The sequence below is a fragment of the Hyla sarda genome, chromosome 2 (assembly GCF_029499605.1).
Source record: "Hyla sarda isolate aHylSar1 chromosome 2, aHylSar1.hap1, whole genome shotgun sequence".
Lineage (NCBI taxonomy): Eukaryota > Metazoa > Chordata > Amphibia > Anura > Hylidae > Hyla > Hyla sarda.
The window spans coordinates 227,050,147-227,179,507 of record NC_079190.1 but is presented as its reverse complement, the minus strand read 5'-3'; the positions used below and the strand labels follow the sequence as shown (position 1 = coordinate 227,179,507).

The 129,361-nt window shown below is 44.1% G+C and overlaps 1 protein-coding gene and 2 long non-coding RNA genes across 9 annotated transcripts; 2 read left to right on the top strand and 1 right to left on the bottom strand.

Annotated features, from left to right (window-relative positions):
- Positions 1 to 21,802: 21,802 nt before the first annotated feature.
- RFFL (ring finger and FYVE like domain containing E3 ubiquitin protein ligase) lies at positions 21,803 to 73,341 on the bottom strand. 6 transcript variants are annotated; one of them, XM_056556512.1, is made up of 7 exons: positions 73,205 to 73,326; positions 39,893 to 40,082; positions 35,766 to 36,101; positions 31,997 to 32,077; positions 31,673 to 31,883; positions 28,516 to 28,533; positions 21,803 to 23,484 (listed from the first exon to the last, which is right to left on the bottom strand). In XM_056556512.1, the coding sequence occupies exons 2-7, from the start codon at positions 40,058 to 40,060 to the stop codon at positions 23,306 to 23,308; spliced, it is 993 nt and encodes a 330-aa protein (XP_056412487.1). In that variant the 5' UTR covers positions 40,061 to 40,082; positions 73,205 to 73,326; the 3' UTR covers positions 21,803 to 23,305. The 6 variants fall into 6 exon arrangements, with proteins under 6 accessions (XP_056412487.1, XP_056412488.1, XP_056412482.1 ...); XM_056556513.1 differs by lacking the exon at positions 73,205 to 73,326 and adding an exon at positions 68,403 to 68,417 and having other exon boundaries at positions 39,893 to 40,068; XM_056556507.1 differs by lacking the exon at positions 73,205 to 73,326 and adding an exon at positions 58,492 to 58,519 and having other exon boundaries at positions 39,893 to 40,068.
- LOC130355808 (uncharacterized) lies at positions 56,959 to 57,926 on the top strand. Its single transcript, XR_008888664.1, has 3 exons — positions 56,959 to 57,071; positions 57,225 to 57,348; positions 57,762 to 57,926. It is a non-coding gene; the product is annotated as an uncharacterized LOC130355808 (long non-coding RNA).
- Positions 73,285 to 105,925, top strand: LOC130355807 (uncharacterized). Of its 2 annotated transcripts, none has more exons than XR_008888663.1 (3): positions 73,285 to 73,372; positions 98,065 to 98,128; positions 105,585 to 105,925. It is a non-coding gene; the product is annotated as an uncharacterized LOC130355807 (long non-coding RNA). The 2 variants fall into 2 exon arrangements; XR_008888662.1 differs by having other exon boundaries at positions 73,303 to 73,354.
- The last annotated feature ends 23,436 nt before the right edge of the window (positions 105,926 to 129,361 follow it).

Here is a 129,361-nt window from a genome sequence, read left to right as displayed (position 1 = left end):
GCGCATTTTAAAGAGGCCCAACTCTTCAGGGACAAGTGTGTAGAGGGCAGGAGTATAGTATCTCCCGTTACCTATCTCACTGAATAGTAATACAATCGTGATACGAAATATAGAGGTATAGATAAATATTCTAGTGTGCTTAGATAAGGCCCAGGTAGGATTATGTAGGTAATGGTCCAAGACTTTTGTGTTCCCTCTTGTGGTTAGATACCGTCCTGTGGGTAGATAGGGATAGTGTATGTAGAATATTGTCTGGGTTTGTACATATTGTTCAGGATTTTAAAATTGTTATCGTGACCTACCTTTTGGTTGGCACGGCGGGTGTATAGGTGCATGGCTGTGGATGCACGGATACGGGCACTTGTTTGATTATCATTTGTTTAAGGCTGATAGAGGTAAGCCTAACAAGAGGAAATTGGTATTAGTAAACTTACCATTGGTAAGGTGGGTATGATAAAAAAGGGAGATAGAGGATACTTATATTTACCTTGTATATAAGGGCACAAAAAGAATTCACCCACAGGAGGATGGTCCTACATAAAGATTAGGGCATTCTGGGGGTGAATGATTAGGTATGAGTGTTAGAGTACAGAGTACAGATAGGCACAAAAAGTAATATAAATATGGTTCCTACCATATGGCGTCCTTTTAGATGGTATATAGGGATGCCAGGTACCTGCCTATAAGGACAAACTAAGCTTACATAGGGTGAGGTATTGGGTGAAGGTAGGCATAGGTAATTTATAATATGGATAATCTACTTACAGTTGGCTGAATTGGTGGTCAGCATCTGCTGGGGTACAGGATGGCGCGGCATGATCAAGATCTAATTGGTTTGGTATTCAACGTGTATACATGATTGTTGTTCAGGTTTAATCTAAGCAAGCTATTCTTTTCTAGGCAATCATACCTTGAATTGAGAAACCAGTCTAGCAAGTTACTATTTTACATAGTTTGACAGAATACTGCCTCTAAAGCTATGCTTAAACTTAATACCCCCATGGGTACGAGGTACTGGTGACTATTATTCTGCTTTATACCCAATCACCATCACTGTTTCTGAACTAGATATTTTGAATTTTTATTTTTATTTTTTTTTAACCCATCACCAAATAAACTTTTCTAAACTAACTTAAGCTATGTTCCCTAACTACAGGGTGGGCCATTTATATGGATACACCTTAATACAATGGGAATGGTTGGTGATATTAACTTCCTGTTTGTGGCACATTAGTATATGTGAGGGGGGGAAAACTTATCAAGATGGATGGTGACTGGCGGCCATTTTGAAGTTGGCCATTTTGAATCCAACTTTATTTTTTTCAATAGGAAGAGGGTCATGTGACAAATCAAACTTATTGGGAATTTCACAAGAAAAACAATGATGTGCTTGGTTTTAACGTAACTTTATTCTTTCATGAGTTATTTACAAGTTTTTGACCACTTATAAAATGTGTTCAATGTGCTGCCCATTGTGTTGGATTGTCAATGCAACCCTCTTCTCCAACTCTTCACACACTGATAGCAACACCGCAGGAGAAATGCTAGCGCAGGCTTCCAGTGTCCGTATACACTGCTATATACTACTATATACACCGCAGGAGAAATGCTAGCACAGTCTTCCAGTATCTGTAGTTTTAGGGGCTGCAGAATGGGCAAAACAAAAATTGGAACAGGACCATCAGTTTACGCAGAAGATTTTCAGTGATGAGGCAAACTTATGTGAATGGTGAAGTTAACAAACAAAACCACCGCTATTGGTCTGACACTAACCCACATTGGATAGATCCCTCCAAGACTGTTGTAGCAATTTCGCATATCCAGTGGCCTTGAGGTTTCCATTGATGAAGAACGGCCCCACTATCTTTGTACCCCATCTACCACAACATACCATCAATTTTTGTGTTCCAACAGTCTTAAAAAAGCTCTGTTACCTATCTTCTTGCTCACTTAGTGTGAGCACCCGGCAGGAGGATGTGGGTGTACCCCAGCAGGTGCTGCGTCACTGAAGCCTGCTGGGGGGAGACTGCTTCCACCCTTACTTCGTACCTGCTTGTCCTCTGTGTACGGAGTGCCACTTGTCCTCACTGCCCAGATGCCTGCTTGTCCTCTGTGTTCAGTGCCCTGCATGTGAGCACAGCGCTCCCTCCTATCTGACAGGCGGGGAGCTGCACTGAGCTGGTCATGTGCTCAGCCAGCGCTGCGATTTCAGACTCAATGCCAGGCTGGCGTGAGTCCAAAATCAATTAAAAAGCTTGCGGCCAGGGACTCCTAGGGAGACCCCTAGTGGCCACATTTTCAAAATGAAAATTCACATAAAAGGAAGCATTTTTTTAAATCAATTCTAATTACAAAGTTCTATATACAATCAGCTCTAACATATATATAAAAATATATTGCAAAAGCAATCGAGCTAGCTTGGGCTGGCTCATGGGGCCGGCCAGGGCAGGTAAAAACTAATTTAAATACTAAAAGTCAGTGTTTTCCAACCAGAGTGCCTCCAGTTGTTGCAAAACTACATCTCTTAGCATGCCCGGACCGGCAAAGGCTGTCCGGGCATGCTGGGAGTAGTAGTTTCACAACAGCTGGAGGCACCCTGCTAGAAAAACACAGAGCTAAGGGCGCAGGGAGAAAAATAGAAAACCTTATGCTCACATGTCCCGGTCCCTGCAGATTCATCTCCATGCGCTACAGAGTTTCCTCTCTTAGTACAGTAGGACCTTTCCCTTTTCAGCCAATCACTGGCCGCAGTGGTGTCACGTGTCAAGCCAATGATTGGCTGATGGGGAAAGGTCTTGTACTGCAGTAATACACTAGGTTTCCCGGGCCCTGCGGAAGATTTGACATCCCCCCCGGGAAACCCACTGTATTGCTGCAGTACAAAAATGCAAGAAAGTGACAGGGGGGGGGGGGGGGGGGGGGAATGTGACAGGGGGAGGAGAATGTGAAATAGGCGGTGGGCATAAAATGGGTAGGTAGATGTGAAATGGAGGCGATTGGACATGAAATGGGATTTCACCTTTTATTTTTTTTTTATTTTTTTTTAATGATTATATCGCATCTCATATCACCATCGCAATATTTAGGCCCAAAATCGCAATCGCACATTTTCCCCATATCGTGCAGCCCTAATAGGTACTCTTGAAGCTATTGGAAATATGATTAAAGGAAAGGTTCTGGCCCGAAATGAGCTTCTGACAGAAATATATATATTAGTGTTAATATGATCAGTTAGTTCCCCATTTGCAGCAAAGGGGCCCTGTCATCTACAATTCATAATGCCTCAATTGTGGTTCTCCTTAAAAGGGGTACTCCACTAGATACTTTTTATTTTTTATTTTATTTTTTAAACCAACTGGTGCTAGAAAGTGAAACAGATTTGTAACTTACTTATATTTAAAAATCTTAATCCTTCCAGTACTTATTGGCTGCTGTATATTCCACAAAGTTCTTTTCTTTGAGTTTCCTTTCTGTCTGACCACAGTGCTCTCTGACACCTCTGTCAATTTTAGGAACTGTCCAGAGTAGGAGCAAATCCCCATAGCAAACTTATCCTATGCTCCAGACAGTTCCTAAAAAATGGACAGAGGTGTCAGCATAGAGCACTGTGGTCAGAAAGAAAGGAAATTCAAAAAGAAAAGAACTTCCTGTGGAGCAGCTAAGTACTGGAAGGATTAAGATTTTTAAATAGAAGTAATTTACAAATCTGTTTAACTTTCTGGCACCAGTTGAAAAAAAATTCCAGGGTAGTACCCCTTAATCTGTTAAGGACCCATGACGTACCAGTACGTCATGAGTCCGCTCCCGGTCTATAACACGAGGCCACGACGTGGCCCCGTGTCATAGCAGGTCGGGCCTGGCCTCTAATAACTGCCAGGACCTGTGGCTAATAGCGCGCAGCACTGATCGCGGTGCCGTCTATTAACCCTTTAGACAACTTTGAACGTCTAAAGTGAAAGTAAATCATGGCCAGTTAGCTCAGGGGGCTGTTTGGGATGTCCGCGGCAAAATCGCGGCATTCCGAACAGCTGTGAGACAGCAGGAGGGTCCCTTACTTTGCCTCCTGCTGTCCGATCACCGAATGACTGCTCAGTGCCTGAGATCCAGACATGAGCAGTCAAGCGGCAGAATCATTGATTAATGGTTTCCTATGAGAAACCATTGATCAATGTAAAAGATCAGTGTGTGCAGTGTTAAAAAAAAAAAAAAAAACGTTGTAAATGAAAATAAACGTGGTATTGCCGCATTCGGAAATGTCCAAATTATAAAAATATATCGTTAATTAAACCGCATGGTCAATGGGGTACGTGCACATAAATTCCAAAGTCCAAAATAGTGTATTTTTGGTCACTTCTTCTGTCATGAAACAATGAATAAAAAGCGATCAATAAGACCTATCAATACAAAAATTGTACGGCTAAAAACTTCAGATCACGGCACAAAAAATAAATTTTCCTGCATGTAGTTATTTTTTCCAGAAGTACGACAAAATCAAACCTACAAGTAAAGGTATCATTTTAATCGTATGAACCTACAGAATAAAGACAAAGTGTAATTTTTACTGAAAAACATAATAGCCCTCATTTACTAATGTCAACCCGACTTTTTTTGTCGGGATGTGCGACCAAATTTGTGTCGCATAGCCCATGCGACACAAATTTGGTCGCACAACCCGACAAAAGATATCATCACTCAGTGTTTTTTAAACCCGTCAAAATGGGCGTGGTTATCACAAAAAGGAGCGTGTTCCTGACAAAAAAGAAAAAACACTCGGCGTATGATGAAAAATTCACAGGAAAATCTGTGAATTTTTCTTCACTAAAACCCGACAGCTCTGAGCTGTCTGGAATATACTGAAAACCCAGTGAATCCTACCCCCATCATGGAACAGGGTCTGTTCCATGTTGGGGGTAGTAGTGCAGGGGCTAAGGGGTTGATCGCATCGGGTCTCACTTCTGAGACCCGATCCGATCAAAAGTTATTAAGCAGGAGAGCGGGCGGCATGGTCCGCTCCCCAGCGATGTATTTTACTTTCATTTTCAAATTCCCCGCTGCGATCCCTGAATGGCCCGTACTAAGGAGCCATTCAGGGATTCCCTGCGAGCTGTGGTGGGGAAAGATATATAGAATCTCTGGGGGGGTTGTATATGTCCCCACAGCTTCTATACATCTTGCCCCCTGCTGCGCTATATGTCTAGTCCCCGCAACGCACGTGTGTGTACACACACATATATATATATATATATACCCACCCCCGCAGCGCATGTGTACATATATATCCCCCCGCATAGCGCTATTATATACCCCCACGCAGCGCATGTAGATATTATATATGCCCCGCACAGCGCATCTATATACGTATGCCTCTGAAGCGCTATTAATGATTAATGCAGTGGTCTCCAACTTGCAGACCTCCAGATGTTTCAAAACTACAACTCCCAGCATGCCCGGCCAACGGCTGTCCGGGCATTCTGGGAGTTGTAGTTTTGCAACATCTGGAGGTCCACATGTTGGAGACCACTGCGCTTCAGAGGCATATGTATATAGAAGCGAAGTGGGGAGCACACATATAGCGTTATCTGGTCCCCACTTCGCTACAATACATAATCCTCAGCGATACAGGGGTTGGCCCTCGTGATGGCACGGCCAGCCCCCTCAATAAAAGTCTATGGGAGGGGGCGTGGTGGTCTTCACGCCCCCTGCCATAGACTTACATTAAGGGGGCGGGCTGTGATGCCACAAGGGGCGGAGCTATGACATTACGCTGCTCCGTCCATCGAATTCGCTCTGTGTAGTAATGAAAGAGTGGTGCCGCAGCGGCGATCCCGGGGGTCGCCAGCAGCGGGACCCTGGGGATAAGATGTCTAGGGGCGGAGTACCCCTTAAAACTTTAAACATGACTATGGGATTCTACTAGGGAAATCATGTTTTATAATAAATGCCCCTTCCTGGATCCTCCCACTGCCCTATCTTCAGCAGCAGATCAGCACACAAACTGTTCAATACAGTAGACTGTTGGCTTCCCAGCCAGTAGTCCTGTGGTAATGACATGTATGTTACCTTTCTTTCCTTCAAGGAATTTATAAAATACATTCGCATATTAATACAGAGGAGTCGGGGAGTCAGAGTTGGAAGTACAGAAAACTCCGGAGTCGGAACATTTATCTACCGACTCCACAGCCCTCACGTCACGACGTGCGCTGGTATATTATAGCGCTATGCGGGGGAGATATATATATATATGTGTACACAGCAACAGTGCTGGCTGACTTATTCTTTGTCTGTATTGCACATACGGGGGAGTGGCTACCTCCATGTTGGCCTTGCACGCCACCCACCTCTACCAGGTGTGTATATAAGGTGCCTTGGATGTTCCAGACCCTGCCATGCTTACTGAACTGTTCACACAGAGGCATATTCACAGTGTAGGGTCCGTCCCAGGAGGCTACCTTATCGTGGTGGGACGGTCCAAGCTATTTGACCGCCGGCGGAGACAAATTTGCGAGCTAAGTGCCTCACTATTTCATAGTTTCACATTTGCATCTATTACACCATAGCTGTATAGCTCTCCATGTTTTAACTGCATATTCATGTTGCACCTATATCCTTGTGCTGGCAGTGTGCTGCTGCTGTATATCTAGCCTAGTAGCGTGCACCTGTAGGCCAGGTCCATATAATAGTTTGGTATCAACTAAAGTGCTGGCTGACTTATTCTTTGTCTATATGTGTACACATGAGCTGCGGGGGGTATATAATAGCGCTATGCGGGGGATATATATATATATATATATATATATATATATACACACACACACACACACACACGGCGAGGGGCAAGATATATAGAAGCTGTGGGTACATATACAAAAAAAAAAAAAAAAAAACAGCAATTCTATATATCTTTCCCCACCGCAGCTCGCAGGGATCCCTGAATGGCTCCTTAGTACGGGCCATTCAGGGATCGCAGCAGGGAATTTGAAAATGAAAGTAAAATACATCGCTGGGGAGCGGACCATGCCGCCCGCTCCCCTGCTTAAATAACTTTTGATCGGATCGGGTATCAGAAGTGAGACCCGATGCGATCAACCGCTTAGTCCCTGTACTACTACCCCCAACATGGAACAGACCCTGTTCCATAATGGGAGTAGCATTCACTGGGTTTTCAGTAATTTCCAGACAGCTCAGAGCTGTCGGGTTTTAGTGAAGAAAAATTCACAGGTTTTCCTGTGAGTTTTTCATCATACTCCGAGTGTTTTTTCTTTTTTGTCGGGAACACTCTGAGTGATGATATCTTTTGTCTGGTTGTGCGACCAAATTTGTGTCGCATGGGCTATGCGACACAAATTTGGTCACACAACCCGACAAAAAAAAGTCGGGTTGACATTAGTAAATGAGGGCTACTGTGTAGAAACGGAAGCCCCCAAAAGTTACAAAATTGCAGGTTTTTTCTTTTTTCAATTTTGTCTTACAATGATTTTATTTTCCGTTTCACTGTAGATTTTTGGGTAAAATAACTGATGTCATTACAAAGTAGAATTGGTGGCACAAAAAATAAGCCATCATATGGATTTTTAGGTGCAAAATTTAAAATTTAAAGAGTTATGATTTTTTAAGGTAAGGAGGAAAAAACGAAAATGCAAAAACGGAAAAACCCGGGGTCCTTAAGGGGTTAAGGGCCAATGGGAGAAATGGGCCCTGTGCCCACTGTTCCGTTCCATATCATGTTTAATACATAGTTAATTTTTTATTTATTTTTTTAATTATATTTTTGGGTCTCTCAGACCATTTGGGGGGGTTTGGCACCCTCTTGTGGCCAATTCTGGTATTGCCATTTTAGTTTTATTGCAGCCTTAGCTGGCCTTATCTATTCTACTTCAGCATTGTTGCTCCCTGTCGTAGAGCATATGAAAACCGCCGTGACTGGTTGTTTCCAGGGATTCAAGTCCCCTTGGAACACTGGGGTCATATTCCAGCAATACAGTGTATGTTCCCTTCTGCCACTGAGTGCCATATAATGAGCAAGTTCTTTTTGCTCTCCTGCCAGACTCTCAGGTTTCTTTTAAAATTCCTCATCTATCAGGTCTGCTGGCCATTCATCCTAGGGGTGTTCTTGGCATGTCATGCTTGAAATTCCCTTTTCGACAGGCTATCGCATCAGCGGTTAGTGCTACGGATCCTCCTCATCCAGCGCACAGCCCTCGGGAATATTCCTGCATGGGCATGGATTATACCAGATATTATTATGCCAAACGGTCTTGCCTATTTCTTATTTCATGGCTGCCGCGTCCTCGGCTCACACTCGGTACCCCACTGCTGGTGGGGTTGACGTATCTGCGGCTGGAGTCCGGTACCTCGCTACTGTGTGAGGCTTCCTATGGAGTGTCCTGTTGTCTCCTAAGGACCCATACCAGTAAGCCAGACAGTGGTCTGCATGGTTGCCTACACCGCCTGTCATACATCAAACGGCTGATGTATCTAAGTCTGGATTCCGGTACCTCACTACTGTGCGAGATGCTGACGGGATGAATCGTTGTCTGCTATGGACCCATACCAGTAAGCCAGATAGAGATCTGCATGGTTGCCTACACCGCCTGTCATGCCTCAAACGACTGATGTATCTGCGGCTGGAGTTCTGGTACCTCACTACTGGGTGAGGTGTCTGTCGGAGTGAACTGTTGTCTGCTATGGACCCATACCAGTAGGCCAGACAGTGGTCTGCATCGTTGCCTCCACCGCCTGTCATACATCAAACGGCTGATGTATCTACGGCTGGAGTTCCGGTACCTCACTACTGTGCGAGGTGCCTACGAAATGACTCATTGTCTTCTATGGACCTATACCAGTAAGGCTGGGTTCACACTACGTTTTCTCCCATACGGGAGCGCATACGGAAGGGGGGAGCTAAAACCTCGCGCTCCCGTATGCCTTCGTATGCGCTCCCGTGTGTCATTCATTTCAATGAGCCGGCCGGAGTGAAACATTCGGTCGGCTAATTTTTGCGCCGTATGCGCTTTTCCCCCGGACCTAAAACTGTGGTCAACCACGGTTTGAGGTCCGGTCGTAAAAGCGCATACGGCGCAAAAATGAGCCGACCGGACCGAATGTTTCACTCCGGCCGGCTCATTGAAATGAATGACACACGGGAGCGCATACGAAGGCATACGGGAGCTCGAGGTTTTAGCTCCCCCCTGCCGTATGCGCTCCCGTATGGGAGAAAACGTAGAGTGAACCCACCCTAAGCCAGACAGTGGTCTGCATGGTTTCCTACACCATCTGTCACACATCACATGGCTGGTGTATCTGCAACTGGACTTCCGGTACCTCACTACGGTGTGAGGTACCAGACGGGATGACTCACTGTCCACTATGGATCCATACCAGTAAGCCTGACAGCGGTCTGCATGGTTTACTACACTGCTGGTCACACATCTCATGGCTGTTGTATCTGCGGCCGGAGTTCCAGTACCTCACCGCTGTGTGAGGTGCCCTACAGAATGACTCGCTGTCCACTATGGATCCATACTAGTAAGTCAGATAGTTGTCGGCATGCTTTCTTCTGTCGCTTGTCACACATCGCACGACTGATGTTTTTGTGGCTGGAGTTCCAGTACCCCACTGCTGTGTGCGGTATACGTAAAACAGCGTGTCCCATGGACACGATAGGGGATGTCAGGAATGCATTCCACGGCTCCTTTGACTCCCTCTATCTCCCTGGGGGTGGGGTTTCTCGGCTTCCCCACCCTCCCACCTATGACAAAGGGGCATGCTTGTCTGACTGTTCCCTTTTCACCACACGCCTGCGGGTGTTCTTGTTCAGACAGACTGTTGTCTACACTGTTCCCGGTCTCTGACCTCTGGGCTGCCACGGACATAGCCAGGTTTCCCGTACCCCACGGATGGGTGGAGTATCTGAAGTAGGGTGATACGGGATTGGTACTAGTCTGACAATCCTTAGTCTGTGGGGGTTTTTCTACACCACCAGATCGCCTGTTGGATAGGCTGCACTCGAGCACCCAGGGTCACTCCATTCAACCTCCCACAGAAAGCGAGGTACTAAAGAATTCTATGCCTGCCGGCCAGACTGTTTTCCGCATGGCTTACTACTATGTCGGGTCAACTACCATACCCTTTCACCCTGTGGACGGTAGTTCAGGTTACCCACTGCCACTGCAGTTTTGAGTGAGTCACCCCCTGTTGCTCCATGGACCTTTATAAAATGCACCACTTACTGGTTTACAGGGTTACCTGCTTGGCCAGGCCCCTCTCTACATGCCTGCTACTCTGTCTACAGGCTTGTATCTCACTTCACTGTGTGTTTCCGTAGGCGGAACCCGGCGTGGCCACGGTCCCTTTGCCACATAGCCAGACTGTGTCTCCCTGGTGTTCTAATACACCTATTTGCCTCCCCCGTTTCTGCCGATGCTGCAGTCCGATGTCTCTCTTCCAGGTGCGGCTCCGCAGATTGTGTACCTGTGGGTTCTTGGACCCCTTTCTACCTGTAAGTCATTCTGTTTTTTTCTTGTTCCACAGTCATTCTTCATCTCCTTAGTCTGCGTCTGCAGCCTTGGTGTCTGGCACCATTAGGAGATGGGGTGTGTTTTTTTTCTGCAGGTCCCAGGGACTTTCTCAGCAATGGCAGCGTCACTCTGTTGGAGGCATTCCTGGTGGTACCTTGGATGTCTGCAGTTTCTTTAGTGTCTGCAGTCCTGGTACCCCTCTGCTATCGTGGGGTACCCATGTCTGTGTTCCTACATATGCTAAGACCACTCTGTAGGTGTAGAGCCCACCTTTCCCTTTGTCTGGTGGGGTGAGCCTCAGGGCTTCTGGTGATTTTGTTTCCGCAGTTCTGCTGCGGTTTAGCACTTCTGTTCTGACATGGGGCCTGCTGGGCGACAGTCAGTTCAGCTGCTCTCTATGCCTCCAGGTGTTTTATCCAAAGAATGGCTCTCAACATGTCTTATAATTTTTGCCCAACTCCAGTGTACAGGATTCTTATCCATCTTGGCACACAAGGTGGCTACTCCAGATAGTGATGGTTGTTGCTGAGGCCTGGGGGCTCCATCCACCCAGTACTTGTCCCGTGGCTGTGGGGCAGCATTTCCCTGCTCCTACTGCAACTTTCCCCTTTCCACAGGGGGTATGGGGATCAGGGTGCTTGGCATGGGTCTGTTCTTGAGTTTTCATCTTGACCACCCTTGTTTTCCCTCCTCTAGAGGGACCATTTTGTTGAGTTTTTTCGGCCACCAAGTTGATGCCATCTCGCTGTTCCCACTATATAGGAGGAGTATCTGGCGGGGCCCCTATTTTTTTGATGAGAACATTCAACAGTGCTTTTTACTGTCTAGGCTTGTGTGCTTCCTGTCCACTATCACAGCCTGGCTCTCTGTTTTTTTTTTGTTATCTACTGCTGCTCATGCAGCCGTGGCTCTCTCCTCTGTTGGAGGAGTTTGTCCTATCTCCCTGGAAGAGGTGTGTGTTCTTCCGTCCCTTTTGTCTGTGTCAGTTGCACTGCACTGACACCAAAGTCTTCTGGAGTCATTCTTCCTGTGCCCAGACCCTTAGAGTCCCAGCTGGGTTCTCTTTTGTTTCTCCTTCCGCTCCCATTCTGGTGGGATGTTTCTTCAGAGTGCTCTGGTCCGCTCAGACCACTGGGGTCTATGACTGGTTGGTCTCTTGGATTGGACTCTGTCCTAGGATGATGTGGCATGCCTTCTTTTCAGGCGGCTCTTCCGGTTCCTTGGGCTTGGTGATGTTTCAGGTCTTGGGTGTAGTGTAGTGATCCGGCCAAGACTTCCTCGTGATCCCTTTAATCGGGGCAGTCTTTCTGTACTGCACCCCTTCACTTCTTCAGAGAAGTTGGTCGCCCAGAGAGTTTTCGCATATGTCTGTTTTCCTTACTCTTCAGGGGTTCGTCTTCCAGGTGACTTTACGTCTCCAGTTTGTGGGTCTCTCCGGTATCCGAGATGCCGCCCCCCCCCCCCCCCCCCATTTTTCATGGTGGGTACTGCTCCTTCTTCCTTCGGGATCCATGTCTTCCCGGGTAGGAGGGGGTTCGGACTATCCGCATTACACCAGTACGGCTATTGTTGCCATCTGGGTGTACATGGCGGGCCCCTGGGACATGGGTCTTTGCAGGCCTTGTGGACACGTGAGTTCGGTCTCAGAACTGATTCCTTTTCTCTGGTGGTTGTTTTTTCCCCACCTTAGGGGACTGCTTTGGTACGTCCCATCAGTAAGGTGTCCCCCAATGAAGAGCGACCGAGTAAAGGAGATTTTTTTGTACTCACCGTAAAATCTCTTTCTCGTAGCCTTCATTGGGGGACACCGGAGCCACCCATTTCTTCATCTTTTTTCCGGTCTATTTTTCCGGTTCTTGGGTTGTTTATCCAGATTCCTTTCTAGGGTCCTTTTTGACATATTTCTTTGTTGGCTTCTCCTACTGCTTTGTGACAAAACTGATTACCTCACTGCAAGTGTGCAGGTACATCCTGCCAGGAAGGATACAACTTTTTTTTCCTAGTGTCAGCGCCTCCTAGTGGCAAGAGCATATACCCATCAGTAAGGTGTCCCCCAATGTAGGCTACGAGAAAGAGATTTTACGGTGAGTACAAAAAATAAATAAATAAAAAACTACTTTTTTTTCACTAAAATGCTGGTGTTATCCCAAAATTTGTAACACCATTGCTTCTGAGTATATAAATACCCCATGTGTGGATGTAAAGTGCTCTGCGGGCGCACTACAATGCTCAGAAGAAGAGGTCTTTTGGAGAGAGAATGTGTCTCAAATTGAAGGCCATGTGCTTTTACAAAGCCCCCATGGTGCCAGAACAGTGCCCCCCCCCCCATGTGACCCTATTTCGGAAACTACACCCCTCATTGAATGTAATAAGGGGTGCAGTGAGCATTTACACCCCACTGGTGTCTGGCAGATTTTTTTAACAGTGGTCCATGAAAATGAAAAAAAATTTTCATTTGCACAGCCCACTGTTCCAAAGATCTTTCAAAAGCCAGTGGGGTGTAAATACTCACTGCACCCCTTATTACATTCCGTGAGGGGTGTAGTTTCCAAAATAGGGTCACATGTGGGGGGTCCATTATTCTGGTAGCATGTCACAAAAAAAAACTATCTTGGAATCAAATTCATAAGTAAAAGCCTCCCAGAGTTATTAATGCTTAAATTGACATTGGCCAGATGTGCAAAAAATGCTATGGGCCTTAAGGGGTTAAACCTGAAAAGGAACCTATGGCGTGTGGCTCCTATCAGCCCTTATGATTAGTCATTATTAATATAACATTTTTACCAAGATATTCGCAACCATGCCCAACCAAGTCATCCCCATATCATCAAACTGAGCACATGCCTAGTAAAAATATATCAATGAAAACTTGTGGTCAGGGATACCACATGACTGACTGGACTTACCTGACCCATACACCTGAGCGACATCTCCAGAGACCCCCTAGAAATGAAACCTGTTAACCTTAACAAGAATTAACAGTCATACACTAAATAGCGATTGAACTGTGCCCAAAAACCGCGACAGAGTGTCCACCTTTAGAAGGAAAAAACAGTAAACTGTGCAGGTGAATAGAAATTATATTTAAGTCAAAGTACCAGATAAGTGAATATATCAGCCATTTCTTTAGATGGATTTGGTATATATATACACCGAATAGCAGCCTGATTTCCACCTGCCTAATTTCTGGACAACATGGGGAGACACCTCGTGTCGCGAGGCTGGAGACGCTGCTCCAATGTGAAAGAAATGACCAGAGAACTGCCGCGGATCACCCCCCCCCCCCCCCCAAATTGCTGATTAACGTGCAAGTGTAGGAAACAAACTGATGTAGTCAGAACTTCTGACTCAAATGGTGACGGGTGAATCATCAGTCTTGTCCTTTAATACCTGTAATAACTGTGACAGAACAGCCACCGAGCACCAAAGGTTAATAGATGGGAAATGTCTTATCACTGCCCCCCACCTACATGTTTTAGTGGCTCTAAGGCTAAGTTCAAAACACTCACCCTGCCATCTTAATCGTGACTTCAGCAGAGGTGTGGCTTTAGAATTGACACATGAAAATTCCTCCGGCCGCAGGAATCTATAAAATGCCAAGAACATGGCAGCTTTAATAACTAGACTAGGTACATACCCAAAAGGCCAAGTATCCAACAAATCAACCATAGCTCTGAACATATCCCCTGAAATAGGTTGTCGTAAAGGTATCTTAGGAGAGCTATGTGAGTGCATGCCCTTGAGAGACGACTTGATAACTTAAACAAAAAGAATTGAAGGTCTATCCGGGAAAGACAAGGAAATGAAGTGTTGGAGCCCGGACAGATATGTTTTAACAGTATTATGCGATAGATGTAATGTTGAATGGCAAAAAACAATAAACGATGGGATGATGCTGATGTCGAAAGAAAATGGAATGTTGTGTAGATGAAGATAGGACCTGAAAGTGGTGAAAGCTGTATCATATGCCCTCTTAGTGTGGGGTGCTAGCGAATCCCTGATGAGATTCTTGGCAACTTATGTGTAATAATTCAGTCCATCATTAACTCGTGAAGAGGAGGGGCCGGAGTAGCAACTGGATCCGTGTAAGGCAGAACCTGTGTGGAAAGATGAAAATTAGCCCTGGCTCAGTGAATACCCTGGGGGAATGCTCAGTCAGACCATGGAGGCCGTTCCGTGCGCCCAGTTTCATTTTCGATCCCTTCAACTGGCGATTCTATCCCGGTGGGACAGGTCTTCCTTGTCTCTCTATCACGGGATTGTCCTTCCTCGGAGGTCTCGCGGGTCCCTTCTGTGGTGGCTTCGCTCCCCCCTACTTCTTCAGGTGAGCTCCTTCCTGCCCCTCCACTGGCAGGTCATTACGACGGATGCCAGTCTTTCGGGTTGGAGGGGTGTTTTCCAGGACCGGACAGTCCAGGGCCTTTGGTCCCCCCGGGAGGCCCTTCTCCAAATCAACATATTGGAGCTGAGGGCAATCTATCTCTGCCTTTTACATTGGGAGATTCTTCTTCAGGGCCACCCTGTTTGTGTCCAGTCGGACAACTCCACTGCTGTGGCGTATATCAATCGTCAGAGTGGCACTCGCAGTATCCAAAATTCTCCTCTGCGTGGAACTCAGAGTTCCAGCCATCTCTGCAATTCACATTCCGGGAGTAAGCAACTGGGAAGCGGACTTTCTCAGTTGGTCCTCAGCAGACCCCGGCAAGTGGTCCCTTCATCCGGAGGGGTTTGCGGAAATCTGCAACCTCTGGGGCGCTCCGGACGTGGACCTCTTTGCGCCCCACCACAACCAGAAGGTTCCCCACTTTGTGATGAAGTCCTGGGACCCCTGGCTCTAGCCAAGGATGCTCTGGCGATTCCATGGTCGGGCTTCGCCCTATCGTATCTGTTCACTCCTCGTCATGAGAAAGCTCAAAGCAGTGGGCGTTCCCGCCATTCTCGTGGCTCCAGACTGGCCCCAGCGGGCGTGGTACGCCGACGTGATCCGGCTTCTGGACGATGCGCCTCTTCGCCTCCCGCTTCGTCCAGACCTCCTCTCTCAGGGTCCCCTGTGCCACCCCAATTTACCGTTGCTGCATTTGACGGCATGGCGGTTGAGACCGCAGTTCTATGGGCCCGAGGTTTCTCTCCCCAGGGGATTCGCACCATGCTCAGGGTGCACAATCCCTCCTCTGTAAAGATTTACTGACTGTCTTATTTTCGTTGATGTGAATCCCAGTCCTTTTCTCCAGTTGTGTTCTCCCTCCCCCGACTCCTTTCTTTTTTGCACTTGGGGCTGGACCAACGGTTAGCTCTCAACTCCCTTAGGGGTCTGGTTTTGGCCCTTTCCATTCTCTTTCAATACCCTCTAGCATCCGATTCTCATGTTCATACTTTTCTTCAGGGAGTGGCCCACGCAGCACCTCCTTACAGGTCCCCTCCATTCCCTTGGGATTTGAACATGGTTCTTGGTGCCCTGCAGGATGCTCCCTTTGAACCCCTCAAGGAGGTTTCCCTTTGTCTCCTTTCCTGGAAGGTGGTGGTCCTTATCGGAATTACCTCTATTAGATGGGTTTCGGAACTGGCGGCACTCTCCTGCCACTCTCCCTTCCTGATCATCCACCAGGACCAGGTTGTCTTCCGTCCAGTTCCATCCTTTTTACCTAAAATGGTTTCTGTTTTCCACCTCAATGAGGACACAGTCCTTTTGCCCCGCTCCATCTCATCCCCAGGAGCGTTTGCTCCATAAACTGGATGTGGTGCAGGCTGTGCGAACCTACCTCTCTATTTCACACAAGGAGATAGATAGCGGAGTGCTCACCATTTCAGATTAGAGGCAAATCAATTTCCATCTCTTCATCCACGGAACCTAGTCAGTCCTGGCAGGGAGGCGGCGGATGACTCCGGGGGGAGCTTAGACATCGGGGACACGGACCGTATCACGCCATTAGGCGCTTCGTCAGGCCGCTGAGACTCAGCAGCCTGACGAAGCGCCTAACGGCATGATACGGTATCTATCTCCTTGTGTGAAATTGAATTGTACTCTATCTGCCTTCAGCGTGTAGCGTCACCCTATCACCTCTATCTGTCCAGAGTTAATGACGACTTGTTAAGTTTTGTGAATTGTGCTGGTCTTGATCAACTGCGGTGGTGCTGGCTACATATACTTGTGTCTTGGTGAACACATTCTACCTCTTAATCACTTCATCCTTTCGTCAGTGTGACTACTTTTTTGTTCTTACGGACGGTCACCGTAAGGGACAACCTGCTTCAAAGGACACCATTTCGTGGTGGATCAGGTCTGTCATTTTGGAAGCTTACCATTGTAAAGGGAAGACCCCACCCTTCAAGGTTTCAATGCATTCTGTCGGAGCTTCCTGGGCTCTCCGCAACAGGGCTTCTGCCTCACAAGTCAGTAAGGCGGCTACCTGGTCATCATTGCACACTTTTACAAAATTCTACCAGGTTCATACCTTTGCATCCGCTGATGCTAGTCTGGGCCGTAAGGTGTTGCAGGTAGCGGTGGTCCAGCCTGCCCCCTGACTGGTTTCTGTGCCCACCCTAGGGACTGCTTTGGTATGTCCCAAGGTCTGTCCCCTTCCCCCCCCCCCCCCAATGGAGCCGATGGAGAAAAGGAGATTTTTTTGTTCTTACCGTAAATTCCTTTTCTCGGAGGATCCATTGGGGGACTCAGCTCCCGCCCTTTCTTTTGGTGTTCCTGGTTTGGTTACCTGTCCGAGGGTGCGTTCAGTTATTTTTTGTTCTGTGGTTACCGCGGTCTGTTCTTGGTTTTCTGCCTTTCAGTCCTCTCCTACTGCTCTGGAACTAAACTGATTAGCTCAGTCTCTGTAGGCAGGTGTATCCTGCTAGGAGGAGCAGACTTTTTTGGTTTCCATAACATCAAGTCTCCTAGCAACAACAGCATTTACCCAAGGTCTGTGTCCCCCAATGGATCCTTCGAGAAAATGATTTTACGGTAAGAACAAAAAAAAAAAATCTCTTTTTTTCTATTATATATATATATATATATATATATATATATATATTATATATACACACACACACACACACACATATATATACCCACACACAAACAGCATTAGATAGGGAGCACACCCAAACTTTGAAAATGGTAGAAAGTCGGGGTGCAGGCAAGGAACACAGTCCCAGTCGCAGACCTTATATAGAGATCCAGTTATAGGAAATCCAGCAGCACACCCAGGTATGAGTAAAACACCAGCAGTGAGGGGAAAAGAAAAAAGCTAATTGGACATAATGTCACACCAAACTCCAAAAATGGTCTGGACAAAATGATTGGCACCCTTTCAAAATTGTGGAAAAATAAGATTGTTTCAAGCATGTGATGCTCCTTTAAACTCACATGGGGCAAGTAACAGGTGTGGGCAATATGAAAATCACAGCTGAAAGCAGATAAAAAGGAGAGAAGTTCACTTAGTCTTTGCATTGTGTGTCTGTATGTGCCACACTAAGCATGGACAACAGAAAAAGGAGAAGAGAACTGTGAGGACTTGAGAACCAAAATTGTGGAAAAATATCTACAATCTCAAGGTTACAAGTCCAACTCCAGAGATCTAGATTTGCATTTGTCCAGAGTGTGCAACATTATCAAAAAGTTTGCAACCAATGGTACTGTAGCTAATCTCCCTGGGCGTGGACAGAAGATAAAAATTGATGAAAGATGTCAACGCGGGATAGTCAGATAGTTCAAGTTGTCCTGCATGAAATGAAACGCTATGGCAGGAGACCCAGGAGGAGCCCACTGCTGACACAGAGACACAAAAAAACAAGACTACATTTTGCCAAAATGAACTTGAGTAAGCCAAAATCCTTCTGGAAAAATTTCTAGTGGACAGATGAGACCAAAATAGAGCTTTTTGGTAAAGCACATCATTCTACCATAAACGGAATGAGGCCTACAAAGAAAAGAACACAGTACGTACAGTGAAATATGGAGGAGGTTCAATGATGTTTTGGGGTTGTTTTGCTTCCTCTGGCACTGGGTGCCTTCATTGTTCCAGCAGGACAATGACTCCAAACATACGTCAAAAAGCATCCAGAAATGGTTGGCAACAAAGCGCTGAAGAGTTCTGAAGTGGCCAACAATGAGTCCAGATCTAAATCCCATTGAACACCTGTGGAGAGAGCTTAAAAAATTGCTGTTGGGAAAAGGCGCCTTCCAATAAGAGAGACCTGGAGCAGTTTGCAAAGGAAGAGTGGTCCAACATTCCAGCTGAGAGGTGTAAGAAGCTTATTGATGGTTATAGGAAGCGACTGATTTCAGTTATTTTTTTCCAAAGGGTGTGCAACCAAATATTTAGTTAAGGGTACCAATAATTTTGTCCAGCCCATTTTTGGAGTTTGGTGTGACATTAAGTCCAATTAGCTTTTTTTTCCCCCTCCTTTTTTGGTTTAGTTACAATAAACACAAAGGGAATATATAGGTGTATAGCAAAAACGTGTTACTGCAATCCTTTTCTGTGAGAAATACTTAATTTTCTTGAAAAATTTCAGGGGTGCCAACATTTACGGCCATGACTGTATATGTGTGTATGTATATCTTCACATCCTAAACTGAACCCACAACCTTACCCCCCCCCCCCCCATAATAATACTACCTGTACCAAACATTACATATCCGTTACATGTATCTACTATATATATTTTTTTTTTTTTTATTATTGACACATGCACAAACACCCAGCCCCACGTGTTCGGGGATGCCGTGCCAACACTGTCACCTAGCGGTGGCGTCAAGCAAGAGCCACACGAGACACTAGACCAGATGACAGCACCAATACCACCCGCCCGATTCACGCAGCAACTGGGTCTGCCCGCACTGTAGGCCGACACAGGTAAGGACTGCAATGCCTGATCCCCATTGTACAATAGCCGTGGTGCGTACGACAAAGCTGACACTGCCCGCAGTGGCCAGACCTAACAACGGCCAGGCATGCCGCCGCAGGGAAACAGTGCCGCAGGGAATAAGTCCTGCCCCACTGCCAGCGGCACCAACAAGTAAGCACAGAAACCGTGCATGTAACGAAAACAAGCCAGGGACCGTGGGCCTGATATTAAACAGCGGCGGGCTGATTACATGCAGATAAATAACATACCCGCAAATAGAATATAAGACCCTGCCGCCAGAGACCGGCACTTATCATCCCCAGGACAGGAACGTAATGTTACTGCCACTCCACTCACAGGACATACGAGCTCGCAGCATTAGCCAGTAAACTGAAAACACCGCCACACGCACCTGTGGCACGGGCGGCGTGCGCTTAAATATCCCATGCCCCTCCCACAAATGCAGCCTAATAGGCTTAACACATATCCAAAAAACATATTGACATTATTGGCAGTCCCAATGGCAATTGGTCCAACGTGAGAATCTCTGTACCACACATTAGAATATGTTCTCTTTATATAAATAAATAAATAATTAATATTAATAAAATAAATTGGCCTTGTGGTCCCTAGAAGCCACTATACCTTTTAACCTAAATTCTGTAAAATAGCTGAGTAACTGCATGTTGCCCCTAGGCCAGAGTCCTCACTCCTGACTTTTTTCTTCCCCTTTCTCCCTACAGCCAGGGATATGACAGGGTTGTCCCCATTCTCATCCCTATTTGCATTGGCCTTGGAGGCATTTAGCTATCTGAATCAAATCATCTTCATCAATTAAAGGCATATTAACTGCAGATTGGATAGGCACCAGGTTGTATGCAGATGACACGATTTTATTCACAGATCAGGCCACTGATACTTTCAGTACCTGGCCTATCAATAACTCAAGCAAATTTGCATTGATGTTACCCTCCCATTCAATCCACTATCTGTATACAATTTGTCCCTTGCCTGTCCACCATCCATATGAAATGCCTGCTATCTTCAGCCTGTCTTAGATATTGCCCCCTGACGTAAACTTTCGTCATTTGATCAAATCTTGTACATCCAATAATTTTACGAGGACATATAAAATTCCTTTTTATCCACGCTATTAAACACCCCAATCCCACCTAACCTAAGGGTCTGTTTACATGGGGAAAATGGGCTCCCATTGAGCTTCCAGCAGTTCTCATAAACTTCCAAGTAAAACTGCTCTAAAAAGGGAAACATCATTTCTTTTATCCGAGCGATTTAAAAAAAAAAATCAGTTCTTTTTGAACATTCTCTTTTGATGTCAATATGAAAGAAAAACCACATTGTCTTTGCCCATGTGAACATTCCCTTAAATTTGTTTGTATAAAATACCAGACAAAGATCAGCACCATACCAGCATCTTTTTGAGATTCTAGATTGATGGAAACTATTGACTGTCTCTAAATAACAATACACTGCTTGCATTGCACACAGTGCATAGTGAAGCCATATAGAAATACCCACATCAATCAAAATGTCTGACACATCAAGAGACAGGTACATTATTGATCATGTGTTTCGATCCCTTTTCTCGTTTAAAATGGAAGCAGATATCATTTAATTTAGCAGGTCATACTTAGGGCCCCAAGTCTAACCTAACTCTTTCTTTAGGTTAAGCTTTAAGGTAGTAATCCTGTAGCACCCCTGTGTATATGTGATGTCAAGTATGTGTACATTGTGCAATATACTGTATGATGCTGAAAACAAAAGCTTATGTGTTAAGGTGCAGAATTTTTTTTTTTTTTTTTTTTAGTAAAGGCACAAAATCAACTTGTGCCACAAACTGCAAAGAAAGAAAGAAATCTAATATAGGTAGCATCAGTTTAGAGAGGGAGAAGAAAAGCCAGGGGAAAGTACACACCTATGCAGGCTCTGTAGAGAGGAAAGAACCCACCTCCCACCAGTGGCTGCATCAGACAGAGGGGGGGAACACACACTGCTTGGCATCGTGCCACCATGGTGGTACAAGGGAGAGGAGATCCTTCTGTGAAGAAGTACAGAAATGAAACTAGGCTGAAACATGAGAGATAATGCAGGCAGTAACATCTTGGACACACAGACCTATCATTCAGCATGTATTACTGGAAGCGACATGCCCACATAAGAAAAATCTGAAACTAGTAGCAGGTTGCAAACTGCATCATGAGGCCTGAAAATGACTTAAGAAATTGAGACTATTACTTGAACTTATCCAACTCAAGGTAACCACTGACATATATAAACTTTTCAAAGGTATCAATAGCCTGTAAATGAATGTTAAAGCAGCTTCAGTTCATCCAGGGTTGTTTGTGCAGACATTCATACAATACTATACTTCCAATACACTTCATATGTCACTCTCGTTTAGTCCCCCACAAAAATATATGTTTTTGTTTAAAATCACATAACTTTATTAAAAACAAAAAGCAGTGCTCTTCAAATGTAAAAATACCCCACAGCCTGGAGTGCAAATATGAAACTATTAATATGATAAAGCTCCTTAAGAGGCACAGAGGGCTGTTGCATAACAGAAATAGCACCCATTAGTCCAGTTACATGGTATAGCCTTTTTAATGGATATCACAGGTAGCAGCCAAAAACATCAAAGTCACCGGCTGATCTCTTATGTGCTTGAGGAATAATGCCTCCTGTGCATGTGCTTGTCCACACAGGTAGGCTGATGTAAGACTGTTTAAATATGAGAGCCATTGATCTACCCAATACTGGGCATACATGCTGCAATATCACTAGTCACTGACCAGGGTTTGCAACCTGCATAGCCCTGGGCAGAGCAATAATGTATGCAAATGTGGTCGAGAGAGGACTGAAGATGTGTGTGCTACAACGGGAAATGAATGCTCGCAAGTAAAAGCAAGACTGTGCCTTTTTATTAAGGGGTCACAGCTATACTTATTGGAATATTGCACTCAGTATGAGCCTTTACAACATAAGACATTGGTTTGTGATATCATACATATTATGAAATGTTTGTAATTCAGTCCTCCCCTTTTACAATGCCTGATGTTCCCCGAATGTCTGTGTAAAATGAGTATTATCTTCAATGAGACTGTCACAAAGGGAGTTCATTTCCATAGCTGAGCATTATTATACTGGATGAAAAGGCACATTACTGCTCCTGAAAGTCAGAGTACATTCTTAAAATCTATTCACAAAAGTTTTAACGTCATAATAAAATATCAGATCTGTTTAAAAATAATTTCTTCCTAGGTTTGTGCTTAGCAATGAAACATCTTTTACAATACAAATAAAGCAGCATTAGACAGGAAAGTAACGATTCGTCAGCTGTTGAGTCCACAGTATAGAAGGTCATACCGCTCAATAGTGTTTTGATACAATTCTTGGAGAAAGTATCAAACCGATATCCTTAAGCACCACAGATGGTTAAGTACTCTTTGCTTCACAATTACAGAAAAAAAACACTTCAGTAAGAAGATGGTATTGCATATTGCAGTTCCCATACAAGGTAAAAATAATTAAAAGAGAATTAGACTCTATCAGTGACTACTCCCTAAGAGAAAGGAAAGTCAGACTGAGCCAAATTCAACGCAGCTGCTAAGAAATATTCAACTGTGGTAACTTTTTGTATCCAAAAACATCATGTTTTTGTGCCATTCTTCATTTAAGACCATTTATATCTAACTTTAGTCTTTAAAAAAAAAAAAAAAAAATGGGGAAAAAAAAATTATAAAAAAAAACCTCTGTTGTCTCAGTAAGAAAGCTCGGCCAATAATAAAATGGCTAAGGCAATAGTGTCAAGGCACTAACTAGTTGATCCATGTTGAAATCTGAGCTTCATTAACTTGTCTCATCCAGTATTGATTGATACGATATATGATTTATACTTTAAGACTCAACCACATGTTGCCGTGTCAGGATCTGAAGACATGTACAGCCCTCACTACATATTGTCGGCAGACTGGACATTCACTCATACGCATGCCGCACTTTGTGCAGGTCACCATGTGACCACATTCTAGAAGTACACAGTCGATGGGGGAATCCATGCACACTTTGCAGATGTTTTCATCACCAGCTGGGCCGAACTTGCCTGTAAAAACACAAGCACATGGAGTCAACATTACAACAAATGCTTTAAAAGAAAGAAAGCATCAGTTACTTACCTTTCTAATCCTGCACGGATTCCCTGTTCAGGTCTTGGTCAGCACCCTGGTCTTTCTTTTGTAGCCGCAGCCAATAAGTGGCTACAAAAGTACCCAAGTGGTGATGCTTGGGTATAGCCAGTTCAATATAGGGATATGTCGGCACTTCCATGAAATCTACGGTGGTGCATGTGGCAGGGTAAAGCCACAGGTAGAAAAAGATGATACCACTCAGCACTCACCACCATGATGCACAGTAAAGATTTATTATGCCATAGTGTAGTATAAAGATGTGTTTTGGCGTGGGAGCCTTCCTCAGCTGTCTGCCCACAGCGAAACGCGTCCTTGTACTACACTATGGCATAATAAATCTTCACTGTGCATCACTGGTGAGTGCTGGGTATCATCTTTCTTCTACCTGGGTATAGCCAGTTATCACCAAGGCCATACCCAAGCATCACCCTGATAGGCTGCGTCTGTGACATGATGAAAAGACCGGGTGCCATTAGGGATCAGCGCAGGATAGGAAAGGTAGGTAACTGCTGCTTTCATTTTGCAGCATTAAAAACAAATTCAACATGGATAACCCCTGTAACAAAACAAAAGAATGACTGAGAACCAGGATCTATCTATCTAAGAAAATTCTAAACCCTTACAAAACTGAAGAATGGTTCTCTTAGTAACCATGCGGATTTTCAACATCATTTCAGCCGGAATAAGCTGATCGACACTGCTACTGTACAGCGGATAAACTTAAAACATATATACACTAACAGCCAATATTCATTCGTAACTAATGGCCTTTAGCTTTAAAAAAAAGAATCTACAATAAACCTATTAATCCAAATTTATTTTTTTATTTTACAATACACGTGCCAATACAATGAACCAGTGATCAACAATGGCAGCATATGTGCAATAATTGTACAGATCAAAGTGTCCATCATGTACTTGAAATCATTTATTGGTACTTTAAAACTACATAAAAATTCAACTAAGCGTCCCCACACACACACAGACATATTATTACTGCAATTTGCTTCTGTATTACTGCCTGAAGTCCCAGCCTGACTGCGGATCTGGCCACGTTAATATGGGCTTGCAGCTGTAATACGGGCACATAAATGTGTCCATACCATGTGCTGAAAGTACTGTTGTGGTCACGATTATTGACACCCTTGATTGTTTAACATAAAAAAGCCAGTATTCCCAGAAACAGGTGGATATGAACAAAGCATCCTTTTGTATCCTGTATGTTAATAGCACGTCCAAATACATTGAACAAAAAAGTTGACCTGCTACCATACATACAGTCTACTAGCATTCTCTCAGGCTCTTCAATGTTTGCACATTGACTTTAATGGGATCTGCTGTAGATGTTCCACTGCCGAAATTCTGCAGCGGTAGACCCTCAGCGGCTCAAACTTCAAATGGGATACTCAAGGATAGGATCACACACAGCACATATGCAGCGTATTCCACACTGGGAAAAAGTAAGGTGCAGTAAGGTTTGAAGGGGGGGCCCAGCACACCGATGAGACTGTGACACGCTGGCCCGCCTCCAAACCTTACTGTACGCACAGGGCTGCGGCATGTCTGCTCATAGCAAAATGTTCAGCATATTTCCCACTGCCCGACAGATATATCGTAGCATGAAATACACTGCGTATGCGCTTTGTGTGACCCTACCCTAAGGGGGCATTTCTAGGCGTTTATGACATATTCACAGGTCTGTGCCTAGAACCCACACCTCTCTCAAGATGGAGGGCCACCTTCAGGAATTGGAGGTGGTAACAAGCCAAAAGCAGCTAAAAAGCTGGTTTCAGCATTTTGCATAACTGCCATTGTCTTTAATGTAAACTGTGTAAACAGCAGAGCACGGGGAGCTACGTTGTTCATGTAACTTCCCTTAAACTACTCGAATACTTATTACTATATTCAAGCAGTTTCACTAAACTTTTTTTTTTTTTTGTTTTTTGTTTTTTACATTTCAGGAGATCTCTTACATAGTGTACTTAAGTTTTCTGTTACCCTGAAAGCCCCCTCAGGGATGTGGAAATTCTATCGCCCGACGCCCGGGACAAGTAGTTTTGGGCGCCGGGCAGGTGAATTGTTTATAGAGTTAGCCCTGTATCGGGCTAGCAGGGACAGACAGACTTCCCCCTTATTTTTCTTTAATGTCGGTGTGAGGCGCAGGAGCTGATGGAAGTCTCCACCTCACACCAGCGCTCAGAGTGTATGGAGGGGGCGGCGGCCTCCAGCTGACTGCAGAGTCCCCTTATCTCCCCTCCCGGAGGATGGACGGAGCTCAAAAGACACAGCAGGGGGAGAGAGAGGATGTAGACAGCTCCGAGCACAGCTCCATCCCCCGCACACAGCTCCCCCCACCCCCTCCCCGGCTCTGTCTAGACAGGACCTAATCCACCACGGGGAGGTTGCTTGTTTGCACGGGGAAAACACAGAGCGGGGGGGTGAGGGGGAGGACGGAAATCTCACCTCACACCGGCGGTGACTACAGCTCTGATGTCCACTCATGGCGGCTCAGGTGAGGAGACCGAGAATACAGGCGGCGGCAGGAAGGGTGGTTGTATATGTATGGTGTGAGTGTATGTGTGATGTGTATGTAATGTATGATGGGGGGGCAGCGGCAGGTGTATGTATGATGTGTGCATATGTATGGTGTATATCAGTGTTTCCCAACCAGGGTGCCTCCAGCTGTTGCAAAACTACAACCTGGGCATGCTGGGAGTTGTAGTTTTGCAACAGCTGGATGCACCCTGGTTGGGGAACACTGGTGGATATGTATGGTGTGAGTGTATGTGTGATGTGTGTATGATGTCTGTCTATGTGTGATGTGTATGTAATGTATGATGTGTGTATGATGTCTCTGTGTGTGATGTGTATGTAATGTATGATGTGTGTATGATGTCTAAGTGTGATGTGTGTGTGTATGTGATGTATGATGTGGGGTGGGCAGTGGCGGGTGTATGTATGATGTGTGCATATGTATGGTGTATATGTATGGTGTGAGTGTATGTGTGATGTGTGTATGATGTCTGTGTGATGTGTGTATGTTATGTATGATGTGTGTTTGATGTCTATGTGTGATGTGTATGATGTGTGTTTGATGTCTATGTGTGATGTGTATGTAATGTATGATGTGTGTATGATGTCCATGTGTGATGTGTATGTAATGTATAATGTGTGTATGATGTCTGTGTGTGATGTGTATGTAATGTATGATGTGTGTATAATGTCTGTGTGTGATGTGTGTATGTAATGTATGATGTGGGGGGGGCAGCGGTGGGTGTATGTATGATGTGTGCATATGTATGGTGTGAGGGTGTGAGTGTATGTGTGTATGATGTATGTGTGCATGTAATGTATGATATGGGGGGGCGGCAGTGGCGGGGGTGTGTGTATGTATGATATGGGGGCAGTGGCTGGTGCATGTATGATATGTGTATGTATGAATGTTTTGTATAGGAGCGGACTGTCACGTCGGGCATTAGGGCAGTTGTACCATCTAAATTTTATTTATTTTTAGTGGCCCCCGCACTAAATTGCACCCCCAGAATCCCACCCTTCATACTCACCCGACAACCAAGAGCCCCACGGATGCACGCAAACACGCCCGAACCAAAACTACAACTCCCAGCATGTTACACAATAACCTTAACTGTACTATACAGTGCAACATGCTGCAACACCCACACAACCATAGACTGTATCAGGGCATGCTGGGAGTTGTAGTTATCTAGTAACTAAATGCAACTTCCAGCATTTTCTGACACAAAATGCACCACATAAACTGGAGAAGCATAACACCCCCCCCCCCCCCAGTAACATAAGTCCCTATTGAGACTGAAAAATAGTGATTAAAATATTTTAAAAAGTGCTATATATGTGAATAAGCCCCTTACTAATAAAAGTTTCCAATTTTCTTTAAATAAAAATAATGTACAAAAATAAACATAAGTGGTATCGCTACATGTGGAAATGTCCAGACTATTAAAATATAATGTTAATTAAACCGTACGGTGAACGGTGTAAATGTAAAAAATAGTCCAGAATTGTTAATTTTTGGTCACTTCATATGAGAAATTTTTTATGGTGATCAAAAAGTTATATCTAGACTTTTCTGGGCTCGGGTGTAAGAGGAGCTACAGATCTCCCACCGCTAATAGCCTGGCATGCTGCGATCGCCTATTAACCCATTAGATCACCGCTGTCAGCAGTGTCTAAAGGGACCTTGTATCCATCCCTGGTGGTCTAGTGGGGGGAATCGTACTATTTTGGTTGAAATTATTTCATCCACCAGGACAAGTGGATTTTCTTGAGGGACAAGTAGATTGTGTTCAGCTTTAGTCCCTTGGACAAGTAGTTTAGTTGGACAAGCTTTAGTCCCTTGGGAGTAGTAGTTTTGCAACAACTGGAGGCACCCCTAGGCGCGGTGCGGCGCGGCGGGGGGAGCGGTGGCGGCGATAGGTCTCAGGACCCCCGGACAGGCAGGGGGAGAGAAGCGGGTGGCGGCGGCGGCCTATGGCACCGCAAAAGCTACTGCAGTGCATTGATTTAAAGCGCCCGCTTTAAATCAATGATCTGCAGCGGTGTCGCAGGGGGATAAATAGCCGATAACTTATACCGGAATATCGGTATAAGTTATCGGCTATCGGCCCTAACCTCCACCGATTATCGGTATCGGCCCTAAAAAAACGATATCTGTCAATCCCTAGAAAACATCACACTGCCGCTCAGCCTATCGCTCAGCCTTTCAATGCACTCATTCTCTCTGTCCCTTTAATCTGATAAATGGCTGCGTATGACCTGCATTCATTGTCCTGATGGCTCAGCACCTAGGCTGCAGCTATATGACACAGCGACGAATGACACTCGAATGCCCTGTTTAATCCTTTTTAACTAAGGGATACAGTCAGTCAGCTCAAAAGGTGACAATGACACTGCGGCTTAGTTCTTACCTTCTTCTCCCATGGTAACTAAAGAAAAAAGAAAAAACAAATATTATAAAACTAGCAGTATTCTGGCTTCAAAGTAATGCTGTTCTTTCAAGTTCAAAAAAGTAGAACAAGTAATAATTAAAAAATCAACTACAGAATATACAGTTCTAAAGAGCAGCTAACTAACATTAAGACTCATGGTATGCTATTATACAGCATGCCATTATAATAGGAAAATTACAGGATCTGGTCGTACAGTCAATGAAATAACAGAGAAGTAGATTATGTGCTGCAGTTAGACAAATGTAGCACCAGAAGATTATATGCACTGGGAATTACAAAGAGAATTTCCTGCTGCATTCTGGATATGTATACAGAATAACTAGAGTAAGATGTCTCACTACTCATCAAGGTAAAACTGTTGTGCGAGATTAGATTAACATGGCAACTTTGAGATATAGCGTCAACCTCCTACAAAGTTACTGCAGCTAAACACCATTCACTTGGAAGAACCAGAGCTGCAATACCACACACAACCAAGGACAAAAAAGTGGCACTGTTTAGCTAATCTCATACAACCTTTTTAAAAGGAAATGTGTCAGCAGAAAATAACCTATTGTTTAAAGGGGTTATCCAGAAAAAGAAAAAACAGGGATAAATTCTTTCATCCCCGCTCCCCGTCTGTCTCCAGGTTGGGTGTGGTTCTGCAGCTCAGATCCATTGAAGTGAATGGAGCCAAGTTGTAAAACCACACCCAACCTGGAGACAGGGTGAGTGGTTTTTGAAAGAAATTAGCTCTCTTTTTCTATTCCAGGATAACCCCTTAAGGACCCGGGGTTTTTCCATTTTTGCACTTTCGTTTTTTCCTCGTTACCTTTAAAAAATCATAACTATTTAAATTTTGCACCAAAAAATCCATATGATGGCTTATTTTTTGCGCCACATATTCTACTTTGTAATGATATCAGTCATTTTACCCAAAAATCTACGGCAAAACGGGAAAAAAAATCATTGTGCGACAAATTTGAAGAAAAAACACCATTTTGTAACTTTTGGGGGCTTCCGTTTCTACACAGTACATTTTTCGGTAAAAATGACACCTTATCATTATTTTGTAGGTCCATACAATTAAAATGATACCCTACTTATATAGGTTTGATTTTGTCGTATTTCTGGAAAAAATCATAACTACATGCAGGAAAATGTATATGTTTAAAATTGTCATCTTCTGACCCCTATAGCTTTTTTATTTTTCCGCGTATGGGGCGGTATGAGGGCTCATTTTTTGCACCGTGATCTGAAGTTTTTAGCGGTACCATTTTTGTATTGATCGGACTTTTTGATAAATTTTTTCAGGATGTGAAAGTGACCAAAAATAACCTATTTTGGACGTTGGAATTTTTTTGCACTTACGCCATTGACCGTGCGGTTAAATTAATGATTTATTTTTATAATTTGGACATTTCCACACGTGGCGATACCATATATGTTTATTTTTATTTACACAGTTTTTTTTGTTTTATTAGGGAAGGGCTTAAATGATCTTTATTAACTTTTTTTTTTTTTTTTTGCATTTTTCTAGCTCCCATAGGGGGCTATAACACTGCACACACTGATCTTTTACATTGATCAATGGTTTCTCATAGGAAACCATTGATCGATGATTCTGCCGCTTGACTGCTCATGCCTGGATCTCAGGCACTGAGAAGTCATTCGGTGATCAGACACCTGGAGGCAGGTAAGGGGACCCTCCTCATGTCCTACAGCTGTTCGGGATGCGGCAATTTCACCGTGTCGATCCCGAACAGCCCCCTGAGCTAACCGGCATTAATTTAGTTTCACTTTAGACGCGGCGATCAACATTAAACGCAGCGTCTAAAGGGTTAATAGTGCGCGGCACCGCGATCAGTGCCACGCACTATTAGCCGTGGCCCCGTGTTATAGAACGGGAGCGGACTCATGACGTACCGGTACATCATGGGTCTTTAAGAGGTTAAAGGGGTACTCCCCTGGAAAAAAAAATTTTAAATCAACTGGTGCCAAAAAGTAATACAGATTTGCAAATTACTTCTATTTAAAAATCTTCCAGTACTTATCAGCTGCTGTATGTTCCAGAGAAAGTTCTTTTCTTTTTGAATTTCCTTTCTGTCTGACCACAATGCTCTCTGCTGACACCTCTGTCCATTTTAGGAACTGTCCAGCGCAGGAGAGGTTTGCTATGGGGATTTGCTCCTACTCTGGACAGTTCCTGACATGGACAGAGGTGTCAGCAGAGAGCACTGTGGTCAGACAGAAAGGAAATTCAAAAAGAAGAGAACCTTCCTCTGGAACATACAGCAGCTGATAAGTACTGGAAGGGTTAAGATTTTTAAATAGAAGTAATTTGCTAATCTGTATAACTTTCTGGCACCAGTTGATTTAAAAAAAATGTTTTCCAGTGGAGTACCCCTTTAAATCAAGTTGTTATGTTTAACATATTTTTAAGACTTTAGTGAGGTTTTTCTAATTCACATCAGTGTTTTGGAGCTCCATTTGCGGATTCCGTTAAAATGACAGGACTATAGCAGAGAAAAAATATCCTCCAACCTGTCCTGAAACCCGACAAACCCATCCAAAAAAAAGGGATCTGTCAGGATTCACTACTGTCCATTGTGCTACACTCTGTCCAGCCTGAACAGAGCTCTGTTACCCTGATGTGAACATAGCCTTAAATTATCATGACATCATAAAATCTTGCAGTTTTCATTCTGGCCACTAGGCCTAATAAGATGACACTTCTATACAGATCACTTTCCAGCAGCCTCCTCTTTATTATCACAGGCAGGATTACAGTGAATGGAGACACCAGTGTATAGTTAAAATGGGACTGAGCCATTTAAGATAACCTTTGCACAGGTCACTGAGCATGCTTAAAAAAACTATCCCATAGAAGTCAGTGGCTCAGCTCCAGCCTATTGGGCCTATGTCCATGAAGCTTGCCGTAAATTATAGCTTTAAAAGCTGCCCCGTAAAAATATACTTATGTGCCCACACAAAAATTTACAATTAGAAAATAGAAACAGTTTTTTAAATATCTGGATATAATCAGTAAAAAAAAAACATCTAGGCGATTCTCTTAAAATACACAAAATAAATACTAAGTGGTTGAATACAAGTTTTTTTTTGAAGCTCCTTGTACCTTTTTGTTGAAGCTCCTTTTGGTCCTGGTATAATCTGGTTACACGTTCCATCAGTTCCCACTTTTCACAGCAGCCCTTGTAATTCACAAAGTTTCTGGCTAGAATCTCCTTTAGCTGGCGCACAGACAAGGATTCAATGTCATCCACGTTGCTGATGTCTGAGAGTGACGCTCTTCTTCCAGGCACAAGTATCTCTTCTGAGTCTGAAGACTATGAATGGAAGACATAATTACAGATTAGACATCCACTGTTTTATTATTTATACACCAACTTTCCAACTGGCACTTTATGCCATTCTGTAACATGCGCCTAAAATACACTACCTCCTCCTCGTCATCTTCAGGCTGGTCATTTGTCACTACTTGTGGTGTGTCTTCTGGAGCTGAAGATCTTTCTTGGTTTGTCTATGTGAGGAAAAAGATGAAGAACCTAGTCCAGATTTTTTTAAATACACATTAACAAACTGAAAAGGCTTTAATAAAAGAAAAGTATGAAATATGACTGACTGTCTGTACTTGCTGTATCTATGCTGAGCCTAGTTTTAAGTGAACAAGGTTGGACAAGCAATAACCAGCAGAAAAGACAAGAGTGGCACTGTTTCTGGAAAAAATTAACCCTTTTAAATTTAGTTCAAAATATTCCATACCTGTAATTCTGTGATTATCTAAAAGGTAAAATGGACACATTTTAGGAAACAATTCTTATAGACTCCTTTTCTGTGTGTGAGTATAAAAATACTAATAAGTATATGCAAGAAGAAGAAGGATCGTCCAGCGCTTGACTCAGGGAACAGGTACTTTATTGGGATATCATGGAGAACAAACAGGTACACGGAGATGTGACGCGTTTCGGCTCGAGTCACTGAGCCTTAGTCATACAATACAACACAACATTTGTTCTCCATGATATCCCAATAAAGTACCTGCGCTGGACGATCCTTCTTCTTCTTTGCATAATGTTGAGGCGGAGTCCAAGTCTGGCCCGTGCGCCTGCTCCGAGCGTGAGCCGTTACGAACTTTACTCTAATAAGTATATGGTATCCAAAGTGCAAAAAATGGTCAGCATATCCAACACAATTATTACACACTGCTGTCACTAAAATACTATTTAAATTGCAATACTGTCATAAATAAGTCTTTTTTTTACCTGCCCAGAATGTCTGCATACAAAAAAGAAAGAAAGAAAACACCCGAAACAAGAAAAATAAATGACTAAGGCCCATTTGTGGGGCCAAAACGTGTCACGAATGTCTACACTGTCTGTGCACTGAGGTGAATCATGCAATAAAGCTCTGTTTGGAAAGAAGTTGCGCTGGACACTTTTCCTTTATTGTCTACAAGTTCATTGGCGGAGTCCGCGCCAGTCCGAGCGCTACAGGACACGGGGTGAGCTGAGAATCTACATACATACAAAAAATAACTGGACTTTCCTCCCCCCGCTCATACAGAGCCTCCTGAATCCCACAGCCAGCTTCCGCTCTGGACTTCTTTCCGCTTCTTGTGCTCAACACATTAAACTGCAACTCAGCTGATTGCTGGAAGCAGCCGTGTCCCGTTCTCAGCCGGTGATAGGCAGAGTGACAACGTGACGTGCGGACAGGGCTCAAGTCCTGCAGGATCGAGGGAGAACGGAGTTCCTGCACTTTTTCCACAGCAGGAACACTGCTCCCATTAGCAGGACCAGCCCCACACTTTTTTTTCCCCAGAACTGGACCCTTGCGTGTGGAGCACCGGAGTACGACCACACTGGGGCTCAATTAGTCACACTGGTGCTAAGCCCATCACCGGCTAAGGCAGAACATTGCTGAAGCTGGTGATTAGCTGAGCCACAGTGTGACAAGTCGACCACAAAAGCAGGAAGAAGACCGCAGAAGAGGTCGGGAGTGGAATTCCAGTGGCTCCAGGGGAGCAGCAGGAGGTAAGTTCTGTTTTTTTCTTTTTTTGTTTAGTGCCAGCATCCTGGGAATGTAAAAAATAAAGTTGCATCCTTTAAAATGTTTTATATTATACATATATCTTAGTGCTAGTTGTGTGCTGCTGGTAATTTTTTTATTTGTTATCCAATATGCGACATATATATAATGGCCTAGAAACAGTCTCTTTTTCCAAGGATGTGTCACATAAACATCTAAGTAGTAACCAACGTTCTGGGGGATTCAGATACAATATCTGCAGTCCAATTCAGCAGGGAAGAAGACACATCCATGTAAGGAATCTACACACATCATCAATATTTTCTACTGCAAGTACCCACTACTGAAGCAACGTCCACAACTGGAAAAGAGAAATATTTCAGGAACCACAATGATAAGTTAATTGAACACTTAAAAGGGGTTATTCAGGAAAAAACGTGTATATATATATATAATATATCAACTGGCTCCAAAAAGTCAAACAGATTTGTAAATTACTTCTATTAAAAAATCTTAATCCTTAATCCAAGTCCTCTCTGATGACACCTGTCTCGGGAACTGTCCAGTTTAGAAGCAAATCCCCATAGCAAACCTCTTCTACTCTGTGCAGTTCCCGAGACAAGCAGAGATGTCAGCAGAGAGCACTGTTGCAATGCAAATTCAGCAGCTGATAATTATTGTAAGTAATTTACAAATCTGTAACTTTTTGGAGCCAGTTGATATAAATTTAAAAAAAAAGTTTTTTTCTGGAATACCCCTTTAAAGGGGTTGTAACTGGAAAAGGGTCAGCAATCTACACCATGACAACAGTAAAGACTGGTTTATTTTGGCCAATAATACCTTCTGCATTTATAATGAATAGCTGTAAATTATAACACAAATGGATTCTATAGTTGACAGTTAAAGGAAACCTGTCATTCGTTCTATGCTGCCCAACCTGCAGGCAACATAAAACTGGAGCAACAGCGATCCCAGGACACTATAAATTCCTCTGAGACTCGTCCTCAGGGAGGGTCCCGGCTTCTGGTTTAGGCCCCGGACGACTAAAGTGACTTGTCTCTCCCTAGCAGTGTATATGGAGAGACATGCCACTCAAGCCAGCCCAGCATGGTAATTCATAGTGTGACGGGATCGTGATGTCTGCTCTCATGGTTTGGCCAGCATAAAACTACTGACAGGTTCCTTTAAAATTGTTACAGGCTGTGTGCTGGAAGGGGTTCCTTTTCGCAACTATGGATAATGATTAAGGGGTTTTCTGACCCTGAAAACTATTTTTTTTTAAAGTACCTAAATATGCCTAAATGTTTACCAGATGGTGTCACCACTGTTCACAAGTAATTCCCTTTCATTTTCATTATCTTGCCCAGCACTGTCTAGCACAGTTTTTATGCTAAAGAACTATCATTCCCAAGATTGTTTCACCCTCTCGCAGCTATTATTGTAATAATAATAATAACATATGTACATTATTGCTTTATTAAAAATTGAAAAGATACATATACACACACACACACACACACACAGCTATTATATATATATATATATATATATATATATATATATATAGATAGCTAAGGTTAGGTCTCCCACAGAAAATTTAAAAAATTGAAAAAATGCTGGGAACCTTTAAAACTTCACTTTTATTCCATCCTAATAAGAAGAAATAACAAGTGTGAACACTATGTAGTGTAACATATAATAGGATCTAACACACGGCATCTCTACAAGGAAACGCTAGGGAGAAATCGTCCTAGAACAGGAAGATGTGAATAGAAATAAGTAAAAGACTATTACAAGTGACAGTATGTGACGGTTTATAATATTACAGCAGTGGAAACAAAGAAGGTCAAGAACACTGGTGGCGGTCAATATGTAATTTTAATGTTTGTTCAATATTTTATTAGGACGGAATAAAAGTGAAGTTTTAAAGGTTCCCAGCATTTTTTTCAAATATATATGTTTCATTTTTCAAATATATATATGTATATATATATATATATATATATATATATATATATATATATATAGATACGGTGTATTATATATATATATATATATATATATATATATATATATATACACATATATATATATATATATATGTAGATTGTTAAGAAATTTAGGAACACTCTCTCCAGGCTCTTCATAATAACTCCATATCAAACATTCGGATCACTTACTGTTGGAATGTCTTGCTCGGTGAGTATTTGACTTGAACCTGTCATTTGGCTGTTCTGATTGGATGAAAAGGATGGAACATTTGTCACATCAGGATAAGAAACAGGTCTTAGAGTGAGGACAAGCTGGACAAGGTCTTCTTTCTCTCTGCACAAGTCTGTGGGTACATCTCTCATTGATAAATAGTCCCGAAGATCTTTTACTTTGAGCTTGAGTAACTCCTCTCGGGTAAAGGAAGTGGAGCGTATCCTCCGGCACAGTTGACAAAGAGGTAGGCCGTCATTTATTCGTGTTAAACATGAGGTGCAGAAATTATTTCTACAGTCCATACAAGGGTTCTAAGGAAAACATTAGGTTAAAATAATCAATATGTTTAAACAATAAATAAATAAAACTAACCATAAGCAAATGGTGGTCAAAGTAGTTGGGGGGCATGCGTGAGCAGAGTATTGATTTTGTCTAATTGTATAGATCTACATTGCTAGGATATTGTTTACAACAAAGCATGTGAGGCTCCACACAATAACAAACTAACAGCTGTGCACTGGTTAACAAGGATGGGGATACACACAGTGACCTGATTGTTAAAGGGACACCACTTTGTCTGTGATGGTTAAACAATACAGGGTTGATGTGACAACTTAGATCAGCAGATCACAAAGCAAACAAAGAAGTATTTCTGTAGCGAGTGCTGTATACTGGGATACAGCACAGATCATTGTTCCCTGAACGTAAAATCTTTCTGAAAACTAAAGGTTTTCATTTTCTAGGCCAAACTATTTGAATGCATGGGGGATGGATTCTTATCACAAATACAATTTGTTGGGAACAAATGATGCCATACACAGAAGATAATATCAACCAACCCTTATATAGAGGGGGTAACTTCCCCGATGGCACATGGGAGTAAGTAAGATGAGCAGTTGGATCTCAACAGGACCTTTACCCCCTCGATGGAGACCCAAGGATTTTCACCCGGCCAGACGCAAGGTTTTGGAGGAATAGCTGCTGCTTGGCCTCCCCAGTTACCGTATTTATCGGGGTATACCACGCACCGGCCTATAACACGCACCCTCATTTTACCAAGGATATTTGGGTAAAAAAAGTTTTTTACCCAAATATCCATGGTAAAATGAGGGTGCGTGTGTGCACGTGTATACCCCGATATACCCCCAGGAAAGGCAGGGGGAGAGAGGCAGTCGCTGCCCGCTTCTCTCCCCCTGCCTTTCCTGGGGTCCAGAGCGCTGCTGTCGGCCCTTCTCACCCCCTGGCTATCGGCGCCGCTGCCCGTTCTGTCCCCCTGACTATCGGTGCCGGCGCCGACGGGGAGAGAAGGGGCAGCGGCACCCATTAGCAACGACGCCGGGGACGCACGACGGAGGCCTGCAGCAGCGCGGACCCGACTCAGGTAATTATGCCACCGGGGATGGGGGGAGGCAACGGGGCAGCGGCGCCGGCAATGGGTGCCGCTGCCCCTTCTCTCCCCCTGGCTGTCGGCGCCGCTTCTCTCCCCCTGGCTATCGGCACCGGCACCGATAGTCAGGGGGACAGAACGGGCAGCGGCGCCGATAACCAGGGGGTGAGAAGGGCTGACAGCAGCGCTCTAGACCCCAGGAAAGGCAGGGGGAGAGAAGCGGGCAGCGACGGCCTCTCTCCCCCTGCCTTTCCTGGGGGTGTATCGGCGTATAACACGCACACAGACTTTAGACTAAAAATTTTAGCCTAAAAAGTGCGTGTTATACGCCGATAAATACGGTAGTTGTTAAATGCTGTGGATTTTAACCTGCAAATTTCACCATATTCAATGCAGCAGAAGTGTTGTCTGCAGTGATTCCACACCAAATCTGCATGTATCCACAAATGTCTGAACTTTTTAACCCCTTAAGGACTCAGGGTTTTTCAGTTTTTGCACTTTTGTTTTTTCCTCCTTACCTTTTAAAAATCATAACCCTTTCAATTTTCCACCTAAAAATCCATATTATGGCTTATTTTTTGCGTCACCAATTCTACTTTGCAGTGACATTAGTCATTTTACCCAAAAATTCACAGCGAAACGGAAAAAAAAAATCATTGTGCGACAAAATCGAAGAAAAAATGCCATTTTGTAACTTTTGGGGGCTTCCGTTTCTACGCAGTGCATATTTTGGTAAACATGACACCTTATCATTATTCTGTAGGTCCATACGGTTAAAATGATACCCTACTTATATAGGTTTGATTTTGTCGTATTTCTGGAAAAAATCATAACTACATGCAGGAAAATGTATGTTTAAAAATCTCCTCTTCTGACCCCTATAACTTTTTATTTTTCCACGTACAGGGCGGTATGAGGACTCATTTTTTGCGCCGTGATCTGAAGTTTTTAACGGTACGATTTTTGTTTTGATCTGACTTTTTAATCACTTTTTATTCATTTTTAATGGTATAAAAAGTGACCAAAAATACGCTTTTTTGGATTTGGAATTTTTTTGCGCGTACGCCATTGACCGTGCGGTTTAATTAATTATATATTTTTATAGTTCGGACATTTACGCACGCGGCGATACCACATGTTTATTTTTATTTACACTCTTATTTATTTTTATGGGAAAAGGGGGTGATTCAAACTTTTATTAGGGAAGGGGTTAAATGACCTTTATTAACACTTTTTTTTTACTTTTTTTTTTGCAGTGTTATAGGTCCCATAGGGACCTATAACACTGCACACACTGATCTCTCATGCTGATCACTGGCATGTATTAACACGCCTGTGATCAGTGTTATCGGCGCTTGACTGCTCCTGCCTGGATCTCAGTCACGGAGCAGTCATTCATCGATCGGACACCGAGGAGGCAGGTAAGGGCCCTCCCGGTGTCCTGTAAGCTGTTCGGGACACCGCGATTTCACCACGGCGGTCCCGAACAGCCCGACTGACTAGCCGGGATAGTTTCACTTTCACTTTAGAAGCGGCAGTCAGCTTTGACCGCCGCTTCTAAAGGGTTAATACCGCACATTGCCGCGATCGGATCGGATTAGCCATTGATGAGCGCCGGGACCGACGCGATGTGATGCGGGGTCGCAGCGCAACCCCGCTTCATATCACGGGAGCCGGCGCAGGACGGACATATGTGTCCTGCGTCGTTAAGGGGTTAAAGGTATACTCCGGTGGAAAACAAGAAAATTTTAAAACCAACTTCAGCCAAAAAGTTAAACAGATTTGTAAATTACTTCTATTTAAAAATCTTAACCATTCCTGTACTTATCAGCTGCTGTACAGTACAGAGGAAGTTGTATAATTATTTTCAGTTTGACCACATTGCTCTCTGCTGACACCCCTGTCTGTGTCAGGAACTGTCCAGAGCAGGCAAAAATCCCCATAGAAAACCTCTCCCCATAGCAAATACCAACTCTGTATAGTTCAGGAAGCTGCCACCTTTGATGCTAAAAAAAGAAAAACATGTTTGTAGTATGTCTAACCTATAAATGCTTGCCACAGCGTGACTTTGATAACCAAAGCTTAGATCTTGGTATTATTTTAAAGCCTAAAATATTAGATTTCACATTGGACCGAATAATAGGCTTAATAGTTATGGTACAATATACAGCAGGACTGGTGTGAAGTTGGGGAGCAACATGAAAAATGTTACTGTGTGTGTCTAAGGGAAGCAAAAAATCAGGAAGGTCACATGATCTAGTGACTTCAAAATAGTGCAGCAAATTACAGGAACTATTTTCCCAGAATTGTGCACACTGGTAGTTACATTTAGCAGGGAATTCTTTTACTAGAGGGGGAAACAGATGATCCAGTTACACAATGTAAGCACCCACTGCAACGAATCAGACCATTATCCAAATCTGTTACTTGGACGTTTACCAGCATCAAGATCATAGAGATTTCTGGGTCACAATGTGTCAATTACCTGCGTCATGAAAATATATGGTTACGAAAAAAGAAGAAAAAAAAAAACACATACACCTTCATCGCGATTGGTCAAAGCCAAGAGCATCTACAAACACCATTCTCAGTGTAAGGAATACAGGGGATCTATTGGGGGTCCAGCCCCTCTAGGACTATATGAACTCTTAGTATATGTCCAAATGTCTTACAGTTTGTACGCGGGAGCTTTGATAAGAACATCTGAGCACTTACTTTTCTGTTGGTGTTTGGTAGTCTGGTACCACAAGCTTTGCAGGTACTTTCTAAAACTGGAGGAGAAGTCCTGATGTTCTGACTGGGGCGATCATGAGTTCTGGCAATCGGAGGGATATCTTCGGGCTCAGTATCTACACACAGCCAGTTACAGCAAGCAGCCCACATAATCACACCTGCATAAAAGAAACTAAAAGAGTGAGAAAGCTAAGAAAACAAGAGCACGTTAACAATAAATATACGTTAGCTGCAATACAATACTATAGCAAACTTAGAATACAGCATATCCATAGGTCTTCATTAGCCTAATGGTGGCCAAATGTGTTCTCCTGTATGATGAAATAAATAAATTAAGTATGGAATAATGTAGTATACTAGGCTATTCCACAGAACAGTATATAAGAAAAGTATACAGTGTATAATACTTTTTTTATTCAACAATGCGGCCCCATGGCTCTATGTTGGAGCTTCTCCCAGTGTACCCAGTAAACATAGATCACTGCCACAATATGAACACTTACCTTATTCATAATCTGAAATGCAATTATTATACAAAGGAGAGTCAAAACTGTTTACTGCGCTCTAACATTAACTACCTAGTCAAGTCATTTGATACCCATGGAGCAGAAGTTCCGGGTGCATTACAACAATTCTTGCAAAAAACATAAAAATGCCATTCCATGCCACGATTTAGCCAAAACTGTGTTTGACCCCTATGTGACTATATAATTAACAGAGCTTCAAAAGCTGTTTTGTGATGGCCTGTTGTGCTCTACATTGAAATTTCTAGAACAAATATATCATAGACAACAATATACAAATATATTTAAAAAAAATTGTTAACCCCCCAAAAAATAATAAGAAGTAGTAATAGTAGTAATAATAATAATAATAATTTAAAACCAGGGGCCAGATGACTCTCAAAAGCTCTGGTTTGGAAAGTCTATAGAATTCACTAAGATACTAATTTACTTTAAAGGGGTACTCCGCCCCTAGACATCTTAGAGGTCTGATTGTGGGGGTCCCGCTGCTGGGGACCACAGCAATCTCTCCTGCAGCACCCGCTTGTCATGAGTTGATGTCTGATGAAATTTGCAAATTGTCCACCTTCGCCCTGATTTGCTAAGGGTGTCGGGTTTTTACTAGGGTGAAATACTTCCGGCTTTGCAGGATTCCTCTCTATTTAATATGGGGGATTTACAGGTTGGGAAAGTTTTCTGAACAGCTTTTTCTGGGTGGAAATTTTGTGCAATTTATTCACAGGATTTTCTGTGAATTCAATAGTAAATATGTCAGGTTGTGAGAACATGCCCCTTTTCCGCTTAGGCATACCTCTTTTCTGGCAGGCCAAACTCCTTTTTGGATTTGTCGGGTTTGTAGGTTTATTTTGGGGCATTGCACCACAAATTCAGACATAGACACAATTTGCAGTGCACTGTGCCATATTTTCGCACCCAACCTGACAAAACAGGTCGGGTTTACAATAGTATATCATGGCAGTTATTGAAGCTTGTAAACACACCCCAGGATCTTGTGACGGACTTACATTTAAATTAGTTAAATAAAAGTAAAGCAGGTAACCTACACCTTTGGGTGGTCATACACATTAATGTTGGCTGAAGCCTCTGGTTCCTTAGAGACCACTGACCATCTAACATGTAAGTGGGTGTATTGTCCCCATGTTGGAGAAAAAAATTAAAAAAATGAGGCGTGTTGAATTTCAACACCCAATTCTTTGCTCTCAAGCGAGGTAAGCAGTAACAAGGACCCTGGCAGTTTCTTTCGCTCTCCCCATTGAGAACACATGTACACTCAACGAAACCGAGACTAAGTGGGAGATTTATCAAAACCTGTGCAAAGGAAAAGTTGCCCAGTTGCCCATAGCAACCAATCAGATTGCTTCTTTCATTTTTAACAAGGCCTCTGCAAAAGGAAAGAAGCAATCGGATTGGTTGCTATGGGCAACTGGGCAACTTTTCCTCTGCACAGGTTTTGATAAATCTCCCCCTACATGTATATGGTGAGGATAGGAGAAAAAGCCGTCAGTCAAATGAGCATTCAACCTACAGCCACTGAACCTTTATACCATAGGGTATATATGTGGTAAAGGTCCTCTTTATTGATCAGCAAAGAAAAACAAACAGTGAAGACGTGACATACATTCACAGTGACTATGCAGAGAGCATAAAGTTACAAAACATGATAAAGAATCTAAGAAACAGGAAGAGACGTTCAGCTGATGAGAGAAGTGGAGCACCGGAAATGCTTCAAGTAAAAGAAATAAACCAGCCACATGCACATAACATGAATCATAAAGGGCGGCTATGGCAGCCTCACTTACACTATATCTGCTGCTTCCTTCAGGATCTTCGGGTCTTATTCTATCTACACTTTGGAATGACTGAACCACATGACTTCTGCATCCTTATAACAACAAGGCAGGGCAGAAACAGTGGCTTCATTCCCTACTTTCACTTTTTCATGCACCACTTGATCACATATTACAGTGTATTTAAAGGGTGATGACTGACTAATAGAGTCACCATTCCAGGCAGTGCCAAGCACTGGACTATCCCTACTGTGCTTGTAAATGTCCAGCAATGACACAAGCTAAGGAGAGAAATGTCCTGCCTTGTTAAATGACTCAGCAACTCAGTCCACAACCTCCAAGTCAGGCATAGTACTGTGGACTCTAGTAGTGACTTGGCTGATTTTTTTTGTAGTCAGGTAATGACAACTTCTATAGACTATGATACAAAACAAGGGAGCCAGCAGCAAATGTTTAGGTTAAATGGGCACTGTCACCAACTTTATTTTTTGATATGTTGTAGTACTTATGTACTACAACATATCTCTAATATACTTTTATTATTCTTTTTTTTTTCATTAAAAAGGTTTAATTTACATTTAAAAACCGGCCACTGAAAAAGGACTGATTTTGGAGTGGCAATCAGTCCTTTTTCAGTTAGGCCGCACTCGCTCCCTGCCTGTCAATCAGACAGGCGGGAGCGAGCGCATTGGCTCCCCGGCCACTGGCTGGGAGGCCACTCCTCCCGCACATCGCCGCCGCCGCCTCGTTGCCGCCGCTGTCCCTGCACGCCCGCTGCCGGACTCTGCAGTAACTGCAAGTGTAATGAGGGAACGGGGTATGCGGGGCGGGGAGGAGGGAACGGGCTAAAGCCGTAGCGGGGGGGGGGGGGAGTAAACGGGCTAGCAAAAAAAAATAAAAAATAGGATGGTGGGAGCTACCCTTTAAGTGGCCCCCTGGTTCCCTAGATTTGTCCATCCATTTTTCAAGTCACTTTGATAAGAAGACTTGTAATATTCTAGTCAACAAATCTTCACTTAAAAAAAATAAAATACTATTTCCATGGAAGAGTTTTACAAAATATATTCTATATATATTCTGTTTTCTTGTGTCAGGACAAGATGGCAGCAGCAGAGGATCAGGGAAGTTGAATAAAAATACTTTAGGTGCCGGATAATCTCTATTATTGATAGGACATAAATAGTACAGAGACCAAATAAAAAACCTGCCCCCATGTAAACTAAACGTGAATCTCCATGCTCCACATCTAATACGGCATAAGTAGAAACCATCAATATTCATCTAACACTAGGCAGTGAGCATGCCCCGAGGCTAAGGAATCAATGTTATGTATTTAAAACAACTAGACTATTACCTAGTGATCAATGGAATTACTGTATCACATACACCAAGAGGGAAGGGAAGAGCAAGCCATAGCAACCACATGTAACAGCAGGCAATTATTGTATTGTTCAATATAGACCTATCTCAAACACCCACTCAATCAAAAGGTAGCATATGTGTAGTTTATTTTTTACCAAACCAGAACCAAAACCAATATGTTTCAAAGTGACTAAGCAATAACCTGACCAAAAACAAAAAAGGTTCATACCTAAGCCAAATGACTTCCTACGGTGAAGAATAGAAAAAGATCTAACACGGTTACTAGGGTGGCAAAAACAAAAAAGAAAACAAAACAAACAAAAAAAACGGTCTACTCGTCATGGTAGTTTTGCAATTTCTACAGTATATTTTACATTTGCCCTGATAATGCCAGAAAACGCTATTTTGCCAATTATATAATCTGTCTCGATTCCAGAAAACAGTCTGTCATGTATTTTGCTGACCGCCAATGGGCACAGTCGAGAGGAGTCACACAACCATAACTTTTATGAAATCATAGGCAGCTCCATGGGGGGAAAAAAAAATCAGGGTTAATTTGCTGGCGTATTTGAGCCCAATAATACAGCTTTGAAAGGTCACTGTACAAAAACCCACAGTCTGTGGTTCTCCATAATTAATTTGCAGCACTCTCAGAATGTAAGGGCAACATGGATATTGGCTCAAGCACAGAGGGTGAGGAACCATCGACTCCTATGTCTAATGTAAGCAAGATTGCAGCCAAGGACAAAAAAGATAAAGTGGAGTCTGACAAGAAGCAGCTGCTGCTAGGTGATTCAATCATAAGAAGTGTGGAGCTTTAGGAAAAAGGTTTTGTGAGATGTAGCCGTATTCTTAACCCCTTAAGGACCAAGGACGTACCGGTACGTCCTTGGTCCTGCTCTTCTGATATAACGCGGGGTTACACAGTTACCCCGCGTCATATCATGGCGGGCCCGGCATCATAGTGAAGCCGGGACCCGCCTCTAATAGCGCGCAGCGCTGATCGCGGCGCCGCGCGCTATTAACCCTTTAGCCGCGCGCTCAAAGCTGAGCCGCGCGGCTAAAAGTGAAAGTGAAAGTTCCCGGCTAGCTCAGTCGGGCTGTTCGGGATAGCCGCGGCTAATCGCGGCATCCCGAACAGCTGACAGGACAGTGGGAGGGCCCCTTCCTGCCTCCTCGCTGTCCGATCGCCGAATGACTGCTCAGTGCCTGAGATCCAGGCATGAGCAGTCATCCGGCAGAATCGTTGATCACTGGTTTCTTATGAGAAACCAGTGATCAACATAGAAGATCAGTGTGTGCAGTATTATAGGTCCCTATGGGACCTATAACACTGCAAAAAAAAAGTGGAAAAAAAAAGTGAATAAAGATCATTTAACTCCTCCCCTATTAAAAGTTTGAATCACCCCCCTTTTCCAATAAAAAAAAAAACACAGTGTAAATAAAAATAAACATATGTGGTATCACCGCGTGCGGAAATGTCCGAATTATAAAAATATATCATTAATTAAACCGCTCGGTCAATGGCGTGCGCGCAAAAAAATTCCAAAGTCCAAAATAGTGCATTTTTGGTCACTTTTTATATCATTTAAAAATGAATAAAAAGTGATCAATAAGTCCTATCAATGCAAAAATGGTACCGTTAAAAACTTCAGATCACGGCGCAAAAAATGAGCGCTCATACCACCCCATACACGGAAAAATAAAAAAGTTATAGGGGTCAGAAGATGACAATTTTAAACGTATTAATTTTCCTGCATGTAGTTATGATTTTTTCCAGAAGTCCGACAAAATCAAACCTATATAAGTAGGGTATCATTTTAATCGTATGGACCTACAGAATACATATCAGGTGTCATTTTTACCGAAAAATGTACTACGTAGAAACGGAAGCCCCCAAAAGTTACAAAACAGCGGGTTTTTTTCAATTTTGTCGCACAATGATTTTTTTTCCCGCTTCACCATAGATTTTTGGGCAAAATGACTGACGTCATTACAAAGTAGAATTGGTGGCGCAAAAAATAAGCCATCATATGGATTTTTAGGTGTAAATTTGAAAGAGTTATGATTTTTTTAAGGCAAGGAGCAAAAAACGAAAATGCAAAAACGGAAAAACCTCCGGTCCTTAAGGGGTTAATGTTGTTAAATGGGCACTGTCACCAACTTTATTTTTTGATATGTTGTAGTACTTATGTACTACACCATATCAGTAATATATTTTCATTATTTATTTTTTCATTTTGAGGGTGAATTTTACGTTTGAAAACCGGCCACTAGGGGTCACCCTCCTAGTGGCCGGCTGCAGCCTGGCATGACATCACGCCTGAAAAAGGACTGATTTTGGCCTGGCAATCAGTCCTTTTCTATTTAGGCTGCTCTCACTCCCTCCCTGCCTGCTCTCGCTCCCTGCACGCCCGCTGCCGGACTCTGATGTCAGTAAGCATCAGAAGGAGGGGGGGGGGGGGACTGGGTATGTGTTTGTGACAGGGGGAACTGGATATGCGGGGGCTGTGTGTGACGGAGGGAACGGGGTATGCGGGGGGCGGGGTGTTTGTAACGGAGGGAACGGGGTATGCGGCAGCAGGCATGGCAGTAAGTTATAGTTCATCTACACAGGGTGCCTCCAGCTTTTTCACTACTACAACTCCCAGCATGCCCTGACAGCCAATAGATCTCAGGGCAAGCTGGGAGTTGTAGTGGTGAAACAGCTGGAGGCACCCTTTGTAGATGAACTTTGCGGATGTCCCCCCCAGCAGGCATCAGTGACGTGGTGCCTGCTGGTGAAGTCAGTCTGGTAGTGAGCACACTACCAGGCAGACAAAAAGTTATTTTTAATATAGTAAAAAAAAAAATTTAAAGCAGGGAGGGGGTTAGGGATAGATGGGCAATAGGCAGGGACAGAAAAAAATATAGGATGGTGGGAGCTACCCTTTAAGCAAGCAAAGCAGGAAGGGGACGTGGATGTTCTTGTCCAGTGGATTTTGCATCCACTGTTTCACTTTCTGAATTTCTGCATGTGCATAACATTCAGAATGATAGGCAGAGGCGCCTTAAGGAGTTCAACTTATGGCTTAGTACATGGTGTCAAGAGCAAGGATTTGGATTGTGTTTCATAATAGCTCTGCTTGGAATAGAAAGGAACTGTACAAGAAAAATGGTTTGCATCCTTCTCTCAAAAAAACGAATGTACTCAGTGAACAACAAGAATTTGCGAAGTATTTAAACTAGGAAGGGGGGGGGGCAAAAGAGTGAAAATCTATTAGTCCAATTGCCCCCCCCCCCCCCCCCCACCAAAAAAAAAAAAACACTTCCCAAACATGCCAGTAGCACAGAGGTTAAGAAATGACAAGCTCTGAGTCCTGTCTACAAAAGCTCGCAGTTTAGGTAATAAAAATTGATGAACATGGGTCAATAATGGCATCTGAGAATGTAGATGTAGTGGCTGTTACTGAGACATGGTTTAATGAAAGGAATTACTGGGACATATCCATACCAGGGTACTCTTTATACAGAAGAAAGAGAGAAGGAAAGAAAGGAGGAGGAGTGACCCTGCATGTGAAAGATAGCATAAAATCTAACCTAATACAAGTTAGTGAGGCCAACATAGAGTCAGTTTGGGTTACGTTGAAGTTTGGTAATCATGCAGTAACTCTTGTAGGTGTGATATACAGACCACCTGGCCAAGTTAACGAAGTAGATGATCTACTAGTTGAGGAAATAGCTAAAATGACAATGAAAGAAGAAGTTATCATTATGGGAGACTTCAATCTTCTGGATATAAACTGGAAAACAAAAATAGCTAGTTCTGCCAGGAGTACAGATATTCTAAATTCCCTACTGGGATTATCTCTACAACAAGTGGTTGAGGAGCCGACCTGGAGGGAGGCCATTTTGGATTTGGAATTCACAAATGGGGATTTGGTATTTGATGTTATTGTAGGTGAAAGTTTGGGATCTAGTGATCACCAGTCAGTGTGGTTTAATATAAGAACAGTGAAGGAGTCACACCACACAAAAACAAAAGTTTTAGATTTTAACAAACAGACTTTTCAAAAATTAGATTAGTCATAAATTAGTCCCTATTAGACTGGAACAGATTACATGGAGTCCAGGAGAAATGGGACTACATAACCTGTTCAGGATGCCAGGCATACGCCCTGCATCCAGAGTCCTTAAGGACGTGGGGCGTATACATACGCCCGTGGAAATTCCGGTCCCCGCCGCTAGCAGGTTGGGGACCGAACCGGTTGTGGACCAGCACATCGCCCAGGGGGGTCCTCAGACCCCCCCCATGTCGGCGATCGCAGAAAATCGCATGTCAATTCAGACATGCGATTTTCTGCTATTCCGGGCTGATCGGGTCTCTGGTGACCCGATCACCCGGAAAATAGCGATGATCGGAGATGTCAGGGACAACCCCGATCATCTTGAGGGCTTGGAGTGAGGTCACAGTGCTGCAATCTCCTCCTATCCCCTGCCATTGGTCAGAGTTGTAGTTTTGTAACATCTGGAGGGTCACAGTTTGAAGACCACTGTTACAGTGGTGCCCAAAGGTGGCCCTCCAGATGTTGCCAAACTACAACTCTCAGCATGCCTGGACTGCCCAGGCATGCTGGGAGTTGTAGTTCTGTAACATCTGTCCCTTCAGATTTAGCAATTTTCATGACATTTTTTAAAATTGCTGCTCTACTTTGAAGCCCTCTAATTTAAAAAAAAAAAAAAAATACATATATATGTCCATTTTATGATGCCAACATAAAGTGGACATATTGTATTTGTGAAGAAAAATAAAATGTATTGGGAATATCCATTTTCCTTACAAGTAGAGAGCTTCAAAGTTAGAAAAATGCTACATTTTCATGAAATTTGGGGATTTTTCACCAAAAAAGGATGCAAGTAACGCCGAAAATTTACCACCAAAATAAAGTAGCATATGTCACAAAAAAACAATCTCAGAATCAGAATATTTCGGTAAAAGCGTTTTCGAGTTATTAATTCGTAAAGCAACGGTGGTCAGAATTGCGAAAAAGGGCTCAGTCCTTAAGGTGAAAAAGGGCTGCGTTCTTAAGGGGTTAAAAGACGCTTTATTGAAGGCAACAGAAAATTGCATTAGACTTGTCCGTAAAAGCAGAAAAAGGAAGAGACCACTGTGGTACTCAGCAGAAGTGGCCAAAATCCTTATAAAAAAAAAGAAGCTACCAAAAAAACAGAGCAATGAAGATTAGGCAGAAAGAGGCCAAGCAAGTTATAAGAATCTCTAAAGCACAGGCAGAGGAAAAACTAGCTCAGTCTGTGAAAAAAGGGGATAAGACAGTCTTCAGATATAAATGAAAAAAAGAAATTAAAACAAGGAATAACTAAATTAAAAACAAAGGAAGGAAGGCATGTAGAAGAGAATAAAGGGCTAGCCGACTGCCTTAATGAATACTTCTGTTTAGTTTTTACAGATGAAAAAAAAAAAGGAAAAGGACCTCCATTAGGAAGGAAGACTAATGAATTGTTTGATGCGTGTGTCAAATAAGTCACAGGGGCCTGATGGGATACACCCAAAATTATAAAAAAAAGAGCTTAGTGGTGAACTAGCAAAACCGTTAACAGAATTATTTAACCAATCACTGGTAACAGGAGTCGTCATGGAAGATTGGAAATTAGCAAATGTTGTGGCCAGTCACAAGAAAGGTAGTAAGGAAGAATCAAGCAACTATAGGCCAGTAAGTCTGACATCAATAGTGGGGAAATGAATGGAAACCCTACTAAAGGATAGGATTGTGGAACATCTAAAATCCCTTGGTTTGCAAGAGATGAAAAACAACATGGGTTTACTTCAGGGAGATCATGTCAAACAAATCTTATTGATTTTTTTTTGACTGGGTGACTTAAATAATAGATGGCGGAGGGGCAGTAGACATCGCATATCTAGATTTTAGTAAGGCTTTTGACACTGTCCCACATAGAAGACTTATCAACAAACTACAGTCATTGAGCTTGGACTCCAATATTGTTGAGTGGATTAGGCAGTAGCTGAGTGACAGACAACAGAGGGTTGTAGTCAATGGAGTATATTTAGAGCAAGGTCTTGTCACCAGTGGGGACCTCGGGGATCTGTACTGGGACCAATTTTGTTTAATATCTTCATTAGTGATCTTGCATAAGGTCTCGATGGTAAGATATGTCTTTTTGCTGATGACACAAAGATATCTAACAGGGTTGATGTTCCTGGAGGAAAATGCCAAAATGGAAAAGGATTTAGGCAAACTAGAAGAATGGTCAGAACTCTGGAAATTGAGATTTAATGTGGATAAGTGCAAGATAATGCACCGGGGGGGGTATAAGCAGAAGAAAGAGAGAAGGGCTCCTGCCGTTGTACAGAACACTGATGAGGCCTCACTTGGAGTATAGTGCACAGTACTGGAGGCCTTATCTCCAGAAGGATATAGATACTCTAGAGAGAGTTCAAAGAAGAGCTACTAAACTAGTACATGGATTGCAGGATAAAACTTACCTGGAAAGATTAAAGGGGTATTCCAGTAAAAAAAACTTATATGATATCTCAACTGGCTCCAGAAAGTTAATCAGATTTGCAAATTACTGCTATTAAAAAATCTTAATCCTTCCAATAATTATCAGCTGATGAAGTTAAGTTGCAACAGTGCTCTCTGCTGACATCTCTGCTTGTCTCGGAAACTGCACAGAGTAGAAGAGGTTTGCTATGGGGATTTGCTTCTACTCTGGACAGTTCCCGAGACAGGTGTCATCAGAGAGCACTTAGACAGAAAAGAAAAACTCCACTTCAGCAGCTCATAAGTACTGAAAGGATAAGATTTTTTAATAGAAGCAAGTTACAAATCTGTGTAACTTTCTGGAGCCAGTTGATATATAAAAAAAAGTTTTTTCCTGGATAACCCCTGGACATAGTTTTAAATTAGAGGGGCAAAGGATTATGCAGTAATATCAGGAAGTATTACTTTACTGAGAAAGTAGTGGATGCATGGAATAGCCTTCCTGTAGAAGTGGTCACTGCAAATACAGTGAAGGAGTTTAAGCATGCATGGGATAAGCATAAGGCTATCCTTCATATAAGAAAGGGCCAGGGACTATTGATAGGATTCAGATTATTGGGCAGACTAGATGGGCCAAATGGTTCTTATCTGCCGACACATTCTATGTTTCTATGTAACCCCAAATTTAATCCTGACCTACTGCTATGTTCCCTTTAATATTTCAATGACAATCACAGAACAGCTAAACAATATAAAAGAGATGGTGTCGAGCAAAACAGATAAAGCAGAGATGATATTTACATAACACAAAAAGTTTACCATGTATACATTCCTTTTAACAACCAGATATAGCTGAAACAAAGTCTACATTTATGCAAACACAGAACGCTCCTTGTGTCAATATAGCAATGCCAAAAGCTCCTCCTCTAATTTACTGTAACTGTACAGCGAGATCCGGTTACACAGAACGCCTGTTACACTGTCAGATGATAACAGCTAATGTCCCACAAATCCCCGGAGTGGAATTCAGGTTAAACCAGTTGAGCAGGCAAGAAAAGAAAACCTGAAGTAACAATGTACAGTACCTTATATCACCACATGAACTACAACAGGTCAAAATACAGGAGGAATAAATTGCTGTGCACCTGCCGGGCAGGAGACGTCTGAAAGTCATCTTATCACCTAATTACAGCCAAGGCGACTTAAACCACAAGACAGCCCTAATCTTGTAAGATTCTTAGAGCACGTCCTGAAAATAACATGCCTCATGCTGAGTACTGGAGTCATTTCTAGTCCTACTAGTATATGAAAGGCTATTCTGCCAATCCTACATGTTACACTTGTACAGAGGTGCATTCTTTCCTGTAGCCTTATTTCTGTTGACCTGCTGAGGACCCTGCACCTAAAGAAGCTAATGTACAGCAATATATGTTAGGGATGTAAGAAAAAATCGATTCTCGCGATAATCGCGATTTTTCATTTGCCGATACAGAATCGATTCAAAATATTTTTGAATCGATTCTTTTAGGGATGTGGAATTTTTAATAAAACACACTTTTCTTACCTGCCAACGAGCCCGCGGAGCTCCGGTACAGTCCAGTACAGGTGTTCGGTCCCCGGGCTGTATTCTTCTTACTTCCTGTTAGTCCGGCACGTCACATGGAGCTTCAGCCTATCACCAGCCGCAGTGATGTCCCGCCTCTGCTGGTGATAGGCTGAAGCTCCGTGTGACGTGTCGGACTAACAGGAAGTAAGAAGAATACAGCCCGGGGACCGAACACCTGTACTGGACTGTACCGGAGCTCCGCGGGCTCGTTGGCAGGTAAGATAAAGTGTGTTTTATTTTATTTTGCAGCACCGGAGTACTAGATCGCCGCTGTCAAAGCTGACAGCGGCGTCTATTGGGATCTATGAATGCTCCCAGGTGGGCGATATATCGCGATGTATCGTCACCTAGACGGTATCGCGATATATCGCGATATATCGAATCGCCACACTGGTATCGCGATTCGAATCGAATCGCCAAATTCTTGGCGATTCACACCCCTAATATATGTCCAATACCAAATTATAAAGTGGCCACTGTCATCTGATCCTAGAACTTAAAAGAATTTCCTCTAATACATTAAAATGAGGGTGGGCTATCACTCCTCTGTACTTTCTCCTGTCTGATAGGACAGGAGAGAGCACAGAGGAGTACTATCAGACAGGAGAGAGAGCACAGATGAGTGCTATCAGACAGGAGAGAGAGCGCACAGATGAGTGCTATCAGACAGGAGAGAGAGCGCACAGATGAGTGCTATCAGACAGGAGAGAGAGCGCACAGATGAGTGCTATCAGACAGGAGAGAGAGCGCACAGATGAGTGCTATCAGACAGGAGAGAGAGCGCACAGATGAGTGCTATCAGACAGGAGAGAGAGCGCACAGAGGAGTGCTATCAGACAGGAGAGAGAGCGCACAGAGGAGTGCTATCAGACAGGAGAGAGAGCGCACAGAGGAGTGCTATCAGACAGGAGAGAGAGCGCACAGAGGAGTGCTATCAGACAGGAGAGAGAGCGCACAGAGGAGTGCTATCAGACAGAAGAGAGCACAGAGGAGTACTATCAGACAGAAGAGCACAGAGGAGTCCTATCAGACAGAAGAGAGCAGACAGGAGAGAGCACAGATGAGTGCTATCAGACAGAAGAGAGCACAGATGAGTGCTATCAGACAGAAGAGAGCACACAGTAGTGCTATCAGACAGGAGAGAGCACAGAGGAGTGCCATCAGACAGGAGAGAGCACAGAGGAGTGCCATCAGACAGGAGAGAGCACAGAGGAGTGCTATCAGACAGGAGAGAGCACAGAGGAGTGCTATCAGAAAGGAGAGAGTTCAGATGAATGCTATCAGACAGAAGAGAGCGCAGATGAGTGCTACAGACAGGAGAGAGCACAGAGGAGAGCTATCAGACAGGAGAGAGCTCAGAGGAGTGCTATCAGACAGGAGAGAGCACAAAGGAGTGCTATCAGACAGGAGAAAGCACAGAGGAGTACTATCAGACAGGAGAAAGCACAGAGGAGTGCTATCAGATAGCAGAGAGCAAAGAGGAGTGCCATCAGACACGAGAGAGCACAGAGGAGTGCTATCAGACACGAGAGAGCACAGAGGAGTGCTATCAGACAGGAGAGAACACAGAGGAGTACTATCAGACAGGAGCGAGCACAGAGGAGTACTATCAGACAGGAGAGAGCACAGAGGAATACTATCAGACAAGAGCGAGCACAGAGGAGTACTATCAGACAGGAGAGAGCACAGAGGAATACTATCAGACAGGAGAAAGGACAGATAAGTACTATCAGACATGAGAGACTACAGAGGAGTGCTGTAAGACAGGAGAGAGCACAGAGAAGTGCTAGCCCACCCTCACTTACTCAACTTTGTCCATGCCTGTGCTTCAGCTTGGACAAAGCCATGATTTCTATAAAAAATGAAATAACATTTTTTTTAAGGTTAATATTTTGCCAAGATGTACAACATATAAAACATTTTTTTGTATTTAAATAGAAAACTGAATTGAAGAACAGAAAGTGAAAATGAGCTTACTGCAGGGCTTGACAAATCTCCCAAGGCTGTCAGACATGGCACCTACGAAGGTGCTGCAGGTGCCTAACTTTCTGGGTTTGTTTCTTGGCCATAAAATCAGCGACATCACACAACCAGAAAAGATAGAAACCAGTAGCAGCTTTGTAGATGGATCACATAATGGATGATGAAATACCCTTTCTGCAATACTTTGGCCGCTGTTAGTAGTTTAGAAAGTTATAGTGCTACACACATAAGGCAAACTACTAATACAATTATTCATTTAAGTAATTTCTTAATTCAGAAGCAGAAAATATAGTTCCTTTAGGCCACTATCAACTTGTAGCATTGCTAAATGACACAATCCACCCTAATCCTTTCATCCTTAAAAGATCCAGATTACTACAAGTCTATATCTTTGCATCACACAACTAGTGTTTTGGCTGTGTTGTGCCTTCACAAAAGCTCCACTAGGTACATTTTTATTTTCTCCTTGTTTTTATTTGCAGTCACATATGGAAGTATAGTCAGGTAGAGGAAAAGTTTAGTCAGGTAGCAGGAAACGCTAGCAGAATGCTTGGATATATAGGGAGAGGTATAAGCAGTAGAAAGAGAGAAGTGCTCATGCCGCTGTACAGAACACTGGTAAGACCTCACTTGGAGTATTGTGCGCAGTACTGGAGGCCGTATATCCAGAAGGATATAGATACTCTAGAGAGAGTTCAGAGAAGAACTACTAAACTAGTGCATGGATTGCAGGATAAAACATACCAGGAAAGGTTAAAAGGAACTTAACATAAGCTTGGAAGAAAGAAGAGACAGAGGGGATATGATGGAGACTTTTAAATACATAAAGGGAATCAACACGGTAAAGGAGGGGAACATATTTAAAAGAAGAAAAACTATCACAAGAGGACATAGTTTTAAACTATCGGGGCGAAGGTTTATGCAGTAATATCAGGAAGTATTACTTTACTGAGAGAGTAGTGGATGCATGGAATAGCCTTCCTGTAGAAGTGGTCGCTGCAAATACAGTGAAGGAGTGTAAACATGCATGGGATAATCATAAGGCTATCCTTCATATAAGATAGGGTCAAGGACTATTGATAGGATTAAGATTATTGGGAAGACTAGATGGGCCAAATGGTTCTAATCTGCCGACACATTCTATGTTTCTATATTTAGAACTTTAAACCTAATTTCTCAGCTATAAAAAAGGGTTAACGCCAACCATTATAAAGCCAGATGAATAATTTAAGGAATCTTGATATTCAGGAATGCTAGATGTTGGCACCAGCTAGAACTTTTCTTGTTTGAAGATGTGAGTGGCATCTGGGCACAACAAACAGCACTGTGCCAAGCTCTGTGGAAGCTGCCATCTGTGAGAGGTTGCTATGTTCACTTGGGTATTGTCCGGGAGCTTAGACATTTCACCCCCAATTTAGAGACATATTGGTACATTAACTGCTGTCAGAATAAACTGGCACTAGTGTAGATGATAAGAGGAAACATGTAAATGAAATGAATATACATGAAAATAATATTCTGTTACCATAGGTGAAACTATTACACTATGAATGTAAATAATTCACACTGGATGGCCCTATATGGAATTTGCACTTCTAGATTTCAGACATTCTCCGCACTGCAAATAATTCTTTTGTGCTGCACCTATACCCTGGAGCTCTTAGCCTTGGGCTTCCAAGCTATAGCTGCATGTGTAAAGGCTACGGACACCTTTGAAAAGCAGTTTTATGTACTTTCTTTGTACTCTTTTTGGTGTAGAAAACTTTTTTTTTTATAGAGAGCCTTATTTAAAAAAAAATAAAAATAAATAAACAATTGCATAGTTTTTCATCTACAGTGCTACAGTTTGCTATGTAAGCTTTGCTTTCTCTCTGTACACAGCCTATAGGATTCTCCCATGCAAACTGCCTTATATTAGCTTTCCTCCCACTCTACAGCTTGTGTAAGCCGTACTCCAGGTATGATCTCCAATCTGTCCACACATTAAAGGGGTTGTGCGCTGCCCTGACTTTCGGAGCTCCGCTCACAGCGTCCGGAAGTTCATTACTCCGAACGCTGTGTGCGGGCTTCCGTGTTCGCGGCCGCCGGGCGTGACGTCACGCCCGGCCCCTCGTGACGTCTCGCCCGCCCCCTCGTGACATCACGCCCGCCCTCTACCAAACTCTATGGGAAGGGGGCGTGGCAGCCCGCACACAGCGTTCGGAGTAATGAACTTCCGGACGCTGCGAGCGGAGCTCTGAAAAAGTCAGGGCAGCGCACAACCCCTTTAAACTGGTGTGTAACCACCTCCTCCCTGCTGTTATCTCTAACACTCCATCTTGTCATTTTCTGAGCAGCAACTAAATGGAATTTTTTTTTATAGAGTCTATTAAAGGGGTACTCCACTGGAAAAAAAAAAAATTAAATCAACTGGTGCCAGAAAGTTAAACAGATTTGTGAATTACTTCTGTTGAAAAATCTTAATCCTTCCAGTACTTATCAGCTGATGTATGCTACAGAGGAAGTTCTTTTATTTTTTGAATTTCCTTTCTGCCGGACCACAGGGCTCTCTGCTGACACCTCTGTCAATGTCAGGAACTGTCCAGAAAAGGAGCAGATCCCCATAGCAAACCTATCCTGCTCTGAACAGTTCCTGACATGGACAGAGGTGTCAACAGAGAGAGCACTTGTGGTCAGGCAGAAAGGAAATTCAAAAAGAAGAGAACTTCCTGTGGAGTATAAAGCAGCTGATAAGTGCTGTAAATTTTTTAATAGAAGTAATTTACAAATCTGTTTCACTTTCTGGCACCAGTTGATTTAAAAGAAAATGTTTTCCAGTGGAGTACCCCTTTAAGAAAGTGGCTTCATTTTGAATACAGGAAACACATAAGCAATGAAAAATGTCAGTGAAAAGATGTCCACAAATAAATGCTTGCTTGACAGCTCCAAATTACCCCATATCTATGCACCCTTGGCATCGCAGGTTTAGCGTGCGTTGAGACCACCCAAATACATTAGACAGAGGACCAATTCAACTGACATTGATCTAATTTCAAAGTAGAAAGAAAATACAGAGAGGTGTCCACTAGTTATACACATCAGCTGTGATCAGAAACAGCGGCCGGTAAATGCATGTGTAAGCATGTGTATATACTAATGGGGTGCAAAGCTTTGGAGTATATCAGAACATAAATCCATATAGTGAAGAAACTAAGCTTGCCCTCACCGTTCCTGTAGCCGTTCTTCTGACAATCACTTCGTGCAGCAAGGGAGTTCTGAACGATGCGGGGAGCTCAGAGGCAAACAGCCGTTTTTGCACACGGCCGTGTGCGGAAACGGCTGTTTGCCTCTGAGCTCCCCGCATCGTTCAGAACTCCCTTGCTGCACGAAGTGATTTTTAGAAGAACGGCTACAGGAACGGTGAGGGCAAGCTTAGTTTCTTCACTATATGGATTTATCAACATGTATCAGCATTAGAGCTACCCACACCCCCAAAAATAGCTGTTTGATGCTTGGATTCATGAAAATACACATTTACCTCCAAGAGAAAACTTTTCTCTACTTATTTACCAGACTCTACGCATGCTGAAATCCAACTTACCGAGTCCTCACTCACTCGACACATGAAAAGGAGACAGACCTACCGCAACCATATGCTACAGATAGTCAGCCAATTCGACCAACCTCTACCGAATAGGTGTATGATCAGTTTACCTTTTTAGTAATACTTACAGTAAATGACATGGTTTCATGGACGCAACCATAACCCAAAAGTACATAGAAATGACCCCATTTAACAACACTTTGTAAGAGGACGTGCTACCTAGATCACTGGCTCAATGCACTCGTTTTCTTTACTGTATATGTTTACTGCTATTAGAGTAGTATATTGGAGGCGTAAAAATGTAGTTTAGTAAAATGGTGCTTATATGGTTACATCTGACTTGTTATGCTGTCCTGAAAAGGCAAGCTGACAGTGAAAGGTCTGGGCTATAGACGTCTGGCTGTAGATCAGGGTAATAAAGCCACAGAAAAGTGATAACCCATTCAGCTCACTAATCCTGGTAACTGAAACCCTACATATAATGCCGATTCATCCTCTAAACACAGGAAGCTCCGAAAACCTTGGAGGTCATGAACTTGGCCAATGGACCCCGTTTATGACCTGCTGTCAACCCTAAAAGTGAATGGCACTTTTTCTTTCTGCACCAAGTACACTCCAAAACTCCTCAAGACGCGTTTAGTGGAAGAACAGTATTCTTATTCCATCATGCTGCTTACATGATCACTTACGGTACAGAATAAATGTATGCCCTGATGTACGGTACTGCTCGGATTTAGATGTGAAGCAGCTGAAGATCTCCAGGCGGAGATTTCGTAGTGTGAATGAGCCCTAACAGGGGCTTGTAAAAATTATTTGCATAATGTGGTGTAAAAAAAATAAAATAAAAAAAATAACATTATAATAATAATCCATGGAGAAATTGACCTGTGGTGTGGATTTTATTTCTATAGCATGTCAGTTTACATTGTGGATATGCTGCGAAACTGTCTTTGTTGCCCATAGCAACCAATCTGAGCTCAGCTTTCATTTCAACAAAGTACTCTGATAAAATAAAAGCTAAGCTAAGCAGTTACTGGTTGCTATGGGCAATTAAGACAGTTTTACTATTGGACAGTTTCTGATTATCTTCTCCAAGAAATGTTTCCCCGAAAATACACCCTACCACGAAAATAAGCCCTAGCTGGATTATCGGGGTGGGCTGCAATATAAAATATGCGAAAATAAGACCTAGGCAATGCCCAGGCTGCAAATATTAAAAAACAAACTTTAACTTACCTTCGTCCTCCATTCCCCCATTGCTAAGGAACCGGCCTCATGGTCCCTCTGCTGTTCTCGCTGCTTCCTGGGGATGGGACGCCTCAGAGCCTTCAGCCCATCACCGGCCGGCTTCTAACATGACAGTGGGCTCAGCCTATCATCGGCAGAGGCGGGACATCGCTGCGGCCGGTGATAAACTGAAGGCTCTGTGACGTTCCCATCCCCAGGAAGCAGCCAGAACAGCGGAGGGACCATGAGGCCGGTTCCTCAGCAATGGGGGAACAGAGGACGAAGGAAAGTTAAAGTTTGTTTTTTAATATTTGAAGCCTGGGAATAGGAATACAAAGTACAGTGCAGCGGCTGATAATTATTTGGCAGGGGGGGAGAAGCAGTGCTCGCGGGTGACATACGGTACGATTAGTCCCCCGATGTGGGGTGCAGCGCTGGGCTGATAAACTGGCGGGGGGGGATGTTAGGGGGCAATATATGTTCAATTTACATACCGTAAATAAATAAGTCCTTTGTGACTAAAATTGATATAAGACCCGGTCTTATTTTCGGAGAAACACGGTCCTTTGTGACTAAAATTGATATAAGACCCGGTCTTATTTTCGGAGAAACACGGTATTTCATACATTAGCATATTCCACTACAACTACCAAAGTTGCATTTGCCCCTACCACAGATGAGGCATACTAGACTGCTCTTGCGAGTCCTGAAAACAGAATATATAACTTTGTGACTGAGACCAAACTTTGCCACCAGTAGACTACTAGCCTGTTTGTCACCAACTTATGCTGAGTACTCCAGTACGTAAAAACGTATCCCCTATACACAGGATAGGGCATAAGTGCTGGGACCTGCTGTGATTTCCTGCCCGGCTCTCCCAATGCGCGGAGCAAGCACCACTGCCTCCCCTGGAGTTGTGTTGACCACCACACAAAGCAGTGGTTGACACCCCCCCCCCCCCTCTATGGGAGAGCTGGAGATACACAAGTGCTGTTTCTCTGGTTCTCCCATAAAAGTGCATGGAGGAGGTGTGTTGATCACCACTCAGTGAGGTGGTCAACACAGCTCAGTGCACGGAGTGGTGGCTGCTCCTTGCATGTGGAAAGCGGGGCGCCGGGTAGAAGATCACATGATCCCCTACCTGTGGATAGGGTATATGTTTTTACGTACCCAAGTACCGCTTTAAACGTCTGTGGCCCAAAGAAAGCAATGAAGGGAGATAACCTAAAAGAAAAACCATTTGTCGCCTAAAGCAACCAATCACAGCTCACTTTCCCTTTTAAAAGAGCAAATTACAAAATGAAAACGATCTCCAGCTCTATTTACACTGACGTAATCCTCAGGCCAAGTTTACATTGCTCCTGGTTCTCAGCACATTATAGCGCAATATACATTCTTCATAGACACAATTGTGCTAAATATTTCATCAGTGCACAGACCTTTTACGCTTTCTTATATACGCCTGCTGACAATTAGAGATTCTCTCGGTCCTAACATAAAATGTACATTACTGGGATCTACAAAATGCTCTTTTTTCTCTGTGCTCATTTTCGGTAATAGGTTTTCCAGGAAGCCAAGCATAAAGCGCATGTGATTCTAAACCATTCTACTTAGAGATCTTGACTAGCTAAAGCATGGCTTACACACTGGTCAAACTTGTTTATGAGGATGTTTCTGCCAACTCCAGAGGTGGGATTAGAAAGGTTTTACATAGCTCCCAACCAGCCAAGCCAAATGAGAGACAGAAAGAACCATAAACTCTGATGTATTAAAGGAGTACTCCGGTGCGCACTTTTTTCCTTTTATCCCGTCCGGGCTGTAAAATAAAAGAAAACACACTTTCTCTTACCTGCCAACGAGCCCCCGGAGCTCCGGTACAGGTGTTCGGTCCCCGGGCTGTATTCTTCTTACTTCCTGTTAGCCCGGCACGTCACACGGAGCTTCAGCCTATCACCGGCCGAGGCGGGACATCGCTGCGGCTGGTGATAGGCTGAAGCTTCGTGTGACGTGCCGGGCTAACAGGAAGTAAGAAGAATACAGCCCGGGGCCCGGGGCCCGAACACCTGTACCGGAGTGTACCGGAGCTCCGGGGGCTCGTTGGCAGGTAAGAGAAAGTGTGTTTTCTTTTATTTTGCAGCCCGGACGGGATAAAAGGAAAAAAGTGCACGCAGGAGTACTCCTTTAAAAAATAATTTATTAAACACTATTCCTTCCGCAGAGACCGACCTGAAAAAATGAAGTTTACATTGCTCCCAAATTGAATGTCCTTACAAGCAGGATTACAACCAATAAAAAAGTTCCCTTTTCTATGAGTTGACGCTGGACTTTGCCTTCTTTTTTCATAAAAGTGTGTACCACACTGCCTTACTGATAAAACAGCAGCTATATAGCTTTCTCAGTTGCGCATTGCGAAACAATGGGTGAGGGACCCATTGTTTCGCAATGCGCAACTGAGAAAGCTATATAGCTGCTGTTTTATCAGTAAGGCAGTGTGGTACACACTTTTATGAAAAAAGAAGGCAATGTCCAGCGTCAACTCATAGAAAAGGGAACTTTTTTATTGGTTCATTCAATTGCCATAGAAAACAACAAGGACTCAAGTAACGTGACTCGTTTCGGCCCGTAGGGCCTTAGTCATACGAATGTTACATGTACTTGGATCATTTATATATGCAGTGGAGAAGTGACGCACACGAGGTGTGTCCAAGACATCCCTGCAACACCTGCACACATAACTACACATACTCATTTACTAAGAATGTTGTGTAGGTTTCTTTGTGGGTTTTAATTCCCTACAATTTATTTTCCACAGTATTTACTAAGGTTTCCCTACATTTTCCACTTTCCCTACACTTTGCTTCTTTTTTTACACATGCTCTGACCTGTCTTGTTTTCCTCAGCTCAAATCCACCAAATTTTAGGTTAGTAAACATGTTGGGTTTTTGTGAAAATGTCGGGAACACGCCCCTTTTGGAGACCACGCCCCCTTTCCCCGGCAGCCACACCCCTTTTTCGGGTTTTCTTAGCAGAATGGAGAGTTAGTCGTTTTTTTCAATTCTGGCTCAAAATCTGGCGCAAATTCTGGCGCAGACAGAATTTCTGGTGCAATGCGACAGAATCTGGTGCACAACCCGAGAAAACATGTCGGGCTTGCAATAGTAAATGAGGGCCAATGTGTATTAAACAAATGAAGGTCAATATCTAAAACCACCATATAAAAAGAAAAAAAAAAAAAAAAGAAAAAATTATTGTGAAAGGGATCCATCTGTCCCTGATGTTTGGGTATAACATCATACTATAAATAAATGTGTCATCTGAACATATACTGCATTATTATTACTACCACATTCAGGAAAAAAAACTGCAGTTCATTGTATTTTACATGCCAGTTCATGTCACCCCGCACACATTGTCGAGAACTTACCGGTTGGAGAAATGATCAGGGCACGCCGCAATTGTTCCCAAGTGATTTCGCTTAAGATGTTGTTGCTGTCAGCAACAAACTCAAACAGCGTGGCTACCCTGACTGGACCATAGCCAGGGCTAGAAATATTGCCAATAACATGACAAAAAATGAAAAATCTTCACCTGTGGTCTTTTCCACACAATACAGCACCAACTTCAAGGCTGTAAAAAGAATAATTGGCAAATATATGCCTATTATTTATTCTGATCCCGATTTTAGGGAAGCTAGGGGTACTCGGGTGGAAATTTTTTTTTATTTTTTTTATTTATTTTTTATCAACTGGTGCCAGAAAGTTAAACAGATTTGTAAATGACTTCTATTAAAACAATCTTAATCCTTCCAGTACTTATTAGCTGCTGAATACTACAGAGGAAGTTCTTTTCTTTTTGCAACACGGAGCTGAATCACAAGCACAGTGCTCTCTGTTGACATCTCTGTTCATTTTAGGAACTGTCCAGAGCAGCATATGTTTGCTATGGGGATTTTCTCCTACTCTGGACAGTTCTTAAAATGGACAGAGATGTCAGCAGAGAGCACTGTGCTCGTGATTCAGCAGAGAGCTCTGTGTTCCAAAAACGACGCCCAAAGCAACCAATCAGAGCTCATCCTTCATATCACCAGAGTACAGTGGTCCCTCAACATACGATGGTAATTCGTTCCAAATGACCCATCGTTTGTCGAATCCATCGTATGTTGAGGGATCCGTGCAATGTAAAGTATAGGAAGCTGTACTCACCTGTCCCCGCCGCTCCGGACCGCGTCCTCACCGCTCCCGATGCTGTCCCGCTGCTCCGGGTCCACTTCGGGATCCTCCGGCTTCTTCCGCATCTTCTGCAGGGTCCGGGCCTCGCTTTCTGGTGACGTTATTACGCTGGTGCGCCGGCACGGCGTGCGTAGCCACGTAATAACGACGCCGGAAAGCGAGGCCTGGACCCTGGACAAGATGCGGAAGATAGGTAAGCGGGGATAGGTAAGTGAACCTGTCTGGGATGCTTAAACTGCTATCCGACAGCAGCTTAAGCATTTTGCGCTGTCGGATAGCAGTTAATGCGATGGCCCCGACATATAAAAGCATCGTATGTCGTTGCTGACATCGACATGCGATTGCCTCTGAGAGGCCATCGTATGTCGATTTGATCATATGTCGGGGCCATCACATGTCGGGGGGTTACTGTAGTTTAAATGGGCACTGTCAGATACAAAAACTTTTGATATATTGTAAAGCATGTATAACCAATAGGTTTTGCAATTGCTTTCATTAGAAAATTCAGTATTTCATACTGAAAAAGCCAGTCAAACAACTGCCCCCCTGCCTGCTTGGGCACATACTAGTCCTGCTGTGTCCATGCATCATCATCTATGTCATGGACACACTTCCTTGATTGACAGCTGTGAGCGCAGGGCTCACAGCTAGAGGAAAAATCCTCCCACTGTCAGCTTGTGTCCCGCTACTGTCAGTGAGGACAAGCTGGGAGTTGTAGTTTTACTAATGCTAGGGGAGATGTGAGCAGACAGCATTACCGAGGGAGGGGCGGAGACCTGCACAGTGAGGCCACGCCCCCTCCCTTTGAGAGGAATTCAGACTAGTGAGCTAAATTAAAAATAAATAAAGGTGCTAGACACATAAAAATTAGATGCACATGGTCAGGTTTAGGTACTGAGTGATATATTTTTAAAAAAATTTGGGGGGGATCTGACGGGTACGCTTTAAGAAATGAAAGCTGAGCTGTGATTGGTTACTACAGGCCACAGAGACATTTCATAAATTCCAATCCAAGTCCTTTAGAGAAGATGCTTTTATTCCTGCTTTATGTCCTGGCTGATTCTGGGCTATATATTCTAAGTCATAAAAGGGTATCTGAACAAGACCAGATAAACCCTTTAAGGGAAGTGTGTGAAATTATACTGGATTTTCATATTTCTTTTTTCCACCAAAAATCTTTGGGAAAAAATGTAAACAAAAAGCAGAATTGAACCTAGAAAACAAACTCCTAAAAGCTCTTGTTTTGTATGTCTTTTAAACTACAGAAACCTATGGAGATGTGTTTTAAAGAAGCCAATGCCCTGTCTTGCTTCTTTCCGGCGTACTATAATGAATCTGGAATATAAGAATATAAAGTTCATTAAAACAAAATGATTTCAACCAAATTTAACCCCTTAAGGACCGGAGGTTTTTCCGTTTTTGCATTTTCGTTTTTTGCTCCTTGCCTTTAAAAAATCATAACTCTTTCAAATTTACACCTAAAAATCCATATGATGGCTTATTTTTTGCGCCACCAATTCTACTTTGTAATGACGTCAGTCATTTTGCCCAAAAATCTATGGTGAAGCGGGAAAAAAAATCATTGTGCGACAAAATTGAAAAAAAAAACGCTGTTTTGTAACTTTTGGGGGCTTCCGTTTCTACGTAGTACATTTTTCGGTAAAAATGACACCTGATATGTATTCTGTAGGTCCATACGATTAAAATGATACCCTACTTATATAGGTTTGATTTTGTCGGACTTCTGGAAAAAATCATAACTACATGCAGGAAAATTAATACGTTTAAAATTGTCATCTTCTGACCCCTATAACTTTTTTATTTTTCCGTGTATGGGGCGGTATGAGGGCTCATTTTTTGCGCCGTGATCTGAAGTTTTTAACGGTACCATTTTTGCATTGATAGGACTTATTGATCACTTTTTATTCATTTTTAAATGATATAAAAAGTGACCAAAAATGCACTATTTTGGACTTTGGAATTTTTTTGCGCGCACGCCATTGACCGAGCGGTTTAATTAATGATATATTTTTATAATTCGGACATTTCCGCACGCGGTGATACCACATATGTTTATTTTTATTTTTATTTACACTGTGTTTTTTTTTTTATTGGAAAAGGGGGGTGATTCAAACTTTTAATAGGGGAGGAGTTAAATGATCTTTATTCACTTTTTTTTTTCACTTTTTTTTTGCAGTGTTATAGGTCCCATAGGGACCTATAACACTGCACACACTGATCTTCTATGTTGATCACTGGTTTCTCATAAGAAACCAGTGATCAACGATTCTGCCGGATGACTGCTCAGGCCTGGATCTCAGGCACTGAGCAGTCATTCGGCGATCGGACAGCGAGGAGGCAGGTAGGGGCCCTCCCGCTGTCCTGTCAGCTGTTCGGGATGCCGCGATTTCACCGCGGCTATCCCGAACAGCCCACTGAGCTAGCCGGGATGCTTTCGGTTTCACTTTAGACGCGGCGTTCAACTTTGAACGCCGCGTCTAAAGGGTTAATAGCGCGCGGCACAGCGATCAATGCCGCGCGCTATTAGCCACGGGTCCCGGCCGTTGTTAGAGGCCGGGCCCGACCCGCTATGACGCGGGGCCACGCCGTGGCCCCGCGTTATAGATCGGGAGTGGACACATGACGTTCCAGTACGTCATGTGTCCTTAAGGGGTTAAAGGGGTATTCCGGCAAAAACATTTTATCCCCTATCCAAAGGATAGGGGATAAGATGTCTGATCGTGGGGGGCCCACTGCTGAGACCCCCCCCCTCCACTATCTCCCTGCAGCACCCGCATTCTATGCAGGAGCTGTGGCTCCAGTTTCGGAAGCCTCCGGGTTTCCGGGACTGGGGACGTGACGTCACGCCAATCCCCCTCCCATATGGCCGTCACGCCCCCTCCCATAGACATGAATGGAGGGGGCGTGGCATGACATCACCAATCCCGGAAGTTTCCAAAACTGGAGACACAGCTCCCGCATAGAAAATGCGGGTGCTGCAGGGAAATCGCGGGGGGTCCCAGCGGCAGGCCCTCCGCGATCAGCCATCTTATCCCCTATGCTTTGGATAAGGGATAAAAAAAATTTGCCCGGAATACCCCTTTAATGACCAATATTTTAGCCAATTACAGATAGACAGTCATAGTCATTTTCATCTTGTAGTCGCTTGTACTTGACTATAATACAGCTGACCATAACACGAAAAAAAAACATCTAAAAGTAAAAGAACACTTTACCTGCACTTGGTGTTACTGATTTTTAGGCAGTTTAAACAAGGTTAGCGGTCAATGTGGAGCCGGTGTCGGGAGCTTGTGATGTCATGCAATAAGAGGGACCTATGAGTGGAGGGTAAATCCAATATTATTAACATTTGACCGCTAAGCGGTCACTAAGACCCTAAATTTCCCACCCAATATAAAACTTAACGTTTAATAAGCCGAGATTAAAATAACCTCACACATATTGATCCATGGTGCATTGATTGGCATGACACTGCATGCTATAGAAGTGAATTGAAAAATTAGACTGTGGCTGCAGTCCACAGTCTATAGTGTGAGACAATTAAAAATCTAACACATTGCCCGCCCGCCCGACGTTTCGCCACAGGCTGTGGCTTTATCAAGGGCTAAGAGGCAAATGGCCATTTGCCTCTTAGCCCTTGATAAAGCCACAGCCTGTGGCGAAACGTCGGGCGGGCGGGCAATGTGTTAGATTTTTAATTGTCTCACACTATAGACTGTGGACTGCAGCCACAGTCTAATTTTTCAATTCACTTCTATAGCATGCAGTGTCATGCCAATCAATGCACCATGGATCAATATGTGTGAGGTTATTTTAATCTCGGCTTATTAAACGTTAAGTTTTATATTGGGTGGGAAATTTAGGGTCTTAGTGACCGCTTAGCGGTCAAATGTCAATAATCTTGTGATGTCATAGCCCCACCCCTCATGATGTCACACCTCGCCCCCCTGCACAGTATCCTAGGTGATTATAATTATACATATATATATTTATATATTCGATGGGAGGGGGGGTTGGGGGATTGGGAATATGATGGCTGGGACCACCCCCAACAATTATGTGCAGGTAGTCCCTTGTCCACAGTGTGTCAGCTCACATTCTTAAATGGGCACTGTCATTAAACATGATTTTTAATATTTGATTCCGTATGCCAAATAAATAACTTTTGTAATTGGCTTCCATTAAAAAAAAAAAAATTTAAAAACAAATTTTATGTTAGTTTTTCTGCTGTACACTTCTAGCCACCAGGGGTCTACCTTCTTTCTGGTCAAAATCTCAGATTTTGATCTCCTGCTTGTAATGGCAGGAGACCAAACTCAGGAAGTGTTTCTCTGCACTGATCTTCATTGACAGCTGCACAGAGCCTCAGTGAAAGCAGCTGCACAGACTGAAAGCTGCAAAGAGCCTCACTGACAGATACACAGACAAAGCTGCTGCACAAAGCCTGAAGTCTTCTATTTATTAAAGCACTGCACCGATGTAAGGGCGGAAGTGGTCCCCCGGCTGGCTTCAGTGATGTCATGCCTTCTGGGAAATGCCCACTTTCTCCTGCTGGGAGATTGCACTGTGTGAGCAACAAGAAAGTTATGATACACAGCTTTTTAAAGCTCTGAATTTTTTTTAAGGGCTGGTGGAGTGTTAGGAGTAGTTAGGGAACATCGCCTGAGTTAGTTTAGATAAGTTAATTTGGTGACAGGTACTCTTTAATTCCTTCTCAATTCATTTGCCTTTTTACTGCTGGAGATAGCCAGATACAACACTTGGCTTATACCTCATGTTTGAAAGGCCATGTTCTAGGGATCGACCGATATCGTTTTTTTAGGGCCGATACCGATAATCGGTGGAGGTTAGGGCCGATAGCTGATAACTTATACCGATATTCCGGTTTAAGTTATCGGCTATTTATCCCCCCGCGACACCGCTGCAGATCATTGATTTAAAGCGGGCGCTTTAAATCAATGCACTAGAGTGGCTTTTGCGGTGCCATAGGCCGCCACCGCCACCACCCGCTTCTCTCCCCCTACCTGTCAGGGTGGTCCGGGCCATCCATCCTTCTTGTAGTGTCTGGAGGCATTCCGGGTGGAGGGTGAACCGGTCCGGGCTGTCCTTCTTCTCCGGGGGATCATCTTCTCCACTCCGGGCAGGCTCCGGCCTAGTACGCTGCATTGTCGCCGCTGTGCAGTGATGCCCGTGCGCAGCAACGCACCTGACGTCACGGCGTAGCGGCGTCTATGCAGCGTACTAGGCCGGAGCCTGCCCGGAGTGGAGAAGATGACCCCCGGAGAAAAAGGACAGCCAGGACCGGTTTACCCTCCACCCGGAATGCCGCCGGACACTACAGGAAGGATGGATGGCCCGGACCACCCCCATTACGGGTAAGTTAAAAAAATTTTATTGACTCGGAGGGTGGGGGAGGGGCCCGACCGGTATAGCAGTATGGGCAAAAATCCATAATGGTATACCGCCCAGCACTACGGTGGGGGGTGCGACGTGGTGCGGTGGGCCGGTCAAGGTTCGGTGCGGAGGGTCGGGGGGAGGCGGTCGCGGTGCGGTGAGGGCGGTGCGGGGGGCGGGGCATTATCGGCAAGGTAATTGCCGATACCGATAATGCCCAAAATCGTGATTATCGGACGATAATATCGGCCATACCGATAATCGGTCGATCCCTACCATGTTCACACAGTATACTTGTTGCAGATTTTGCGTTTGTATTCCACACAGAAAATCTGCAAAAGAGAGTATATGAATAGGGTTTACAAATCACAGCAGGAAATAACAGGCATGTATTCAGGTATGTATGATACATCTGCACGTGCCATGTAAGAAGGCAGACGAAAATGTGTGCCAGACTATTCATCCATAGATCACATTGCCTGGCAACTATCATACTGAAGTGACTACTGTGTCCAAATAGCAGGATACGTATAGATTACGGCCATTATGTGGATTACACAGACCTACAGTCATGCCATAGCTATCAGTCAGAGCTTTGTCATCCCTATGATAGACTAATAAAAAGTATATAACTAGATATTCCAGACTTCAAACGTCGTCAGTGAGGCTGAGTTCACAATGTCTTTGCAGTGTTTATTTTGCATATATACCGGAAAAAAAGCTTGTGGCATATATACGTCAACTGTATCCATAGGCTTCTGTATACTGATGAGGCAAAAGGAGTTTCCTGTTAGCCTCTTTCAAGCTGGTACATATACCATATTGTGTCCAGGATTTACTATGGCAAACCAGTCCTGTATTGTCAGATTGTATTCCAAAATGTGTCTGTACCAGTATTTGTGGTGCAATGCGCCAAAAAAAATCCGACAAAACCAAAAAAGGGGCATGGTTGGTCAAAAATAAAAAATTAAATAAAAAAAACAAGAGGCATGTTCTCACAACCTGACCTGTTTACTACTGAATTCACACAAAAATCCTGGGAATAAATGTCGGAAAATTTCCACCAAGAAAAAACTGGTCCGAACTTTACACAATCTGTGAATCCCCATATTAAAGGGGTACTCCGCTGTCACTTCGTTCGGAACATTTTGTTCCTAATGCTTGGAGCAGGGGTCGTGATGTCACGCTCCTTGTGACGTCACAACCATGCCCCCTCAATGCAAGTCTATGGGAGGGGGCGTGGCTGTCGCCACGCCCCCTCCCATAGACTTGCATTGAGGGGGCATGGTTGTGACGTCATGACCCCCGCAGCCGGCACCCAGCGTTCTAAACGAACACTGGGTGCTGCATAGAGATTGTCAGGGTCCCAGTGGCGGGACCCCCATGATCAGACATCTTATCCGCTATTCTTTGGATAGGGGATAAGATGCCTAGGGGTGGAGTACCACTTTAAATAGAGTGGTACAGATAATTTATGTAACTATATGTATAGTATATATAGTATATAGCTCTGTGTTCCAAAAAGAAAAGAATTTCCTCTGTAGTATTCAGCAGCTAATAAGTACTGGAAGGATTAAGATTTTTTTTATAGAAGTAATTTACAAATCTGTTTAACTTTCTGGCATCAGTTGATAAAAAAAAAAAAAGAAAAGTTTTCCACTGGAGTACCCCTTTAACGACGCAGGATGTATATTTACGTCCTGCGCCGGCTCCCGCGATAAGAAGCGGGGGTCGCACTGCGACCCCGCATCACATCGCGTCGGTCCCGGCGCTCATCAACGGCCGGGACCCGCGGCTAATACCACACATCGCCGATCGCGGCGATGTGCGGTATTAACCCTTTAGAAGCGCCGGTCAAAGCTGACCGCCGCTTCTAAAGCGAAAGTGAAAGTATCCCGGCTAGTCAGTCGGGCTGTTTGGGATCGCGGCGTCCCGAACAGCTTACAGGACAGGCAGCCCTTACCTGCCTCCTCGGTGTCCGATCGGCGAATGACTGCTCCGTGTCTGAGATCCAGGCAGGAGCAGTCAAGCGCCGATAACACTGATCACAGGCGTGTTAATACACGCCAGTGATCAGCATAGGAGATCAGTGTATGCAGTGTTATAGGTCCCTATGGGAGCTATAACACTGCAAAAAAAGTGAAAAAAAAAGTGTTAATAAAGGTCATTTAACCCCTTCCCTAATAAAAGTTTGAATCACCCCCCTTTTCCCATAAAAAAAAATAAAACAGTATAAATAAAAATAAACATGTGGTATCGCCGCGTGCGTAAATGTCCGAACTATAAAAATATATAATTCATTAAACCGTACGGTCAATGGCGTATGCGCAAAAAAATTCCAAAGTACAAAAAAGCGTATTTTGGTCACTTTTTATACCATTAAAAAATGAATTAAAAGTGATCAAAACAAAAATCGTACCGATAAAAACTTCAGATCACGGCGCAAATAATGAGTCCTCATACCGCCCTTTACGTGGAAAAATAAAAAAAAGTTATAGGGGTCAGAAGATGACATTTTTAAACATATACATTTTCCTACATGTAGTTATGATTTTTTCCAGAAGTGCGACAAAATCAAACCTATATAAGTAGGGTATCATTTTAACCGTATGGACCTACAGAATAATGATAAGGTGTCATTTTTACCGAAATATGCACTGCGTAGAAACGGAAGCCCCCAAAATTTACAAAATGGCGTTTTTTCTTCGATTTTGTCGCACAATGATTTTTTTTTCCGTTTTGCCGTGAATTTTTGGGTAAAATGACTGATGTCACTGCAAAGTAGAATTGGTGACGCAAAAAATAAGCCATAATATGGATTTTTAGGTGGAAAATTGAAAGGGTTATGATTTTTAAAAGGTAAGGAGGACAAAAAGAACGAAAGTGCAAAAATGGAAAAACCCTGAGTCCTTAAGGGGTTAAAAGGGGAAGTCTCAGGACCACAACCTTTGCCCATTAGAGCAGTGTTTCCCAACCAGGGTGCCTCCAGCTGTTGCAAAACTACAACTCTCTCCATGATTGGACTGTAGTTTTGTAACAGCTGCAGGCACTCTGTTTTGGAAACACTATATCAGAGCCTATGGATGTCAGAGAAGAGAGGCACTCAGTCAGGGCCCCTCTATGTGCCACAAAGGAGTGCCATTCTTGGGCTATGTTCCCATTCAGTTTTTAAGCCGTTTTGTTGACCCTTTTTTGTGCTTTATTTGTTTATTGCAAACTATGAAAGTGAAATCTGATTGGTTGCTACAGGCAATTGTTCTACTTTTCCTCTATTCACTATTTGTCTAAATGAGGCAAATCTAAAAAATAAGCACAAATAAAACATGAAGTACACAAATCCATTGCCAATGGGTTATCACCCATGTTTGCCCTAAGCGGGCACATAAAGCAACGAGCTAATGGGTTGCTACGGGCAACCAAACACTAGATATAAAGGGAATCACTTCAATGCTGCCCGAACATCTGAGAACCCAGATCTTCTCTATGATCCAAATAGCCGATGACCAGCTTAGTTCTCTGATGTACGGCCAGCTTGCCTTACCTTTTACAAGATCTCTACATCCTGTCAGTGAATGGAAAGTTTAGCTCCGTGCCATAATGGAACATCTCCTGCAGACACCAGTGCAGAACATGACAGTTCTCTTCAGTGGTGATAGAGGGCAGGGTTTTAGCCTCAGCATAGAAACAGGGAATGACTCTATTCACTGACAGCAATTAGAGCTCCTGAAAGCACAAAGGAGAGTTGAGGTTGCACCACAGAACATGATGACACTGGTCATACAGGTCTTCTGGAATGACACCAAACATGATGCTCACTAGATACATCCACGTCAGTGTTTCCCAAGCAGGCTGCAATACTAGAATTCCGGGCATGCTGGGAGTTGTAGTTTTGCAACAGTTGGAGGCACCCTGGTTGGGAAACACTGCTCTAGAGTCCATTGGAAACCAGTTGATTTCTGTTATGTACTGTGACACTGATAAAAGGTTGTCATTCTAGTCTCACAACTATACAATGTCACCGTCATGGGGCCCCCCTAAGCCCACCCTAATGAGACTAAAAGGTTATACTATGTTCTCAGTCAGACTTGCCAGCTGTGGTGAAACCACAACTCCCAGCATGCCAGGACACCCAGAAGGTTATCTGCTGGGAGTTGTAGTTTTGCAACAGGTGATGAGCCAGTAATAAACTAGGTAATGTGACCTCTATCTGTCACAATGTTTCCTATTCAGTGTGACTCCAGCTGTGGTGAAACTACAACTCCCAGCATGCCAGGACACCCAGAAGGTTATCTGCTGGGAGTTGTAGGCATGCTGGGAGTTGTAGTTTTGCAACAGGTGATGAGCCAGTAATAAACTAGGTAATGTGACCTCTATCTGTCACAATGTTTCCTATTCAGTGTGACTCCAGCTGTGGTGAAACTACAACTCCCAGCATGCCAGGACACCCAGAAGGTTATCTGCTGGGAGTTGTAGGCATGCTGGGAGTTGTAGTTTTGCAACAGGTGATGAGCCAGTAATAAACTAGGTAATGTGACCTCTATCACAATGTTTCCTATTCAGTGTGACTCCAGCTGTTGCAAAACTACAACTCCCAGCATGCCCGGACAGCCTTCGGCTGTCCGGGCATGCTGGGAGTTGTAGTTTTGCAACAGCTGGAGGCACAGGGGTGGGGAAACACTGGTCTAGCCACACCAGTCCCTGCTCACCACCTGTCACCGTCCACACAAGCCCCCCTCTGTGCCACCCAAAGCTCGGGCACATCTCCCCTAGTACACGATGTAACTTTGTCCCGTAAAGCAGAGTACAGAGTGAAGTACACACAGCGCTTCCTGGTCTCACTTCTTGTATGAGGGCAGGAGACTGGGTGCACTGGTGCGGGTATAGAGGGTATGGTACCTGTGTAGATGGCAGGACACAGGAGCCCCTCACGCCCCCACCTTTCACAGATCCTAATAGGTCCCCAGCAGCGGCATGATCCGACCACAACTCAGCAGGAAGAGCCTAACAGCGGAGATACGTGGGCGGGGCACGGTGACGCCCCCTGCCGAGCGCAACACCAATCACTCAAGAGGACTCACCGTGGTGGGAAGGGCTACACTGGGTAACCACGCCCCGCTCCTGTAATCACTCGGTATACGGCCTAGATAGAACCACGTGACTGGCTCTAGTCTTTCTGTAACGTCAGCCAGGTTTGTCTATGGGCGTTACGATGGCGACAGTGCGTGGAGGTGTAGCGGTACAGAGAGGTGGCGCACGACATTATGTCCCGCATTATAATGTTACTATCACGCGTAGCTGCTATGTGTTTGTTATATGTGCGGCATTATGGAAGCTGTGAACACAAATCCGATACATGTGTACTTCTGGCACTTTGTTGTCTCCATAATAGTGTAGACCAGTCACAGCCATTAACCCCTTAAGGACCAGGCCCATCTGGGATGCTTTTACTTTTCATTCTGATTCTGAGATAGTTTTTTCATGACATATTCTACTTTTTATTAGTGGTAAAATGTTGTCCATACTTGCATCATTTCTTGGTGAAAAATTCCAAAATTTGATGAAAAAATAGAAAATTTAGCATTTTTCTAACTTTGAAGTTCTCTGCTTATAAGGAAAATGGATATTCCAAATTAATTTTATATTGATTCACATATACAATATATCTACTTGTTCCCATCATAAAGTTCAGCAGCAATTTTCCAATTTTTCACAAAATTTTCAAACTCGCTATTTTTCAGGGACCAGTTCAGGTTTGAAGTGGATTTGAAGGGTCTTCATATTAGAAATACCCCACAAATGACCCCATTATAAAAACTGCACCCCTCAAAGTATTTAAAATGACATTCAGTAAGTGTGTTAACCCTTTATGTGTTTCACAGGAATAGCAGCAAAGTGAAGGAGAAAATTCAAAATCTTCATTTTTTACACTCGTATGTTCTTATAGACTCAGTTTTTGAATTTTTACAAGGGGTAATAGGAGAAAAAGACCCCCAAAATTTGTAACCCAATTTCTCTTGAGTAAGGAAATACCTCATATGCGTATGTAAAGTGTTCGGTGGGCGCAGTAGAGGGCACAGAAGGGAAGGAGCAACAATGGGATTTTGGAGAGTGAATTTTGATAAAATGGTTTTTATCACATTTAGGAAGCCCCTATGGTGCCAAAACAGCAGAAAACCCCTCATGGCATACCATTTTGGAAACTAGACCCCTCAAGGAATGTAACAAGGGGTACAGTGAGCATTAACACCCCACAGGTGTTTGACGACTTTTCGTTAAAGTCGGATGTGTAAATGAAAAAAAAAATGACACTAAAGTGCAGTTTTTTTTACCCAAATTTACCATTTTTGCAAAGGGTAATGGGAGAAAATGCCCCCCAAAATGTGTAACCCCATCTCTTCTGAGTATGGAAATACCCCATGTTAGGACGTAAAGTGCTCTGCGGGCGAACTACAATGCTCAGAAGAGAAGGAGCGCCATTGAGCTTTTAGAGAAATCATTTTTTTGGAATGGAAGTCAGGGGCCATGTGCGTTTACAAAGCCCCCCCGTGGTGCCAGAACAGTGGACCCCCCCGACATGTGACCCCATTTTGGAAACTACGCCCCTCAGAGAATTTAATAAGGGGTGCAATGAGTATTTACACCCCACTGGCATTTGACAGATCTATGGAACAGTGGGCTGTGCAAATTAAAAATAACATTTTTCATTTTCACGGACCACTGTTCCAAAAATCTGTCAGACACCTGTGGGGCATAAATGCTCAATGCACCCCTTATTACATTACGTAGTTTCCAAAATGGGGTCACATGTGGTGGGGGGTCCATTGTTCTGGCTTTGTAAACACACGTGGCCTTCAATTCCGGACAAATTTTTTCTTCAAAATCCCAATGACGCTCCTTCTCTTCTGAGCACTGTAGTTTGCCGCAGAGCACTTTACATCCACATATGGGGTATGGTCTTTCTCAGAAGAAATGAAGTTACAAATTTTGGGGGCTTTTTTCCTATTTTCCCTTGTGAAAATGAAAAATTTAGGGTATCACCAGCATTTTAGTGAAATTTTTTTTTTCATTTTCCCATCCAACTTTAATGAAAATTCTTCAAACACCTGAGGCTCACTATAACCCTTGTTACGTTCCGTGAGGGGTGTAGTTTCCAAAATGGGGTCACATGTGGGTATTTTTTTTTTTTTGCGTTTATGTCAGAAACGATTTAAAATCAGCCACCTCTGTGTAAATCACCAATTTAGGCCTCAAATGTAGATAGTGCGCTCTCACTCCTGAGCCTTGTTGTGTGTCCGCAGAGCATTTTACGCCCACATATGGGGTATTTCCGTACTCGCCCCAAAATTTTTAACGCAATTTCCCCTCTTTTTTTTGCTTTTACCTCTTGTGAAAATAAAAAGTATGGGGCAACACCATCATGTTAGTGTAAACATTTTAAGTTTTTTACACTAACAGGTTGGTGTAGCCCAATACTTTTCCTTTTCATAAGGAAATACCCCATATGTGGCCCTAAACTGTTTCCTTGAAATACGACAGGGTTCTGAAGTGAGAGAGCGCCATGCACATTTGAGGACTACATTAGGGATTGCATAGGGGTGGACATAGGGGTATTCTACGCCAGTGATTCCCAAACAGGGAGCCTCCAGCTGTTGCTAAACTCCCAGCATGCCTGGACAGTCAGTGGCTGTCCAGAAATGCTGGGAGTTGTTGTTTTGCAACAGCTGGAGGCTCCGTTTTGGAAATACTGCCATACAATACGTTTTTCATTTTTATTGGGGGGGGGGCAGTGTAAGGGGGTGTATATGAAGTGTTTTACCGTTTATTTTGTGTTAGTGTAGTGTTTTTAGGGTACATTCGCACTGGCGGGTTACGGTGAGTTTTCCGCTAGGAGTTTGCGCTGCAGTAAAAAATTTGCCGCAGCCCAAACTTGAAGCAGAAAACTCACTGTAAACTCATCCGTGTGAATGTACCCTGTACATTCACATTGGGGGGGGGGAAACCTCCAGCTGTTTCAAAACTACAACTCCCAGCATGCACTGACAGACCGTGCATGCTGGGAGTTGTACTTTTGCAACAGCTGGAGGCACACTGGTTGGAAAACCTTAAGTTAGGTTCTATTACCTAACTCTGTATTTTCCAACCAGTGTGCCTCCAGCTATTGCAAAACTACAACTCCCAGCATGTACTGATCGCCGAAGGGAATGCTGGGAGATGTAGTTATGTAACAGCTGGAGGTACGCAAGTACAACTCCCAGCATGCCGAGACAGCTGTTTGCTGTTTGGGAATGCTGGGATTTGCAGTTTTGCAACATCTGGAGGGCTACAGTTTAGAGACCACTGCACAGTGATCTCCAAACTGTGGCCCTCCAGATGTTGCAAAACTATAAATCCCAGCATGCCCAGACAGCAAACTGGGGATGCAGGGAGTTGTAGTTTTTCAAGATCTAGAGGGCCACAGTTTAGAGATCACTTCATGACCCCCCTGGGCATTTGTGCGGGGTGCCTGCTGATAGGTATCAGCAGTCACCCCGGTCCGATCCCCGCCCGGCGCGCGGCGGGGACTGAAATTCCCATGGGCATACAGGTACGCCCTGGGTCCTTAAGTACCTGCACGCCCTGGGTCCCTATGTGGTTAAAGGTGTATTCCGCTGGAAAACTTTTTTCTTCTTCTTCTATCAATATTATTATTATACATTTTTTTTAATCAATTGGTAGCAGAAAGTTAAACAGATTTGTAAATTACTACTTCTTATTAAAAAAATCTTAATCCTTCCAGTATTTATCATCTGCTGTATGATCCATAGGAAGTTATTTTCTTTTTGAATTTCCATTCTGTCTGATCACAGTACTCTCTGCTGACACCTCTGTCCATTTTAGGAACTGTCCAGAGCAGGAGCAAATCCCCATAGAACATCTATCCTGCTCTGGACAGTTCCTGACATGGCCAGAGGTGTCAGCAAAGAGCACTGTGGTCAGGCAGAAAAGTTCAAAAAGAAAAGAACTTTCTGTGGATCATAACAGTAGCTGATAAGTACTGGAAGGATGAAGATTTTTTAACCCCTTAAGGACGCAGCCCTTTTTCACCTTAAGGACTGAGCCCTTTTTCGCAATTCTGACCACCGTCACTTTACTTTCGTGACATATTCTACTTTATTTTGGTGGTAAATTTTCGGCGTTACTTGCATCCTTTTTTGGTGGAAAATCCCCAAATGTCATTAAAATTTAGCATTTTTCTAACTTTGAAGCTCTCTGCTTGTAAGGAAAATGGATATTCACAATACATTTAATTTTTCTTCACAAATACAATATGTCCACTTTATGTTGGCATCATAAAATGGACATATTTTTACTTTTTGAAAAAATTAGAGGGCTTCAAAGTAGAGCAGCAATTTTCAAAAATTTCATGAAAATTGCAAAATCTGAAGGGACAGAGACAGAACTACAACTCCCAGCATGTCTGGGCAGTCTAGGCATGCTGAGAGTTGTAGTTTGGAAACATCTGGAGGGCTACCATTTGGGCACCACAGTGGTCTCCAAACTGTGACCCTCCAGATGTTGCAAAACTACAACGCCCAGCATGCCTTTGGCTGTCTGGGCATGCTGCAGTTTGGCCTTCCTAGTGGTTGCCACATTAAAGGGGTAGTCCAGTGGTGAAAAACTTATCCCCTATCCTAAGGATAGGGGATAAGTTTGAGATCGCGGGGGGTCCGACCGCTGGGGCCCCCTGCGATCTCTCTGTACGGGGCCCCGGCTCTCCGCCGAGATAGCGGGTGTCGACCCCCGCACGAGGCGGCGGCCGACACGCCCCCTCAATACATCTCTATGGCAGAGCCGGAGATTGCCGAAGGCAGCGCTTCGGCTCTGCCATAGAGTTGTATTGAGGGGGCGTGTCGGCCGCCACCTCGTGCGGAGGTCGACACGCCCCCTTCCCGCGGGCTGTCGGGGCTCAGTACAGGAGATCTCAGGGGGCCCCAGCGGTCGGACCCCCCGCGATCTGCAACTTATCCCCTATCCTTAGGATAGGGGATAAGTTGCTCACCACTGAATCACCACTGGACTACTCCTTTAAAGATCGCTTTACTTTCACTTTCATTTACACCCCCTGAGCCGGGATCTCTGCAGTCTCCACGATGATCTTCGATCCCCACGCCATCTTCAGGTAAGGTACCGGTCTCCATCTTCTCCCCCCGTTCTGCCCGACATCCAGGGGTGGGCAGAACGGGGGTTTCCATGGCAACCCCCTGTCCTGCGCTGCCATTGGTCAGAACTCAGTTCTGACTAATGGCAGGGGATAGGAGGAGATCGCAGGACTGCGACCTCGCTCCTATCCTGCAGGATGATCGGGGCTGTCACTGACAACTCCGATCATCCCTATTTTCCGGGTGATCGGGTCACCAGAGACCCGATCAGCCCCGAATAGCAGAAAATCGCATGTCTGAATTGACATGCGACTTTCTGCGATCGCCGACATGGGGGGGGGGGTCTCAGGACCCCCCTCGGCGATGTGCCGGGATGCCTGCTGAATGATTCCAGCAGGCATCCCGGTCCGGTCCCCAACCGGCTATCTTGATTTGAAAAAAATAACTAAAAATGTTTTCCAGGGGAGTACCCCTTTAACCCCTTAAAGGGGTACTCCGGTGGAAAGCTTTTTTTTTAATCAACTGGTGCCAGAAAGTTAAACAGATTTGTAAATTTCTTCTGTTAAAAAAATCTTAATTCTTCCAGTACTTATTAGCTGCTGAATACTACAGAGGAAATTATTTTCTTTTTGGAATCACAGCGAGTGTAACTCCTGACACCCACTGTGATCCTCCTGTATAATGTATAGATACGGGCAGTCGCTCTTCTATGGTCCCCTGCACTGACGTATATATACACATATTCCTAGAGCTGTGATTGGCTGGAACCATCTGACCAATCACAGCTGTCTGCAGGAAATATGAATTTGTGTATATATACCGTATTTATCGGGGTATAACACGCACCAACCTGTAACACGCACCCTTATTTTTCCAAGGAAATTTTGGTAAAAAAGTTTTTTTTTACCAAAATATCCTTGGAAAAATGAGGGTGCGTGTGTGTGCAGGTGTACCTCAATAAACTGTTTCTGGCGGCTTCTGCAGTTCAATGATTTAAAGCAAGCGCTTTAAATCATTGACGTGCAGTGGCTTCTGTGGGGCCAGAGTGCCGCTGCTCTATTCCCTCCCCATCCCCAGTTTTATAGTTAAATATCCCGCCGCCGCCACGGCACAATTCCCTCCCCGTCCCTGGTTTTATAGTTAAATATCCCACCGCCGCCACGGCACAATTCCCTCCCCGTCCCCGGTTTTATAGTTACATGTGCCCTGGGGACTGCGGTCCTTCATGCTTCGGCGGTCTCCTGATCTGTCACTGTGTCCGCCGCGCACTGACTGACGGGTGACATCGTGTTGAGGACGTCACTCATCATTGCGTCATTACGCAGCACACAGTGACAGATCAGGAGACCACCGGCGCATGAAGGACCGCAGTCCCCAGGGCACAGGGACGGGGAGGGAATTGGGCAGTGGCAGCGGGATATTTAACTATAAAACGGGGACGGGAAGGGAATTGGGCCGTGGTGGCGGCGGCGGGATATTTAACTATAAAACCGGGGACGGGGAGGGAATCGGGCAGTGGCGGCGGGACATATAACTATAAAACCGGGGACGGGGAGGGAATCGGGCAGTGGCGGCGGGACATATAACTATAAAACCGGGGACGGGGAGGGAATCGGGCAGTGGCAGTGGGACTCTGGCCAGGCAGAAGCTACTGCAGTTCAATGATTTAAAGCGCCCGCTTTAAGTCATTGAACTGCAGCAGCTTTTGCGTGGTCACAAACAGTCTATCGGCATATAACACGTAGATAGACTTTAGGCTAAAAATTTTAGCATAAAAAATGCGTGTTATACGCCGATAAATACGGTACGTCAGTACAGGGGACCATAGAAGAGCGGCTGGCCACATCTATACATTGTACAGAAGGATCGCAACGGACCCCGGCGATCTTTCAATTAGTACAGGTAACTACTACTCCTATCATACAACAGTGCTACCTAAAAAATAAAAAAATAAAAATTTTAAGTAAAAAACACACACATTTTTATTATTATTATTATTATTGTCGGCTACATTTTTAGTGCCCTACCCGCCCACATAAATTGATCCCTGTTTAAAAATTTATAAAAATTTTGTTATAAAAAAGATACATTTCGTTAAATACAATTTTTTAGATCACTACTGTATCTTTTTTATTATTATTTTTTAATGGTATCCTACTAAATTCTAATAAAAAAGGTATCTCAATCACTTTTTTGGATCGCTAAAGTCCAAAAGAGAAGAAACGCCTGAAAAAATACAAAGATTTTCCCGAAAAAATGCCAAAGTCTTGACAAGAGGTCGTTTTTTAAAAACTGCCAAGGAGCCCCAAAACGCCAAAAGGATTAAAAAAAACGCCATACTGAAAAACGCCAAGTGGATTTGGCATTTTAAAGTTTACTATTGACTTACAGCTAACATTTGGCCGCAGCATTTTTTCACACAAAAAAACGCCATGCGGCAGAATGGGCGTTTTTATTGGCGTTTTTGTAAAAAAATAAAAATAAAACAAGTGGAAACCTAGCCTCAAAAAGTCACACTGGAAAACACACACAAAAAAAAAAAAACGAAGTTTCAGTATTATTCTTCTCACATTGGTCTTAAAACTGAAAATCTGCAGACAGACCCCTAGTGGTCTTGTTTTTTAAGCCATGATTATATAAAAAAAAAGAAAAAGGAGATCAAATATTTATAAAGTATATTAGAAAGATTAATGTTTTGTGAAGATGTACAACATAAAAAGTTTAAAGTATATTAGAAAGATTAATGTTTTGTGAAGATGTACAACATAAAAAGTTTTTATTTTGACAGTGCCCATTTAAAGCCCTTCTTTTACTGTTTCTTCTCATCCACTCTTCTGCCTCCACCATTCCTTTAGCTCCTTTGCTTACACCAATTGTCTGCAAAGGAGTCCAATGGGAGGTTCTATTCAGGGATTGACAGATCCCTCTGTATGCACACTTAGGCTATGTTCACACTACAGAATTTCCGAACAGAATTTCATTTTTAAAATCTGCTTGGAAACTCATTGCTGTCAATAAGACTACAGAATCTACGCCGCCAAAAGAATGATCTTGCCTATTCATTCAGCGGTATCCGTGCAAAATACATTGCTGTCCATGGGGATGAACCTGAGCTCTCTCCCTGTTGAAAAATGAGCAGTGGTGTTCCCACTTGACAGTCTAGGTCTCTTTGGCATATTGGGTGCTGGTGATGTAGTAAAACTTTTGAGGATGTCACTTCCAGTGATGTCAGATCACTTTGCATAGAAAACTAGCAACCACACATCACCGCGCCTACTTAGCTCCCGGCCTCAAAGGCAGAAACAAGTGACAGCAGATAATGGAAGAAACATAGCTCAGCTCACCGAATCTTTATATAGCATCAGGCACTTTCACATGTAATCCGGATGCACGGATGCAGGAAACTGCTATTCCCTGATGTATGCAGACATGTAGAAAAGAGCAAAATCCAGCTCCCAGAGAAAAAAATCTAAATGATAAAACTTACAAGAAACAAGTGACAGCAGCTCTGCTCATCACTATTAGCTTGCTGCCTCTGGGAGTGCATTACCAAGCCGGGGCTTAGCCTTATTCCCAAAATCACTAGTGCTAACCTCCAGGTACAGTGGTCCCTCAACATACGATGGTAATCCGTTCCAAATGAACCATCGTTTGTTGAAACCATTGTATGTTGAGGGATCCGTGCAATGTAAAGTATAGGAAGTAATACTCACCTGTCCCAGCCGCACCGGACTGTCACCGCTCGTCACCGCTGCCCTGGATGTCGCCCTCCATCGCTGTCACCGCGTCCCCGTGGTGTCCCAGACGCTCCAGAAGTCTCTGCTTCTCCGGGATTGTCGCCGCCATCACGTCACTACGCACGTCTCTCCTATTGGATGACGGGACGGCGTGCGCGGCGACGTGATGACGACGATGGAGAGCGCCGGCGATGCAGGGAATCCCCAAGTGGAGCCCCGAGGAAGGTAGGAGACCATCACCGGAGCACGCGGGGCACCGTAAATGGCTATCTGAGGCCTCTGAAAGGCCATCACATATTGAAATTATGGTATGTCGGGGCCATCGTAGGTTGGGGGGTCACTGTATTACCCTTGTACCCACCACCACAGGAGAACTGGGAAGAGCCAGTCGTAACAGGCCTGGAGCTTAAAAAATGGTGTGTCTGGGCAGTAACAGGGAGGATTTGTTTTGGCAGTAATGGCCAAAAACTATAGTCCTTGCCTACCTTTGTAACGTCAGGCTTTGTATCTGGTTTTGTATCTGGCTAATAATGAAAATAGGGGGATACCCACATGTTTCTCTTTCTATATTTATTTTAGAAATATAAGATGTCAACTTTTCATTATCAGCCTGATACTAACCAAGCTGTAGCAGCCTGACCTTACCAGGGTGGGCAAGGACCTTAGTAAAATCGCGGTGTCCCGATCAGCTGTGAGGACGAGAGGAGGGTCCCTACCTTTCTCCTTGCTGAGACCCAGGCTGGAGCAGCAGAGCGCCGATAACACTGATCAATGCTATGCTATGGCATAGCATTGATCAGTGTCTGCAATCAGAAGATTGCATGTTATAGTCCCCTATGGGGGCTATAAATGTTTAAAAATAAATAAATAAATAAAAGTTAACAAATGTGATTTAACCTCTTTCCTAATAAAAGTTTTAATCACCCCCCTTTTCTCATAAAAAAAAAGTCAACTAAAATAAATATAGACATATGTGCGATTGCCGCATGCGTAAATGTCCGAACTATAAAGATGTAATATTAGTTAAACCGCACGGTCAATAGCGTATACGTAAAAAAATTCCTAAGTCCAAAATTGCATATTTTTGGTCACTTTGTATACCCTAAAAAATTTTATAAAAAGAGATCTATAGGTCCCATGAAAACAAAAAATGATACCAATAAATAATGGAGATCACGGTGCAAAAACTGAGCCATGATATTGCCCTGTAGGTGGAAAAATAAAAAAGTTATAGGGGTCAGAAGAGGACATTTTTAAATGTACTAATTTTCATGCAAAAAGTTATAATTTTTAAACAGTAGTAAAGCAAAATCAAACCTATATAAGTTGGGTATCATTTTATTTGTATGGACCTACAGAATAAATATAATGTCATTTTTACAAAAATGTGCACTGAGAACCTCCTATACCGGCGATCGCTGCAGGACGCCGGTAACTACTTACCGGCGTTCTGCAGCGGTTCCGGGTCATCAGGGTCACGTGTGACCCTGTGACCCGGATATAGATGGTGACTGGTGGTGTAGCATACACCACCAATCACCATCCGTGCTGTACTGGGTTTTTAAAGATTGTCCTGTCTGTACCCCCTATTGTATGTGTTTCAATAAAATATTGTTACATAATACTCTGGGTACCATCCACATTATTGCACCATCCAAGCAGCGCCGACGAAGAGGGTTCTCCTGTTTCTTCAAACCGTACTTTGTGCTGTACTGGGGGCTGGCATTGTGGCCACCCCCCTCAGTACAGTTGTGATTGGGTGGCCAAAGTGGCCATACCAATCACATAGAAATGGGAGGGGATGGTGGAGGCTGGGAGCATGTTGCTCCGTTCTGCCCACCATTTCACAGAGATCTGGCGAGCAGGACGGAGCCCCGTGCTGCCCACCATCCCCTCACTGTAAAAAAAAGTGCGCCTTGCCCCCTTTCTGTGGCCCCTTGGCACAGAAATCCCCAGGGATAGCTTTAGATTTAGGTAGGGACAGGTTAGGGTTAAAAAAAAAAAAAGTTTAAAATTATTTTTTTTTCGGCGTACCTCAGTGGGTGTCCGTGGGTCCATAGCACCTTTAGCTGCGTGACCCCGGCCCTGCTGGGTCGCTGCGGTCTGCCGCCAGCCTTTTTTTTTTTTTGGCGCAGATCTTTTTTTTTTTTTTTTCTAAGCGTGTGTGCGGACCCTCTTAGTTATAAAAGAGTGGTCCGCCACCGTTTGTTAAAGCCCACCCGCCGCTGATCAGTCCCGTTGTACTGATCAGCGTTTTTTTTTTTTGTGGTGCCGGCACTTTTTTTTCCCGTTTTCTATCGCTTTTTTGCACCCATAGGCTGTCCGTGCCACCAGTAGCAGGCGTGTACTGTGTGGCCGGACCTTTACCTGTGTGTGTGGCGTGCCTCACCGCTGTCAGTGATTTATCACTGATCAGCGTTTTTTTTTTTGTGGTAAAGGCACTTTTTTAGGTTAACGCATATTTTTTTTGCACCCATAGGTGGTCCGTGCCACCAGTAGCAGGCGTGTACTGTGTGGATGGACCGTACCTGTGTGTGCAGCCTGTCCCACCGCTGTCAGTGATTTATCACTGATCAGCGTTTTTTTGGGGGTTCAGGCGGGTGCATTTTTTTAGGGGGTTAAGCGTTTTTTTATTTTATTTTTCGGGTTTTTTGTGTGGGGGTCTGTGTACAAGCCACCAGCCACTGTTCTGGGCTGAGTGGCCAGACCCCACACTGACTTCTGTGCCCCCTGCCGCCATAAGCGCTAATCAGTGCGCACACCACTGATTAGATAAAGGTTTTTGGTTTTTTTTGCGCAGGGCTTTTTTGCGCTAGAAGTCCTTTTTTTTTTTTTAAAGTCACCTTTTTTTTTTTCTGTTAGGGCGGGTTAGTTTAGTTAGGTTAGGGAGGGTTAGGGAGGTAGTATCGCACCACACCACACACAGCACATACACCAATAAAGTTTTTTGGGAGGCCTATGTCCCTGGAAGGGAGGTCGCTATTGATGAGTCTATCATCAGCTTTAAGGGGAGACTCAGCTTCCGGCAATACAGCCCTACCAAGCGAGCGCAGTATGGCGTGAAGATGTATAAACTTTGTGAGAGTACCTCCGGGTACACTTGCAAGTTTATGGTGTATGAGGGACGAGATTCCCACATTGAACCCCCAGATTGTTCCCCCACTCTGGGTGTTAGCGGGAAAATCGTTTGGGACCTTTTGCACCCATTGCTAGATAAAGGTTACCACCTTTACGTGGATAACTTTTATACTAGGATCCCTCTCTTCACATCCCTCGCCGCAAGATCCAAGGTCGCTTGTGGGACAGTCCGGAAGAATCAAAGAGGCCTTCCTTCCTATCCCCTGCAGACTCCTATCCCCCGGGGTGAGTCCCGTGCCTTTTCCCATGAGAACCTGTTGTTGGTCTGGTATAAGGACAAGAGGGATGTCCTTATGCTCACCACTATTCATGGGAATGGCAGCACCCCTGTCCCTGTGCGAGGTGCCGTGGGACCGATCCTCAAGCCCGATTGTATTCTGGACTACTACTCGGTATATGGGGGGAGTTGATCTTTCTGATCAAGTCCTCAAGCCATATAATGCCATGCGGAAAACAAAGATATGGTACAAAAAAGTTGCGGTCTACATGGGACAGGTTGCCATGTACAACTCTTTTATACTGTACAAGTACGCTGGCAACACAGGGACATACATGGAGTTCCAAGAGGAAGTTCTAAAGGCCCTCATCTATGGTGACCGCCAAAGAGCGGGTCAGAGCACCTCCGGAACTTCAGGTCCCCGGATCGTCCCTGGCCAACACTTTCCAGGTGTGATCCCCCACACTGGAAAGAAGGGACGATCTCAGAAGAAATGCAGAGTGTGTCGCAAGAGAGGGATTCGGAAGGACACCACCACTCAATGCGACACTTGCCCAGATAATCCGGGCCTCTGCATAGGCTGCTTCAGGGAGTATCACACTTCCATGGAGTACTAAATTTTCCATCCTTTGCCCTAATTTTCATTCCCCAAAATTTGACTCCAATGTACCAGTCCAGGGTACATTGTCTTCCAAATTTTATACCAACCTCCCCCCCCCCCCACTCCCACAAAAAAAACAAGAACAAAACCTTTTCCCCAATACCCCCAATATCTTATTTTTTTCTTCTTCCCCCTAAAAAATGGGTGATGGGACACAGAGTCAATAGCATTGGAGGTTTGCAGTTGCCTCAAATGCGCAACGCTCTCTCTCCCCACCTGAGCGGGGTGCGCATTTGAGGTAACAGAATAGGGACGGCCCCACACATCCCCTTCCCAGAATGATGATTCAGAGTATAGGGTTTGGGGCGGGCATCATTTTTACTTTTGGCTGTACTCTGGGTCATCATTCTGGGAAAATAATTGGCATATCAGTACTAAAATTGCAATTTTCTTTCCCCCCCATAGTGCTCTTCATCCATTCCTGGAAAATAAATGAAGGGAACACCAGTCTGTTCCAAATCTCCACTTCACCCTATACACCTTCCCTAGGGGGTGTAGTTTGTAATAGGCTCATATGTGGGTGTTCATTTCTTGTATTTTCCTCTGAATATATGTAACTGTTAGGTCTGTAACAAACATCCGCCTCAAATTCGAAGAGTTCTCGCTGAGCTCTGTCATATTTCCAGGCGACAATTTGGAGTCAGATGTTAGTTATTCCCAGAAAGATGAAGCAGAGCATAGGTTGAAAATTCAATTTTCAAAAGCTACCCTTCATCCATTCCTGGAAAATAAATTTAGGAAACACCCGTGCGTTCAAAATGTCCTCTTTACCCCTATACCCATTCCTTAGGGTGGATACTTTCTGTAATGGTGTCACATGGGGGTGTTTCATTTTTGTATTTTCCTCGGAATGTATGTAACCGTCATCTACTGATATGCCATAGGCCACAAATACAAACTGACCTCTATGACTTCTGAGCCTTGTTGTGCGCCCACCCAGCACGTTACCCCATATGTGGATGTATTTCCATAGTCAGGGGAAAAAGCCCTCCAAAATTTGTAACCCAATTCCTCATATTACCCCTTGTGAAAATGTTAAAAATTGGGTAACCCCAGCATTTTAGTGTAAAAAAATAAAAATTTTCAATTTATGGCCCACTTTTTAAAAAACCTGTGAGTATTATTTCCCACTGTCCCCCTTGTTACGTTCATTGAGGGGTGTAGTTTCTAAAATGGTGTCACATGTGTTTTTTTTTTTGCTGTTGGGGGCTTTATAAATGCACATGACCCCCGACTTCAATTTCAACAAAATTTTCACTCCTTCTATTCTGAGCATTGCAGTACGTCCACAGAGCAATTTACATCCACATATGGGGTATTTTTTTTCTCAGACAAAATTGTTCTACAAATTTTGGGGGCCTTTTGCCCTATTACCCAATGTGAAAATGAAACATTTGGGGTAACACTATCAATATAGTGCAAAAAAATAAAAAAATTTCACTTTTATAGCCCACTGTTCAAAAAACCTGTGAGGTGTAAGTACTCACTGTAACACTGTTACGTTCCCCGAGGGGTCTAGTTTCCAAAATGTAATGCCATGTGTTTTTTTTTTTTTTTTTTTGCTGTCCTGGGACCATAGGGGCTTCCTAAATGCGGCATGCCCCCAGAGCAAAATTTGCTTCCAAAAAGCCAAAATGTGACTCCTTCTCTTCAGAGACCTGTAGTGCGCCAGCAGAGCACTTTTCACCCCCATATGGGGTGTTTTCTGAATCGGGAGAAATTGGGCTTCAAATTTTGTGGGGTATTTTCTGCTTTAACCCTTTGTAAAAATGTAAAATTTTGGGAAAACCAAGCATTTTAGGTAAAAAATTTTTTTTTTTACATATGCAAAAGTCGTGAAACCTCTGTGGAGTATTAAGGTTCACTTTACCCCTTGTTATGTTCCCCAAGGGGTCTAGTTTCCAAAATGGTATGCCATGTGTTGTTTTTTTTTTTTTTTTTTTCTGTCCTGGCACCATAGGGGCTTCCTAAATGCAGCATGCCCCCAGAGCAAAATTTGCTTCCAAAAAGCCAAATGTGACTCCTTTTATTCTGAGACCTGTAGTGCGCCAGCAGAGCACTTTTCACCCCCATATGGGGTGTTTTCTGAATCGGGAGAAATTGGGCTTCAAATTTTGGGGGGTATTTTCTGCTATTACCCTTTTTAAAAATGTAAAATTTTTGGGAAAACAAGCATTTTAGGTAAATTTTTTTTTTTTTTACATTTGCAAAAGTCATGAAACCCCTGTGGGGTATTAAGGTTCACTTTACCCCTTGTTACGCTCCCCAAGGGGTCTAGTTTCCAAAATGGTATGCCATGTGTTTTTTTTTTTTGCTGTCCTGGCACCATAGGGGCTTCCTAAATGCGGCATGCCCCCAGAGCAAAATTTGCTTCCAAAAAGCCAAATGTGACTCCTTCTCTTCTGAGACCTGTAGTGCGCCAGCAGAGCACTTTTCACCCCCATATGGGGTGTTTTCTGAATCGGGAGAAATTGGGCTTCAAATTTTGGGGGGTATTTTTTGCTTTAACCCTTTGTAAAATGTTTGGGAAACCAAGCATTTTAGGTAAAAATTATTATTATTTTTTTTACATATGCAAAAGTCGTGAAACCCCTGTGGGGTATTAAGGTTCACTTTACCCCTTGTTACGTTCCCCAAGGGGTCTAGTTTCCAAAATGGTATGCCCTGTGGGGTTTTTATGCTGTCCTGGCACCATAGGGGCTTCCTAAATGCGGCATGCCCCAGAGCAAAATTTGCTTCCAAAAAGCCAAATGTGACTCTTACTCTTCTGAGACCTGTAGTGCGCCAGCAGAGCACTTTTCACCCCCATGTTTTCTGAATCGGGAGAAATTGGGCTTCAAATTTTGGGGGGTATTTTCTGCTTTATCCCTTTTTAAAAATGTAATATTTTTGGGAAACCAAGCATTTTAGGTAATTCTTTTTTTTTTTTTACATTTGCAAAAGTCATGAAACCCCTGTGGGGTATTAAGGTTCACTTTACCCCTTGTTACGTTCCCCAAGGGGTCTAGTTTCCAAAATGGTATGCTATGTTTTTTTTTTTTTGCTGTTTTGACACCCTAGGGGCTTCCTAAAGGTGACATGCCCCCCAAAAAACATTTCAGAAAAATGTTCTCTCCAAAATCCCTTGTCGCTCCTTCCCTTCTGAGCCCTCTAATGTGCCCGCCGAACACTTTACATAGACATATGAGGTATGTGCTTACTCAAGAGAAATTGAGCTACAAATACAAGTAAAAAATTTCTCCTTTTACCCCTTGTAAAAATTCAAAAATTGGGTCTACAAGAACATGCGAGTGTAAAAAATGAAGATTTAGAATTTTCTCCTTCACTTTGCTGCTATTCCTGTGAAACACCTAAAGGGTTAAAACACTGACTGAATGTAATTTTGAATACTTTGGGGGGTGCAGTTTTTATAATGGGGTAATTTGTGGGGTATTTCTAATATGAAGACCCTTCAAATCCACTTCAAATCTGAACTGGTCCCTGAAAAATAGCGAGTTTGAAAATTTTGGGAAAAATTGGAAAATTGCTTCTGAACTTTGAAGCCCTCTGATGTCTTCCAAAAGTAAAAACTCATCAATTTTATGATGCAAACATAAAGTGGACATATTGTATATGTGAATAATTTAAAAAAAATTGGAATATCCATTTTCCTTACAAGCAGAGAGCTTCAAAGTTTGAAAAATGCTAAATTTTCAATTTTTTTCATGAAATTTTGAGATTTTTGGGAAAGGATGCAAGTTACCACAAAATGTTACCACTATGTTAAAGTAGAATATGTCACGTAAAAACAATCTCGGAATCAGAATGATAACTAAAAGCATTTCAGAGTAATTAATGTTTAAAGCAGTGGCGTTGCTAGGGTTGGTGTCACCCGGTGCGGTAGAAAATGGTGTCACCCCCATACCTCCCCCCTCCCCCCAGTAAGTTTTTAGCCTGTTGTGACAGACACCACTGTTGTAGCGCATTGTGAGAAATTCCAGTATAATAATCAGATATACCAGTTGCCACAGAATAGGAAAGTGTTAAAGAAGTTTTCACCATTGAAATATACAGCTCCCAGAATTACTTAAAGGGGTACTCCACTGGAAAACATTTACTTTTATATCAACTGGTGCCAGAAAGTTAAACAGATTTTTAAATGACTTCTATTTAAAATCTTACAGTACTTATAAGCTGGTGTATGCTCCACAGGAAGTTGTGTAGTTCTTTCCAGTCTGACCACAGTGCTATTTGCTGACACCTCTGTCCATGTCAAGAACTGTCCAGAGCAGGATAGGTTTGCTATGGGGATTTGCTCCTACTATGTACAGTTCTTGACATGGACAGAGGTGTGTCAGCACAGAGCACTGTGGTCAGACAGAAAATAAATTAAAAAAGAAAATAACTTCCTGTGAATCGCTTATACAGCAGCTAATAAGTACTGGAAGGATTAAGATTTTTAAATAGAAGTAATTTACAAATCTGTTTAACTTTGTAGCACCAGCTGATTAAAATTTTTTTTTTCCAGTAGAGTACCCCTTTGAGCAGTGGTGAGGTTATGCTGGGAGTTGTAGTTTCACTGACCTAACTGTAGAACTGACAAGTGACTACAGCTCTGATAGGACATAGAATACACAATGATATCAGTGACTACAGGTGACGTCTTCTCTATAGTGAGGAGAATACACAATGATATCAGTGACTACAGGTGACGTCTTCTCTATAGTGAGGAGAATACACAATGATATCAGTGACTACAGGTGACATCTTCTCTATAGTGAGGAGAATACACAATGATATCAGTGACTACAGGTGACGTCTTCTCTATAGTGAGGAGAATACTCAATGATATCAGTGATTACAGGTGACATCTCTATAGTAAGGAGAATACACAATGGTATCAGTGATTACAGGTGATGTCTGCTCTATAGTGAGGAGAATACACAATGATATCAGTGACTACAGGTGACGTCTTCTCTATAGTGAGGAGAATGTACAATGATATCAGTGACTACAGGTGACGTCTTCTCTATAGTGAGGAGAATACACAATGATATCAGTGACTACAGGTGACGCCTTCTCTATAGTGAGGAGAATACACAATGATATCAGTGACTACAGGTGACGTCTTCTCTATAGTCTTCCCTTATCTAATTCAGATGGTACATACCGCCTGGTCCAGCTAAAACTTCTCTCTGCAGAATGTGACGCCCAGACGTCTCCTCACTATGTCAGCGCATTCTCATCCTCAATATGAAAACAATAATTATTATAAACCTGACAGACACTGTATCCTCTAAATATAATACTACTATACACTATACTCTTTGATTATAAACCTTCCATACACCATACCCACTGAATATAATACTACCACACACTGTACATTCTGAATATAATACCAACACATACTGTACACTCTGAATATAAATCTGCCACATACTGTACCCCTGAATATACCGCCACACACTGTACCCACTGAATATAATACTACCACACACTGTACATTCTGAATATAATACCAACACATACTGTACACTCTGAATATAAATCTGCCACATACTGTACCCCTGAATATAATACCGCCACACACTGTACCCACTGAATATAATACTACCACATACTGTACATTCTGAATATAATACCAACACATACTGTACACTCTGAATATAAATCTGCCACATACTGTACCCCTGAATATACCGCCACACACTGTACCCACTGAATATAATACTACCACACACTGTACATTCTGAATATAATACCAACACATACTCTACACTCTGAATATAAATCTGCCACATACTGTACCCCTGAATATAATATCACCACACACTGTACCCACTGAATATAATACTACCACACATTGTACATTCTGAATATAATACCAACACATACTGTACCCTCTGAATATAAATCTGCCACATACTGTACCCCTGAATATAATACCGCCACACACTGTACCCACTGAATATAATACTACCACACATTGTACATTCTGAATATAATACCAACACATACTGTACCCTCTGAATATAAATCTGCCACATACTGTACCCCTGAATATAATACCGCCACACACTATACCCTCTGAATATAATACTACCACAAACTGCGCCCTCTGAATATAACGTTGCCATACACTGCCCCCTCTGAATATAATACCACAACCAAAGTAACACCCCTCAACATCCGTTAGCTGATGCTATTACCACGGGAGGGGGGTATTGGTGGTGTTGCTATTGGATGATGGGGGTGCTACTACTGGGGGGGTGTTGCTGGAGGATGATGAGGGTGCTACTGGCCATCCCCCCTGGCAGTATCACCCCCATCATCCATCGCCAGGATCATCCTCCTGGCAGGAGCACCTCCATCATCCACCATCAGGATATGTTGATGGAGGTGCTGCTGGGGGGGGGGGGTGTTGCTGGTGGATGATGAGGGTGCTACTGCCGGGGGGGGAGCATTAGGTAGGCAGCAGTGCCCCCCACATTAGGTAGGTCACAGTTTCCCCACATTAGGTAGCATCTATTCCCCACATTAGGCAGCATAGATTCCCCACATTTGGTACCAGTTCCCCCACATTAGGTAGGTACCAGTTACCCCACATTAGGTAGCAATTTCCCCACATTAGGTAGCAATTTCTCCACATTAGGTAGCACAGATTCCCCACATAAGGTAGCATAGACTTCCCACATTTGGTAGCACAGATTCCCCACATTAGGTAGCATAGACTCCCCACATTAGGTAGAATAGACTCCGCACATTTGGTAGTAGTTTCCCCACATTAGGCCGCAGGTTCCCTTGCAGGTTCCCCACAATGGGTCAAATTCTCCCCACAATAGATCGCTGGTTATACCCCCCCCCCCCCCCCCCCCACACACACACACACACAAAAAAAAAAAAAACACATACAACACAGAGAGACAAACACACACACACACAGTCAGAGAGACACACTCACAGTCACACACACACAGAGTCGCACAAACACACACACACAGAGTCACACACACACTCAGAGAGTCACACAAACACACACAGTCACATACACACAGTCACACACAAGCATAGATAGAGACAGACAGAGAGACAGACATACACACTCACCCATACAGCGCAGCGATCCTTCTCACCGGGCGCCGTGCGAGTGACGTAACTCACGTCCTTCTGCGCGGCCATGCGGTGTGACGTCAGGCCGGCGCAGACGTGGGAGCGGAGGACGGGCACAGTGCTGGTGAAGGTGAGGGGTGTGATGACGGTCGGGCGCACAGTGATGTTGAAAGAGGGGGTTTGCTGACGGACGGGCGCACCGCACACACAGCGCGGGGGGGGGGGGGGTGCTGACGGATGGGAGGTCGGTCGGGCACAGATGGGGGGGGGGTGCTCCGGAGCGTCTTGGTGTCACCCCATTAGGTTGGTGTCACCCGGTGCGGGCCGCACCCCCCGCACCCGGGTCGCAACGCCACTGGTTTAAAGTGACAGTGGTCAGATGTTCAAAAAACGCTCTGGTCCTTAAAGCCAAAATGGTCTTGGTCCTGAAGGGGTTAATATTAGTGGTAAATCTTTGTTAATACATGCTGCATTTTTTGAGAAAAACACCGAAATATTGTGAAAAATTTTATTTTATTAAAATATTTTTTTAAAGGCGTTTACTGTGTGCTAAAAATTATGTTACCGTATATACTCGAGTATAAGCCGACCCGAGTATAAGCCGAGACCCCTAATTTCAACCCAAAATCCCAGGAAAAGTTATTGACTCGAGTATAAGCCTAGGGTGGGAAATACCTCATCCCCCCCTGTCATCATCCAGACCCGTCATTAACATCCTCATCATCCCCTTATCATCCCACACATCCCCCCTTCATCATCCCCTTGTCATCATCCCACACATCCCCCCTTCATCATCCCCTTGTCATCATCCCACACATCCCCTTATCATCCCACACATCCCCCCTTCATCATCCCCTTGTCATCATCCCACACATCCCCCCTTCATCATCCCCTTGTCATCATCCCACACATCCCCCCTTCATCATCCCCTTGTCATCATCCCACACATCCCCTTATCATCCCACACATCCCCCCTTCATCATCCCCTTGTAATCATCCCACACCCCCCCCCCCTTCATCATCCCCACCCCCCCCCCCCCTTCATCATCCTCTTCTCATCATTCGCCCTCAGTGGTCTTCAACCTGCGGACCTCCAGAGGTTTCAAAACTACAACTCCCAGCAAGCCCGGGCAGCCATCGGCTGTCCGGGCTTGCTGGGAGTTGTAGTTTTGAAACCTCCGGAGGTCCGCAGGTTGAAGACCACTGCGGCCTTCAACATGCGGACCTCCAGAGGTTTCAAAACTACAACTCCCAGCAAGCCCGGGCAGCCATCGGCTGTCCGGGCTTGCTGGGAGTTGTAGTTTTGAAACCTCCGGAGGTCCGCAGGTTGAAGACCACTGCGGCCTTCAACATGCGGACCTCCAGAGGTTTCAAAACTACAACTCCCAGCAAGCCCGGGCAGCCATCGGCTGTCCGGGCTTGCTGGGAGTTGTAGTTTTGAAACCTCCGGAGGTCCGCAGGTTGAAGACCACTGCGGCCTTCAACATCATCCAGCCCCCTCTCACCCCCTTTAGTTCTGAGTACTCACCTCCGCTCGGCGCTGGTCCGGTCCTGCAGGGCTGTCCGGTAAGGAGGTGGTCCGGTGAGGAGGTGGTCCGGGCTGCTATCTTCACCGGGGGCGCCTCTTCTCCGCGCTTCCGGCCCGGAATAGAGCCGTTGCCTTGACAGCGACGTATCTGCGTCGTTGTCAAGGCAACGTGACTATTCTGAGGCCGGGCCGGAAGCGCTTAGAAGAGGCCTCCCCGGTGAAGATAGCAGCCCGGACCACCTCCTCACCGGACCACCTCCTCACCGGACAGCCCTGCAGGACCGGACCAGCGCCGAGCGGAGGTGAGTACTCAGAACTAAAGGGGGTGAGAGGGGGCTGGATGATGTTGAAGGCCGCAGTGGTCTTCAACCTGCGGACCTCCGGAGGTTTCAAAACTACAACTCCCAGCAAGCCCGGACAGCCGATGGCTGCCCGGGCTTGCTGGGAGTTGTAGTTTTGAAACCTCTGGAGGTCCGCAGGTTGAAGACCACTGCGGGTGGGGGAGTTCACTCGAGTATAAGCCGAGGGGGGTGTTTTCAGCACGAAAAATCGTGCTGAAAAACTCGGCCTATACTCGAGTATATACGGTATCTTTATTCTGTCGGTACAATTATAGAGATATCCAATTTATATAGCTTTTTATTTTTCCTTTTCACAACAAAATCTTTTTTCCCCCCTTTTTTGTGTTGCCAACACTTTTTAATTTTTTGTCCAACGCCATTGGGTGAGGGCTTATTTCTGTGGGACGAGCTGTACTTTTTATTGGTACCATTTTTGCGATACAGGCTCTCTTTCGATCTTTTTTATTCCACGCTTTGGACCATAATTAGCATTTCTTGCATTTTTTTTTTTTAGCCATTCACCGTGCGGGATAAATAACATTATTGTTTATTGTAAAACGTTCTCCCACAGCCCTCGTTAACTATTGTATTAAAAAATGAATGCTGGTCATTGCCGTAGTCCATCAAATCCGAAGTAATCCCCTATATTCACGGATCTGAAATGAGAAGAAAAGAAAAAAAAACTATGAAATGGCTTCAGAGACCTTTTTAAAATAAAAGAAGCAATCTGATTGGTTGCTATGGGAAACTGTTCCACTATTCCCATAATTTCCCATTCCCATAAACCATTCCATAATTTTTGACAATTCCCGCCTATATGTATCTATAGGTGTGCTCGACACCAACACCAGATTTATAAAGCGCAGTTTTTTTTTTTTTTATATACAACCAGTTTTGCTCACATTATAATACGTAGGCATTACTTTTAGGTCAGACTAGGTGCCACCTGACATATGTGCACCCTTCTGCCAAATACAGCGTAGAAAATATAGGAGAACAAAGAATAATGATAAAATAAAATTTTAAAATAAAAGTGCAGTTCTTTATATGGAGATAAAAAAAACAGACATGTAAACAGTTAGGCCAGGGTTCACAGTGCGGAAACTCAGGACAAAATTGCCATTGGAGATCCCAAAGGTGGTGCTAGGACCACGTGGACTGCATTACCATCCCTATAGACGGCTTTTGGTGGATCCGCTCAGAAGTGCATTGCCGTCTATGGGGACGGCAATGCAGTCTGCGCGGCCCTAGTGCCACCCGCAGCATCTCCAGCAAAAATTCCTTACGGAGATTTCGTTCTGTGAACCCCAACTTTAGGCTAGGTTTCCACACAGGTTTTTTTTTCTAGTGTTTTTTTTTTAACTGCCACTGCAGTTTTTGTGCAAAAGCCTGAAGTGGACAGAAAAGCGGATACGGGACCGGAGTCACTATCTGACTATACAGTTTAAAAAATTATGTCCGTTTGCATCCGTTTTTTAAGAAAAAAAAAAAGCGTATACGTTTTTCACTTTTCATTCCATTATGAATAAAGTTTCACTTGTTTGATTGCAATTCCAAGAAAAAAACTGTGCAAAAGTGAAAAACCATGGAACTGTACGCACATACAGTTTTGTATGGTTCCCATTGAATCCCATGTTAAAGAAAAATGTAAATGTTTCAATACGGTTTTTTACCCGAACCAAAAACTGTGGTAGGCTACGGTTTTGGGTACAGGAGGGGAATAAAACTGTCAAAAACTGATGCATCTTTTGGCATACAGTTTTCAATGGAGAGTCAATGCATATGGTTTTTCAATACGGTTCTGTACGGTTTGAAAACGTATATGGGTACTGTAGTGCAAAAACATGGTGTGAACCCAGCCTAACAAGGGGTGAAAAAACCCTGCATTTTTGCGTAGAAAATGTACTCCTTGGGGACGGAGGGCGTACCTATACGCCCTCAGCCCGCTCCCTGTCTATAACGCGGGGCTCTAACAACGGCCGGGACCTGTGACTAATAGCGGGCTGCATTGATCGCGGTGCCGGACGCTATTAACCCTTTAGACGTGGCGTTCAAAGTTGAACGCCACATCTAAAGTGAAAGTAAAGCACTGCCGGTTAGCTCAGGGAGCTGTTCGGGATCGCCGTGGTGAAATCGCGGCATCCCGAACAGCTTACAGGACAGCTGGAGGGCCCCTACCTGCCACCTCGCTGTCCGATCGCCAAATGACTGCTCAGTGCCTGAGATCCAGGCATGAGCAATCAAGCGGTAGAATCATCGAACAGTGGTTTCCTATGAGAAACCAGTGATCAATGTAAAAGATCAGTGTGTGCAGTGTTATAGGTCCCTATGGGAGCTATAACACTGCAAAAAAAAGTGAAAAAAAATTGAAAAAATATCTTTTACCCGCTTCCCTAATAAAAGTTTGAATCACCCCCTTTTCCCAATAAAAAAAAAAACTGTGTAAATAAAACAAAACATATGTGGTATCGCCGTGTGCGGAAATGTCTGAATTATAAAAATATATTGTTAATTAAACCGCACGGTCAATGGCGTTTGTGCAAAAAAAAATTCCAAATTCCAAAATAGCGTATTTTTGGTCACTTTTTATATCATGAAAAAATTAATAAAAAGTGATCAAAAAGTCCAATCAATATATAAATTATACCACTAAAAACTTCAGATCACGGCGCAAAAAATGAGCCCTCATACTGCCCCATACGCGGAAAAATTAAAAAGTTATAGGGGTCAGAAGATGACAATTTTAAACGTATTAATTTTCCTGCATGTAGTTATGATTTTTTCCAGAAGTCCGACAAAATCAAACCTATATAAGTAGGGTATCATTTTAATCGTATGGACCTACAGAATAAAGATAAGGTGTAATTTTTACCGAAAAATGTACTGTGTAGAAACAGAAGCCCCCAAAAGTTACAAAATGCCATTTTTTCTTACATTTTTTCGCACAATGATTTTTTTTCCTGTTCCGCCGTAGATTTTTTGATAAAATGACTGATGTCATTACAAAGTAGAATTGGTGACGGAAAAAATAAGCTATCATATGGATTTTAAGCTGCAAAATTGAAAGTGTTATGATTTTTTAAAGGTAAGGAGGAAAAAACGAAAGTGCAAAAAAACGGAAAAACCCTGCGTCCTTAAGGGGTTAAAAGGTAAGGAGCAAAAATCGAAAGTGCAAAAACTGGAAACCCCTCCGTCGCCAAGGGGTTAAATGTACTATAACGGAAACTGTGATATAAAGACAAAAATCGCAGTGTGAACACCAGCACAGTTTATAGCCATGTCTGCTATAGATCGTATGTTACTTCTGCCAGTATAGGAGCTGTATCCAGGCAAAGCTCCCACTATGTGTCCAGACAGGACTTCAGGTGTCAGTACAAGAGCCAATCGCCTTCCATGTTTACAAGTCAGAGGGTGTGGCCGGAGGGCTGCCTCCTGATTGGTAAAAAGCGCATGGTGAATGCCCCGCCCCTAGACTGAGAAGCTGTCAGCCAATCGTGGTGCAGTTCGGTGTGTTTCCAAGCTGGGTCAGCTGCGGTGCTGCTGGTTGTTATTGTCGGGCTGTTCTGTACGTGCCGTCATGTCTGCAGATGTGGAGAGTCTGGTCGTGTTCGAGCTCAATCACTACGACGAATACGAGTACTACAACATGCGCGATTACAGCTGCGGAGCTGGGGGGAAGGGTAGAACCAAAAGGGAGATCGAGCAGAATGGGAACCGGCCCGTACCCGCCGGCCATGAAAGGAAGATCGGGGAGAAGCTGCACAACAGCGAAGTGAAGCGCCGGAGAAGCCGCAGTTCCTCCAACTAGACGGCAAACTCCCTATTCTATATTCAGGTAAATAGAGAGGAGTACCTGCGCCGGACACTAGGGGGCGCCTGACAACTAATACAGAAAGGCTTTGCTGCAGCCTGCATTCCTCTATAGTCACATGACACCATATGGGTACTGTGCTCCCCGACATGGAGAGTAGTAGCACTAGCCATAACAGGCAAAGCACACTACAGAGTCAGTGACAGCCCCAGCAGCTCATTTACAGTAGAGAAAATATTTGGAAAGAAAGAGTAATTTGCCTTGAGGGGCGGAGTCACGCCTCCAGTCGTTCCCCTGTATGGATAGATTTAATAGGAAAGGTGCCAACATGTCTGATCCTGTATACAGATATACACTCATCTGTCCAGTAACAAGAATGTACACAGTATATAAGAAGCTGCTGAGGCTGACTGTGTATACATGTCTATTCCAATATGGCCATGAGGACCTAAGCTGAAATATGCTGTCTTTATAGAATATATTGTTGACAGATCTTTTTTAACCCTTTCCCATCCTATGATAAATAGTTACATTATGGGCAGGAATGCGTTAATACAAAATGTTATATCTACATCATGTCACGTTAACCGTTTTTGAAGCGAGCGCAGGAGAAATTGCTGCTAACAGCTACCAGGACTAATGTCAAGCAGTAGTGATCATGCTAATGCCCAGCAATAACCCTTTAGATCAGTGATCTTCAACCTGTGGACCTCCAGATGTTGCAAAACTACAACTCCCAGCATGCCCGGACAGCTGTTGGCTGTCCGGGCTTGCTGGGAGTTGTAGTTTTGCATAGGGATCGACCGATTATCAGTATGGCCGATATTATCAGCCGATAATCACGATTTTGGGCATTATCGGTATCGGCAATTACCTTGCCGATAATGCCCCGCACCGCGAGCGAACCCCCGACCCACCCCGGCCCCATTGCCTCCCCCATCCCCAGTTTTATAATAACCTGTTCCCGGGGCCCACGCTTCTTCTTGCTCCTGCTGCGTCCTGCCTTACGATGTGCACAGTGACGTGCGCGACGTGACGTCACCTTCAGTACGCACAGTGACAGTTCAGGAGGACGCCACCGGAGCCAGATGTAGAGTGGACCCTGGGAACAGGTAATTATAAAACCGGGGATGGGGGAGGCAATGGGGCCGGGGCCGGTCAGGGGGCGGTCGCGGTGCAGTGCGGCGGGGCGGTTGCAGTGCGACGGGTCGGGGGGAGCGGTGGCGGTGATAGGTCTCAGGACCCCCGGACAGGCAGGGGGAGAGAAGTGGGTGGCGGCGGCGGTCTATGGCACCGCAAAAGCCGCTGCAGTGCATTGATTTAAAGCGCCCGCTTTAAATCAATGATCTGCAGCGGTATCGCGGGGGGATAAATAGCCGATAACTTATACCGGAATATCGGTATAAGTTATCGGCTATCGACCCTAACCTACACCGATTATCGGTATCGGCCCTAAAAAAACGATATCGGTCGATCCCTAGTTTTGCAACATCTGGAGGTCCACAGGTTGAAGACCACTGCTTTAGATATACTACAACCAAAGATGATCACAGGATCTATATGTCAAAATAACTGGTGGCACTAGGTTCAGGGGGGCTGATCAGGACCTCCATGGGGTAATCACAGGGTCCCGATCAGCTGAGATGACTGCCGGATGTACTCTCTGTGCCGTCTATTCGGCTCCCCAAGAATACAGCCTGTACGAGTGGAGTGCCGATAAAACTGATCAATGCTATGCCGATGGCATGTAATAGTTCTTTATGGGGACAAAATATAGTGGAAAAAGTAATGAAAATGTAAATAACCTCTTTCGCTCATAAAAGGTTACATCACGCCTTTTTCTAATTTTTTCAAATAAAATAATGAATATAAACACACAGTGATCCCTCAACATACGATGGTAATCTGTTCCAAATGGACCATCGTTTGTTGAAACCATCGTATGTTGAGGGATCCGTGCAATGAAAAGAATAGGAAGTTATACTCTCATGTCCCCGCCGCTCCGGACCGTCACCGCTCGTCACCGCTGCCCTAGATGTCGCCCTCAATCGCTGTCGCCGCGTCCCCGGGGTGTCCCCGCCGCTCCGGGAAGGTCTCTGCTTCCCCGGGATCCTTGCTCTCCGTCGCCGCCATCACGTCACTACACACGCCACTCCTGTTGGATGATGGGACGGCGTGCGCGACGACGTGATGACGACGAAGGAGAGCGCCGGCGATGCAGGGGGAGCCCCAAGGACAGGTAAGAGACCATCACCCCAGCACACGGGGCACCGTAAACTGCTAACCGGCGGCAGCTGTAGCAATCTGCGCTGCCGGATAGCCGTTTATGCGATGGCCGTTTATGTGATAGCCGTTTATGTGATCAGGAAATGATCGTATGTCGGGGGGTCACTGTATTCTGTATTGCTGCATGTGTAAATGTCCGAACCAATAAAATATAATGTTAATGAAACTGGTGTAAAAAAATAAAAATAAAAAGGCCAGAATTGCAGATTTTTGGTCATTTCCTATAGCAGAAAATAATAAATAAAAAGGATCAAAAAGACCCATCAAAAAATGGTACCAATAAAAACTGCAAATCACGGTGTAAAAAAATGTCTTACATCCCTGTATACATCCCTGTATACGGGAAAATAAAAAGTGTTACATGGGGCAGATGAGGACAATTTTAAGCTTACTAATTTTCTTCTTTTTTTAAAAGTAGTAAAACAAAATAACACCTATATTAATTGGAAATCATTATAATCATATGAACCTACAAAATAAAGATAATGGGGGAGATTTATCAAAACCTGTGCAGAGGAAAAAATGACTAGTTGTCCATAACAACCAATCAGATCACTTCTTTCATTTTTCAGAAGCCTTTTAAAAAAAATGAAAGAAGCAATCTGATTGGTTGCTATGGGCAACTGGTCAAGTTTTCCTCTGCACAGATTTTGATAAATCTCCCCCAATGTGTCATTTTAACCATAAAGTGTACTACATAAAAACAGAACCCCAAAAAAGTTGCAAACATTTTTGTATAAAATTTTGCCCCACAAATAACGCAAGTCTCAGTCATTAAAGGGAACCAATCATTACATCTTACCATATGTAACGCTTGGCAACTCATTGTATATGGTAAACTGTATCCTCACCATCCCCGGGGGACATTTTTGCCCCCCAGGGATGGTGAACATATCCGTGGATGACTTGATTGACGCATCACCGCTCTGCTCCATCTGCTTAGGGAGCAGAGTGATGCCTCAATCAAGCCGACAGGGCCACATCCAAAGCGACGGATGCTGGTAAGTAGTGAGGTCCTGATACCATTTTTTTTTAAGACAGAGTACGAGAACCAATACTTTTTCTTAAAGGGGTATTCCAGCGTGTGTTGTCTCAGATTTTTCCCTGGTTGCAATGCGGCCGAGACCTGACTCACTAGTCAGCTGATGACAAGGAGCCTGTCTGCTTCAATGGGTGGAGCGATCACTTGGTGGGAGAGAGATCAATCTGCAACTAATGTAACAGCTGTAGGCACCCTGATTGAAATCACAGGTCTTTTGAATGGATGCAGCTCATTTATGTTTCAGTGGGTGGGGTGGCTGATGTGTAGGAGGGAGGAAAATGGAATTATGGGATTTGTAGGCAAAAGAAGAAAACTCAAACAGGAAATACCAGTTCACAAAAAGCTAGCCACAGTGTTATGGTAATCTCACAACATAGCCATTTAGCCCCAAGACAAGCGCAGAGCCTTCCTAAGCATGTCCATTACTGTCTGCCAGGTACTTACTAAAATCACCTTATCGTGGATAGCCCGTTTAACCCCTTAAAGGGGTTCTCCGGTGTTTACACATCTTATCCCTTATCCAAAGGATAGGGGATAAGATACCTGATCCCGGGAGTCCCGCCGCTGGGGACCCCCGGGATCTTGCACACGGCACCCGTTTGTAATCAGCCCCGGAACGTGTTTGCTCTGGGTCTGATTACGGACGACCACCGGGGCGGCGGCGTGTGACGTCAAGTCTCCGCCCCCGTGTGACGTCACGCTCCGCCCCTCAATGCAAGCCTACGGGAGGGGGCATGATAGCTATCACGCCCCCATCCCGTAGGCTTGCATTGAGGGGCGGAGCGTGACGTCACACAGGGGCGGAGGCGTGACGTCACACGCCACCGGCCCTGTGGTCGTCCGTAATCAGACCCGAAGCGAACACGCTCCGGGGACTGATTACAAACGGGGTGCCGCGTGCAAGATCCTGGGAGTCCCCAGCGGCGGGACTCCCGGGATCAGGCATCTTATCCCCTATCCTTTGGATAGGGGATAAGATGTGTAAGCACCGGAGAACCTCTTTAAGGACGCAGCCCATTTGGGCCTTAAGGACGCAGACAATTTTATTTTTACGTTTTCGTCTTTTCCTTCTCGCCTTCAAAAAATCATAACTCTTTTATATTTTCATCCAAAGACTAGTATGAGGGCTTGTTTTTTGCGCGACCAGTTGTCCGTTGTAATGCCATCACTCACTTTACCATAAAATGTATGGCGCAACCAAAAAAATACTATTTGTGTGGGGAAATTATAACTTTTTCATATTTCCGTATAAACGGCAGTATGAGGGCTCATTTTTTGCGCCGTGATCTGTACTTTTTATTGATACCATGTTTGCTTATATAAAACTTTTAATACATTTTTTATTAATTTTGTTTGGAATAAAATGTTATAAAAAAGCCAGCTATTTTGGACTTTTTTCTTTTTTTTTTACGTTCACGCCGTTCACCGTACGGTATCATTAACATTTTATTTTAATATTTCAGATATTTACGCACACGACGATACCAAATATGTATATAAAATATTTTTTAACACTTTTTGGGGGTGAAATAGGGAAAATGGGACAATTTACGTTTTTATTGGGGAGGGGGTTTTTCAAATTTTTTTTACTTTATTGTTTTACTTTTCTTTTTACACTTCAATAGTCCCCATAGGGGACTATTTATAGCAATCATTTGATTGCTAATCCTGTTCAGTGCTATGTATAGGACATAGCACTGATCAGCATTTTCTGTGAACTTCTGCTTCTGATGGTCTGCGGGAAGGCAGATCAGAGCAGAAGACTCCCAGAAGGCAGCGGGGGCAGGTGATGGGACCTCCGGATGATGCTGGATGATCGGATCTCCGCGGAAGCGCTGCGGGCGATCCGATCATCCATTTAAGTGACCGCGATGCTGCAGATGCAAATCTGAGGGGTTAATGTCGGACAAATCTGAGGGGTTAATGTCGGATCGCGGATGTCCGCCATTACCGGCGGGTCCCTGGCTGCGATCAACAGCCAGGACCTGCCGCGCATGATTCGGGCATCGCTCCGATGCCCGCGGTTATGCTTTGGACGTAAATGTACGTCCTGGTGCGTTAAGTAGCACCTCACCAAGACGTACATTTACGTCCTTCGTCGTTAAGGGGTTAAGTGCTCGCTGATACCAATTACCGATACTTGTTTCAATGTCATTTGACAGGGTTTCTTTTTTTCCTTTATGGTACGTTCACCAGGGCGGATCCACAGCATATTTTACACTGTGGATCCACTTCTGAAGCACTGCTATGTGGTGCCTTTAGATGTGCCTGCTCAAAGCATCAGTACAACGATATGAGCAGACACACTGCGATGTGCAAGTTGCAGCATGCATGCGTAGTGTAATACAGTTATGCAGAGACAGAGAGTCCGGCACTAGGTAAACCCTTCTTATATTGGCCTTGTGAGAGAGATGGATACTCCGGAGGGACTGTGGTGCCCACGTAGAGATAAGCAAATAATACGGTGTTAAATAGAAGTAGGTAACGTAGCACTCACCCTCCAGATAAGGTGTAGAAATCTTTATTGTGGCATCAAAAAACAAGGTCAGACATACAGGACATGAAGGAAAAATTTACAGCGGCTCTCCAAGCAGGCACATCTAAAAGCACCATGTAGCGGTAATTCAGTGGAGGATCCGCATTGTAAAATATGCTGTGGATCCGCCCATGTGACGTAACCTTAATGGGAAAAAGTTTGGGGTTTTTTTTCTAATAAAATAAAGGGTTTTTTTTACATTAAAAATATATTTTTTATTTTATCTAAACTATTTTGAAAAGGTGGGTGATTCCAATTTTTTATTGGGAGGGGTTAATTCACATTTATAATTTTTAACAATTTTTTTTTTCACATTTTATAGTCCATGCAATCTGTAGATTGCATGCACTGATCAATGATATGCCATAGCATAGCAGTGATCAGTATTATCGGCGCTCTTTTACTAATGCCTGCAATGGCTGGCAGCAGTAATGGATTGACGATCGGACGCACGGAGCAGGGTAAGGGACCTCCGGCCGTCTTCACAGCTGATCCCTGAGCTAACCGGCAGTACATCTCAGGACTTTTAGACGCCTCGATCAACTTTGATCGCGGTGTCTAAAGGGTTAATGTGGGTCCTAGCTATGATGTGTGCTCAGCGGCTGAGCGCACTACATAGCTTGGGAGTGGTGAGTGCAGGCAGCTTACCACACCACAATGATACCGTGGTATCGGATTAGGTATCAGGGACATTTGCACGAGTACAAGTACTCGTGCAAATGTCCAGTATCGGTACCGATACCAGTATCGGGACATCCCTACTGGTAAGTATAAGTCCCTGCCCAGGTGACTACTTGCAGAGCGGGTGGGGACTTTATATCTTCATCATCCCTGGGGGCAAAATGTCCCTTCACTATAATCACTTTTACTGCTATCCCCCTGTGATTGTACAATGTCTGCAAGTAAAATTCCTCAACTTTTGTCTTACAGGTATTAGACTCACTCAACGGACTCAACGGATTCTGACGTGTTTGCGATTTTATTCAGAGAGGTAACCCTGCCTTACAGAGGAAGAAGAAGCTGGGTTATTGCTGTGGCGGCCCTCCCGGGACTGTAGGCCGTGACTGTAGCTACATGTACTTCACTTGTGGCTTTGCTGTGGAGATGCCAGTTTTGCATGACTGAAGCAACAACAAGCACGTCATCTAGTGCAATATACAGTGATCGTACTGTAATGCTGCATTGATATGCAGAAATGTGCTTGTACAGCAAATTTTATATATTTTTGCCTAGTGTAAAAATAAAAATATAAAGTTTTAAAATGTTCAAAATGGTCTGGATATAGTTATTCATGTAGGTACAGGGGTGTGGAAATGAAAAAAAAAAACTACTCGTCCAAGGGACTAAAGCGGAACACAATCTACTTGTCCCTCAAGAAAATCTGCTGCCGGTCACCATCAGTTCCCCCGCTCTGTCCGGACTACAGTGGGTGGGCAGAGCGGGGGAACCGAACTTTGACCGCCCGCCCCCCAACCTGCTATTGGTTATCGCTTCTGAACGACCAATAGCAGGGATAGGAGGGGTGGCACCCCTGCCACCTCACTCCTATCCCTTCAGGGGGGATCGTGGGTGTCTTGGACAACCCCGATCCCCCTTATTTTCTGGGTCAACGGCGACCCATATAACCAGGAATCACCTCAAATCACCGGTCTGAATTCATTTGCACGGGGTGCCTGCTGATAGATATAAGCAGTCACCTCGGTCCCTGCCCGGCGTGTGTCAGGGACTGAAAGCCTCCGTATTTGAAAGAAAATCAGCACCCTCTTTTTGGTAGATTCCATCCTTCTAATATTCCAGGACAACAACTTTATATTAGCCATATACCCACACAAGTAAATGCATTATAAAGGAGATTGAGAGAACATACATCATCTCACACAAGAAAAGTGGGATGAGCAAGGGTAAGCAGTCAGCATAGCATCCATATTTCAATACCGAGTTGAAGGCCATACAGAGGCAAACAGTTGTAAACTAACAGATAAACACAAACATATCAGTCCACAGTAAGGTGCAAAAGAATAATAAGGCACCTATTCAGCTCTGGGCCATACAGGAGAACCCGTGCTGGTTCCTTAAAAGGGAACTCCAGTGGAAACAAGTAGAAAACAAATGTTTTCAAATCAACTGGTGCCAGAAAGTTAAACAGATTTGTAAAAAAAAAAAAAATTACTTCTATTAAAAAATCTTAATCCTTCCAGTACCTATTAGCTGCTGTATAAAACAGACAAATTTATCTGTAGTATACAGCAGCTGATAAGTACTAAAAGGGTTAGGATTTTTATATAGAATACATTTACAAATCAGTTTAACTTTCTGGCATCAGTTGATTTGAAAACATTTTTTTCCACCAGAGTTCCCCTTTAAAGTGATGGCTCACCAAAGCGGGAAGAGAGAGGTCCCAGAGAGGATAAGAGAAAACAAGGCGGTCAAAACAACACATACAGGGGAGGAGATACCACCAAAAGGGGAGAGTAAGGAGTGGGGGATTGGGGGAAAAGAGGGAGGGGGCACACATAAGGAGAAAAAAAGGGGGGCCACACACCAGACAGAAGTCCAGGGCATCAACCGTGAGGATGGATAGGGGAATTGGCACGACTGGCAGGTGATAAATGAAGGCAATGTCGAGAATCAACACGGAGCAGTTAGTAAGCACAGCAAAGATGGTCAGCATCGAGGTGCTCCACGCTGGTGTTGCAGCCAGTCAGGTGCCTCTCCAGGGTTGGTGAAGAATAGAGTCTGATCACCATCCAAAATACGCAGCCTGGCCGGGTATGCCATGGAATAAGCAATCCCCAAATCTCATAACCTCTGCTTTACTCCAACAAACGTGGCTCTGTGGTGTTGCAGGTCAGCCGAAAAATCAGGAAAAATGGAGACTTTGGCATTATTGTAGGTGATGTCTTGAGCCCTCCATGGCAAACTGAGAATGAGGTCTTAATCATTGCAATTTAAGATGCAGGCTGGTAGAGGGCGTGATGGGGGGGGGGGGGGGGCCACCAGGTGGAGGAGGTTTGGCAGGGACCCTATGTGCCCTTTCCACAGAAATGGCAACAGAGTATGTAGCATCAGGAAAAGTGTCCTTGAGCCATTGTTCCACAAAAGTGCTAGGCATAGAGCCCTCAGACCTCTCAGGCATGCCAATAATGCGGATATTTTTCTGTCCGAACCTATTTTCCAGGCCATCTGTTTTTTGTTTTCAAAGTTTCAGCTGGGATTCTAGGTGTGTAATAGAGGCAGGAACCAGGGCTAGGGTATTCTCTACGGTGGAAATCCTCCCCTCAGTGTGCGTGACTCTCTCCCGCAATACCTGCATATCTTGCCTCAGGAGGCCTACATCCACCTTCACCTCCTCGATCTTACCTGTCAGGGTGGTCTGGCAGGAGTTACTAGCCACCAGCAGCTGCTCAGTGATGGTTCGGCTCCTGTTTCCATGTCTCTCCGGTCTGCCTGCTGCGGTGGGGAAGAGGCTTGCAGGCCCCTCGCTGAAGCCTGTGAGGCGCGGGCACCATCTTGGCTCGGATCGTGGGCAATTTCACGGAGCCGGTCTGCGGCTGCACCTCCCTTTTTATTGCGGCCGGAATCAACTTAGGAGGCATTTCCTGGGGTTTGGATCGTGTCCAGGGGGAAAGGTGAGCCAGGATAAAGGGCAGGAGACTACCGGGCACAGGTTTGGATCGGGAGCTACAGCTCGGTGCGTCCACTCATGTTCAGCGCTAAGCCATGCACCCCTCTTTTTAGCACAAGGCACAACATAAATTATAAAAAAGTGAAAGGGTCTATAGACTTTACACATTATATATATGTTAAGATTATGCTAAAAACAGATTCTGCTATATGCCCTTCTGCAGAATCTGTTTTCCATTGACTTAAAAAGGTCTTCCAGCAGCATGACTTAGGCCTGCCTATAAAATAATAAACATTTTAAGTGTAGGGTCAGACAGGGGCGTACAGTGGGGATCAAAAGTTTGGGCACCCCAGGTAAAAATTTGTATTAATGTGCATAAAGAAGCCAAGGAAAGATGGAAAAATCTCCAAAAGGCATCAAATTACAGATTAGACATTCTTATAATATGTCGACAAAAGTTAGATTTTATTTTTATCATTTACACTTTCAAAATAACAGAAAACAAAAAAATGGTGTCTGCAAAAGTTTGGGCACCCTGCAAAGTTAATATCTTGTACTGCCCCCTTTAGCAAGTATCACAGCTTTTTTACAAACCCTTTTACAAACCCTTTTTGTAGCCAGCCAAGAGTCTTTCAATTCTTGTTTGAGGTATCTTTGCCCATTCTTCCTTAAAAAGGTCTTCCAGTTCTTTGACATTTCTGGGCTGTCTGTCACGCACTGCTCTTTTAAGGTCTATCCATAGATTTTCAATTATGTTGAGGTCAGGAGATTGTGAAGGCCATGGCAAAACCTTCAGTTTACGCCTCTTGATGTAATCCCCCGTGGATTTTGAGGTGTGTTTAGGATCATTATCCATTTGTAGAAGCCATCCTCTCTTTAACTTCAGCTTTTTCACAGATGGCATCAAGTTAGCATCCAAAATTTGCTGAAATTTTATTGAATCAATTTTTCCTTCTACTCGTGAGACCCTGTGCCACTGGCTGCAATGCAACCCCAAAGCATGATTGATCCACCCCATGCTTAACAGTTGGACAGAGGTTCTTTTTCATTAAATTCTGTTCTCCTTCTTCTCCAAACGTACCTTTGCTCATTCCGGCCAAAAAGATCAATTTTAACCTCATCTTTCTGGAGCGATTGTGCAGTCAAACGTGCATTTTGAATTGTTTTTTTCACAATCCTGCGAGCTGTTCTGTCTGATATTTTTCTTGGTCTTCCAGATCTTCCTTTTAACTTCCACTGTTCTTGATGACTGCCATTTCTTAATTACATTCCGAACAGAGGATATTGACATCTGAAAACATTTTGCTATCTTCTTATAGCCTTCTCCAGCTTTGTGAGCGTCAACTATTTTCAGTTTCAGATTTCTAGATAACTGCTTAGAAGAACCCATGGGGCTGATTGTTGGGGCAAGGTCAGATGAGTCTGGGCATTTAAAACCTTTGAGATTTACATCACCTGGTCTTCCCAGATGATGATTGAGAACAATCCATGACACTGGCAGGTCTCAGCTTTGCAAAGGGGGCAGTGCATGCTATAAATTCTGCAGGGTGCCCAAACTTTTGCAGACGCCATTTTTTAGTTTTCTGTTATTTTGAAAGTGTAAATGATGGAAATAAAATCTAACTTTTGTTGACATATTATAAGTAGTGTTGCTCACGAATATTCGCAATGCAAATTTTATTCGCGAATATCGCATATTCGCGAATTCGCGAATATTCGCGAATATAGCACTATATATTCGTAATTACGAATATTCGTATTTTTTTTTTTTTTTTTCACAGTACACATCACAGTGATCATCCCTCTCTGCTTCCAGCTTGTGTGGTGTAAAGATTAGGCTCTAATACTACTGTGCGTGCGAATTTTCGCATATGCGAAATTTGCATATGCTAATTTTCGCATATGCGAATATTCGCTTATACTAATTTTATATATGCTAATTTCCGCATATGTTAATTTTTGCATCCGCGAATTTTCGCTTATGCGAAAATAAAATGAGGATATTACGAATATGCGAATATTCGTGAATATATGACGAATATTCGTCCATATATTCGCGAATTCGAATATGGCCTATGCCGCTCAACACTAATTATAAGAATGTCTAATCTGTAATTTGATGCCTTTTGGAGATTTTTCCATCTTTCCTTTGCTTCTTTATGCACATTAATACAAATTTTAACCTGGGGTGCCCAAACTTTTGATCCCCACTGTATCCGCAGTGTATTTGACGCTGCAGATGTGCTGCTGGCAGTCAGAGCAATGGCAAAGCGAGGTACTTGCTGCTGCTGCCTTAGCTCTGTGTGTCCACCTGTATCTGTGGATTTCCCACCAGCAGTTACGAGCAAACGCGCAGAGCTACTGCAGCAGGGAGCTCGCTCTGCCGTGGCTGACTGCTGCAAACGCATCCGTAGCATCAAATACGCTCAAATGCACTCTGTGTGACCCTACCCTAAAGGAGATATCAGACCAAAATAGGAATAAAAAAAACTTAAAGGGGTACTCTGGTGGAAAAACATTTTTTTTGTAAGTCAACTGGTACCAGAAGGTTAAAGGAGTTCTCCGGTGCTTAGACATCTTATCCCCTATCCAAAGGATAGGGGATAAGATGCCTGATTGCGGGAGTCCCGCCACTGGGGACCCCCGTGATCTTGCACGCCGCACCCCGTTTGTAATCAGTCCCCGGATCTGATTACCGGCGACCACAGGGCCGGCGGCGTGTGATGTCACGCCTCCGCCCCCGTGTGACGTCATGCTCCACCCCTCAATGCAAGCCTACAGGAGGGGGCGTGACAGACTCGGAGGAGCTCTTGATTCGGCAGGTTCTTCAGACTCAAAAAATTCTGTTGAACCTAGGGTGGGAAGTGAATCTAGACAAATCCCACCTAGTCCCTTCTCAGGTATGCACATTCCTGGGAATAGGCCTGGATTCCACCCGTCAAATCTCCTTTCTTCCCCAATCCAAGGTGATTTTGGTTAGGGAGAAAGTGTCTCAGTTACTGAAACTAAAAGAGCTCCCCATAAGGGAGGCCATGTCTGTCCTGGGCCTGTTAACTTTGTGTATCCCAGCGGTTTTATGGGCTCAGTACCATTCAAGGAGGCTACAGGGACAAATCCTGAGCCAGTGGCACTTAGTCTCCGATTCATTAGACACTTACATGACCCCTTCAGCCCAAATAAAGAGGTCCCTTCTCTGGTGGGTAAATCCGGTGAATCTAGAAAAGGGCATTTATTGGGTAAAAAAAAAACGAATTTTACCTTACTACAGACGCAAGCCCCTGGGGGTGGGGAGCCCACGGAGAATCCTTAATCCTTCAGGGTCAATGGAGTCAGGAGATTTCCAAGGAATCTCAGAACCTAAGGGAATTGAAGGCAGTCATGTTCGCCATCTCTCAATCCGTTCCTCTGCTTGGCGGAAAGGACCTAAAAATTCTGTCAGACAATTCCACAGTAGTTGCCTACTTAAATCATCAGGGGGGTACCAGATCCCCTTCCCTCATGAGGACTTGTCATCACATCTTCAGACTGGCAGAGATGCATCTCAGCTCCTTGTTTGCTCTTCATCTAAAGGGGTCCCAAAATCAGGTGGCGGACTATCTCAGCAGACATCGCCTGAACCAAGGGGATTGGGAGTTAGATCAGAGGATCTTTCTCCAGATCTGTCAATGTTGGGGTACTCCCCGCATAGATCTGTTCGCCTCAAGGGCCAACAGGAAAGTAAAAGATTTTTTTTCCCCTGTCACCAGCGGATCACCCCCTGGGGATAGACGCTTTTTCACAGAGTTGGTGCAGAGGACTTCTTTATGCCTTCCCTCCGGTCAGATTACTTCCCAGAGTCCTAAGGAAGATCATAGAGGACAGGGCGAGAGTAGTGGTCATTGCCCCATTCTGGCCCTGCAGGGTATGGTTCACCTGGTTGAGGAAGATGTCAGTGTCAGATCCCTGGATGCTTCCAGAGTCCCCGAACCTTCTACATCAAGGTCCAGTTATGCATGCCGAGACCTCCAATCTGCATCTGACGGCATGGTAATTGAGCGGGGCATCTTAGAACAAAGGGGTCTTTCTGATCGTGTTATTACTACTCTGTTGGCGAGCAGAAAAAATTTAACTTCTCAAATTTATTTAAGAACTTGGAAGGCCTTTGGTAGATTCATGCAAAACCCTATTGATGTTCTTAAAACTCCTGGCATCCCAAAAATATTAGATGTTTTGCAAGCAGGTCTAGATAAAAAGCTTAGACCCAGTACTTTAAAAGTTCAAGTGTCAGCACTTAGTGCTCTTTTTGATTATAAACTAGCGGAACATCCCTGGATTAAAAGATTTCTATCAGCAACAGTCAGGATGTCTCCGGTGGTTAGACCATTGGTTCCACCTTGGGACTTAAATATTGTCCTAAATAGTCTCACTAAAACTCCCTTTGAGCCATTAGTTGAGGTTCCCTTAAAGATTCTTACCTTTAAGCTTGTGTTTCTTTTGGCAGTCACGTCTGCCAGGAGGGTTGGGGAAATTACTAGTTTCTCTATTAACCAGCCCTATTTGTCTGTCTTTAATGATAGAGTGGTATTGTCTCCTGATCCAGCCTTTCTCCCCAAGAGGGTCTCTGACTTCCATAGAACTCAAGTTGTGATTTTACCTTCCTTCTGTGAAAATTCTAAAAATGACAAGGAAAAAGAATTCCATTGTCTAGATGTTAGGAGATGTCTTCTTCATTATTTGGAGATGTCCAAAGATTGGCGCCTATCGCCTAAGTTGTTACTTCAATTCCAGGGGCTGAATAAGGGTAGAGCAGCTGATCCTAGCACTGTGGCGAGGTGGATAAAACAATCCATCCAGCTAGCATACACTTCTGCAAATCTAAATCCCCCTTCAGGGTTTAGTGCTCATTCTACCAGATCAGTTTCTACATCCTGGTTGAATCAAATGAGAGATGAAGAGCTTTCTGTCACGCTTCGGCTGGCAGGAGGTGGATCCTCTGTGCCAGAGAGGGATTGGCGTGGACCGTGCTAGTGGACCGGTTCTAAGTTACTACTGGTATTCACCAGAGCCCGCCGCAAAGCGGGATGGTCTTGCAGCGGCGGTAGTAACCAGGTCGTATCCACTAGCAACGGCTCAACCTCTCTAACTGCTGAAGATAGGCGCGGTACAAGGGAGTAGACAAGAGCAAGGTCGGACGTAGCAGAAGGTCGGGGCAGGCAGCAAGGATCGTAGTCAGGGGCAACGGCAGGAGGTCTGGAACACAGGCTAGGAACACACTAGGAAACGCTTTCACTGGCACAATGGCAACAAGATCCGGCGAGGGAGTGCAGGGGAAGTGAGGTATACATAGGGAGTGCACAGGTGAACACACTAATTAGACCAACTGCGCCAATCAGTGGCGCAGTGGCCCTTTAAATCGCAGAGACCTGGCGCGCGCGCGCCCTAGGGAGCGGGGCCGCGCGCGCCGGGACAGGACCGACGGAGAGCGAGTCAGGTACGGGAGCCGGGGTGCGCATCGCGAGCGGGCGCCACCCGCATCGCGAATCGCATCCCGGCTGGGGGCGGTATCGCAGCGCACCCGGTCAGTAGATCTGACCGGGGCGCTGCAGTAGCGAGGATGTTGCGAGCGCTCCGGGGAGGAGCGGGAACCCGGAGCGCTCGGCGTAACAGTACCCCCCCCCTTGGGTCTCCCCCTCTTCTTGGAGCCTGAGAACCTGAGGACCAGACTTTTGTCTAGGATGTTGTCCTCAGGTTCCCAGGATCTCTCTTCAGGACCACAGCCCTCCCAATCAACCAAAAAAATTTTTTTCCCTCTGACCGTCTTGGAGGCCAGTATCTCCTTCACGGAGAAGATGTCAGAAGAACCGGAAACAGGAGTGGGAGAAACAAGTTTGGGAGAGAAACGGTTGATGATGAGTGGTTTAAGGAGAGAGACATGAAAGGCATTGGGAATACGAAGAGAAGGAGGAAGAAGAAGTTTGTAAGAGACAGGATTAATTTGGCACAAGATTTTGAAAGGACCCAGATAGCGTGGTCCCAGTTTGTAACTGGGGACACGGAAGCGGACATATTTAGCGGAGAGCCATACCTTGTCTCCGGGAGCAAAAATGGGGGAAGCTCTTCTTTTCTTATCGGCAAACTTTTTCATGCGAGAAGAAGCCTGTAAAAGAGAATTTTGGGTCTCTTTCCATATGGTGGAAAGATCACGAGTCACTTCATCCACAGCGGGCAAACCAGAGGGCAAGGGAGTAGGGAGGGGGGGAAGAGGGTGACGGCCGTACACCACGAAAAATGGGGATTTAGCAGAAGATTCAGAGACTCTGAAGTTGTACGAGAATTCGGCCCATGGTAGAAGATCTGCCCAGTCATCCTGGCGGGAGGAAACAAAATGCCGTAAATAGTCACCCAGGACCTGGTTAATTCTTTCTACTTGCCCATTGGATTGAGGATGATAAGCAGAAGAGAAGTTTAATTTAATCTTGAGTTGTTTACAGAGAGCCCTCCAGAATTTTGACACGAATTGGACGCCTCTATCCGAGACGATCTGCGTGGGCAAACCGTGAAGACGAAAAATGTGTACAAAAAATTGTTTTGCCAACTGAGGCGCTGAAGGAAGACCAGGAAGAGGAATAAAATGTGCCATCTTGGAAAATCGATCAACGACCACCCAAACAACAGTGTTGCCACGGGATGGGGGTAAGTCTGTAATAAAGTCCATACCAATCAGAGACCAAGGCTGTTCGGGGACAGGCAGAGGATGAAGGAGACCAGCAGGCTTCTGGCGAGGAGTCTTATCCCGGGCACAGACAGTACAAGCCCGCACAAAATCAACAACATCCGTCTCCAGAGTCGGCCACCAATAGAAACGAGAGATGAGTTGCAAGGACTTTTTGATGCCCGCATGGCCTGCGAGGTGGGAGGAGTGACCCCATTTGAGAATCCCGAGACGTTGGCGTGGAGAAACGAAGGTCTTCCCTGGAGGAGTTTGCCTGATGGAGGCTGGAGAAGAGGAGATCAGACAGTCAGGAGGAATGATGTGTTGCGGAGAGACCTCTACTTCCGAGGCATCCGAGGAACGAGAGAGAGCATCGGCCCTAATGTTCTTGTCGGCAGGGCGAAAATGAATTTCAAAGTTAAAACGGGCAAAGAACAACGACCACCTGGCCTGGCGAGGATTCAGCCGTTGGGCAGACTGGAGATAGGAGAGATTCTTGTGATCGGTGTAAATGATAACTGGAAATTTTGATCCCTCCAGCAGATGCCTCCATTCCTCAAGTGCCAATTTAATGGCCAGTAGTTCTCGATCCCCGATGGAGTAGTTCCTCTCCGCCGGAGAGAAGGTCCTAGAAAAAAAACCACAAGTAACAGCATGCCCGGAAGAATTTTTTTGTAGAAGGACCGCTCCAGCTCCCACTGAGGAGGCATCAACCTCCAATAGGAAGGGTTTAGATGGGTCAGGTCTGGAGAGCACGGGAGCAGAAGAAAAGGCAGACTTGAGCCGTTTAAATGCGTCTTCCGCTTGGGGAGACCAGGACTTAGGATTGGCATTCTTCTTGGTTAAAGCCACGATAGGAGCCACAATAGTGGAAAAATGTGGAATAAATTGTCTGTAATAATTGGCGAACCCCAAAAAACGTTGGATAGCACGGAGTCCGGAGGGGCGTGGCCAATCTAAGACGGCAGAGAGTTTATCTGGGTCCATTTGTAGTCCCTGGCCAGAGACCAAGTATCCTAGGAAAGGAAGAGATTGACATTCAAACAGACATTTCTCCATTTTGGCATAAAGTTGATTGTCTCGAAGTCTCTGAAGAACCATGCGGACATGCTGGCGATGTTCTTCTAAGTTGGCAGAAAAAATTAGAATATCGTCCAGATACACAACAACACAGGAATATAAGAGATCACGAAAAATTTCATTAACAAAGTCTTGGAAGACGGCAGGGGCGTTGCACAGGCCAAAGGGCATGACTAGATACTCAAAGTGTCCATCTCTGGTGTTAAATGCAGTTTTCCATTCGTCCCCCTCCCTGATGCGGATGAGATTATAAGCACCTCTTAAGTCCAGTTTGGTAAAGATGTGGGCACCTTGAAGGCGATCAAAGAGTTCTGAGATAAGAGGTAGGGGGTAGCGGTTCTTTACCGTGATTTTATTAAGTCCGCGGTAATCAATGCAAGGACGTAGGGAGCCATCTTTTTTGGACACAAAGAAAAATCCAGCTCCGGCAGGAGAGGAGGATTTGCGGATAAACCCCTTTTTTAAATTTTCCTGGATGTATTCAGACATAGCAAGAGTCTCTGGGGCGGACAGAGGATAAATTCTGCCCCGGGGTGGAGTAGTGCCCGGGAGGAGGTCAATAGAACAGTCATAAGGCCTGTGAGGAGGTAAAGTCTCAGCTTGTTTTTTGCAAAATACGTCAGCATAGTCCATATAAGCCTTAGGGAGACCGGTTACAGGGAGACCCACAGGGTCACGGCAGGGAGTACTGGGAACCGGTTTAAGACAGTCCTTGAAACAAGAAGTACCCCAGCTCTTGATCTCTCCTGTGGACCAATCAAGGGTTGGGGAATGGCGTTGAAGCCACGGTAGTCCAAGGAGAATTTCGGAAGTGCAATTGGAGAGGACCAAAAACTCAATTTTTTCGTGATGAGGTCCGATGCACATTAGGAGGGGCTCCGTGCGATAACGCACGGTACAGTCCAATCTTTCATTGTTAACACAATTGATGTAGAGGGGTCTGGCGAGACTGGTCACCGGGATGTTGAAACTGTTGATGAGAGAGGCCAAAATAAAATTTCCTGCAGATCCGGAATCCAGGAAGGCCATAGTAGAGAAGGAGAAGGTAGAGGCAGATATCCGCACAGGCACAGTAAGGCGTGGAGAAGCAGAGTTGACATCAAGAACTGTCTCACCTTTGTGCGGAGTCAGCGTACGTCTTTCCAGGCGGGGAGGACGGATAGGACAATCCTTCAGGAAGTGTTCGGTACCGGCACAGTACAGGCAAAGATTCTCCATGCGGCGTCGTGTCCTCTCTTGAGGTGTCAAGCGAGACCGGTCAACTTGCATAGCCTCCACGGCGGGAGGCACAGGAACGGATTGCAGAGGACCAGAGGAGAGAGGAGCCGGGGAGAAAAAACGCCTCGTGCGAACAAAGTCCATATCCTGGCGGAGCTCCTGACGCCTTTCGGAAAAACGCATGTCAATGCGAGTGGCTAGATGAATGAGTTCATGCAGGTTAGCAGGAATTTCTCGTGCGGCCAGAACATCTTTAATGTTGCTGGATAGGCCTTTTATAAAGGTCGCGCAGAGGGTCTCATTATTCCAGGATAATTCGGAAGCAAGAGTACGGAATTGGATGGCGTACTCGCCAACGGAAGAATTACCCTGGACCAGGTTCAGCAGGGCAGTCTCAGCAGAAGAGGCTCGGGCAGGTTCCTCAAAGACACTTCGAATTTCCGAGAAGAAGGAGTGTACAGAGGCAGTGACGGGGTCATTGCGGTCCCAGAGCGGTGTGGCCCATGACAGAGCTTTCCCAGACAGAAGGCTGACTACGAAAGCCACCTTAGACCTTTCAGTAGGAAACTGGTCCGACATCATCTCCAAGTGCAGGGAACATTGCGAAAGAAAGCCACGGCAAAACTTAGAGTCCCCATCAAATTTATCCGGCAAGGATAGTCGTAGGCCGGAAGCGGCCACTCGCTGAGGAGGAGGTGCAGGAGCTGGCGGAGGAGATGATTGCTGGAGCTGTGGTAGTAGCTGCTGTAGCATCACGGTCAGTTGAGACAGCTGGTGGCCTTGTTGCGCTATCTGTTGCGACTGCTGGGCGACCACCGTGGTGAGGTCGGCGACAACTGGCAGTGGAACTTCAGCGGGATCCATGGCCGGATCTACTGTCACGCTTCGGCTGGCAGGAGGTGGATCCTCTGTGCCAGAGAGGGATTGGCGTGGACCGTGCTAGTGGACCGGTTCTAAGTTACTACTGGTATTCACCAGAGCCCGCCGCAAAGCGGGATGGTCTTGCAGCGGCGGTAGTAACCAGGTCGTATCCACTAGCAACGGCTCAACCTCTCTGACTGCTGAAGATAGGCGCGGTACAAGGGAGTAGACAAGAGCAAGGTCGGACGTAGCAGAAGGTCGGGGCAGGCAGCAAGGATCGTAGTCAGGGGCAACGGCAGGAGGTCTGGAACACAGGCTAGGAACACACTAGGAAACGCTTTCACTGGCACAATGGCAACAAGATCCGGCGAGGGAGTGCAGGGGAAGTGAGGTATACATAGGGAGTGCACAGGTGAACACACTAATTAGACCAACTGCGCCAATCAGTGGCGCAGTGGCCCTTTAAATCGCAGAGACCCGGCGCGCGCGCGCCCTAGGGAGCGGGGCCGCGCGCGCTGGGACAGGACCGACGGAGAGCGAGTCAGGTACGGGAGCCGGGTGCGCATCGCGAGCGGGCGCCACCCGCATCGCGAATCGCATCCCGGCTGGGGGCGGTATCGCAGCGCACCCGGTCAGTAGATCTGACCGGGGCGCTGCAGTAGCGAGGATGTTGCGAGCGCTCCGGGGAGGAGCGGGGACCTGGAGCGCTCGGCGTAACACTTTCATTTGGTCATAAAGTTCTCCAGGCAGTAGTCCCCCCCCCCCCCCCCAAATTATTAGTCTAGTCTACTCACTCTCCAAAGGTGCCATCATGGGCGATAGGGAAAACATAAATTACTCTTACTGGTAATTGTTTTTCATTGAGCCCATGATGGCACCTACTAATTCCCTCCCATGTTTTATATAAAAAAAAAAAAAAAAAAAGGGAGATATATTAATATTTCCTAGCTATGTATGTAGGTTATGGTTGATTATTATTCATTGATAATTCCTTTTGGGTTGTTACTCCTTGATACTTGCTTAAGAACTGGGGAATAGCAGCTCCTATGGTTTTTATATGCAAACTGTTTCCAGTTCCTGTTTCCTGTCCTGAGGAAGGAGGCGGTCTCTCCAAAGGTGCCATCATGGGCTCAACGAAAAACAATTACCGGTAAGAGTAATTTATGTTTTCCCATAAAAAAAACCAAACTGTGTAAATAAACATAAACATATGTGGTATCGCCACATGCGGAAATGTCTGAATTGTAAAAATATATCGTTAATTAAACCACATGATCACTGGCATACATGCAAAAGAATTCCAAAGTCCAAAATAGCGTATTTTTGGTCACTTTTTATATTATAAACAAATTAATAAAAAGCGATCAAAAATGGTACCGATAAAAACTTCTGATTACGGCGCAAAAAATGAGCCTTCATACCGGCACGAACGTGTAAAAATAAAAAAGTTATAGGAGTCAGAAGATGAGAATCTTTAATGCATAAATTTTCCTGCATGTAGTTATGATTTTTTTCAGAAGTACGACAAAATCAAACCTATATAAGTAGGGTATCATTTTAATCATATGGACCTACAGAATAAAGAGAAGGTGTCATTTTTACCAAAAAATTTACTGCGTAGAAATGGAAGCCCCCAAAAGTTACAAAATTGCATTTTTACTTCAATTTTGTCGCACAATTAATTTTTTTTTCCGTTTCACCATGGATTTTTTGGTAAAATGACTAATGTCACTGCAAAGTAGAATTGGGGACGCAAAAAATAGGCCATCATATGGTATTTTATGTGCAAAACTGAAAGCATTATGATTTTTAGAAGGTTATGAGGAAAAAAGTAAAATGCAAAAACGGAAAAACCCTGCATCCTTAAGGTGTTAATAAGTTATATACATATTCTTCACCATGACTCCACATTTCATTTGTTTCAAGATTGGACCACCATAACCACCATAAACAGTTTTTGAAAATCCAGGTACTTCTAGGTTTATGCAGGGAGCTGAGAGCTGCACCCCCTGTGCTTGTTTCTTATGGAAGTTGCCAGCATAGCTGGTCACATGGTTAGCAGTGAATATAGATGAGGAAAGTGTGTGTGCCTCAGCCAATCAGGGGTAATCACACACTGAAGCGCTCTAGTCTCTCTGAGAGCTGAGGAGAAGGGAGTGTGACATTGCAAGGGGGGATTTTGTGTCCAAATTTATTGTACAGTCTCAATGGTCTGACGAATATATTCTCCTCTCCTCATCTGCACAAAGATGTATAAAGATATCTATGCTAATGTGTAGTATAGCATAGATATCTTTATATATATTTGTGCAGATAAGCATATGCATTTAATGTGGAAGTGTTAGCCTACTGTGATGATGTGAAGGGTTAAACATGTGTTCCGCCCCTATTATCCACCTGGGTTGATTACATGTTTCCCTATAAGTACGTTGTGTTCACCCATTTTTTATCTATGCCTAAGAGTGCATACTACCACTTGAAACGCGTCACTTTTTACCGTGATAGGCTACTTTCACACTACCGTTATGACACGGCAGTGTGACAGCCAAGCCCATTTTGACCTCAAGGACCAGGCCAATTTTATTTTTGCATTTTCATTTTTTCCTCCTCGTCTTCAAAAAATCGTAACTCTTTTATATTTTCATCCACAGACCAGTATGAGGGCTTGTTTTTTGCGCGACCAGTTGTCCTGCATAATGACATCACTCATTTTACCATAAAATGTATGGCACAACCAAAAAAATACTATTTGTGTGGGGAAATTAAAAAGAAAACCACAATTTTGCTAATATTGGAAGGTTTTGTTTCAATGCCGTAAAATTCACGGTAAAAATGACGTGTTCTTTATTCTGTAGGTCAATACGGTTAAAATGATACCTATGATTACATACTTTTCTATTATTGTTGCACTTAAAAGAATTGCAAACTTTTTAACAAAATTAGTATGTTTAAAATCCTTCTATTTTGACGACCTATAACTTTTTCATTTTTCTGTATAAGCGGCGGTATGAGGGTTCATTTTTTGCACCATAATCTGAACTTTTTATTGATACCCGATTTGTGTACCTGGTGTGCCTACCATAGAACAGTCCGTGCTGCTGAGCCGGAGTGATTTCTCTTTTTGCATATGCCGACTAAGTCTAGCTGAAGCTGGGTCTGTATTCTAAAGTGTTGTATTATTAAGTGTTACATTTGAGAAGTTTTATAAGCAGAAGTTCATGTGCTAAGTATACTGTGGATCATTGTTTTCCAAACAGGGTGTCTCCAGCGGTTGCATAGCCCTTGCATTTTTTTTTTTTTTTTTTCCTCCTGTCTGTAGCACACCTGGGGGAGGGGTTAATTGATTAACTGCTCTCAGGTGTATAAAACTAACTGGGAAACTCTGTGAGCCCTGCTCTGACTGAGTCTAGCTGAAGCTGGGTCTGTAGTCTAAAGTGTGGTATTATTAAGTGTTACATTTGAGAAGTTTTATAAGCAGAAGTTCATGTGCTAAGTATACTGTGGATCATTGTTTTCCAAACAGGGTGTCTCCAGCGGTTGCATAGCCCTTGCATTTTTATTTTTTTTTCCTCCTGTCTGTAGCACACCTGGGGGAGGGGTTAATTGATTAACTGCTCTCAGGTGTATAAAACTAACTGGGAAACTCTGTGAGCCCTGCTCTGACTGAGTCTAGCTGAAGCTGGGTCTGTATTCTAAAGTGTTGTATTATTAAGTGTTACATTTGAGAAGTTTTATAAGCAGAAGTTCATGTGCTAAGTATACTGTGGATCATTGTTTTCCAAACAGGGTGTCTCCAGCGGTTGCATAGCCCTTGCATTTTTTTTTTTTTTTCCTCCTGTCTGTAGCACACCTGGGGGAGGGGTTAATTGATTAACTGCTCTCAGGTGTATAAAACTAACTGGGAAACTCTGTGAGCCCTGCTCTGACTGAGTCTAGCTGAAGCTGGGTCTGTATTCTAAAGTGTTGTATTATTAAGTGTTACATTTGAGAAGTTTTATAAGCAGAAGTTCATGTGCTAAGTATACTGTGGATCATTGTTTTCCAAACAGGGTGTCTCCAGCGGTTGCATAGCCCTTGCATTTTTTTTTTTTTCCTCCTGTCTGTAGCACACCTGGGGGAGGGGTTAATTGATTAACTGCTCTCAGGTGTATAAAACTAACTGGGAAACTCTGTGAGCCCTGCTCTGACTGAGTCTAGCTGAAGCTGGGTCTGTATTCTAAAGTGTTGTATTATTAAGTGTTACATTTGAGAAGTTTTATAAGCAGAAGTTCATGTGCTAAGTATACTGTGGATCATTGTTTTCCAAACAGGGTGTCTCCAGCGGTTGCATAGCCCTTGCATTTTTTTTTTTTTTTTCCTCCTGTCTGTAGCACACCTGGGGGAGGGGTTAATTGATTAACTGCTCTCAGGTGTATAAAACTAACTGGGAAACTCTGTGAGCCCTGCTCTGACTGAGTCTAGCTGAAGCTGGGTCTGTATTCTAAAGTGTTGTATTATTAAGTGTTACATTTGAGAAGTTTTATAAGCAGAAGTTCATGTGCTAAGTATACTGTGGATCATTGTTTTCCAAACAGGGTGTCTCCAGCGGTTGCATAGCCCTTGCATTTTTTTTTTTTTTTTCCTCCTGTCTGTAGCACACCTGGGGGAGGGGTTAATTGATTAACTGCTCTCAGGTGTATAAAACTAACTGGGAAACTCTGTGAGCCCTGCTCTGACTGAGTCTAGCTGAAGCTGGGTCTGTATTCTAAAGTGTTGTATTATTAAGTGTTACATTTGAGAAGTTTTATAAGCAGAAGTTTAGAAAGAAGGAGTTGTAAGCAGGACCCACTGTAACTGTAAGTATTACACTCCCTTGATAAAAGTAGTTTTTCTTAATAGTTAATAACAGCTGTTTGTCACCAAGGATATGGACAGCAGGATTGGAGGTTTTCTTCAGTGCACATTGTGCCACATGTATACATCTCTGGAGCAGCAGCTTCAGGGTGAATACCGCTGTGACAAATGTGAGCATGTTGCCCACCTGGAAGCTCGTATTAGAGATCTAGAGGAGCAAAATGCAACATTGAGGGCGATTGACAATCTTACAGAGCAAGCAGTTAGTGGGGTAGAAATGGAGGTTGGAGAAACTAGCCAGGAGGCCCGAGTAGGGAGCTGGGTTAATGTAGTTAGAGGGACTGGAAAGGGGGCAGGGAAAAGGAAGGTCACTTCTGCTTCTGATCTCCCAAGTAAAATTGCCAAGTTGGGCAATGATGCGAGGGCCTCAGTATCAGAGATGGCAACCCTAGTGGATACTGGTCTCCCTAACAGCCGGGGGAACAGCTCAACTAGTAGTGTGGGGGATGGTAACGCAGGTAGGCCAAGACAGTTAGTTGTGGTAGGGGACTCTATAATCAGGAAGACGGATAGAATAATTTGTCGCCAAGACCACCTCAACCGAATGGTTTGCTGTCTCCCTGGTGCCAGGGTTCGGCATGTGGTGGAAAGGGTGGACAAATTACTAGGGGGGGCTGGGGATGACCCAGCTGTCGTGGTCCATGTGGGAACCAACGACAGAATACATGGTAGGTGGAGGTCCTTGAAGAATAATTACAAGGAACTAGGTGCCAAGCTGAAGGGAAGGACCTCTAAGGTTGTGTTCTCTGGAATACTTCCTGTGCCATGCGCATCGCAGGAAAGACAGCGGGAGCTTAGGGAGTTAAATGCATGGCTTAAGTCGTGGTGTGAGGGGGAAGGGTTTGGGTTTTTAGAGCACTGGGCTGACTTTTCATTGGGGTACAAACTCTATTCTACGGATAATTTGCACCTGAATGGAAGGGGGTCTTCTGTGCTGGGGGAGAGAATCCTGGAAGGGGTGGCTGAGTATTTAAACTAGGTGAGTGGGGGGAGGATAATAAAGCAAAGAAAGCAGACAGTGGGATGGATAGGTTAGAGAGGGGTCAGGACATAATGGCGGGTGGAGAAGAGTCCTGTGGGGGGAGGTTAAGAACAGTGGATAAGGAGATTCATGCGTTACAAACCAGCTGTAAAAATAAATGTAGCCCGAAAAATTGTAATCCCAATAATTCAAAAAATTCCATTAGCCCCAATAACTCAATAACTACAATAAGCCCCATTAACTCAAAAAATACCGTTAGCCCCAATAACTTAAATAACAACGTTAGACGCAATAACGCAAAAAATCCCATTAGCCCCAATAACTTAAATAATAACGTTAGACCCAATAACTCAAAAAATCCCATTAGCCCCAATAACTTAAATAGTACAATTAGCCCTTATAACTAAAAAAATGACATTAACCCCAATAACTCTGAAAATCCCATTAGTGAGACTATATGTGTAAAACTTAATGGAAATGTAAAGTGTATGTTCACAAATGCCAGAAGCCTAGCAAATAAAATGGGGGAGCTTGAGGCCTTGATACTGGAGGAACATATTGATATAGTTGGGGTCACTGAGACATGGCTGGACTCCTCGCATGACTGGGCTGTCAATCTGCAGGGGTTTACATTGTTTCGCAAGGATAGAATGAACAGAAAAGGTGGTGGAGTCTGTCTGTATGTAAGAAGTGGTATGAAACTCAGTGTGAACGATGCCATAGTGTGTGATGATTCTGAGGAGGTGGAATCACTGTGGGTAGAATTACAAAAGGAGGGAAATACTGAAAAAATAATATTTGGTGTAATCTACAGACCCCCTAATATCACTGAAGAGATAGAAGGTCGGCTGTATAAACAAATAGAGAGGGCCGCCCGGGCAGGTACAGTGGTAATAATGGGAGATTTTAACTATCCAGATATAGATTGGGGCCGGGGGTTGGCTAAAACTACAAAGGGGAGAAAATTCCTAAATTTATTGCAGGATAATTTTATGGGCCAGTTTGTGGAGGAACCAACAAGAAGTGATGCCTTGTTGGATCTGATCATTTCCAACAACGCAGAGCTGGTTGGTAATGTAACTGTGAGGGAAAACCTTGGTAATAGCGACCACAATATAGTTACTTTTGACTTAAAATGTAGAAAACAAAGACTGACGGGGAAAGCAAAAACATATAACTTTAAAAAGGCAAACTTCCCTGGGCTGAGGGCTGCACTACAGGACATAGACTGGGGGGAGGTGTTGTCAAATACTGATACAGAAGGTAAATGGGACATCTTTAAATCAACTCTAAATAACTATACAGCTAAATATATACCAAAGGGGAACAAATATAAACGATTAAAACTAAATCCTACATGGCTGACAAATGAGGTTAAAAGAGCAATAAACAACAAAAAAATAGCCTTCAAAAAATACAAATCTGATGGGTCAGCTATAGCATTTAAACAGTACAAGGAGCTTAATAAAATCTGTAAAAATGTAATAAAAACAGCAAAAATTCAAAATGAGAGACAGGTGGCCGAAGAAAGCAAAACTAATCCTAAATATTTTTTTAGATATATAAATACAAAAAAACCAAGGGCAGAGCATGTAGGACCCCTTAATAATGATAATGGGGAGGTTGTCATGTGCGATCAAGAGAAGGCGGAGCTACTGAATGGGTTCTTTAGTTCTGTATATACTATGGAAGAAGGAGCTGACATTGGCCAGGTCAGTGCTGGTAACACATCATATAATGTATTGAACTGGCTTAATGTAGAGATGGTACAAGGTAAGTTAAGTAAAGTAAATGTAAGCAAATCTCCAGGGCCGGATGGACTACACCCAAGAGTTCTTAGAGAGGTAAGTTCAGTAATATCTGTACCCTTGTTCATGATATTTAGAGATTCTCTGGTGTCTGGTATTGTGCCAAGGGACTGGCGCAAGGCTAATGTGGTACCAATCTTCAAGAAGGGCTCTAGGTCTTCGCCAGGCAATTATAGACCGGTAAGTCTAACGTGCATTGTGGGTAAATTGTTTGAAGGACTTATAAGGGATTACATACAGGAATACATAGGGGATAATTGTATTATAAGTGATAGCCAGCAGGGGTTTACTAAGGATAGAAGTTGTCAAACCAATCTAATTTGCTTTTATGAAGAGGTGAGTAGAAGCCTTGACAGAGGAATGGCTGTGGATATAGTGTTTCTGGATTTTGCCAAAGCGTTTGATACTGTCCCTCACAGACATCTGACAGGTAAGTTAAGGTCCTTGGGCTTGGAAACTTTAGTTTGTAACTGGATTGAACACTGGCTCATGGATCGTACCCAGAGAGTGGTGGTAAATGATTCGTACTCTGATTGGTCCCCGGTTATTAGTGGTGTACCCCAAGGTTCAGTACTGGGCCCGCTGCTGTTTAATTTATTTATCAATGATATAGAGGATGGTATTAACAGCTCTGTTTCTATCTTTGCAGATGACACCAAGCTTTGTAGCACGGTACAGTCTATAGAGGATGTGCATAAGTTACAAGATGACTTGGATAGACTAAGTGTCTGGGCATCCACTTGGCAAATGAGGTTCAATGTGGATAAATGTAAAGTTATGCATCTGGGTACTAATAACCTGCATGCGTCGTATGTCTTAGGGGGGATTAAACTGGCAGAGTCACTGGTAGAGAAGGATCTGGGTGTACTTGTAGATCACAGACTACAAAATAGCATGCAATGTCAGGTTGCTGCTTCCAAAGCCAGCAGGATATTGTCATGTATCAAAAGAGGCATGGACTCGAGGGGCAGGGACATAATACTCCCCCTTTATAAAGCATTGCTACGGCCTCACCTGGAATATGCTGTTCAGTTTTGGGCACCTGTCCATAAAAGGGACACTGTGGAACTGGAAAGGGTGCAGAGACACGCGACTAAACTAATATGGGGCATGGAACATCTTAGCTATGAGGAGCGATTAAAGGAGTTACAATTGTTTAGTCTTGAGAAGAGACGTTTAAGGGGGGGATATGATAAACGTATATAAGTATATAAATGGCCCATACAAAAAATATGGAGAAAAACTGTTCCAGGTTAAACCCCCCCAAAGGACGAGGGGGCACTCCCTCCGTCTGGAGAAGAAAAGGTTTAGTCTAAAGGGGCGGCACGCCTTCTTTACCGTGAGGACTGTGAATTTATGGAACGGTCTACCTCAGGAACTGGTCACAGCAGGAACAATTAACAGCTTTAAAGCAGGGTTAGATACATTCCTGGAACAAAATAACATTAATGCTTATGCAGAATTATAAAACTACATCCCTTATCCCCTTACATCCTTCCCTTCAATCCCCTGGTTGAACTTGATGGACGTATGTCTTTTTTCAACCATACTAACTATGTAACTATGTAACTATGTAACTATGTTCCATATCAGATTATAAGAATTCCCGTACAGGGTTAACTAATAGTGGACAGTCATGTGATAAACTATCCGTTACAACAGCCCGAAATGAGTCACTAGGCTGCTTCCTGCTAGTAAATGCAAATTTGATGGGACACGATAGGCACAGAAGACTATTGTGCCCCATCAAATTAGTGTATACTAGAGGGAAGCGGCCAATAGTCACTAGGTGACTGTTCAGGCCACCGAAATGAAAGGGACCACTGCAGCATACATCACCATCCCTTTTTAATGACAAAAAAGCTAACAGATACCTCTTACATACTGCAGAAATGTGGTGTTAACAGGGCCTAAGGCTGGCTCCACACAGCAGTAATAGGCTTGGTATTTTGCACCAGGATTTGAAAGCCAAAAATAGGAGTGAGTCCAAAACATGAAAAACATACAAATCTCTCCATTACGTTTTTTACCTGTATGTTCCAGCTCTGATTTTGGCCTACAAATACTAATGCAAAATACTGACCAAAACACTGCTGTGTGGAACCAGCCTAACACATAGTCCTGCCGGATCTGACTCCACTATCTCCTCCACATGCCTCACAGAACATGAACAGGGGCTGATGTCCTGCCACAGAACCTGCATTCATGGGCATGTGCTGTCCCCATTATCTCCCCCATATGCCCTAAAAGACATAGAAAGGGGCTGATGTCCTGCCACAGACCCCTCATTCATGGTCATGTTCTGTCCCGTTTTGTCCTCCATATGTCTCATAGGACATAGACGAGGCTGATTTCCTGCCACGGACTCCTCATTCGTGGTCATGTGCTGCCCCCACTATCTCCGCCATATGAATCATTGGACATGGACAGGGACTGATGTCCTTCTACAGACCCCTAATTTATGGAAATGTGTTGCCCCAATTTTCTCCACCACCTGCCTTAGGCTTTTTTCACACTACCGTTGTCACCCTGTAAATTCTCCCGTTATCATTTTCCATTGTAAAATCCTGAAGACGGCTGTCAAAAAACCCCATTCATGTAAATGGGATTTTTTGAGCATCCGTTGTCACTAGTTATAGACCATCATGAAAGACGTCCATTATTATGAATGAACAAATTTTTCTCCCATCAAAAATAACAGCAGTTAAAATTTTAAGATTGAAATCTATGGGTGACAGATGTGCACAAATGACTATGCGTTAGTACCTGCTGTTTGGATAGTCCGTTATGATCCCTTATTGCTACTGAGCACGTTCAGTAAAGCCTCTCAACCAGGAAGTCAACAAGTGGTTAAAATTAACGGACAATAATGGATCATAACGGATAAAATAAATGATCATAATGGATGACCAATGTTTGTTATTTTAACAGAATGTCAGTTAAAATACAGATATTGGCCATCCGTTATGATCCTTAACCCCTTAACGACAATGGACGTAAATGGACGTCATGGTGCCATGGTACTTAACGCACCATGACATACATTTATGCTCTGCCATGACCACGAGCACTGGACCGATGCTCGCGTCATGTATGATTAAAAAATGTATAAAAAGTAAAACCTAGGCAAATGTGGTACTGATAAAAACTACAGATCATGGCGCAAAAAATTAGCCCTCATATATACGGAAAATTATAGGTGGTCAAAATAGCGCAATTTCAAACATACTAATTTTGTTAAAATAGTTTGAGATTTTTTTTAAGCGGTACAATTATAGAAAAGCATATAACATGGGTATCATTTTAATCGTATTGACCCACAGAATAAAGAAAACATGTAATTTTTACCATAAAATGTACAGCGTGAAAACAAAACCTTCCAAAATTTGCTAAATTGCGTTTTTCTTTTCAATTTTCCCACATAAATAATATTTGTTTGGTTGCGCCGTACATTTTATGGTAAAATAAGTGATGTAATTACAAAGTACAATTGGTGACGCAAAAAACAAGCCCTCATATGGGTCTGTGGATGGAAATATAAGAGAGTTA

Coding starts and splice junctions, on each gene's coding strand:
- RFFL (XM_056556507.1), bottom strand. Junction 32,078..35,765: donor CCGAGCAAGACATTCCAACA/GTAAGTGATCCG, acceptor TTCCTCACATAG/ACAAACCAAGAAAGATCTTC. Junction 31,884..31,996: donor CTGAAGATGACGAGGAGGAG/GTAGTGTATTTT, acceptor TTCCATTCATAG/TCTTCAGACTCAGAAGAGAT.